This window comes from Eptesicus fuscus, chromosome 5 (genome assembly GCF_027574615.1).
Source record: "Eptesicus fuscus isolate TK198812 chromosome 5, DD_ASM_mEF_20220401, whole genome shotgun sequence".
NCBI classification, from domain to species: Eukaryota; Metazoa; Chordata; class Mammalia; order Chiroptera; family Vespertilionidae; genus Eptesicus; species Eptesicus fuscus.
The window spans coordinates 51,917,210-52,048,720 of NC_072477.1; the positions used below are offsets into that span (position 1 = coordinate 51,917,210).

General features: G+C 45.2%; 1 protein-coding gene across 4 annotated transcripts; it reads right to left on the reverse strand.

Moving 5' to 3' along the window:
• Positions 1-5,915: 5,915 nt before the first annotated feature.
• Positions 5,916-98,006, reverse strand: MYZAP (myocardial zonula adherens protein). Of its 4 annotated transcripts, XM_008143183.3 has the most exons (13): positions 97,844-98,006; positions 84,836-84,922; positions 71,458-71,613; positions 68,464-68,556; positions 65,460-65,573; positions 62,231-62,383; positions 59,054-59,179; positions 57,881-58,009; positions 54,544-54,623; positions 52,783-52,888; positions 27,109-27,192; positions 14,899-14,999; positions 5,916-6,497 (listed from the first exon to the last, which is right to left on the reverse strand). In XM_008143183.3, exons 1-13 carry the CDS (start codon positions 97,916-97,918, stop codon positions 6,398-6,400), a joined length of 1,404 nt encoding a protein of 467 aa, XP_008141405.1. In that variant the 5' UTR covers positions 97,919-98,006; the 3' UTR covers positions 5,916-6,397. The 4 variants fall into 4 exon arrangements, with proteins under 4 accessions (XP_008141405.1, XP_054572172.1, XP_054572173.1 ...); XM_054716197.1 differs by lacking the exon at positions 68,464-68,556; XM_054716198.1 differs by lacking the exons at positions 5,916-6,497; positions 14,899-14,999; positions 27,109-27,192 and adding an exon at positions 41,317-42,168.
• Positions 98,007-131,511: the final 33,505 nt, after the last annotated feature.

Sequence of the window (131,511 nt, forward strand, 5' to 3'; positions counted from 1 at the left end):
ATAACATTTCCTACTCTAAATTCATATTGGAGATTTTGTAAGGAAAAAAGGTTAACTCGAGATAACCCTTAATTTATTTTCCTTCAGCACCCCAAAAATGTTTGAATAAATTTGTGGGTACCATAAAGACCTTTTATTTTTAGGGTTGGGCCACAGAGTGACCAGTTAAGGTTTTTCTGGCCCAATGTGTTTTGTTTAGGAGGTGGCAAGTTAAGAGGAAAGGGGGGAATTAAAACATTTGCGAGATGCCATTAATCTCCAGCAAGAGCCTAGAGTTGTTGTTTTTTCTCCCTTTCATTTCAGAACTAATCCAGCTTTCTGTTATTTGGCTCAGAAAAGTCTTAAATCTGTAACAAGAGAGTAACTTCCTGTTCTCAAGAGTAAGGCTGCCAAAGAAAACATTTACAAGAAAAGTCCCAGGGCCAAAAAATTGCCTACTAATTATTTCTCAACCCCCGCCCCCCCCCCCCCCCCACCCCTAATGCAGGAAGGTGAATGCTGTAAATGCTGTATGTTAAAACTCTAAAGTATGTATTGAAAAATTAAGAGAAAACCCCCAAGAACTGTTTGCCATTTATTTATATTTTATTGCATCCAAATTACATCAGTTTTATGGCCCTTGGGCACACATTAAATATTTCTTATAAACTTTGTTGGGCATTCCACAAAGATTATACTGTACCTTTATCAAAATACATTATGGAAGTTTTTACCTGGTACCTTCCCAGCTGAAGAAGAGCGAAGTTGCTCCTGGTTCCAGGAGCTGACCTAGGACTGCCAGAGAGGCTGTGATGTTGCCACGAGCTGGCCTGACACTCACAGGCGGGTCTTGGCATTCTTCTTGGTGACCTATCTATTCCGTGCCATCCCATCAAAACCCCAGCAGCCCTTTGGTAGAAACTGACAGACTGTAAAATTCATACGGAAATGCAAAGGATCTAGATTAGCCAAAACAGCTTCGAAAAAGAAGAGCAAAGTTGGAGACTACCTGGCTTATGGTAAAGTTACTGTAACCAGGACAGTGGGGGAATTGATGTCAAGACAGGCAACTGAGTCAATATAACAAAATAGAGAGGACAGAAGTACAATTATGACTGCATGGCCAATTGACTTTCTACAATGCTACAGGGGCAATTCCATGGAAAATGGGTAGACTTTTCAACAAATGGTGCTAAAACAATTGGATATTCACATGTGAAAAAACTTCTTTCATTGATACTTCTCACCACATATTAGTAATCTAATCCTGCAGTGTCCAATTACCCCCAAATTTAGCAGCATCTACCTCTGGTCTCTCTTTCCAGAAATGCATCTCCAGTCTCCCTTTGGGCTTTTCCTTCCCTGACAAAGTCAAATGAGTTACTCTCAAATTTGTATAGGAGGAAAAGGAGACTGACTTCCTGCGTATCCAGCCACCACCACATTCCCCTACTTTCCTTCTGTACAATATACACTGAGTGGTCAGATTATTATGATCTCTGAATGCATAATAATCTGGCCACTCAGTGTGTGTGTGTGTGTGTGTGTGTGTGTGTGTGTGTGTGTGTGTGTGTATGTATGTATATATATGTGTATATGTATGTGTGTATATATATATATATACATATATATATATATATACATATATATATATATATATATATATATGTATATATATATATGTGTGTGTGTGTGTGTGTGTGTGTGTGTGTGTATGGCCCGGTGCATGAATTCATGCATGGGTAGGGTCCAGCCAGCCTGGCCAGGGGGAGGGGACATGGGCGGTTGGCCGGCCGGCCTGCTGGTCAAACTCCTGGTCGAGGGGACAATTTTCATATTAGCCTTTTATTATATAGGATATACACTGAGTGGCCAGATTATTATGCGTTCAGAGATCATAACAATCTAGCCACTCAGCGTATGTCCAATAAGAGGAGATCCTGGCTTTGCAAGTATTCATGGTGCCACGCCTCCTTCCCAGCAATTACTAGTAAGCATAGCAGGTATTGATTATTGGCATGCCTCTGGTGCAGAGCTGGAAAACTTTTCCATGCTATTTCATGTGATCTGCACAGCAAGGCTATGTGCAGGGTGTAATTCCATTTGCTTCCTAGGCAAAACTTCTTACTGGGGCACCGAGCCTCAGAAAGCTTAAGTGACCTAACCAAGGGGGTATTGCAATTCAGTGGCAGACCTGGGACCAACTCCAGGCTTCCGACCTGTGTTCTGGAATCAGACAGGCTTTGAGTTTGAGTTTCATCTCTTCGAGTTTCAGTTGCCTTATGTACAAAATGGTGGTGACAATACCTTCCACACAGGACTGTTGTGGAGAGGCAGTGCATGTAAGCTGTGCTGCCTCAGCAATCTCGGGCTCCTTTACTTCTCCAACCAAGACCCTTTCTGGAATACTTTTCCTTTGTAGATTTCTTCATGCTCATCAAGGTTGGGACGATCCTCTCCAAATTATGTATGGGAAACTGCTTCCAAGGTGCTTACATCACTGGAGAGACAGAAAATCGATGTGAGGATAAATGATTAGCTATAAGAGTAGAAAAGGTGGGCAGAGACAGCCAAAGGTCAGGAGGAGCCCGACTCACTGGGACAGGTTTTGATATTGACAAGGTCTTGAGATGCACATTTGTGTGTTCCTAGCACCTGGCATGCAGTACCTGGCACACAGCACCTGGCACACAGCACCTGGCATGTGCTGGTTGACCTGAACCTCTGAGTCTGGATGTCAAGAAAAGCACCAGGGTCTGATGTAGCCTGAGCTCCCCACCCCTTGCCCTGAGGACCACCCTGGAGGTCCTAGAGCAGGCAGACAGCATTTGCTAGGGACAAAATGGGTGCCCCGAGGAGACATACTGGTACATCCTTGGTTAGTGTGCCCTCCAATGGGGACCATGTCACATCCCCTTACTCTAAGCACTTCTCAAATGTTCTCCTCTCCCTGGCTAGCTCTGAAATCTGCCCTCTGGGTCATGTCCCACTCAGATTCACACCCCATCTCAGGCGCATAGCCTGAACTTCCATGTCCCATGGCTGGCTCTTGCTCCTGGCTCACTAAGCAGCAGATCCTCTGATTCTGGGACCCGGGGGGACACCTGCTCCTCTGAGCCCAATCCTGTTTCTTGTCAGCTGCCCAGGCACTCTCTGGGGTGTGGAGATGCCTCAGGCCTGCAGATCACACCTGCAGTCCCTGAGCTCAGGTCTCCAAAGGCAGTATCCTGAAGGAACTTTCTGCCTGCCTGCTTGGAGGACATATGTGTCTGCTTAAAGCAAGCAACTTTATACGTGCCTTCCTTTCTCATCCCCAATGCTGGCAAAGGGGCTGAGAAACCACATTCTCATTCTGTGGGTGAGAGTTTCAATGGATTCAAATTTCCACAGGCCAAATTGGACCTAAATGTACATAACTTTTGACTCAGCAATTCCTTTTCTAGGAATTTATCCTGAGAAAATAATTAGGCAAATGTAGAAATACATATTGTACAGGATGGTTCATCAGAAGATTGTTCAAAGGGAGCAAAATTCCAAAAATAAGGAATAGGTCAAGTGAATCATAGAACATTAATAAATTGGAATCCAATTAATTATAAGAAACAATGGTGTAGATACATAGAATTATCATAAGTGAAAAGTAGTTACAAAAGTATGCAATGGTAAGAGGCGGCATTTATTGGGTGCTTGCTATATGCCAAGCACTATTCTAAGAACCTCACAGATGTTAACTTGCTTAATCATCACACCAACCCCACTTAGGAAAGAACTGTCACTGTCCCCATTTTACAGGGGTTTGAAGGGATTCTATGACTTGCCCAAGGCACACACTAAGTGGCTGAGCACATTCTGCATCTCAGAATAGGAGCATATTTAAGAACAAAACAAAATAAATGGTGTGTGTGGGTGTAAGGAAATCTGGAAGAACTAGAATAAAAGTATTAACAGGAATAATATAGTATAGGATGTTATCTTTTTTTTAAGTTATATATACTGCTGTTTTTCATTTCAATAGAGTAAGTTTACCATGTCATGTTAGAGTTCATTTTGCCAGTTCTACACGTGACCAGTGCTCAGGAGGAGATGAAGAGTTCAACTCTTTCAGGTAGTGGGTCAGGGGTCACCAGAGTTAATGTTGACAAAGGATCAAGAAGGGTCATCTCTATTTCTTTATTTCAGTCTATACTGCTCAGGAACTCACTTTGTCTTTCTGAACAGATCAAATAATGTTCAGAATTCTCTATATGTTAAAGATATATTTAAAAATACAAAAGCCCCAGCCCTGGCCAGATGACTCAGTTGTTTGGAGTGTCATCCCATACACCAAAAAAAAAAAAAAGGTTGCAGGTTTGATTCCCAGTCAGGGCATATATCTAAGTTATGGGTTCCATCCTCAGTTGGGGCATGTAAGGGAGGCAGCCAATTGATGTTTCTTTCTCACATCAATGTTTCTCTCTCTCTCTCTCTCTCTCTCTCTCTCTCTCTCTCTAAAAAAAAAAAACAAAACAACAACAACAAATAAATAAAATCAATAAACATAACCTAGGATGAGGATAAAAAAAACACAAAGGCCCCAGATAGAGACCACCTTTAATGCTATAGAATGATCCATTGTAGTCTTTGAATGTAAAATTATCCACTAAATTTTTCCCCTTTTTTCTTTCTTGTTTAGGAACGAGAGAGGAGGGGATGTGGCGGTGCTCACGGAGCAGTGTTCCCTTCTGCCTTGCTCCCGTTAAAACTCTCATTCTTCCCTGCATTGCATTTCATTTAGAAATGGCTGCCCGACCAGCTTCTCTAGAGGCATGGGGCTCCCAGGTCCCTCTGCCACTCCAAGTCCAGCTTCTCTCTCCTGTCCCAAGGGCTGCCTTTGTCCGAGATGCTCCTTTTCTGGGCATGGTTTCTCACGGCTGGGACCTCCCCATGAGGGGAACCGGGAGGCAGCAGAGCCTTAAAACAAACCTTCAGAATGAAGAATTGTTCCTGCGCTCAGCGCCGGCCACTGCCTCTGTGTGAACACCTCGTTTGGCACTCACGTCAGCCTACCGGGTAGGAGTGATTATTCCAGGTTCTTAGAAGATGAGGCTTTGATGACTGCCCGAGGTCCTACAATCATAATTTAAATACCAGTTTGGCTTCAAGATGCACATTTTCCTTTTTACACTATCCTGATTCACAGGGATTTACCCAACTGAGTTCCTTTGCTTTATTTCTTGGGTGCTTTATTTTTTTGAAGTAGGGAAGTAAGAGCAGAGGGGAATTGGGCAAAAGGGAGGGTGATTTTTTAAAGTAAAAACTACTTTTGTATTTTATAACCATGTATTTTATTCTTTTCAGAAGGAGAGTTAACTAGTTAAGTTTCAAAGTTTAAACACACACACACACACACACACACACACACCTTATGGTTCATAAGTGCTTCTATGGATTATGCTAATTGAAAGCTCACCATGCCCTGACCTTAACACCCACTCCAGAGTCTGAATCCACTCTCGACCCCTAGTCCATGGTCATGGGTGAAACACAGAGACGACATCAGTAGAACAAAATATACGGCATTTATTAAACAGATGTGACACGGGTAATTATAATATCAGAGTAGAGCATGCATGAACAAATTACTCATTCGTTTAACAAAAACACCAATCAATACTGAAAACATGACATGATTAAATTTCCACAACATACAAAATTCTCTTTCAGTTAAAATGAGAAAGAAAAAAAATCACAGGTCGAATAAATACAGTGATTTCAGCTGGCTCCGCAGAGGCATAAGGCACAGATCAAACCAAGGGATCGGCAGGTCAGAATGAAGCATGTCTGTCCGCACGAGGACCATCTCCAAGGGCTCCCTCAACGCTGCACACAACCGAGAGGAGACCGACCGCACTTGTGCTGGGAACAATCCACCCCCCACCCCACACCCCACACTCCCCATAAAGTTCCCCGGGTGCCCATGCTCTTGTGGGCAGACTTCTCTGTTCCAGAGAAATACTGCCTCTAATACTTTTACGGGTAAACAAAGCCTTCATGCGTAACAAATGGTCCTGGACGAAATAGCATGAAATTTCAAATGAATGCCCTTTTTCCTCCCAAATGAAGTCTAGTAAAACAAAATAGATTGTGAGGGAATTCTTCTGACAGGACTTCAGCGTATACTACATGGAAAACTAACAATGGCCCAGGACAGCAGAATAGGCTGGTTGGGTGTTTGAAATATGACCTTGTAAACCTCTCTCCTGCCCTCCCCCTCCACCTCCACTTTCCTTCACATCTTATGAAATGGATCAGAACCGCAGCAATTTCCATTCTGGCTTAAACTGCATATACGAAGAAGCAACAGTCACCCTTTCCAGACTTCGAGCCATCGGGTCCCAGGGCCTTTGTCCATCTATAAAAAGTGCAAGTCTCTGAGGGCCTAAGTCAGAGTTTTCTTCATGGTTAACTCCAGGACTCGTGCGTATGGGGCATAGTTCCTGGAAGGCACTGCGGAGACTTCACGGGTCCGATGTGCTTCACTGAGAAATGAGAAAAGGCTGGTCAGGAAGATGAAACAAAACTCTCCACGCTCTTGGGTAAGTCAACTCTAGGAAATAGCTTTTCGACACTTAAAAATAGACTGTAATAATGCAGTTGAATATTTCATTTAAATGCTACAAAAGGGACCATTATTTGTAGCAGACTGTACAGGTTTAGCACGTGCAAGACATCCATGATTTAGAAAAATATAAAACATGCATTGAAGGAACTCATAATTCGGTGGGAAAGATACGTACATAAATCATTTTAAGATTATGTATTGGGCTCGACTCTAATAGAGACGTAAAGAGCTCCATTTGCCCACTCAGATCTACTTTCCCCCTTCCCCACTCATTCTCAGCCCTGGGAAGCTGATCTGAAGGTCAGCATCAATGGACTCCCTCATTGTTTATTGGGTCATTTGACCAATTGGGACATGATAGTGGGAGATGAGAAAACAGGAGGACAGAGAGGTCAGAACATTTGTTCCCTCCTGGCCAGGTGGCAGGTGGCAGGTGGCTATACTCCTCTGGCAAAGGCCACAGGTACAGCCCTACCCTCTGTCTCTTCCACTGGCTTTCACCCTGCCTCTTTAGGCCCAGACTCTGCCACTGTCCTTTGCTTATTTTCCTTAAAAGTGTCCAAGTCTTTACAAATAGTCCCTTCATTCAAGTTTCTTCAATATTCCCTTCCAGCCAGGACCCTGAGAAATTAAGAGATTATGGGCAAACTGAGGGCAGAACAAGCTAGCATCACTAGGAGGGCATCTGGAAATCCGCACAGGGAAGGTGAATCCTGGAGGATTCTCAGGCATTCCTCAAATGGGCAAGGATGAGACGGGAATTCCAGGCAGAAGAAACAGTATGTGCCAAGGCAAGGAAGGGTGGACACGAAGGCCGCAGGTGCGAAAGGAGACACGCTTGGTTTAACTGGAGCAAAGACTTCAAAATGGAAAGTAGGCAAAGCCGAGACGTGGTGGAGAAGGGCCCTTTGTGCCCCCCTAAGGAGTTCAGAAGGGGACAGAGAGTCACCAAAGGCTTTCAAGGAGGTTGGGGGGGGAATGATGTGCTCATATTTTTATTCCAGCAAGATACCTTGGTACTGCTGAAGGTTGACTGCTGAGGGGTCAGTCTGGAGGCAGAGGGTTAGTTAGGAGATTTTTGCTATTTAGGAGGTGATCATGAGAATGAATTCTAACAGTAGCACTGGAGGTAAAGTAGCAAGGAAAAGTTAGGGAAATATGTGGGAAGCAGATTTTATAGGATTTAGTGTCTAAGATGGAGCCATATCTCTTATTTTTTTCCTCCTGGACACATAATACAACTACATTTCCCAGCCTACCTTGCAATTCGGTGGACCATGTAACTAAATGAGCAGAAATCATTTACAGTTGACCCTTGAAGAACATGGATTTGAACTGCGCAGGTCCACTCATAAGAGGATTACACAGATTTTAAAAATCTGCATATAAGTGGGCCCACACAGTTCAAACCTGTGTCCTTCAAGGGTCAATGGTTTTTTCTGTCTGCAGTTGGAAATCCATGTATGCTAAGGGCCTACTTATTATAGTCAAATTTTTGACTGTGTGGGGACTGGTGCTCCTAATTCCTGCATTATTCAGTAGTCAACTGTACATTGCTTCCAGGTTTAGCCTATAAAAACCTTCTACATAATTTTCTGATTTCTCTCTTTCCTTTCATGCAGAGGATACAGTAGAGGACCCAAAGAGGACTCCAAAGCCCAGGCAGAGTCACTAGACAGGAGAATCCTGGGTTCCTGGATGGCTGTGTGGAGCAAGGCCCATGCCAACCTGCCTTAGATTGTGGTGAGAAATCAACCTTTACTGTGCTCAGCCCCCAATATCTCTGGGCTGTTTGTTACAGCTGCTACATTTTTTATCCTGACTATTGCAATGACCAATTGTGTATATGAGATATAAGACTCAACTCCCTTTCCCCTACCTTTTCATGTACAATTACTCACCAAGTGGTATGGAATCTAAAGTACTGTTTTGTGATCGCTCTTCTCTATCCCCTCAGCCACTGCCTTAGTTCAGGCTCTCATACTTTATCTTTGAATTTTGGAACCGTATCCTAAATGGTCTCCCTGACTCCACCTCCCCGAATTTACTATCCATTTGCTGTCAAGGACATCTTCCTAAAAGGACAACAGAGCATATTATTGTTGTTAAAATTCTCCAAAGTCTCCCCATTACTTCCTGGGTGAAGTCCAACTCCTCTGTCTGGTCCAAAGGTCCTCCACCATCTCCTGTTTTATCTCCTGGCTGGCCTTGCAAACCAACACACAATTCTCACTATTCACTGCACTGCGGCCCACCTCTCTGCAACCTCATGCTGTCCCCTCCACCTTGAGTGTTTCCCTAATAAGATCGATCTGATGAATTCCTGCCTGTATTTCAAGACTCAAACCAGGCAGCACCTCCCATATGACAATTTCCCCGACTCCCCCCACCAGTGATAGAAATGATCCTTCCTTTCTTCATCCGTTCGGTTCACAGTTCCCTTGAGCAGCGCTGCTCAATTTCCTGCTTCCCAAAGGTTCACTTCTGCTAAACTTTCCCAACACTAACACCTCCCATTGCCTTGCAGTGATTTTCAACTAAAGAGTAGTAGGGAGACAGTTCCTTAATGAAGTCTATTAGAAGCTTGGGGCCTTGGGGGGGGGGGGGGGGGGGGGGCTGGATTTTAAACTTCACATGTCTCTCCCCAATTGATTCAATATGTCCTTTCCAAGTCCTCCGCCTTACTCTCACCGTAACACCCTGAAAAGGCCTGTCACACAGGCTTCTGACACACCACTGGGAGCACCCCCATTGCACCCTCTGGTCTATGCATTTGTCTCCTCTGCTGGGTGTCAGTTCTTGAAGGGTGAAAACTGCATCTCACTCATCTTCATGGCCCCAGAAGCTCACTCAGGCCAGGCACAGAGCCCTCACTCCACATGCAGGTGACAGAGGGAACCAGAGGATGAAGGATGCTGAGAAGGATGCTCAGAGTGTCACCTGCCACACTGAGGAAGCCACAGGATCTGGCAACCCAGGGGTCCGCAGTGACCTCACCAGGCAGGTTCGTGGAGTGCCAGGGGCAGAAGCCAGATGGCAATTTTTGCCAACCACTGTGAAAATTCCTTAAAACAGAAATGGTCTCTGGTGACAATATCCTAAAAGCCATAAAGTGCAGAAATATTTATAAAGGTGGACCTTCCGGGTTTCAAAAACAGGCTCATACAGCCCAACCCAGGAGAGTAAGGTATTTTATTCAGTTGATCACTAGGAAACAATAAGATTTAAGAACATAAATAATTTTTCAACCATATAACTGAAATTTAACCATTTTCTTTAACACATTAAGGCTATTGTTAACCATTATAAATCCATAAAGAGGAAATTCCCCTGGGGGAATGATAGCAGAATCAGCAACTAAAGTTTTGACAAAAGCTACTTTGTGTTCTGGTCTCTGCAACAGAAATTTGAAAATGTGGGCATTTTAAAGTGCTTACTGTGTGCTCGGCACTTATGACCACAGGGAATATTTTTCATTAAATTGTACCTATTAAGACATAATTTATGAGTTTGCTGGAAACCAGGTTTTACTTGGGGCAGGATTAAGAGGCCTCTTTTCTTTTGTTATTTTTGTTTTCACTTTTCTCTGTGAACTAAGGTTAGCTGACCTGAAATTGCTCCCCATGGCTTTAATTAGCATACATCAAACCTTTCAAATAAACTGGTTCAATCTTTTATTTTAAAAATAAGAGTTTAAAAGCCCCTGAAATCATACTGAGTACCTTCTCGCTTCTTCCTCTTCTCCTTGCTCCATTAAGAGATCCTTGCTGTCCAGGAATTTGTGTAGCAGAGATTAGATGAAGGAGGGGACGGATTTGAAGAGAAGAGCCAGGAGGTTGAGAGATTAGACATGACACTAACTAACCTCAGGCAGTGGGAAAAGGAAGATATGAAGCAAGTCATGAAGGAAAAAGACAAGCACTGTATGAGTGAGTGAGTCTAGGAGCAAACAATCGTATCTCAAAGGTGACTGCAGTACATTGAGCTTAGGTAACTGGGAAAGCAGTGGCAGCAAAAGAAAATATGCAAATGTGGTCACTGCATTGGGGACCCTATGTCTCTCTCTTACTCATCTCAGCAAGCTTCTGAGGGAATTACTATCTTGCTATTCTAGGTGAGAAAACTGACTTGCACAGCTGTGGATGTAGAAAGAGGAGGCAGATCCAGGACCTAACCCCAGATTTAACTTCCAGCAAGTATTCAACCCCACTAAGAGAAACTGACTTTGATAGAGAGACTGACTGGCTCCGTGATGGATCCCGGGGTATGAAGATCAAGCAGACACGAGCTGGGAGCGTCCTGCAAGCAGCAGGAAATGAAGACTTGTATGCAAGACAGAGAGATTCAATTACTTCATGGCTCAGCCACAGGGTAAAGCCAGGAGACTGGATGTCATCTTTGTAGGAACTACTGTAACCAAGCTAGAACCATGAGGAGTTCCTACAGTGAGATCTTAGAGGAAAAAGAGGATCCATCAAAAAACATGACGGACAGGCCAGGGAGGTAGGAGAGAACCAAGAGAGGAAAGTCCTCCAAGGGTAAGAAGCAGACATTCTTCTGCTAAGAAGGACTATCAAATGCTACAGAGGGATGGCTCCAATCAACAGATATACGTGCCTATTATGTGTGAAGTACTAGTCTAAGTGGGTCCCAGAGAGACTGCAGTTAGTGTAATGGATGAAAATCCCTGCCCTCATGAAGCTTACATTCTAGTGGGGGGGAGAGAGATAATAATAACAAAGAGGCAAAATATAAGCAAGAAATGTTTTTCCAAGTCCTTAATTAACTAAACTAGAGGCCTGATGCACAAAATTCCTGCAAGGGGCCTGGCCCTCGCAGCCCCAGCTTCGTCCGGAAGGTCGTCCGGACGGTTGTTCTGCTGTTCGGTCTAATTAGCATATTAGCTCTTTATTATATAGGATCATAATATAATACAGATCAGCTGCCTAAGACCCCACTTGGTGTATTTCTTTCATTCATTCAGTCATGAAATAAATGTTAGACCAGGGGATGGCACCCTAGCATCCCTGTCAGTAGGCTATCCAGTGTTGGCAGTGATGGGGGAAATGTGTGTGTAGAGGGGAAGTGGGGGGATGATAAAAGGGGATTGATGGCTCTGTAAGTAAGGAAAAGGCTGATTTCAATTCTTTTCAGCAGTACACAAATATAGAACAGCTCTAATAGACAGATGCTATTAGCCATAGCACAGCTATAGCCCTTGCAGGTGTAAAGAGAAATGAGTTGTAGGGCTACTCTACAGTGAGATTTTGTGCCGGGGTCTGGGACACACTGGGGCCACTCTGATGTCTCAGCTAACAGAGGCTCTTCAACCACTGGGCCTGTCTAGAGGGTTTCAGACCACTGATGGTTTAACTGAGGAGCTCACTGCATACTAAAGCACTACACACTTGAATAAGCTATTAATACATTTAACAAGATCATTAATAACCACCAATAAGAATTAAGTTGGATACATTGTCTTAGAACACTCAAATTCATTTATATTTGATAAACGTCTTACATGTAAAGTCAGAGATTTTACTTGGTTTAATAGTAATAATAGCTATTATTTAGGAAGTGCTTAATTTAGGTCTAGTTACCATGCTAAACACTTTATACTCATGTTTTCATGTAATCCTTTTAGCAACCCTCTGAGATCTGATATTGCCATCGTCACTCCCATTTTAAGGTGGAAATCACTGAGGCTTAAGAGAGATTACGTAACTTTCCCAAGGCAGTGCTCAGCTGACAGTTGGCTGGGCAGGGCACACCTGCAGCCCGAGGTCCCCAGCTGGACCACACTGCCGAGTCCTTTGTGGGAGAAGAACAGGGAGTAAGAACCAAACCCTGCACATCCCTGAGGCATAACTCAGTACTTTCGTTGATCTAAAACACTGTGGAGGAGCCTGTTAGTAAAATATTCTGGAAAACACCATGAATCTTGTATTGGTTAGATGCAAGTCTGAAGTCCAAATAAGAACCAGGAATTTTGTTGGAACATACACAACACAATTTAGTGACTCTATTTATTATTTTAAAACCACAAATGTACCACACCAGGACTCAGAAAGCCTGGTTCTAATCCTGGCTATGTGGCTTCCAGTCATCACGTTATCTCTCTGGGCCTCAGTTTTGGTGTCTATAAAACATGGGGATTAAGCTAGAACAGGGGCTTCCAATGTGTTTGATCATAGAACTCTTTATTCAAACAAAATCTTACTTGGAATCCAACTATAAAACACACTAAAAGCCGAGTTCTTCTCGGTTTGTTTTCTTTCGGTGATGGTGGTGGCGGGGAGGGGGTCCCCACAAGCCAGCTCCTGGCTAATGTCCTCGCCCCAAAGCCCTAGCACAGAGCGTGGCGGTTCCCAGAAGCACAGGTGGAAAACGACTGCCCCGAATTATCTCTAAAGACCTCGTGGTCCTCACCACCCTGGCTGGCAAGGTGCCTGTCACATAGTAGGCACTTAATAAATACCTGTGAGGAAACGAATGAAATATTATTCTGCCTTTTCGGAAATGTGGATACCTAGTTTTCATTTCCTCTGCTGATTGACCCAGGTAGTTAAAGTGCTAAGATGGATCCTGGGGGAGGCCAAATGCTACATTTATGGAAAAGCTGCTTTCAGATACTGAAGTGGCTTCCAAGTTCACCGTGGCCGTAAGTTAAAGGTCTGTCAGCACTTCCATTATGAAAACCGCGTTGTGGTCTCAGGACTTCGCCATAAAAGTTTGCCTCGGGCTACCCTCCGGCGTACAAATTGAAAACCATGTTTTAAGCCAAAATGTGGGAATTAGAAAACAAACAACTGATTGGTTTCAGACATGGTTTTGGACCTGTCCTAGCCCAACAAGATTTATTATGTGGGCAATTAGAGTGGACTAAGTCACTTGGTTCTTAAAAAATGAAAAGGAGGGAAATAGCCTAACTATTTATATTTCAAAAGGAGTTCCTGAATATGATCAATCATTCCTTTTTAAAAATTTTTCTTAATTTATTGACTTGAGAGAGAGAGAGAGAGACATGACGTTGTTGTTCCATTTGTTTATGTATCCACTGGCTGATTCTTGTATGTGCCTTGACCAGGGATGGAACCCGAAACCTTGGCAGATGGAGATGTTGGTCTAACCAACTGAGCTACCTGGCCAGGGTGCTTTTTGGCTACACTTTTATTATGTACTCTGTACCCCACATGGATGAGACCTGGGGTCTATTTACATAATCTTCTCCCCCTTTTGTCTTTCTTTTTTAAAAACGTTTTCTATTAATCATATCGGAGTGATGAAATTTGCCTTGCTTTTACCAGAAAACAAGCAATGTAAATGGGAAAAATGTGACCTGGTGACCGAAGTCACAAGCCACATGTCATCAGCATCCTTCTTATCAGCTTGTTTTCTGTCCTCTTTGGGCCGAGCACAGTTGTGAGCACCTAGAGACGGTGGGGTCGTTACAGGTTCCCAGGCTCTAATCTTACTAGGACGAGACCTAGGCATGGGCGTGTGGGGCTTAACATTGAATGTGTCAGTCCTCTAGCGCAGAAATGCAACTGAATGCAACAGGCTATGGCTATGGTTTATCTGCTCATGACTGAAGCACATCATTTATTTATGAATCTGATTCAGTGTGGACAATACTCTGTTATGGTGCTGGGGCACAGATGAATTTTGTTCAAGATTTAGACTCTCCCTCCCTCACAGGTCCCTCTCACACTGTTGTAAGTCACTACCAAATATCTGTCACCCTTTCCAGGCTGCACTCTGGGACAGGAACTAAATCTCATTCTTCTCCATGTCATAACTGTCTGACACAATGTCTGTGGAAGGAAGGAAGGAAGGAAGGAAGGAAGGAAGGAAGGAAGGAAGGAAGGAAGGAAGGAAGGAAGGAAGGAAGGAAGGAAGGAAGGAAGGAAGGAAGGAAGGGGAAGGAGGGAATGAGGGAGGGAGGGGAAGGGAGAGAGGGAGGGGGAAGGAGAGAGGGAGAGGAGGGAGGGAGGGGGAAGGAGAGAGGGAGGGGAGGAGGAGGGAAGGAGAGAGGAAGAAGGAAGAAATGCACTCACTGATAGCAGCACTCAATCTCTGCCTGAAGTGGCCTCCCAGATCTCTCCTTTACCTCCCCTCCCCCCTGAACAATGTCCGTCCCCCCTCCCCCGCCTCCTGCAACTCCCACCGAAACCACTCAGATGCTTCAGCAGTCACCACTTATCTTTGAAGAAATATTTTTGATAGAAAGAATGCAATTCTCATCATAACAGCTCAAGAAAGTATTTTTTTAAGTCAAAGAAGAATTTGAGTCAGAAAAACAGGAAATTCCTAAATACCTGGGTACAAGATCACAGCCCACTCCAACCTCTCTGGTTTCCACTTCAGTCTTGGGCTGGGTTTCTATTAAGTAATCCAACTTGCTTTGTAATTCATTATTCTAGAGATGCGGGAGAAAAAAAGTATTTTTAGTAAAGCAAATATGTTCCCCCACAAATATACATGATATAATTTACATGTATTATCAGATTTTCCCCCATGACATGGACATCTATCACAATGTATTAATCAAGCATCTCTTATACAGCAGGAATTGAAGAAATACATAGAATGGATTCTTACAAGTAGCTTTCTGTGCATGCACATACATATGTATCCAATTTTACATAAATGGAAACAAACAAAATATCCTGATCTACATATTAAATCTGTTTTTCACTTAACAATTTGTTGTGAATACCTTTCCACATTTATTAGTTTTCTTTTTATAACAACAAACTCTTTTAATGCATTCATAGCATTCCATTGTATAGATGTACATTATTTATTTAACTTATTGATGGGAATTTAGATATTTAGTGCATTTTTACAATTATAAATAAGGTAAGTTCAGCTTTTAATACTCCCTTATTAAACTATAAAATGAGTAACTCTATTAATTTAATTTAATGAGAAATACCTCTATAACTTAATAATTAGTATTTCATAGGTGTGGAAAATTCAGAATCTCAAACATATAAAATAGAACAAGCTCTTTGGGATTGAAATTAGCATTCTAATTATTTTTTTTCAAGGCTGGGCCAAACATTACGTAGGTTGATGATCACATGCTCGGGAATTGGAAATTTGCCTCATGGGGAAAATGAAGGACAAAGGAGCAAAAAAAGTTGAGGATATTGGAATGAAAACAGATGAAATGATGGTGCCTAAAATCTAATGGGCAAAAACTTACACAAAAAATTCAGAAAGTGGTTAACAGTGGTTATCTCTGTATATTGAGATCTTTAGATGTGTACTTAAAAGTTCTACTCATTTTCTATAATGATAGTCTAAATTTTCACGTGGCAATGACCATATCTATCTTACTGGTTATATCCTCAGAGCATGGCATGTAAGAGATGCACAATACATATTTATTGAATAAAAATGTATAAATGCCTTTACATATTATTTGCATAACTAGAAAAAGAAGTTTCAGCATTTGTCTTCTCTTTAAGTTGGAGTGGAAGCTGAGGCTCCATCCTAAGGTACTAGTTAGCACATAAACGTCTCAAAGTTCTATGGAAACAGAGGCTCGTTTGTTGGAGAGGAAGAATGTGAGCTACAGCTCAGAAGCGCCCGCTCTGAATGGATGCTCAGATACAAACTCCTGGAGGGTGTAAAGAGCCATGAATTCTTTCTAATAAATGGGAAGTGTAAAGGAAGGGAATTTAATCCAGATTCCCTAGCAGCTGACAAGCCATGACAGACCTGCAGGCTCCGAATCTATCCCCTGACACTCAGTATGGGAGACCCCTGCTGGCTCCCTGCCAGGGGCACATCAACATTCTCTCTCGCTCCCCCGCCCTCCTTCTCCCCTGTTCTTTCATATGTAAATAGATTATATTATAAATACTTTTGTACTTTGTTATTTTCATTTATATAAGCATTTCCTATTATAAACATTTTATGGTTGCATTATATTTTCTCTTAATCTCTTTAAAATACATATGATTTTTAAAACAAAAATTACAACAATATATTGTGAGTTTATAATGTATATAGATTCAATACATACAATAATTGTAACAGCAGAGGGAGGGGTAATTGGACCTAAATCATTGCAAAATTTCTACATTTCACATGAAGTGGTACAATATTACCTCTAAGTGGACTGGGAACCCTTAATGATATATATTTTAATACCTAGAGCAATCACTATTACAGAAAAGACACACAGCAAATTCCAATTGATAAATTGAAATGGAATTCTAAAAAATACTGAAATCATTAAAAGGAAATGGGAAGCAAAACAAACAAAAACAAAGGGAATGAAAAACAAATAATAAAATGGTAGACCTAAATCCAACAATATCAGAATAATTAAATATCAATGAACTATATACTCCAATGAAAAGACAGAGACTATTAGAATGTATAAAAAAGCAAGACTCAACTTCATATTGTCTATAAGAGATGCACTTTAAATATAGAGGTATAGTTCAGTTGAAAATAAGTAGATGAAAAATATATACCATGCAAATGCTAAACATAAGAGGGCAGGACTGGCTATATTGATATCAGATAAAATAGACTTCAAGACAAAGAATATGAACAAAGGTAGTGACCAACATTTCATAATAATGAACATGTTAATTCATCACCAAGACATAACAATAAAAAATGTGTATGTACCTATTAATAGAGCTTCAAAATACATGCCATCAAAAATAACAGATTAAAGAAAGAAATGGACGGTCTAAAACCATAGTTGCACATTTCAGAACCCCTCTCAGCAATTGATAGGACAATTATGTCAAAAATCAGGAAAATATAAATAATCTAAGCAATATTATTAACCACCTAAATCTAATTGATATTTATAGAACACACACAAAAACAGCAGGATACACTCTTTTCACAATATTTAACCAAGAGAAACCATATGTTGAGTCATAAAACAAGTCTCAATAAATTTAAAAGAATTAAAACCATACAAAGCATGTTCTCTGACCATAATGATTAAATTAGAAATAAAAAACTATAAGATATCTAAAACAAAACAAAACACACACACACACACACACACACACACACACCCCTCAACTATTTGGAAGTTAAACAACACACTTCTGAATAATGCATAGGTCACAGAAGACTCTCAGAGAAAATTAGGACATATTTTGAACTGGATGATAATGAAAATACATCATATCGAAGCTTGTGGGATGGTAGCTGAAGCAGAGCTTCACGGGACAGTGATAACTTTAAAGGCTTACATTAAAAAAGAAGATAGGTCTATAACCAATGACCTAAGGTCCACCTCAAGAAGCTAGAAAATGAAAAGCAAAGTAATCCTATCTAATAATAGACAAATATGCAAATTGACCATACCTCCAACACACCAACAAGCCATGCCCATAAGCGACGCCCACCATCCAATCAGAGCGAGTATGCAAATTAATCCAAACCAAGATGGCTACAGCCACAGAGAGCAAGGTGTCCTAGGTAACAGAGGAAGCCAAGCTTTCCGCCTGCCCTTGTCAGGCCTAAGCCTCCACTCAAGCTACAAAGTTTCAATTATAGAAGGTAAACGGGCAGTCGGACATCCCTCTCACAATCCAGGACTGCTGGCTCCCAACTGCTTGCCTGCCTGCCTTCCTGATTTCCCCTAACCACTTCTGCCTGCCAGCCTGATCACCCCCTAACCACTCTGCTGCCAGCCTGTTTGCCCTCAACTTCCCTCCTCTGCTGGCCTGGTCACCCCTAACTGCCCTCTCCTGCAGGGTTGATCACCTCCAACTGCCCTCCCTTGCAGGCCTGGTCCCTCTCAACTGCCCTCCCTTGCAGGCCTGGTCCTTCTCAACTGCCCTCCCTTGCAGGCCGGGTGCCTCCCAACTGCCCTCTCCTGCTGGCCATCTTGTGGTGGCCATCTTGTGTCCACATGGGGGCAGGATCTTTGACCACATGGGGGCAGCTATATTATGTGTTGCAGTGATGATCAATCTGCATATTACTCTTTTATTAGATAGGATAGAGGCCTGGTACAGGGGTGGGGGCCAGCTGGTTTGCCCTGAAAGGCATCCCAAATCAGGTGGGGGTTCCCTTGGGGTGTGGGGCAGTCGGACATCCCTCAAGGGGGTCCCATATTGGAGAGGGTACAGGCTGGGCTGAGGGACAACCCCCCCTCCGTGCACGAATTTCGTGCACCAGGCCTCTAGTACCAAAATAATTAGAAGGGAGGGAATAATGAATGTCAGAGCAAAACTAAATAAAATAGAAAAAGACAATAAAGAAAATAAAACTAAAAGCCATTTTAATTTTTTTTTAATAAGAATCAACAAAGCTGGTAACCCAATAGCTAGACTGACCAAAGAAGAGGAGGGGGAGGGCAGGGAAGGAGGGTGGCACAGATTATCAGTATCAAGAATTAAAGAGATACTGAAAGGAAACAGGTGGGTATCTGGGTGGGGGGAAATCATCAATCCTTTCATACAAAACACAAAAATGAACTCCAAAAGGATCATGGATCTAAATTAAAAAGCAAAAACTATGAAATTTTTAGAAGAAATCATAGGAGAAAATCTAAAGATTTCATAGAATGCAAAAAGCATAAGGCATAGAAGAAAAAAAAAGATAAATTGAACTTTATAAAAAATAAAAACCTAAACAAAAATACCTTCAAAATATATCCAGAAAGTGATAAAGCAAATGGAATGAGAGGAAATGTTCACAATACATTTATCTGACAAAGAGCTGGAATCCAGAGTATACAAAGTACGCCTAATCCTACCTAATAAAAGAGTAATATGCAAATTGACCCTAACTCCGCTACACCCACAAAGCCATGTCCACCAGCCAATCAGGAGCAAATATGCAAATAAACCCAACCAAGATGGCTACAGCCACAGAGAGCAGGAGAGAGGCTTGGGTTTCCCCAGTAACAAAGGAAGCCAAGCTTTCCGCGTGCTGTTGCAGGCCTAAGCCTCCACTCAAGACTACAAAGTTTCAATTATAGAAGGTAAACAAATCCAAACAGAAATGGCAGCAGCCACTGAGCTGGAAAGAGTGGGAGGCTTGGGTTTCCCCCGGCAATGGAGGAAGCAAAGCTTCTGCAGCCCTGGCCAGGCCTAGGCCTCCGCTCCAGGCTACAAAGTTTCAATTATAGAAGATACACAAACCCCAAAAGAATTGGCTGCCGGCCACGGAGCGAGCAGGAGGCTTGGCTCCGCTCCGGGCTACAAAGTTTCAATTGTAGAAGGTAAATAAATTCCAGATACCAGGGCCTCTGCTTGGGTCTCCAGGGGGCATGGCCAGCCTGCAAACCACCACAGGCCCTTCACCCAGGCCGCCTCACACCCCAAAGGAACCCCCACCCTGATCTGGGACACCCTTCAGGGTAAACCAGCTGGCCCCCACCCATGCACCAGGCCTCTATCCTATCTAATAAAAGAGCAATATGCAGATTGACCATCACTTCAACACACAATATGGCTGCCCCCATGTGGTCAAAGATCCTGCCCCCATGTGGACACAAGATGGCCACTACAAGATGGCCAGCAGGGGAGGGCTGTTGGGAGGACCAGGACTGCAAGGGAGGGCAGTTGGGGGCAATCAAGCCTGCAGGGGAGGGCAGTTAGGGGTGACCAGGCCAGCAGAGGAGGGAAGTTGGGGGTGACCGGGCCTGCAGGGAAGGGCAGTTGGGTGGGACCCAGGCCCGCAGGGGAGAGCAGTTGGGGGGGACAAGGCCTGCAGGGGAGGGCAGTTAGGGGTGACCAGGCCTAAAGGGGAGGGCAGTTAGGGGCAAACACTCTGGCAGGAGAGCAGTTACACATCAATCAGGCTGGCAGGGGAGTGGTTAGGGGGTGATCAAGCTGATAGGCAGAAGCAGTTAGGGGCAATCAGGAAGGCAGGCAGGCAAGCGGTTGGGAGCCAGCAGTCCTGGATTGTGAGAGGGATGTCCAGCTGGGATCGGGCCTAAACAGGCAGTCGGACATCCCTCGAGGGGTCCCAGATTGGAGAGGGTGGAGGCTGGCCTGAGGGACACTCCCCACTCCTCCCCCCATGCACGAATTTCGTGCACCGGGCCTCTAGTACAATAATAAGAAAACTAAAGACTCAATAAAATAATGGGCAAAAGGTTTGAACAGACACCTCAAAAACTAGATATATAAATGGCCAATAAGCATTTTAAAAGATGCTCAGCATCCCTAGTGACCACAAAATGCAAATAAAAATCACTGAAATACCACACATACTCTCTAAAATGGCTAAATTAAAAAGACTGACAATACCCAGTCAGGTGTGCAGAAACTGGAGCCCTCCAACTGCTGGTGGGAATATAAAATATTACAACCCCTTTACCAACCTGTTTGACAGTTTTTCTAAAGTTAAACCTACATCTACAACGCAGTTATTTGACCTAGGAATTTACACAGGAGAAAAAAAACATGTCCACATAATGATTTGTACAGTAATGTTCATAGCAGCTTTATTCAAAATAGCCCAACTGGAAACAACTCAGATGTTTATCAACAAGTGAATGGATAAATACATTGTGCTATGTTCATACAATGGACTACCACCCTGCAATACATCTGAAATCATTATGCTGAGTGAAAGAAGCCAGACACAAAAGAGTACATACCATATGATTCCACTTACATAAAATGCAAACAGGTCAGAGTGACAAAAGTGTCCCCTCCTCGGGGGGAAAAAAAAAAGTGATTGCCTAGCAAGAAAGATTGACAAGGGAAACAGAGTAGCTGGCTGGGGAGTGATGGGAATGTTCTCTTTCTTGATTGTGGTGGTGGTTTCACAGGTATATATGACTGTCAAAACCCATCGCATTATACACTTCATTTTTGTAGTAAAGTATAATGACATATAGCATATTAGTTCCAGATATACAACATAATGATTCGATCTTTGTATATGTTGCTAAATGATCCCCATAGTAAGTCTAGTTAACATCCATCATTATGCACTTTAAATAGGTGCAGTTTATTTACATAAATTAATATATATTAACGTTGACAAGGGAAAAAGAAAAGATGGTGAGAGCCTGAACCTGGGTAGTACAAGGAAAGTTGTAGAAAATTTAAGAACTACTTAAAAATAAAATGGACAGGACCCAATACAGGAAAACACAGACTGCCTGCAGCTGCTCCCAGTCTTGCAGAATACCACTAAACTGGACCGACAAGAGCAGCTCAGACTGCCTACCGCCTGGCCTGTGCGCTTAAGAGGTTGCTTCTAGGATCTGGAATCAAGTTCCAGGGTTTTCCTGCTTTCAAATACCACCACCTTGTGTTTAGATGTGAAATGCATACCCTCCAGTGGCTCTGGGTGTCTTCCAGGAAGAAAAGACCTGGTATGGCACCTTTTGGCAGTCTTTTGGAAATTATGTCACAAATGCATGGCAGCCACCACCTCCCTCGGCTCTCTCAGGCCCGGGAAACAAGCAGCGAGGCTGTAGCACACACACTAAACAAGAATGTGTGTCCAATAAAGTGCGTGCATGGAGCCCTGATGCCTGGGGCTGCTGCCCCACTAGTACACGGGGAAGTTAATGAGTCCCAGGAATGCACAACAGACATGTGGAGAGGTTTATGGACCACACAGTACACATTAAATGCAGGATGGACCAAACCAAGACATTTGAATCCTTCCCTCTGACTTTTAAATGCAGCTGTACATGTAGGATTTCCAGCAGAAAAAATATATATATAAAATGGGATTTATGCAGAATTTCAGAAAGCTTACCAACCTAATGAAGATGTATGCTTGGAATTTTATTTTGAGAATATCTTCTATATCAAAAGTAGGAAATGGGATATTTCTTATTCAAGAGGTGAGCAAATAAAAATTTGTTTGGAAAAAAGAATGGGCATATTTTTGTATCAGGAAGATTTGAATGAGTTGATGAAAATGCAGTCTAGTGGGGCTAGGCTAGACAAATTTGGGGGGATCTGGTTGGGGTGGGAATTGCATAAGCGTCAGTAAGTACAAATGATGACTTCAGGCACCAAAATTATCCATATTTCTCTATTTAAAAGAAGAAGGGGGAAGAAGAGAGGAAGAGGAGGAGGAAGAAATATATATCAATGACACCTAGATAACCGAAGAAATAATAAACACATATACTTTTCTAATCATTTAGTATTAACTAATTTAATCTCTGTAACAACTCTGTGGAGAGGATGCCATACCAAGAGAGGACTTCCATTTATAGATGAGCAAACCAAGGCACAGAGCAGTTAAGTAATTTGCTCAAGATCACATGAGCAGTAAGTGGCAGAGTTGAGATTTGAACTTAGGCAGTCTGACTCCAGTGTCTGCCATTGGGCCCTTAAAAGAAAGTAGCTACTTTATTAATAAGACAGAATATAGGAACTTACCAAATTTGTTTACCAAAACTTTTCAAAGAGATCTGAAACACCACCCTTAGCAAAATTATGGTTTAAAGCATGGGGTGAAAAGTCACAGTATAAAAATTACTGGTATTAGAATAGATCAACATAATAGACATTCTTAGTGCCCAACAGAACCCTGTATTGTAGAGCAATGTAATTAGATAAATTTGGAGAACATTGGTGTGACCTCATGATCTTAAAAAGATACGCATTTTCCCTAATCCTGTGACTAAAAAAATTGCCAGATAGTTATTCTTCAATGTAGTTCTCCACTAAAATGAAGCAGAGCTGCTTGGAGACAAGCCAGTGTCCCACCCTGGGACAGGACAGAAACGAGGATGGGTCTGGAACACTGTGTTGTTCCTGTGCAGCAAGAACGACTCCAAGGTCATCAGGAACCCTGCACCTGGGCAAGGCAGTTAACGTAGGAGAACTCTCCCCAGCTGAGTGGAGGCAATTTGAGCAACAAAACAAGGAGGCGGAGGAGGAAATAATTATTATGGAAACAAGAGTCTGAGAAATGTCCTGTGTTCATAATGTAACTCAAAAGGAAAGTTAATATAAAGTGTACAAAAATACAGTTTTAATTAAAAAAAAAAAGAGGGCGAATATAAGATGTGACAATTTGCATAGATTTTTAAAACTAAGTTAAGGTGGTATAGTTTCTTTTACAGAGTATTCATTATATGTGTGCTTATAAAATGTCTATGTTAAGGAGGAAAGAATAACAAAAGGAATTAATTGTAAGTCAGGTCATCCCAGCATATCAGGGCCCATGGAAAGACTGGTTGACCTTGGGAGTCATACAACCAGGTAGAAAGGGGCAGCAATTCCATGGCATTAGTGGTCGCACACAATGAGCAAGGAAGCAACAGTCAGCAGTGTGTCTGTAACACGCTCAACTAGTCACATAGCCGAGAGAGGAAAACCAAGTACTCAGACTCACTCTCTCATGTCCCAGGAGATGAAATCTCTACATGGTCCAACTACGTATGGTGGAATAGTAATAAGGAATGTATTCATTTCCAATAATGCTGATGACCAGGTCAATGCATCACCATGACAATGGGTCCTGAGTGTGAATCACCCTGAAGCCACCTAGTCCTGTGACCTAAGAATCAGCAGGTAAAGCATCCCAGTGGTGTGTACCCACCCACATCTTCTCTCCTTAGCTATTCAGAAAAGGATTCTATCTCCTTTGGATCTGAGAGGTCACTGCTCCTGTCTGTAAAGTGCCCAAATGATGTTAAGTCTAAGAAAACACAGAAATAAGTAAAACAATCACCTTTACAAGCGAGAAAAAGCAAGAACAGAAACATTGAAGAAATAAACTAGTAATATTTAAAATTTTAGAATAGGTTAGAATGTAAATGTATTATTCAGTTTTGTCATTAACTTATTACGTACACATTTTTGTCTACTGTTTACGGGGGATGTTTGAAGTGGTCCAAAGGAATTAGCCATACTAACTTTGTAGTGGAATTTAAGTACCGTATTTTCCGGCATATAAGACGACTTTTTAACCCAGGAAAATCTCAAAAGTCAGGGGTCGTCTTATACGCCGGGTGTCATCTTATAGGGTGGGTATATCCCAAACTCTATATTTTAACTGGAAAAGTTGGGGGTCATCTTATACGCCCAGTAGTCTTATACGCCGGAAAATACGGTAGGTTAAGGGAATTTCATCTATTCAATTTATAACCAGTCTTTAAATGCTCAAGAAACACTGGTTCTCACAGTCTTGCTTATTAGATACACACAGCAGTCACTGCCAGCCCCATCGGTATCCTCTGGACACTCCCCATTTCCTGACACACCACTGGGACGCTTTACCTGCGGCTTCCTCTGGCCTCCAGAGTCCCATCCTCTCTGCCCAGGGCAGAGCTGCCACAACCCTTCCCCTCCACCCCCCAGGCGCAGGCCTCAACCAGTGGCTGGCGGGAGTGAGTGGATAAAGGCCCAGCTTCCTGAACTTTGGGGAAGGATAATACAGAGCCAGGGGAACATCTCCTAGAGACCCCACAGTAGTACCTCCTCAATAAGGCCCCCAGGACTGGCTTTAGGCCCCTCCCTGTCTCACTGCCCCACTCCCCCACTGGGGCTTCCTGGGATCACCTCCCAAAGAAACTGGTGAGCTGACATCCACATCTCAGAGTCCAGACAATCCAAATTAGGAAAGGAGATGCGTTGAAGAAATCAAGCATTAAACAGAACACAAATGTGTGTGTGGCCTTCTCCATGCACAGTATCCCCGAGGACACTTCATAACCTCCAGGAGGATAGCTGGCTTGAGTAGCCCAGCCAGGGCTGCTGGGCACGGTCTCTCCTGTCTGCATCTCTCTCTTCTCTCCTGTAACCACCCTCTCTCTAGACCCATGAGCTTCCACTGCGACACTCACTCTCTGACTCTCACTGGGCACGGTGTGATTCCCCTCACGGGAGCTCTAATTTCAGAGGGCAGCCTTCACAACAGAAATCCCCATTCACAGGGCCGGAGCTGGACTCAGTGACTGCGGAGAAGGAGACAGGAATGGCACGGGGCAAGTATCTATTGACACTGAGATTCTTGAGCCTCGAATCTGCTACCAGGACCCCATGGGCACTAAGGGACGGCTGGTTATGACTTTTGTAGGCAGTCCCTCCAAAACAGAGTAAATGAAGTCCCAGCTCGCCACCCCGACAAACATACTGGTTAAGAGCTCAGGCTTTGAATCCAGGCTTACCCATCTCCTCCGCCACATTGGGCATGTTCCTTCATGCACCTACACCTCAATTTCCACTTCTATAAAATGGGGGAGAATAATCTAACTCACTGGGCATCCTCTCAATAAAGAGAGAACAACACTAACAAGTTACAGGTTAACAAGTGCTCAGTACCTGCCAGGCATGCTCTATGCATCTCGCTGCACAGTTACACACACACGTAGATGCAGTTAACATTCGCATTTTATAAGAAACTTTCCCCAGCCAATAGGAAGCCGAAGTCTGATCCCACCGAACGTCAATGTTATACAGAGGATATAGAAAGTCATTAACAGTGCCCAATGAGTACGAGGTGCTTAATAAACGCCTCTTCTTTTCTGGCCCCTTACTTCATCCTTCTCTCCTGGACTGTCCCCAAGGGAAAGACTATAATGAAGAGTCAGACAAGGCGAGATTCATGGAGGTTCAGAAGGAAGAGGCTCAATGCCAAGCTCTTAATACATACCCTTCAGAGCAAATAGATTTTGGCTTCTCCTCCAGTTAATACCTAAGCCCTCAATTTTTTTTTTCCAACTCAATAATTTCCTTCTCTGGAACTTATATAAAACTCCAAAATGACTTTCAAGCCAGAAAGTCAAGAGTACTAAATAGTTTTAAAGTTGCAGGTGAAATTAAGTCACTGCTAAAATGTGTTGACTTAGTTTCCTAGAAGAACATTGGATTAAGAGCCCATCTCTCCACCGGGCCCTGGCATTACTGAGCTGGGTGATCCTGAGCGAAGCACCTGCCTTTCCTGTGCTTCTTCTTTAAAAACTGGTTAAGCCCTAGCCGATTTGGCTCAGTGGATAGAGCGTCAGCCTACAGACTGAAGAGTCCTGGGTTTGATTCCAGTCAAGGGCACATGCCTGGGTTTCGGGCTTGATCCCCAATAGGGGGTGTGCAGGACGCAGCCAATCAATGATTCTCTCTCATGATTGATTTTTCTATCTCTCTCTCCCTATCCCTTCCTCTCTGAAATCAATAAAAAGATGTTTTTAAAAAAATAAACGTTGGTTAATACAAAGATAACAATCCTGCTCTTACCTTGCTTAGAGCTGCGGAGAGAATCGTGTGAGGAATGTATGCGAAAATACTTTGCAAATTATGAAGCACTATACAAGCATGGGAAATGATCAGTATTAATCAAAAGCTTATCAGGCTTGCTAAGGAAATTCTTGAACAAGAAAAATGAGACCCTACATCAGAGGTGAGCGGCAGGCGGGGCTGAGGAGAGCCAAGTGGCAAAGAAAAACTAGCTGTCAGAAGCTCATTTTCAGTGCTGGCAGTTAACCTTCAATCCATTTTATAAGGCCAGGAAGTAGCCATATTTTTAATTAAGTGTCGATGGTAGGCTCAGCAACATAAAATGTAATGGTAGGGAAGACACACCAGCTTAAAGAAACAGCTTCTTACCTCTCCTTCTAAGAAAGATATCTTTTCTAAAAGCTGCAATATTAAGAGCTGCTTCTGTTGCACCTTTTTCTTTAATGATTCAATCTGGAAAGAAAACAAATTGAAGATTGTTAGTAAAAAATACAGAATTGTACAAGTTAACCCACTGGAAGAAATGCTTTTGGTTTTCATTTAAACAAGACCTACACATTGGTTCTGCGTGTTCCATGGAACAGTATGAACATGAGAAGTTCCGTGTAAAGGGAATTCCACGCCCAGGTAAGCCTGGGACATCAGACATGATTTTGGAGTCCCATGTCATTAGGTGTGTGTAACCTAACCTAGTCACACTGATTTTTCTGTGTAACCCTTATTACCATCCCACAGAACATGCTTCGGGAAATGCAGATTCAACTCTACATAAACTCTTCAGTTTAAATATATGAGGTATCCGGCATATCAAACATGCAGCTCTGTTATTCCGGTTAGTGCTTCATATTTGCTCAACCAGGTGTCAAAAATTTTGATCTGGGGAAAGGGTAACTGCCACTCAAACCGCTAGTGAAGCTCAGAGGACTGGGGACTCCTGCAGCCTGGGGTGAGCAGAGACAGGCTTGAGCTGGGCTTTCACCTTTGCTTTTTAATACTGATATTCTCTCTTGGACTCCTCTTTGCTCTTCTTTCACATATCATGTCTCCATAGACAAACCACAGATGCCCTAAAGCATGAACCAGGGTACTGTGTACCAGGCCGTGTCTCAGAAACTAGTGGGAATAGCATGTAGGTTCATTAAGTAACTCATGATTTTGAAGACTGCACTAATTTTCAAACAATCTTGTATATTAAATTTGAAAATTTGCAAAATCGTTTTTAAAATCCCTCTCAATGCAAAATGACACAATTCCTATAAAAAATTCAAAAATATAATTGCATCTACCCTTTGACTCAACAATTTGATTCCTTCCTTCCTTCCTTCTCTTCCTTCCTTCCTTCCTTTTCTTTCTTTCTTTCTTTTTTTGTTAATCCTCACTGAGGATATTTTTTCCATTGATTTTTTTTAGAGAGAGTGAAACGGAGAGAAGGAGGGGAAAGGGAGAGAGAAAGAGAGAGAGAGAGAGAGAGAGAGAGAGAGAAACATCGATGTGAGAGAAACACATGGATTGGTTGCCTCCCACACATACCCAGACAGGGGCCTGGGATCAAACTTGCAACCCAGGTATGTGCCCTTGACCAGAATTGAACCTGTGACCCTTCGGTGTGCGGGCCAACACTCTAACCACGGAACACACCAGCCAGGGCAGCAATTCCACTTCTAAAAATAGATATTGAAGACATATTGGCCAAAATATGAAATGACTTAAACAGGATTTGTTTTTTTAGAAAACAAAACTCTATCATTCAGTGGCTGGTTAAATAAACCATGGTGCAGAGAGAAACCAAGATGGCGGCATAGGTAAACACCTAAACTGCTGCCTCGCACAACAATATCAAAACTACAACTAAAAGACAAAACGGACACCATCCAGAAACACAGGAAAGCTGGCTGAGTGGAAATTCTACAACTAGAAGGAAAGAGGAAAGCACATTGAGACTCAGAGGAGCTGCAAAAGGCTGAGGTATGGAGACGCGCACATGGAGAGGACGGGCGGCTGAGTGCACAGGCAGATGAGTGAGCGACTGGCTTTCTAAACTGGGAGGGAGACGAAAGCTCCCGACTGCGCTGAACTCCAGTCCCAGGTGAGACTCTGGGAAACCAGACTCATTCGGGGTGAATCTGGACTGTCAGGAAAAGAGAAAGCATACTGAGACTCAGGGGAGCTGCGGAAAGCAGAGGTCCAGAGGTGCGCACACGCATAGAGGACTGACTGCTGAGTGCACGGGCAGCTGAGTGCGCAGCTGGCTTTCTAAAGCAAGAGGGAGACGGAAGCTCCCAACTGTGCTGAACTCCAGTTTCGGGTGAGTTTCTGGGAACCCAGACTCATTTGGGGAGAAACTGGACTGTCTGACAGTGGGCAAAACTCGAGGGTGGCTTTCTCTCAGAGGTGCTTGCAGTGATTACCAAGGGACACTGAGACCCAGGGGCCTCATAGGGCAGGGCTGACGGGAAGCCAAGGTTGTCTGCTCCGCCCTGAGACTCCGCCCCATCCAAACTGAGCACAGAGGCTTTTGCAATTTTGCAAGTCTTGTCTCATAAGCCTGTCTCCATCACAGAAGTTCTCCCGGTGTAGACACAGCTGATCCTCACAGCCAATTGGCCTGGAGGTCAATTCCTCCCAGTGATACCAACAACAATCAAGACTTAACTACAACAAGGCTGTACACACAGTCCACAAAGGGGTGCACCAAGAGTATCCACCTCAGGTAACTGGGGAGGCTGAGCCACTGGACCCTATAGGACACCTACCACACAAAGCTACTCTACCAACGCAGGGAAGCAGCGAAATGCAGAGACAAAGAAACAGATTACAAATGAAAGAAATGGAGGAAAGCAAACGACTGGATATAGAGTTCAAAACCACGGTTCTAAGGTTTTTCAAGAATTTTCTAGAAAAGGCCGATAAATTTAGCGAGACCCTCAAGGATATGAAAAAGGACCAACTAGAAATTAAACATACACTGACTGAAATAAAAACTATTATACAGAGACCTAACAGAAGACTAGAGGAACGCAAGAATCAAGTTAAAGGTTTGAAATACAAAGAAGCAAAAACACTCAACCGGAAAAGCAAAAAGAATCCAAAAATTTGAAGATAGTGTAAGGAGCCTCTAGGACAACCTCAAGCATACCAATATCCTAATTATGGGGGTGCCAGAAGAAGAGAGAGAGCAAGATACTGAAAACCTATTTGAAGAAATAATGACAGAAAACTTCCCCCACCTGGTGAAAGAAATAGACTTACAAGTCCAGGAAGCACACAGAACCCCAAACAAAAGGAATCCAAAGAGAACCACACCAAGACACATCATAATTAAAATGCCAAGAGCAAAAGACAAAGAGAGAATATTAAAAGCAGCAAAAGAAAAAAAGTTAATTACCTGCAAGGGAGCACCCATACAATTGTCAGCTGATTTCTCAACAGAAACTATGCAGGCCAGAAGGGAGTGGCAAGAAATATTCAAAGTGATGAATAGCAAGAACCTACAACCAAGTTTACTTTACCCAGCAAAGCTATCATTCAGAATTGAAGGTCAGATAAAGAGCTTCACAGATAAGAAAAAGCTAAAGGAGTTCATCACCGCCAAACCAGTATTATATGAAATGCTGAAAGGTATTCTTTAAGAAGAGGAAGAAGAAGAAAAAGGTAAAGATAAAAATTATGAACAACAAATACATGTCTATCAACAAGTGAATCTAAAAATCAAGTGAATAAAAAATCTGAAGAACAGAATAAACTGGTGAATGGAACAGAATCAGGGGCATAGAAAGGGAGTGGACTGACAATTCTCGGGGGGAAAGCGGTGTGGGGGGTGTGGGAAGAGACTGGACAAAAATCGTACACCTATGGATGAGGACGCGGGGGGTGGGGAGGTAAGGTCAGAGGGTGGAGTGGGAACTGGGTGGAGGGGAGCTATGGGGGGAAAAAAGAGGAACAATTGTAATAATCTGAACAATAAATATTTATTAAATTAAAAATAATAAACCATGGTGCATCTTAGCACTGGATGTCTACCTAACCTTCAAGAAAAATGAAGATCTCGAAAACATTGATCTGGTGTATTATAAGGAATACATGGTCTGCTAGCATTGGTGTAAAATAGGTGAGGACATACGAATGCACACATATTTGCAAAAAAAAAAAAAATACTGCAAAGATAAAAACAAATCTGAATTAAAAAATAGTTACCATAGGGAAGGGGAGAAAATTAGATAGAGGATACAGAACAGAAGAAAGACTTTTCTGATAAAACTATATTACATAGGTTTAATTTTGAAAGCATATTTTACAGATTCAAAAAATAAAACTAAACCAAAATGGACAAAATCAGTAAATCTTAAAACTTGAAAACAAACTGAAATAAAGGATCTTAACTGTATAGTAAATGGGTGAAAATAATTAATTCAAGCATTTTAACAAGGTAATTTGATTATATTTTTTAGTGAAATGTATTATAAAGATAAACAGAATTGCAAAAAAAAAAAAAAAAAAAAACCCTCTCATTCACTAGGAAAATTGTTAGTAGTAATATCAGTATTGTTATTTTTAAACTAATATATTGTTAAACATCCTATATAATAAAGAGCTATATAATAAAGAGCTAATATGCTAGTTAGACTGAACAGCAGAATGACTGTCCAGACGACCTTCCAGACAAAGCCGGGGCTGCGAGGGCTGAGCCCCTTGCACAAATTTCGTGCATCAGGCAACTAGTATTTTATATTTGGAATCAAGATTTTTAGTGTAATAGAAAGAAATACAAGTATGAAATCAAAGAAGTAAAAAGAGTTTTATTAAATTTGAAATAAAAATATCAGTAGGAACTCATAATCTTTTATTTCCTTTTATTAAATATGCATTTCCTAACTTTTTCCATGGAGAAAACTTAGAAACAATAACAATAAACACATAATATATGCTGATTGTGGTCTCTAAATACCATTCCTGAGCAAAAAGACACAGGACATCTTGAAGGAATGGCTCTTTTCATGGGGCAAAAATATACTAAATGAACCCAGACACCTTGTTATGCTTGAAAACAAGGACATGAAAGCTTTTCCCTGGGCCAAGGTTGGGACAATTTGAGCATCAAAAAGAATAATGAATGGAATTGAATGGAAATATACATATACATATATATATATACATGAGTATTTTATGATTCATCAGAAACAAAACAGCAACTACTCGTTGGACACCATTAGAAGTGAAAGGGCACAACCTCTTATTTACAAACTTGTCAATTTAGAGGAAAGAATAGAGCATTTATCCTGCCTTTCTTGTACAAACTGCATTTTGAGATGACTAAAAAGTCCTAGTCTATGAGGGGAAAAGCTGTACTTTTCAGAAGAATTCCCGTTAATAAATGGAAAAAGATTAGAAAATTTAAAAAAAAATTAAAAACAAAATAGAAAAAGAATAAATGAGAAAATCACCATTATGCAATCCCCATGAAAAAACTGACTCAAGCAACCACCATGGATAGATGAAAGCGTGAGGGGCAAAGCTGATGAGGAACTTTACAACTGCTTCAGGCTGCCACCATCTGAATCCATGATCAACCTTAGCATCATTAAAAGTGGGACAACCATACACTGCATGCCCCAAATGATGCAAAATGAATCATACAGCACCACTATGAAGTATGCTTGCTTCCCCTCACACACAAAAAGTTGAAACTGAATCTAGGAGAGCTTCTAGAGCAAATAAGGAAAGAAAAAGTCAAATCCAGAATGTGGGAACTTTTATAGGACAACCAACTCAAGGTCCCTGGTGGGGGTAAAACTGGTGGCAGTGGGGGGGGGGTCGGGGGTAAAAGGAGGGCAGCAGGTTATAGACTAAAAAACTTTAGGAACATAATAATCAAATGTATTGGACCTTCTCTGTGTGCTGATTGGACCAAAGCATCAGTAAAAGACATTTTAAAGACATTTCAAAAAAATATTATCACAGATTGGTTTATTCAATGATACCCCGGAATTACCATTAATTTTGTTAAGTGTGACAATGGCATTATGATTATATAAGAAAAAGTCCACATGTTTTAGAGATGCATGGTGAAGTATATAAGAAACATATGCAGGATGTCTGGGATTTGCTTTAAAATAATTACATGAAGGGGCGGGGGAGAGGAAAAGAAGAGACAAATAAAGCAAATATTGCCACATTTTACTATTTGTTGAATCTGGGTGGTGAGTCTAGAAAACTTCATTGATTATTCTCTCTGTCCTAAGTGCATTTGACATTTTCATTATAAAATATTTTAAATTCCACTCAGTATAAAGAAATATAACCCTCCAACATGAAAGCAAACCTTACAAAATAGACTATACGAATCACACTTAAGAAAAATGTCCAATGTTGATAATAATTAAAGAACTTAACAATTTGAAAGAGTAATGAGGTATCCTTTAATACCTATTAAATTTGCTCCAAACTATTGACTAAAGAAATCAGTGTTGGAAGGGGTGGGAGGGACAGCTACTCTCATGTGTTGCAGGTGGCATTGTAAATTAGAATGACCCTTTGGGCAATTTAGCAATAAATATTAAGAGCCATAAAGCTGTTCGTACCCTTTGACCCACTAATCCCACTCCTGGGAATTTATCCTAAGGATATAATTCAGATGTAGGAAAAAAAGTTATATATACAAAGATGTTCTTGCTCCTATTATTTATAATAGAGAAAATGGAAATAACCTTAATGTCTAGCACTAAAGGAATGGGTAATAAATTATGGGATATCAATTGGATGGAATATATTACACCAACGCTAAAAACAAATATATTGCAAAATGGGAACATGTTTATCAAAAACCCAGAGGGATAGAAAAGCAAAAGTTGACAATGACAAAGGTAAAAGCTGGAAGAGAAGTTAGATAAACTAAATCAGTCTGGGGTTGGGGTAGGATTATGGGCAAAACAAAAAAGTTATATTGTTTAAATTTCCTTCAATGTTTGTAGGAAAATTTTTCAAAAATCATCCTTATAATGGTGTTCCTTTTTCATCCCTTCCTTTAGAGTTTAAGGTTTTTAAAAGCAGACTTTTAAAATCTTAAATGATAGGTAAAATGGGTCCTGAAATGAACTAAAATGTTCCAGGAAGGTCAGAGGCAATATGTCATCAAATAACCTAAAGTAACATAGAAAGTAACTTCGCACACACACGTTTCCCTGTCTCTGAAGTAATCAGAGGGGTTTGTGAGTCAAGAGAAGAAAGAGGTGCGGGAAGGGCACCCTAATGAACAGCTCATGGGAGCATTCTAATTTAAAAAAGGGAATAAATACAAGGCAAGATGTCATCTGCAGAGAGCTGAGGGGAGCATTCTGAGCATTCCAAGGGACGAGAGGGTTGGTTCTAACGAGGCCCCTCATTCTCAGGAGAGAGGACAGGGTGCGGGTGGATTTGGGGTGCTCAAGTTTCTGCCCAGGCTCATGTTTGTCAGCAGCTGATGCCTCACGAAGCGACGTGCTCTTGAGCTGAAGGAAAGCTGTGCGTGCACCTGTCCTTTCGGCCTTGAGCGTTTCGTACAGAAGCACCTTGTACAGTACCTTCTGTGACCAGGGTCGGCTTGTTCAGATTAGGAAAAAAGGGCAGTAAGACTGGCAGGCAGGGCGTGGCAGGTGCCAGCTTTGAATCCCTGCTTAGTCTGCCCTGGAGCCTGCCCCTTGGAGCACATCCCAGGCCCTCTCCCAAGTGAGAAGGTAACGCTTCTAATATAAGCTGACTTGCCTGCTTCTGGGTTTGATAACGTTACAGGTAACAACTGACTTCCAAATATGACTCTTGAGCCACAATGACTAAATCACACATTTGTGTGGAAAATGGTGCTATTTTTGACTGCCCACTTCAAAGAGCTTTGAAATATTGTCTCAAAAAGCACCTAGCATACGATAAACACTCAAAACATTAGCTACTACTACCGCATTACTGCAATTTCTCACTCAGACTGTGAGCTCCTTGAGAGTAAAGACCTTGGTCACCTTTATATTCTCAATGAAGGAATGAATCAATGAATCCATCCACCCATCTCTGAACAATCCATCCCTAGACTTCTGGGGAGGAATTGTCTGGAACAGACTCTTGGAGAACTTGATGAACCCAGGTGAACATGTCCCCTCAAAATCAGGGGCCGCTCAAAATCCAGGGTGCCGTGCAGCTTGTAAGTGAAATCCATGTGGTACCTTTGCCCTCACTTTTTGACGTGCTTAAGCTTACAAATTTGACCTTCAACAGGTTTATGTGCCGTCGTGGAGCAGCATTTAGGTCCACCTGTCGTGAGGTGGTGGTAAATGAGCCAGGTTACCAGGCTCTAATCAGGGCATCCGGAAATGAGAAATTAGAAGCACTCGCTCTCCAGACCTCACCTACTTTATCTATACCAGAAGGTAATCTTGTTGCAATAGTTACATTGAAATATACAATTGTAGGCCCCCTTATAGAACAAAAGGAAAAAACCCATCTTGGTAAAATCTGGAACCTTTTAACAGATGTTAATAGAATCTTTTCTAATTTTTGTCTTCATGAGCATGGTTTTTGGTAACTCAAACTGAATAAATGTCTTGCAGCCTAATTGCTCAAGCAGGATATTAGTTCTCTAAGACTACAGGCCAGTTTGATATTTAAGGAGGAGAGGAGGTCTTAGGACTGATAATGGCTTTTCTTCACATTAGTCACCATTGAGTGGCCTGCCTAGGTGACCTGGGTTAAGCAGCCCCTCTTATCCACAGCCACACCCTGGAATCCACTCTGGGCGGAGCTTTTACAGAAAAAACAACTTCTAGGCTCTCCCCTGAGAGATGCTGAATATCACTCTCCTGCTTAAAAACCCACCCAAGCTTCTAATATTCAAACTTCCTAGCATGGACATCCAGCCCTCTGCTGTGGTCCCACTCTATCTCCCCAGTTTCGTGTCTTACCTGTCCTGTCTCACAATGAATCCTACAGAAAAGCCACTCCATCCTCTCAACACTCCATGGACACAGAATGGTCCTACCTCCATCCCTTGGCACGTGCTGGCGCCATACTCCCTCCCCTTCCCCACCAGAAAACCTCCCTCTGTCATGAAGAACTCAACAGTCACCTCTCACCTGTCTTCCCAAGTCCCTCAGGCTGGCCTTGTGTCTCCCTCTTCTGTTCTACCTCGGCCCTCCCAGCAAACCCGTTAGGACAATCACTGCCATTTACCATCCTTTATTCACATCTTGCCCTTGCACGAGACAGCAAACCCACCTGGGACAAATGTTCAGTGTATCAATTATCTTATAGGAAAGAGCAGTTCTCTGAGGAGATGAAACCACCCTTATCAATCCACACGTCTTTATAAACTGCTTTGGAAATAGATTGCTAGGGAAAGGATTCCTCCCAATTTGTTTCAAAAAGAGCTTATGTGTCAACCAGATCAAAATGAAATTGTACAAAAATTGAGTGAAGTCCTGTTATGTATGGATCCATACAACCCTGGAGGTTGCAAGGCTCTCAGCTTCCTGGAGGTTTTTTCCATTAGTGACAGATGCGTGGGACACGGGTTGTTTTGTGCTAGACGACAGAAGGTGATACAGGCCTGTAATTAGAACTGTGAGGATAGCACCCAATTGTGCAAGACTCGTGAAACATAGCTCAATATTGAGGTTGGGGATGTGGACAGAAATGAAGAAATGTAAGAAATGGCAGCAGCAAGTAAGTATTAAATGCTAGATAGCACTTGATGTGGTTTTTTAAAGAAATTGTGCTTGGGATGCTTTCTTTTACCAGCTGGTGACTGACAATATGCACATATCTGAAAAATGCCTTATTTAAAACAGGAAACATGCTGAATGGAGTATGATACTAGGAGTTATGTTATTTTTTGTTTGTTTACTAATAAGTTTATGATATTGTTTATTTTCTTTGAAATTTGTTTTATTTTGTTTTTATTCTAATTTTTAAAATATATTTATTGAGCCAAAACCGGTTTGGCTCAGTGGATAGAGCGTCGGCCTGCGGACTGAAAGGTCCCAGGTTCGATTCCGGTCAAGGGCATGTACCTTGGTTGTGGGCACATCCCCAGTAGGGGGTGTGCAGGAGGCAGCTGATCGATGTTTCTCTTCCATCGATGTTTCTAACTCTCTATCCCTCTCCCTTCCTCTCTGGAAAAAATCAATAAAATATATTTTAAAAATATATATATTTATTGAATTTATTGAGGTTAATAAAATTTTATTGGTTAATAAAATTATATAGGTTTGAGGTGTACAATTCTACAACGCATCATCTGTATATTGTATTGTGTATTCATTACCCCAGGTCATCTCCTATCACCACGTATCCTCCCTTTACCTTCTTATGCCGTTTTCATTCTAATTTTAGGAATAACCAATTAAATAAAGCCCACAGGTGCTTTTATTCAAAACCGGGGTATGAGGGTGGTGTGTGGTGGTAGGAAGTTCCCAACCTCTATCAGCAACACGCCTGCCTTTTTACTCCTTCCCGTGGACCCTCACTTAGACACACTTCCTGCTTTAAACCGCGCTGATAAAGAAACAAATCCTTTTCCCATTGCAAGGCGCTGATAAAGAAACAAATCCTTTTCCCATTGCAAGGCAGATCAGAGAAGAAGAAGTGCCAACCGCAGCTTCTCATCAAAATGAGATCATCAGGGTTCTGAATTCTAGGTCAGAGTAAAGCAATATGACACTTTATGGTGAGTCCCTGTAGACTTTTCACAGGACATTATAAGCGGTGAGATGACTTGAAAATTTCACAAGAAAATAACTCGAGGATCCCCATTATTGTTTTCAAAATGCCTAGAGGTCCAGTGAACCAGGGAACTGCCCAGGGCAGGGATGGGACAGGCCTGGCAGGAACCTTCCAGAGCTCACTCAGGCTTCAGCACCTTCTCTCTCCCTCGGCTTCCTCTTGTCCTGACAGGGCCTTGTTTTCAACCCAAGCCTCTTGTGATCTGGCAAACGGTGGTCTCCATTTCCCGCAACAAAACAGGGAGCACGCAGGACCCTCCTGCACCCTCCATGAAAAATGGGGATAAGCCGCATTTTGCACTCTTTCTCCTGAAAAGGTATGTGTGTTTTTAATTTTTTCCTACAGTTTCTCTTAATTCTATTCTACAAGTCTTGTGACATTGTCATTTCACAGTAATGCGTTTTAAAGTGCATCCTCCTCCATAAAGACGACCGCAGTAAGAATTTTAAAAATAATAAAGTTACCCTCTTTTCCTGAGAAATAATAAAGCATAGAGAAATACGGCACAGCCGGAACCCGGCCTGCACTAATGCGGCCTGAAAGGACAGCTTTAAAAGGACAAGGAAAATGGTACATTATCTCATTTTGGGGGGAGTGAAGGAAATGAATTAAGGCCACAACAAAATGAAACTGAAAAATTGCTAAATGAAGCTCTGAGTGGGGAAAATGAAAAATCAATGAAGGGACGGAGGGAAAAAGGTACATTTTTCATCTTCATGGGCTTGATTGGGTTTGCAGAAATTCATTTTCAATTAATGTGTCTTGTGGCATTCAGCCAGGCTGGATATGAACAGGGCACATATTTTAATCAATTTTTTTCTATTAAGTTTGAAGTTATATATAATAATAGAACTATACCATTCAAAAGGATCAGTTGAAACTGGCTTCTGAGGTAAAATAATCTGATTTGGTTTGATTTCTATCTTATATTAACGATAACTCAACTTCTCCTGGAGAAGAGCGACCCGAGTCTCCTGGCGCCTAACCGTGACTGGGCTGTATACACATCAGGGAAGGATGGGTAAACTGGCCCTGCAACCTGCATGCATTCACGGGGAAGGAAGAAAGAGGGGTGCACTGGGTACCGGGGCTTTTGCTGGGCTAGCTCATTATTCTCAGAAACAACCCTAAGAGCGGTCATCCCCAAACAGGAGGAAACTGAGGTTCCTAGAGTTGCATCATCGCTCATCCCTCAACAGTCACCTGTGATCACCTCTGCGGGGGACCCAGTGTCAGGTGCTGAGCGAGGAATACTTCGTCTCCACCCTCACAGAAAAACATCCCCGGGAGGAAGGCCGGCAGTAAATGGAGAAAGAAATGCAAAAGTGGGTGCAATAAAGCGAGCAGACAGAGGGATGTTAGGTACCCCCCTGAATATGGAATGCACCTGCCGGCTGCTGATGGGGAGAGGAAAAGGTTGAGAACACAGGGCTAACGACCCGCTCACCCCAGCTTGCAGGGACTTTCCAGGCTTTAGCACTGGAATTCTCACGTTGCCAGGAACTTCTCTGTCACAGGCAAATCAGCACAGTGGTCACCCTGGAGCTTGAAGCTGGCAGGCCTGCAATCCAAACCCACATCCTCTGACGGCAAGGCTCTTTCATTCACACCACACTGATGTTCAGAGGTTGCCTCCACCCTCCCTGGGTGACAACCTATCGCTGCAATGCTGCCCAGAAAGGAGGCAAAGCTGGGAAGAAATTCTGGGGCCCTAAGTCTTGAAGACTGTTCTTTCTCTTCTGTGACTTTAGAGGAGGAAGGTGGGATGGAGAAGAGGGTGCTATAAGCGTCTCTGTCCCTGTGCTTTCCTCAGTGGATGCAGGATCAGGGGCAAAAGACCACACACTGAACAGGAATATCCAGGGAAAGAATCACTGGAGGTAAATGCAATGATATATGTATACAGAAGTACTCAGTTCCATACCTGACACAAAGCTGGAGCTAAAAAATAAAAGTTCCTCAGAAAGCCAAGAGACATATGAAAAATGCTCAAAGTCACTATTCACCTGAGAGATGCAAATCAGAACGACAATGAGATATCACCTCACACCTGTCAGAACGGAGGGTGGGTGGGAAGAGATCAACCAGTGAACTTGTGTGCATATATGCATAACCCATGGACACAGACAATGGGGTGGTGAAGGCCTGGCGGGGAGGGGGACAGGAGCAGGCTGGAAGAGATTAATGAGGGGAAAAGGAGGACCTATGTAATACTTTCAACAATAAAGATTTAAAAAATAAAATAAAAGTTCCTAAAGTTCAAGGGCGCTGAATATGGGCCCTCACCTGCACTGGCCAGGACTATCCTGGGAGCTTCCTAGCTGCCCTTCCTTCCCCTTCTCCCCTCCCCCAATGGCCCAGCACCCCCTAAAGAGCCATTAGGAATTGACAGTGAAGCAATAAAGGACATTCTCTTGGCTTAGTGCTGATAACCCACCACAACTGGCCTCAACCCACATTTCCAGCCTCTTCATTAGGATTCCCTCCCACAGTCCAGACAAAGTAGATTAGTGCTCCCTGAACTCACCCCCACTTACTGGTCTCCATGTTTTCGGTTTTTGTTTATTCCATATCTTGTCTGGCATGTCCTTTTCCACCCACTCAATCCCAGCCTAGAAATTTCCAATCCATCCTGCAAGACTGGGTCAAATATCACCTCCTCCCTAAAGACTCCCGCCCACACTGGAATTAGTGGGCATGCATTCTACCAGTCACTCCTCACAACCACCTCTGTAGCAGTTGCTGTGTCATCATTTCCATTTTGTCAGTAAGGAAACAGTGTTGGAAAGAATGAGTAACTCACTAAAGATATAAAGCCCACCCAGGAACAGAAGCAAGACACAAACTCAGATTTCATGTATTACTCGACGTCTGTGAGCTTAACTACTGTTGTCTCCTGGTTCTGTGCCTCGGCACCCAGATCATACCCCTGTGTACGACATCACATTCTGCCTTGAGTTCTCACAGGTTTTAATGTCAACCAGAAAGCCCTTTGAGGGCATCCATCGGACCTGGCTCGTCACCCGCACCCCCACTCCTGACCCTCAGAACTGGGTTTCCCGCAGACTTTAGCACAAGGGCAGGAGTGCAGAAATATTTTTTAATGTATATTTTTTATTGATTTCAGAGAGGAAGGGAGGGGGAGCGAGAGGTAGAAACATCAATGATTGGCTGCCTCCTGCATGCCCCACTCAGGGGATCGAGCCCACAACCCAGGCCCTGAACGGGTACTCAACCGTGACCTCTTGGTTCATAGCTCGGCACTCAACCACTGAGCCATGCCGGCTAGGCGAGAACAGACATATTTAAAGACAGTGGCACAAGGGAAACATCTCCAGCTTGATAGAGGTGGCATGAAAAAAATCAGTGGGGCAAGGATGGACCATTCAATTAATGCTGTTAGAGAAACAAGCTTTCCATGTTCTCCCACTCCCCCCACCCAAAAAAAAAAACCACAGAGCCCTATTCATATCACATATACAAGAAATAAATTCCACATGGATTATTATTTATTTGTTCAATAAATATTTATTGAGCATCTCCTCTAGGTCAGTGACTATTTCAGATTTAGAGATACAGCTATGAACAAACCAGACAAAAGCAACTGCCCTCGGGGAGCTTACATTCTAGTGGAGGGAAACAGAACAAATAAATAAACAAAACAGATAAGTGTAGGACGTATTACAAGAAATAGGATAGATAGGTATGGAGAAAAAGTAAGAGAAGGTATGAGTGGGTGGGTGGGGGTTGTAATTAAAGACCTGGAGATAAAAACAGAACTCTAAAACTATTATAAAAATATCCTTATGATAAACAAAAAAGACACACAGCATCACACAAAAAGTTGGTAACTTTATACCAAAATTAAAAACATGTATATTACACCAGACACCATAAACAAATAAAACACACTGACTGGGAGAAGATAATGGCATCAAAATATTTTTGATAAATTATGAATATTGATAGTATACAGAGTTCCTACAAATCAAGAGGGAAAAAAAGATAAACAACCAAAGAGAAAAATAAACAAAGACATGAACTGCCAATTCATAGACATGAAGCCTGAATGGTCAATAACCTTGTGAAGACACTCAACTCGCCAGTCGCAATGAGTAGTAATCAGGCTGATGCAAATTAAAACCCAAACAAAGAGATACCATTTCACAAATGGCAACAATTATAGCCCAACAGTGCCAGGAGGTGTGAGGATGTGGAGAAATCCACCTTCTCACCGTGATGGGCGGAAGTGTATGTTTGCTTTGGAGATCAATGGGCAGTACCTGGCAAAGGTGAAACTGTGCCAACCCCAGGCTCTGGCAATTCCTCCTCTAAGTATATTTCCCAATTTGAGAAGCACAGAGACATGTTTGGCATTGTTTGTAAAAGAATAAAAATTTGGAAAAATGCTTAACGTCGATCATTAGGATACAATATCCTATATTTACATAGTGGAATATTAGAGAGCCACTAAAACGAATAATTTAGATCTATGTGTAACAACATCAGAAACAAAACTGGGACAAGAACTTGCAAAATATATACAATAAATTTTACTTATTTACATAGTATAAATAAAAATGTACATACATCTTTTATCGATAAACTAAGATATATGCTGATAATAGACACATATGTAGGTAGTAAAGGCATCGACACATGATCTGCATAGAGACCAAATTGCCTCTGAGGAGGGAGGGATGGGGGAGAAGGAAAAAGATCAGAACTGCAGAGGGATAAAAAAAGAAACTCCCCTTTGTCTGTACTGTTTTCTTTTATTTAGAAAAATCTGAAATATATGCCAAAATGTTAATATTTGTCAATTCTAGAGGAGAGTCCCAATGTTTTTGTTTTAATAATTCTCTATAATTTTCTGCATTAAAAATTTTTCCCAATTAGAAATACAGAAGAAGCAAAGAATGAATGCTGGTTTTGGAATCAATGAACCCGAGACCAACATCTTTTGCTAAGAGATGGATGGCTACTTATTTTTTAAGACACTAAGTCTCAGTTTCCTATGCCAAAAAAAATTGGGCTAATAATACCTTCCATAGAGGTTTAGTGTGTGTGGGACTGTGAGGTCTACACGCGTTGCCTTGAAACCTGAGAAACACCCAGTAGGCGGTAGTCACGTGGACAGGAGCACAGCCTCACATACTCTCTATGGGAAGATCGTGGGCACCTGGGCTTTAAGAAATATTGCAGAGCCAACTAGAAACAATCTCAACAAAGAAAGTGGGTTCAGTGACAGTGACAAAGAAAAGACCTTCTCCCTTGAAAGGACAATCTGTATGGTGAATACATGTATCAGTACATGTCATACAATGAGACTGCGGTAATCCTTTCAATAATGCATAGAAGAAAAGGCTCCCACACATATGAGCTTTCTGATACCTTCTAAAAACTACATTTTAGATAAAGTATCTAAGATTTTAAAATAAAGACATGAGTAATACAACATTAAACACTAGGATCTGAAACTATAACATTCTAATTTACTATAAATATATTCTGCCTCAAATTTCTGAGTAGCACCTCTTTTGGGTGGAAGCCTGAGTGTCCATGAGACAAAACTGTAGCCTTAAGAGCCGAAAGCTAATGATCCAGTTAAGGGGAGGAGCATGGGTCGGGTGCAGCAGAATGTGAACACCTAACTCAGGTGTGACAGGCAATAAGTCAAGTTCACACCATATCACAATACTGGCAGCAAAGTGTGAACTGGACACAGGCACAGGAGGAAGGGGCAGGTGGAGGGAGGTCCTGTCAGGCCAGTTGGTGATCTCCAGGTCAAGGAGATCACCAACTGGCCGAGGAGCTAGGGCCAGTCCTAGGGGGACGTGGATGAGGCGCCGAGGGCATAACATATTGGAGGCTCTCAGGGTCCTGCACACAATCAAGGCCCCACTCTCTGCACAAAATAAAGCCTAGCTGGCCTCCAAGGACTGTCTGTCACCCACAAGAGGGAAGAAACTCTAAGGGCAGGACAGCACACAGTTCTGGGAGAAAGGCTCACCTCAATGATCCACTTTCTCTACAAGTCATGACATTTCCGTTTCATTTTCTCTTCCTTCCTTCCTTCCTTCCTTCCTTCCTTCCTTCCTTCCTTCCTTCCTTCCTTCCTTCCTTCCTTCCTTCCTTCCCTCCTTCCTTTTTGAAACTGGGTAATGAATCTATGCCTCCAGAACAAATGCTAGGAACTTTTCCACCAGAGACTTAAAAAAACATGAGGGTAGTGAAGGTATGTAACCCTATAAACAGTGTAGGTTTCAACACTAGAGTGACATCTGGGTCAGCAAATCTCAAATTTGACTCAAATCTCCCTAGCAGAAGTCTGAGTTCCCAGCAGAGTATCTGGGGACCTGCACTGAAACAGGATACCAAGGTAGGTTAACTGCATTAACTAATCCAGGAATTTATTCATCTGCTTCCTTTCCCATCCACTGCCTGCTTGCTTGCTTAAGCTGGACAGAAGCATCTCAATGAAAGCCCAAAGGCAACTATTGACAAGAAAGCATCTACCTGTCCACCTTGCCGTGAAGAAGTGGTGGGAGTGGAGAACATCAAATTGACGCTGTCCCCTTAATGAACTCACTCCATTAACCCAGTCTACTAGCGTAGGTGGGCTAACATCTCCCACTGGTTATTATTACCACCACCACTGCTGCTGCTACTAACTAGATTTAAGCAACACTACATTTTGATGAGATACCGGCACCCTATAAAAATAAAGCAGGCACGAAGCATATTTCACTTCAATATATTTCAGCCTAATACATGTCTCTCATCATCAGATATACTTCTCCTTTTCATGAAGTTAGTTGAACTGTCTACTCAGGCAAAATGCCTGTGGTGATAGAAGTCAACCAAACTCTCCTTAACCAACAGGAAGAGTGCTAAGTTGACTAGTGCTGTTGATCTCCACTCAGAGAGGACATCGCTGGGCCACCACTCACAGATAAATAAAAGCAAACTACATGGACACTCGGCTGCTTCTGTGTTTTCTGGGGTGTGATCTGGTGGGAGCACTGGAGGTCTTCAAGCCCACTTCCCGTCTCCTTAGCAGGGTCCTCGGCAGCTTCTCCATACGCAAGGCTCCATTCTCCAGGACCTGATGATCAGCCTCCACCTGGCACTTTCCAAATTATATTTAGGACTATTTTTCATCGTGGCTCCTTCTTTGATGTCTAGGAACTCAAGTTTCTAAAAAATGGTCTGTGGATCTTTGAGCCCTCTTGACTCTGCAGTGTGAGGCTGTAGGAGTTGAGGTTACAGTATGTGGTGTTTCCACAAATAAGAGCCCTACATGGTCAAGTGTTCCTTTTAATAGGTGTCCTTCCTGTTTTGTTCATCGGCTCATCAGATACATGCCACCTCTTCCCAGCAGAGAGTGCAAGTGTTCTTCTAATCACGAACAATACAAGGAATCGCTTCCAACCCAGGGCAGGCTACCATTTTATCATCTTCCAAAGAGCCGGAGACTAAATCTGGAGAAGAGCTCGTGGGACATGATCTGGAAACAGTTGAATTGGGTGGATTAGGGTTGCGGGCTCAGTGCTGTGGCTCCTTCCCCTACCCCCATTTGGCTAATTATCAGTGTTGGAGATTACACGGAATCCTCTCAACACAGGGCACTTGGCAAAAATGTACTTTTGTGTTGTACATTTCAGCACAACACAGGATAATTTCAAAATAAATTGCTAATACATGGCTGATCCATTTAAAATGGAAGATTCTTGAGATGTAGAGAATTGATTTTTTAAAACTGCTTTGTGTATAGCCCTGGCCAGTGTAGCTCAGTTGGTTAGGCATCATCCCGTGCACCAAAAGGTTGCCAGCTTAATTCCCGGTCAGGGCACATGCCAGGGTTGCAGGCTCGATCCCCAGTAGCGGACATGTGGGAGGCACGTGATCGATGTTTCACTCTCACAGAGATGTTTCTGTCTCTCCCTCTCCCATCCCCTCTCTCTAAAAATCAATAAAAAAATATTTTTAAAATGTGCTTTGTGTATAAATATTCTACTCAAAGGACAGATGGCTAAGCTCGAATGCAGCACAAAGCACAGGAGGAGGAAGAAGGTTACCCAAAGATCCATAAGATTCCCAAGGAGAGAAGGGCAGTCCTGTGTATTGGTCAAAAAATCAACCCAGTGGCTTTTGCTTTTAACCCATTTAACTTTACCTTTGGTATTCACAGCAAGAACCCACAAATCAGTAGTAGTAGTAATAATATTATTATAATAATAGCAGCTAATATTTATTGGGTATTTCCTATGTTCCAATGAATATGCTGTATTTTCTATAGGGTTGATCCTTAACACAGATTTGAACTGTGCAGATCCACTTATAAGCAGATTTTTTTCAATAAATACTTAAAATATAGTTTCTTCTCCTTATGATTTTCTTAATAACATTTTCTCTTCTCTAGCTTCATTTATTGTAAGAATACAGTATATAATACATATAATATACAAAATATGTGTTAATCAATTGTTTCTGTTATAGGTAGGACTTCCAGGCAACAGTAGGCTATTAGTAGTTAAGTTTGGGGGAGTCAAAAGTCATACACGAATTTCAGACTGCACAGGGCAGTGGTCGGCAAACTCATTAGTCAACAGAGCCAAATATCAACAGTACAATGATTGAAATTTCTTTTGCGAGCCAAATATTTTAAACCTAAACTTCTTCTAACGCCACTTCTTCAGAACAGACTCGCCCAGGCCGTGGTATTTTGTGGAAGAGCCACACTCAAGGGGCCAAAGAGCCGCATGTAGCTCGCGAGCCGCGGTTTGCCGACCACTGGCATAGGGTAACCTACACGTTATTCAAGAATTAACTGTACATTACCTCATTTAACTCTTACAAAAAATCCTCTCGGATATATACTGTTATTAACCTTGTTTTACAGACAAGAAACTAATAACTTTTTGAAGGTCCCACAACTAGTAAATGCAAGCATGTCTGCTTCTAGGAAGTCCATGCTCATCTCCAGTTTAGATAGCTTTTACTATAAACCCATAAAGTTCACTCCTCCCTCTAACTTACTTCTCCAGGGTTTCTAACGCAGGGGGTGCATACAGATGTGGGGCCTGGGAGGTAAGTTATGGGGATTTGAAAAAACACAAGAGAAGCCCAGCTTTGCTGGCTGGCTCAAGAGCCAGAAACTAGTAACTCAAACCTCAACTCCTCGAAGAGCTACTCATCATCTATTCTCCCTCATCCAATTTGTCTCCTAAAAAAGCTGTAGAGTTGTAACAAGAAATTCACTCTTTAAAAATCTAAAGGATGATAATCAAATACTTTCAAAACCATTTCTTAGGAAATGCAAAAAAGTTCTGCCTCGTCTTGCACGTGAGACGAAGTCATTGTTAATACTCTTATTTCAACAAGGTATCGTGTGCTTTTCTTTCTAAGGAAGGCCAGTGTGGCCAAAAGTAAGGACTTCTGTGTAGACAGAAGTAATTTAAACCAGGGCAAGGCCGTACATGTGCACACACACGCACTGCGGGAAGAGGATCCATGCGAACCACGTTTGGTCTCTTTGTTAGTGGTAGTTCTCGGCTTCCACTGGAATTGGATTCTGTCCCTTTAACCTTTTGCACTCGGATGTTGAGTGTGACTCGACACGGTTAGCATCGGTAGCAGGAATCGAGAAAAAAGCAAGCGAGTGCAAAGGGTTAAGTCTCTATTATCTGTTTAACAAGTGTGCCTAAATATACCTGCCTTAGTAACAACATCTCTCTAGGTGGCCATGGATAGCCTCTGGGAAGTTTTATTGCCTGGACACCACCAGGCCAGCAGAGCTATTAAGAGTGAGCCATCGATGGGGCTGATGGTACTTCAGACCGGCACACACTTGGACCAGCCTCCCACTTCAGTGCTCCTGGTCCCTGCTGCCCGGTCTCCCGCACTTTCTTCCCTTGAGCCCTTCCTACCAGCTTTACTGCCAGCTTCTCACCTCAGGCACAACAGCTCCTGAGGGAGGCCGGCTAAATGCGCTGATGGCCTGAAAAACCCAGCATGGAAACGCATGCCACTGTTTTAAGAACCCGGAACATCGGTTGTATAATGGAATCTTGTGGGGCTTAAAAACCAACCAAAAGCACCCCCCCAATCGCCAGTCCCTCCCTCCTACTCCCATCTGCTGGGTTCTGGAATTTTTTAAGGCTTCCCCGTGATTCTAATGCGCTGCCTGCATTAGAAAAATCGATTCCTTGCACCTGTGCACTCATTAAACATCTAAATTATACAAGGGGGTCAGGGGTGCAATTGCTTTCTGCAAAAGAAAACTCTAAGGAAAAATGCCCTCTCTGGAACTGAAAGGAAACCTCTTCAGACATTTGCTTTTGGAAGAAACATTTCACCCATCACAAACACAATGGGAAATTAGAAGAAGGCCGTGATGAAACGAAAGGATGCCTATGATTGAGGCAGAAAAGGTAAAGGAACTCTTATTAAAGTACTATGTATTCAGCTGAATAATATCATTGCCCACTGGCAAAAATGTAAGTCTACCCTTTTTGAGGGCAAATGAGAATTTGCTCTTTCCTCCAGCTAATTTCCCCTTGGCAGAAAAACCGCTGTGGTTGGCAGGAGACCGGGCCTTGGTGAGCACAGGTAAAGAGGTGAGAATGACCCTCTGAAGGGCCAACTAAAGACTTAACACTTGAAGATGTGTCAGGGTTCCGCCCTGCCCTTGGCTCCTCCTTGAGCCCCGGGTTCCTTTCATGGCAAGCTCAAGAATGCAGCCTGACTGAGGCACAGGACCTACCCCCAGTGCGGCTTTTCAACAGAAGCAGGACACCCCAGCAGGAGGGTCACTCTGGAACTCGGATGACACCACTGGGGAGATCCAGAGCCACACCTGCCCCTCCCCACCTGTCCCAGCCCTGCACGGAGAGTGCCGGCGGGTAGCTAGTGGACAGATGGATGAGTGAATTTCCCCAGAAGAGCTATTTCTTTCAGTCCCTCTATATTTTCTGGCAAACCTTTGAAAGTCTAAGGAGCATGTAGTTCTTTTCCTCCTTTTTGTCGGAGTTAGAACCAGTTAGAAGAAGGAGTGATGGAGGGAGACACCAGTCCCTTACATCCACCCCAATAAAGATCTAGTCTGTGGGGGTATTTGGTCTTACACTTCCCACAAAATTCTTTGAGTTGCCTTTTTCCAATGAACTTGGCCCCATAAGACATATATTAACCTTTCATTTCTAAAAGGCCCATTCTGCTCTTTTCTTACATGTGCAAGTCCTTACTGAAACATACTGTCCTACACAATGAAAATCAATTACTGAGCTATGGACTGCAAAACCTAGGCCAGGTATATTTTTGTTTGTTTGTTTTGTTGTTGTTTTTATATATTTTTATCGGTTACATTTTATTCAGATTGTTATATTATTAAGAAATTGCATTGTACTGAGGTGGAAGGAAATATATTGCCTAACAATTTAAGATTCCAAGGACCTCATGGATGATTGGAGCTGGGAAAAGAAGCACATCATTTTAATAAACGGAGTTTCTTCATAGACACTGGGACGAAAATGACACCAACAGTGGATGGAGACTGGATTCAACCGTTGGTGAATGTGAAGCTACCATACTGACAAGCTTTCAGACTTCCTGGGAGGGAAGGAAAGGGGACCCTGACATTTGCTGCCTCTGTTTCTAGGTCAAATTGTCTTAATGTCCAGAGTTCATGGGTAAAAATATATTTTTCTTCTAAAGTCAGAGTTCAAGATTCCACAAGTAACTAATTCAGTGGTCTGGGTTTCTGTTTTGTTTTGTTCTTAATCCTCACCAGAGAATATGCCTTTCATTGATTGTAGAGAGAGAAGAAGTGAGAGGAAGAGAAAAACATCGACTTGAGAGAAAAACATCGATCGTTTGCCTCATGCACATGCACTGGCCCTCTAACCACTGTGGTGCACAGGGCACTCTAACCACTGAGCGCACTGGCCAGGCAGTAGTCTGGGTTTTTTAAAATTTGGTGCAAATGCCCTGAAGTGATTTAGTTATAATTTTGCTGATTTTGGTCATTGGGGAAAGTAATGATAATGCTGCGATCATAACAACAGGCACAGCCTAGTAAACAATAGAGAATTCTTTATTTATAAGAAGCTTCTATCACAACTTCTTATGTCATAAGGAATGCACCCGTGGTGAAGGGCTAAAACCTCCCAGGGCAGCAAATATTAGAAACCAGAGGCCCAGTGCACGAATTCATGCACCAGTGGGGTCCCTAGGCCTGGCCTGCAGGATCGGGCCAAAACCGGCTCTCTGATATCCCTTGAAGGGTCCTGGATTGCGAGAGGGCACAGGCCAGGCTGAGGGACCCCACTGGTGCACAGTCAGGGCTGGAGAGGGATATGGGAGGTTGGCCAGCCGGGGAGGGACAGCGGGAGGGCTCCAGGATGTATCCGGCCTGTCTTGCTCAGTCCCGATCAAACGGAACGGACCCCAGCAGCAAGCTAACCTACCCACCGACTGTCTGCCCCCTGGTGGTCAGTGCACATCATAGCAAGCGGTTGAGCAGCCTTAGCATATCATTAGCATATTACGCTTTGATTGGTTGAACAGATGACTGGACAACCGGACACTTAGCATATTAGGCTTTAATTATATAGGATGTTTTCCTTATGTTAAACCCAGAGCTGAAATTTGCCTTTTCCTAAGTGCCACCCAGTGGTTCCAGCCTGGCCTTGCATGGCGATACAAAACAGATATATTCCCTCTTCTCGATGGCCATTATCCAAGATGTTAATTCAGCTCTCACGTCTGGCCCCCTGGTCCATCTCTTCCCCAAAGCCTTCAACCATTCCCTGAATTTCCAGAGTTCTCAGCTCCTTTCCAACCTGATCCTGCTCTTCTGAATGTGCTCATTTGTCAATATTCCTTTTTCCATGTTTCTAACTTAAAAAATAATTCACGTAAGTGGCTATAGCAATTAAGATTCTAAACCATCTTTTTGTTGTAAAGTTAGCACAGTGTACTAGACACATTAATTCTTACTACTTGACTTAGATGTTTACATTTAGAATAAAAAGCCTCTTTCTCTCTGTGTTTAAGTCTCCATCCACTGCTGAAATCCAGCAGGCCCCTGAGTGAAGCTCCCTCTGACGGTGTCATCCTAAATTTCAGCTTGTGATCTCATTCCAGTGCCTGGGTCTCCCAGACCACATCATCGGGACTTAGGGAAGCTCATTTGGGAGTCAGTCAATCACAGGTAGAAAAGCAGGGCATGGACAGTGATCTTTATCTGTTTCCTTATTTTCATGTGTAGATATTCCCCCACTCCACTCCCTTCAAATTGGTAGTTCCATTATGTTCCAGAAGTAAATTAGAAAACAGCGCATCCTAAACTTCTTTGAAAATGTCTTTTTAAAAAGCATCTCTTGATTTTGGTACCAATCATAAATATTACAGATAATAATTGTATCAGAAGCCAACCAGTCTGAGGTTTTAGTCACTGGTTCTCTAATATTAGATACGCGATCAGTACAGAGCACCACCCTGTGGTGAGGTGGGGGAATGGCAGTGTTCCACAGTAGAGCCACAGATGGGAAACGAGAACAGCCCAGCCCTAGACTTCACGTGTGTGAAAGTCAGACACGGAAAAGCTATGCTCTGCCAGCCATGGCGCCCCGAGATGCTAACTGTGACAACATGATGCTCTTCCTTGGGAAACACAGTCCTGACATCGGCCTAGTGTGCCACTGGGCAGGATCTACCATCGCCGATGCCGGCAGTGCTCCCGTACAGGTGTGCAAAGGGGCTGCGAAGGTGCGGGCATGGGTGCCTTGTCTGAACCTCGGACGCCCGTTCTTTTATTCTACTGCTCCCAAGGCTGGCACAGGAGCCAATATAATACGCACAGGATTCGACTCCATGTGATTGGATTCCTTGTTTGGGAAGCAAATTTTATCGAATGTATATGTTTATCCTACACACAAGAAAAAACAAAGTGCCCCTCCCCATCCTCACAACCCCCGGACTTTAAGCCCATGCCGCTATCTCCAGCAGTTTATAGGTTAATCAAAGAGATATACTTTTAAACTTCTATTTGTGTCATGTGTGTAAATTATGTATTAGAAGTAGATATACTTTTAATTTCAGTAAATCAATAATAAAAGAAATAACTTTTCAGAGTAGTGCTTTATATAAGGGGAAAAACTTTTTTTTTCCAGTTTTTTTCACTGCCAACCACATGTTTAACTAAATTGAACCATTTTCTTTTCTTTGCAAGTTAGAGAATTAGACCCTAGAGAATTTTTATAAACCTGTTAGTACTAACTGTTCTTTTCTTCTGTCTGATTTTTTTTTAAAAAAAATTTTTATTGATTTCAGAGAGGAAGGGAGAGGGAGTGAGAAATAGAAACATCAATGATGAAAGAGAATCATTGATTGGCTGCCTCATGCACACCCCCTACTGGGGATTGAGCCCGAAACCTGGGCATGTGCCCGAAACCTGGGCATGTGCCCTTGACTGAATCAAACCCGGGACCCTTCAGTCCACAGGCCGACGCTTTATCCACTGAGCCAAACCAGTTAGGGCTTCTGTCTGATTTTTTTAATTGAGCAAGAAAAAATTACAATAATATGTTACTGGCTTTACAACAGCATAAACTTTCTTCTATTGAGCAATCACCACAAGAGAGGCAGATTACATTAACACAGGTTAAAAGAATTGTTTTCCTCTTAGAGAATACAAATATTCAACTTACCTGTCTTTTCATTTAAAAAAATAGAATAGTAAACTATGCCCAGCGTACAGTAAACCTACAACTTTGTTTCACACATAGGCACTTAAGGAGAGAAAGGATGGTGGAAAAGTGAACAGAGGAAGAAGAAACAGGAATAGGAGAAGAGAATGAGGGGAGAAGGCAGAAGAAAGAGAAAGGAACAGACAGGAAAAGGGAATGAGAGACACACCAGAAATGAAGAAAGGACGAGTAGTAGCCAGGGGAGGCAGGCAGGGGGCAGTGTAGAGACCCAAGCTGAATTAAACTTTCCTTGTCAAACTTCCCTTTGCTCCCTGGGTGTTGCTGTCTTCTGAGACTGGGTGAGCTATGCCCTGCACCTCATGACTTATTAACTGTCACCCTCTGATCTGGAGAAGACCCTCTTTTAGAGGGATAATCAGCAGGGAGGGGACATAAGAGGAAATTCCCCTCGGGGTCAAGACAGAGGTGATCTGAGCAAGTCCACTGTGAGCGCCAGAACACTGGGCTGAGGTCAGATCTGGCTGCAGGGCTGAATTGTCCCCACCACAGGAAGCAACCTGGCCCATGACCTCTGACAAGCGCTTACCTCCTCAACCATCTGCTTGACCTTCTTCTGCTGGCAATGCACCATGTCATCCAGATGTCGGATCCGTTCCCGGAGGCTGGCCGACGCCTCCTCCAGCTGCTGATACCTAACACAACAGAGGAGAGAGCCACTGAGTCCCACACCACAGGTGTGCACGGCACCGAGAGTCCCCGCTGGGAAGGAATGTTGCCAAAAACAAGAAGGGAACGCCAAGATGTGTGTCCTAGGTGATTGCCTCAACCAACCACCTCGCGGTGGAAGGAACAGAGGGCTCTTTTCACGTACCCACTTGTAAATTTCCCCTGTATAAGGACAGTTACACTTTCCAGGCACCGAGAGGAAATCTGCTGGTACCACGTGCAGGTATGAGAGGCTGTCTGTTTTGGAGTTAATACGATATCGGAACAGCCAGTCAATTACGTTGATTAAGGGTCAGAGAAGGAGAGGCATCTAGCAACACAACAGAATGTCCGAAATGAGAGCTCCCAGCAGAGCCCTGGGAAGTCTGGAATTATCCTTGTTCTGTATGAGATTATCTTGGGAGAATGGGAAACCTGTTGAAAGACCTTCTCTTCACCAAAACAGACTGAACTGCATCGTACAACATTTCACACTTTGGTTTGAAAATAGCAAAAACTATTCTCTGACTTTGCTGGTTTCAAAGAAACCAAAGGACCCAGCAGATGGGGGGCCCTGGACCGGACCACTGGTGCAGGGCCTGGTGGTGAGCTCACCGCTTCCCACCTCTGCCAGGTCCCTCGTCAGCGCTACATTAAAGACCAGGCAAGACCCCTATGACTCTGCAAACTCTGAAGTTGCATAAGAGGAAGGAAAACAGGTATTTTTTTCAGCAAATGCTATGTGGCAGGCAGTACGTCCAACATGTCCCTCATGATAATCACCCAGTGAGACGGATGCTGTTATAATCATCACAACTCCCTCCTCCTTTAAAAAAGAATTCCCATTTCCAAGATTGGCAAAGATCTCGGGGAGGATAAGGAACTTGCCCCAAATGCTCAAACCATCCCAACCTTGTTCCCCTTCGCTAAGGAGCCACACGAGGCCTTTCAGCCTTTTGGTTCCTAGAAGAGTCCACGCACTACTTCTGCGTTTTCCACGCAGGGCTTCGTACACTCAGAGACAGGGGACAAGGCAAGATCTGACCGAGCAACGTTTGGAAACACAGAAAGACATTTTAAAGTTAGCTTCCATGGCAACGATATTAATCATAGTTGATGTTTTCTCATCAACAAGGTGCATCCTGTGAAGTTCAAGGTTATGGAGAACACTGGCAGACTGAACTTTTGCACTGTGACAGTGCAAAATTAAAATGTGTGCCACGGCTGTAGGAAGTGGCTGTTAGGCTCCTAAAGAAACCAGCTCCATACGGGAAGCTCTCAAGCAGTTTTCTGCTGGAAGAGATGGCCAGGTGAGTGGAACGTGAAAGGAGCAAGTGAGCCCCCACACACACAGCACGTCCACCATCAAAACCCATCGCAAGCCCTGGTTGGTTTGGCTCAATGGATAGAGCGTCAGCCTGTGGACTGAAAGGTCCCAGGTTTGATTCCAGGCAAGGGCACATGCCTGGGTTGCGGGCTCGATCCCCAGTGGGGGGCGTGCAGGAGGCAGCCAATCAAATGATTATCTCTCATCACTGATGTTTCTGTCTCTCTCTCCTTCTCCCTTCCTCTCTAAAATCAATAAAATATATATTTAAAAAAAAAAAAAAAACATCGCGAGATCAAGGGCGTTGCATCTTACCTTTCGTTGTCAGAGTCGGTTATTTCCCCGGACATTTCTGTTTCGTGCTCTAGGAGTTGTAGTTGCAGCTGATGGCGTTCCTAAAACACACAGACACTGGCATGTTCACCAATGGATGAAACCAAGTTGGACAGAGAATGTGTACCTCTGTCGATTCCAGCACTGGTGAGCTCAAGTCTATATGAAACACACTGTGAGTTTTACACGCCCACTCACCAGAGTCCTAACGAAGCTCAAAAACGCCAAACTTGTTGGTGTGTGTTTCTGGGCGTATTTATGAGTTAGAGACAAACACCTTGGATAAAGCCATTCACAGTATTCTGCCAGCCTAGGCTCAGGTGCCTTGTGAAATTTGTAGTTCTAAATAATGATAATCAATACTCTGTATCAGTGGCCTGTGATACTGCAAAAATTCTTGATTACTTTCTGCAGCAACTAACAAGGCTCTATAAATGCCTATAGACTAACCTGGGGGGGGGGGGGGGGCGGTGTTTACATAGGTATGTTCACCTGTAAAAATATACTGTGGTCATAAGAACAACAGCTCCCAGCAATGTCCACATCCTGACCTCTGAACCCTGCAAATATGTCACATTACTTGAGAAAAGGAACTTTGCGGGTGTGATTAAAAGTTAATGGAAAATTACCTCGGAATATCCATTTGGGCCCTTCCTGGAGGGAGGGTCAGAGTCAGAGAGAAACAGGGATTGGAAAATGCTACCTGCTTTTCCAAAGCTAGGGGAGGGCCATGAGTCCAGGAATATGAGTGGTCTGAGAAGTTAGGAAAGGCCAGGAAATGGTTCTCCTCTGGAGCTTCCACATCTCAGAGATGCCCAACAAACTCTTACTTGTTACATAGATTCCAAACCTCCTTCCTGCAAAATTATTAAAAGCAAGTCTTTGAAAACGTAAGTCCCACAACTTCTGAAGCTGTAAGCCGTGGTATACCAGGGGGCAGCCACCCTGGCAGGAAGAGAATATTACCATCCATGTATTTGGTCAAAAAGGAAGACCGACTTCCGGTGGGGTTTTGTTGTTATTTCTCAGTCTGTACAGGGAATGCACATTCTTGCTGCCCAGCTTGGGCAGGATGACCCCTGCCCCCACGTGGTAGGCGATGGGCCGGAAGTTTACATTAGGCCTGAAATAATAATGATGAACCTTTCACAAGTGAGCCTCCCTTCTAACCCCCTCCCCCCAAAAGCTGTCATAAGTAGGGCAAGGCCTAATTTGGAGCATACTTTAAAAGTTCGATAATTTTCTAAATTGAGGTTGAACAAATCTTAAGTGTACACCGCCCAATCATTTCTTACGTTTGTACACACCTGATTACCTGGTGAAACCACCACCCAGATCAAGGCCTAGAGCATTATCTGTTCTGCAGGGGGTCCCTGGGAGAACACACTCCTTAAAAGGTTGTTACCGACCACAGAAGAGTGTTCTGAATACAATACTCAAAAAGAGAAACAATAAACTGTGGTATACAGCAGAGAAGCCATTCAAAAGCACATGGTCTGTCCTTGAGCAAAATCCAGAACTCAGTGTGAGCAGGACACACACACCGCCACAGGGGTGTGACACAGATTTGGCCCAATTCCTGCTCTCAAAGATTTACCCCTGAAGAGGAAAGAGCAGTCGATCGGTATTCCTAATCTTAGCTAATAAAGCAAACATTTCTCTAGCCTAAATGGAAAAGAAGACGATACATTTTCAACCACTAAAGAAAAAGCCCTCATACCAGGTCCACATGGAAATCAGGGGAGGAAAGCGGGAAATCAGAATCACAAGGGTTCAAAGAAGATAAGCTAAAAAACAGATCCAGCTTTAAAAGGCTGACTCTGGGGCAGACATTTAAGCAAGTCTGTAACAAAATAAAAGTGCCAGCCCCCAATTTCTGAGGCCCTGCTGGGTATACGCCAGGCACTGTGCTTAGTACTTTGCATAGATTTTTCTCATTCCTCCTCCCAAAGCCCAAGGAAAGAACCATGATTATCAGTGTTTTACAGAAGAGGAGACCGAGTTTGGAAAAGTCAGCTCACTGCCCACAACTAGAAAGCGAGGCAAGACTCAAACCCTAGGTCAGTCTCACGGCAAAACCTATATTCTGAACCACCACGGGGACCTTGCTTCTCTGTCCTGCGAGACAACTGTCACCTGGAGGGAGTGTGTGTGAGAATGGGCATCTTCTGCTCTTGTAGGAGAACAGGAGCATGGAGCTCGCTCTCCCTCCCAAGTCCTAGAATACGCCTCTGCTGCCTGATCCTCACTGTCACCTCCTCCCACCAACATGGATGGTCTTAACCACCTCACATCCTCTCTTCAATAAAAGACAGGGTTCTGTTTTCCAGGGGAGAGGTGAAATGGTCATTGACTCTTTAGTTGTTCAAGTCCCTCCCAAATAACGATATTCCCAAGGCCGAAGCTCCATGGCACTGAATTCAATGCCCTTCCCACTCAGGCTCAACCTCACCTTGTCAGGGGAGGGGCTTAAGCTGCAGACATGGGGGTAAGGAGACCTCTTCTCAGAATCACTCGGAAGCCCAGATGTTGGCCTTGCTCACGTCCTCATCCCCCCTCCCACCGTCATCAGGATCTCAGCACCCAGCATGAGTGTGGGGTGCTGATAAGTCACGGTCCTGGCAGGTCACCACTGTTCTGCAAACTCACATGTGGCTAGAGAGCCATTTCCCAGAAATCAGTCCCAGGCTTGGCCCTCAGCCGCCCTTCCCCCAGAAGTCAGCTGTCACCTGCTAAAGGTCACAGGCCCCTCTTTTTTCCCTCCCTTCCTTCCTTCCTTTTCTTTCTTCTCTCCACCCTTTCTTCCCTTTTCTCCACTTCTGCCTCACCTCTGGCCTCCTCCCTTTCTCTAGGCTTCATTATCTCAGCTGAGCGCCTGCCTTCCCCGCACAGCCCCCGTCCTCACCCACAGAGAAACGTGCTGCCCCCCACTCTGAAATGTGGGGTGTCAGAGAAAAGCCACCCTTCAGACACACGCCCAGAAACAACAGGCTTGTGGTGCAGATGTAACATCTAAATAGGACTTGACCATTCAACTAAGTTCATGCTTGAGGCCCCAGCAAAGCAAGAGCCACTAAAATATTCATTTTTGTAAATAATTTTAAATGTATGGCTTTTTAAAAATGGTCATCAGGGAAAAATCAGAACTTCCGTGGACTTCCCATACTTTGACAGTTTGGTCTTTTCTTTGAACTCACACATTGCAGGGCCGAGAGGTGTCAGTGCTGTGGGCGTCTGAGGCCTCCACGCAGGCCTGCAGGGGGCTGCGGAAAAGCCGGGCATCTGGGCCAGTGGAATAGACAGGGGCTGTGTCTGTTACCTTTTCCATGCGCTCGATCAGCCTGTCCAGCTCCCCAATCCTCTGGTCTTTCTCTTCCAGGCTGATCTCTGCCGCCTGCATCTTCTTATTGGCTTCTTCAATCGTTTTCAGAAAACTATTGGTTTCTTCCTGCAAAAGCAACACACTGTCCTCAGCAGAGCCATGGAGACCCCAGACTACCAACCAGGGTGTTGCTAACGATGCCTCTAATGCATGACGTTGGGCCTAGATGCATCACGTGGCTTTTTAATAAGCCTAGTCATTTCCCCCTTTTTCCCTCGAGTCCTTATGTGTAAAACGAGCCTGCGAAGGTTATTTAGCCCTTGACTAGACACTCAGAATGTCAATATATGTGCCAACAACATGAAGGGGATGAAGACCAGAGCTGGAGTTGAATGCAGAATACCCACGTCTTTCTCCCTTATTGCAAAGCACCAGCTCAGTCCATCTCTCGGCACATTTATGACGCCTGTAAGGACACAGGTTAGGGCAGACCTGGCGTCCCCGCCTTCAAGAAACATATGCTATCCTAGGGAAGCCAAGGTGTGAGGCATATAGCCCCTCTCCAATAACGGGTAGAGAAGGCCACGCAAAGGGCAGGGAGAGCGTGCGGGCTTCCCAAGGGCAGGATACTGCTGGCTGTGGGAATGGCAGGCCCTTACTTTCACGGCTCCTAGGGAATGTGGGTAGGATTGGGGACAGGAAGGAGGAGGAAATTCCTGGTAGAGAGGAGCAAATGGGGAGAGAAAGGCACAGCTGCAGGCCCAGGACCTGCCTGGATGCTGGTGAACCGTCAGATTAGCGAGAGAAAGGGATGGATTTACAGCCAGAGATTGGGGGCTATTCTGAGAAGGGAGGGAGATGAGTAAAGGAAAGGAGGGAGAAGGGAAGGGAGTGGATGAGCAAACGATAAATTCCTTGAGCCCTCAGCCAGTAGTTAGTCCACCAACTCATCTCCAGCCAGAAACCCTACCACAGGGTGGAGCACAAGTAGGAATACAGTTGTGAGTATGCCAAACACGGAGTTTATTCTTGTATTGTGATTTATTAATTCTTGTATTATTTACAATATGAACAACTGTGATCTACTTTTGCCCTCCCCCGTGTCTGAACCTCAGCGACCATACTGAACCAAAAACCCTGCTCTGTTCTGGTCTCCGCACCACGACGTACCAGGAGCGCCTGCTTCTCGGCGCTGTGCCGCTGCTGCTCTTCCTGCAGCTTGTCTTCGTACTGGCTGTACAGCTTCCTGGTCATCTCTCTCAACACCTCGGCGTTGGCTTCGTGGGAGGACTCCACCTACAGAGACACCCGTTTCAGAGCGGCAGCTTTGCCGGTGCCAGGGCACCAAGCCCTTTTCACTCTGTTTGTGTCACAGGTGGACACACAGAGGAGGGGACCCACCGGCTCGGGCTCGGCAGAAGACAGAGGCAGCAGGAACTCACGGGCAAAGGGATCGAAGGCAGAAGGAAGGGGGTGAACAGGTGCACAGAAACTAAAAAATGGCACCTTATGCTAACTAACTTGATCTTATCAGGAAAAGTGTTCCACATGAGCGAATTTTTCAAGAGGTGGAAACTAACTTAGGTATTAAACCGGCCTCCCAAATGTAGGCATTTTTAAATTGAATTCTCTATAAAATATGTCTATGCTCCACTGTGTTATTAACTCCATTCTTCAATGACTTTTCCTGTCTAATGTTCTTTTGATCCTAAAATTTAACTATTTTTTATTCTATTAGTTTTAATAAACCTTTTCCTCTGCATAATAGGTCCATGCCCTAATAGAACCCAGAAAGATATGTTCTTTTTAAGCCTTAAGTATTCTGTGTGGGCTGAGAAATAAGATCACTACATTGTTAGAATTGGGTCAGAGTAGAATCTATATAATAAAAACCCAGTGGTCGGAACGCCATAATGACCAAAGACCAGTCACCAGGAGGCTGTATGTGCAGCGAGGCACGCGCGGGTGGGCGGGGATTTGACTCTGGGTCTCGCGGCACCGGCGGGACTTGGAGGAGTCCCGCAGAGCAGCAGGGTCTGGGGTCCCGGGTCTCCCACAATTTTCCGTGGGTTTGGGTCTCGCACAATTTTGCGCACTGGGTCACTAGTAAACTATTAAGTTAAAAAATTAAAAGGTTATCTGGAAGAGGAAGGGGGAAGTAGGAGTGGAAAGGGGATATTACAGATATAAATATTCTATTTCTGAATACACTTTGTTTTGTTTGTAGCATTGACTTTGAAGCCAAATAATAATTTCCCTGTTATAAAATATTAAGCTTCAAAAAATTATCTATCAAGACCACTTGATGGGAAAAGAATAGACTTTTCAACAAATGGTGCAGGCCCAACCGGGTGGACACATGCAAAAGAATAAAACTGGACCCCTAACACACCACGTATAAAATTAACTCAACATGGATCAAAGGCTTATATGCAAAGGCTAAAACTGTAAAACTCTTAGGAGAAAACGTAAGGTAAATCTTTGTGACCTTTAAACAAACTTCTGTGCTTCAAAGAATACCATCAAGAAAGTGATGGGAGAAAATATTTGGGAGAGAGAGAGAAAATATTTGCAAATCACATATCTAGTAACTTGTATCCTGAATATATAAAGAATAATTATAACTCAATAATAAAATATAAACAACCCAATTTAAAAATGGGCAAAGGGTCTGACAGGCACTCCAAAGAAGAGACACAGATGACCATGACCATCAGCACAAGAACTGATGCCCAACATCACTCGTCGGCAGGGACACACACACCCGCAGTGAGGAACCACTGCCCACTCACTAGCATAGTCGTCAGCAGTGAGGTAACAGTGACAGGCGCTGGTGAGAATGCGAAGAAACTGGAATCCTCTTACCCTGCTGCTGGGAAGGTAAAATGGTGCGGGCATATCTCTAGATTAGCTTTCATATTGTTTGACTTTCCTCCCCACTGTATGTTCATACATTACTTTACAAAAACTACGTCAGAAAAGCAGGGAGGCCATTGAAGAGTAGTTGTCCACATGGAGTTGAAGCTGCCCCGTTGGTTGCACTAACCAATAAATCATTAGGAAAGACGTAAGCTCCTGTAAGAAATTTGGACTCATCCTTTCCATACCTTTGTGCTTCCCCAAATGTTGCATTTGGAAACATTCCCACCTGGTTTGGGCAACACTAAGCTGGGGGCTCCTCGTGGCTCGGGCAGACCCAGCTTAGGAGACGAGAAAAGTCAGTGGAGTAGTGGGTGGGCAGGGCTCCGGGTGGAGGTGGCCCTGCACTGGCCTGTGAACTTCATGCCATTGACCTTATGCTGTCTGCAGCCCTTCCTTCCCGCTACCGCTTGTTCCAGAATGCTGAGTCTGCTGGATATGTAACCCTGGATAAGCGAGGTGTACTTGAACCTCAATAGGTTACCTGATGTTTACTGCAAAGATGCCCTCTAACTCCCCCTTCTTGTCACTAGGCACACTTTGGCACCCAGAAGCCACAAAATGAAAAATCCTGAACAGGGTTGTCATCAGCTGAGAGGGACCCAATGCATCCTGCACCCCATTTCCACTGCAAACACGGACTTCGGAAAGGGCTCGTCACCGAGTCCTGTTTCCTCTGCATCCAGGTCACGTGGGACACTCTGACTCCTATAACTTTATTTATTTGGGGGTCAAGTAAAGCATTAGTCTCTAAAACAGGCAACTGTAGGCTGGATTCAGGGGCTTGGTCTCCTTGGAAACAGCCAGACTGCCAAACTGCCTAACGATGGACCCAGACGCCAGACGCCGGATGCCAGCCCTGGAATAAACAGGAACGTCCAGGCAGACACACAGTAGACACTCAATACGGGGTGGGTCAAAAGTAGGTTTCAAATGTGGGAGGGCATTAGGAGCCCAGCAATGGACTAAGCACAGCTTGGTGAGCAAGAGAAGAGGGACATTGTCCAGAGTCCTGGTCACCCACCGGTTGTCTTTCTGTGTGCCCTTCAACTCTTCATTGTCAAACCACACAGAAAAGCGAGGGCCTCAGTGAAGCTGCTGAAATCGCAGCCCTGAGGGCATCCCAAGTGCCTCTCAGTACTAACAGCAGTGCCCGGGTGACTGTCTCAGCAGCCCTTGAGGCCACAGGGCCCAAGGCAGGAGCACCCAGTGGGGGCTTTATGGGGCACCCCGATCTGGACTGACATTTGTGAGCACAGAAACCTCCTAGTGCCTTTAAGCCAAGCCCTGTGGGGTTGACCACAAAAGGGTGAGAAAATTTAACAAAGAGAACAGAGAAAAGGAAATAGAAGAGTTGAAGATGGGAGGAGAGAGGAGAAGGAAAGAAGAGAAAAGTTAGTAGGAAATCTACGCCCCGCCCTACTTTACCTTCATTTTCAGCAGCTGGTTTTCAACTTGCGCGGCCTCTAACTGCCTCTGCTTTTCCCGCAGCTTGTCCATGGACACTTCATATGTCTGCTGCAGATTTCTGATTTGATCCTTAATGTTGCTATTTTCCAAAGTAACATCCACAAGCGTTTTCTAATGGGGTGAAAATTTTAAAAATTAATAAATAAAAAACACAGATCTTGTCATGTGAGAAAACATGACCAGAGTCGTGCACGCACTAGGACATCTTTGCTGTTAACCACTGAAATAGAGGTCAGGCCACCGAGACGCCAACCCGGGACCCTGGTGTTTGAGGGGTTGAGGGCCCCCCTGGTGGTCAAGAGCTCTGTGGCCCTGTAATTGGATGGACCAAGAACCTCCCCCATAACACCCCACCGCTGCTGCCAGTGCCCCCTGCCACTGCTTAGGATGGACGGCAATGGACTAAAATGGAGGCTTTCTAAGGAAAGTGTTCATAATACATGATTTCACATGGGGGAAAAATGGGTTTGAAAATAGTAAGTATAGAACAATCTCATTTTGAAAAATGAGCGTTTGTTCAAATGTGTTTATACAGAGAAAATTTTAAAAGACTAGCACAAAATTCATCCAAATCCAAATAATGGTTTTTCATATGTGATGGGATTATGGATGATATTTATTTTCCTCTTTGTGTTTTCTATACCTCCCAAATTCCCACAATGAAATCAGAAAATAAAATTATGTGTTTTGTAGAACAGAAATGTTTTCCTTTTTTTCTTGCAGGGGCCCTCACTTCTGTACTTTTGACTGCTTGCCAGGACGGAGACAGTGTGGCTGAGGTTGCTGTACGCCTGCATTGCTTCACCTTCCTCTCTTGGGCAGAGGAGGTGGTGGTGAAGGAGGACCAGGGAGCAGGGTTCGGTGACTCAGACTAGTGCCTGACAAGTGTCAAACGCCTGTTGATTATTGCTCCAGGCCACCCACTGCAGCAAGAATGTTTAAACGAAGAGTGTTGCTCCTTAATGCTTCACGTTCTACTTTGTTAACTCTCTCTCCAGAGCCCAGAATGCCTCCCACTGGACACTGAGTTCTGAGCACCTCCCAGCACCTCCCCTGGTCATCAACCATTTTAAATCAGAAGATCTGGTGTTGGACACTTTCTCAACCCTTTGTCCTCTTTGTAGATGATCAGTCTCTGAAGTGCCCCAAATCCTTAGCCTCCAATTTAAATAAAAAGCCTCATTCCTAAACATACTTGAATCAGAAAAAGAATTTTCGATGGTAATAAACACGGGAGCCATGGAATCACAGAACACTGAAGCTGCCAGAGGATACAGAAACCACATGGCCCAAGCACCCCTTTCCAAGTCCCACTGGCTCTACAGATACTTGTAGATACTCTTGTGCTCATGAATCTATCTCTGGACCAAGAGACCCGGGTTCTAGCCCTGGCTCTGCCACTAGCTAGATACCTGATAAAGTCATTTCCCTCTGTTGGCTTCAGTCTGTTTATACATAAACAAGGGGGTTGGAGATCATCTCAACAGTTCTTTCCAGCTCTGATGTTCTATGAAATCAGACCAAGGGTCTGGTCTCGCTGTACATGACAATGAAAAGAGGGTATAATGAACAATGGAAGAGGTTGGGGCCTTGAAGAAGTAAGAAGTCAACTATATTCAGACTCAGGTGTTTCCTGGCTGTGAGATCATACCTTTCTTTACTGCCTTTATTCCCTCCTTTTCCCCCCTATTTCTTCTTCCTCCCCTTCTTCTCCTTCTCCTTTTTAATAATGGTTTTTAATATTTTCCTTATAAGGTTACTCTGTCTGCCCAAGACTAAGAGGCTGGACCATAACTAGGAATCAGTCAAGTACCTGGGCTATGGTTGACCATGTCCTAGCAGCTGACATCTAAAGTAAATGCCTGGAGTGTCAGCAAGATAGCAAATCAGAAGGATCATGGGGAAGAAAACCCAGAAACAGCACAGATACAGGCCAGGTGTGAGATCAGGTGAGGCACAGCATCTCCTAGCTGGCCGGGAATGCGATGTCCAAGAGGGAAGGAGAGGGAGCCTTGGCGAGCCCCCTGGATGGCAGGAGTCAGGGAAAACAAAGGCTGCTGGATCGAGCAGGGCCTGGCCTGAGGCCAGGGGAACGGGCATACGGTATGGAAAGTCAGGAAAAGGGAGGGACACAGAGGCCCCACCAGAAACGGGCTCCCAGACACATCCAAACAAGGGGCCCGCCCAGGCCCGCTGTGGGACATTGGCCTCGCTTTGTTTTCGGCCATGCTGCCCCAGCAGCTGTTATTAGAGAACACCAGGTTCTAGGGGAAGTGGGTAACCCTAACATGGAAATCTGTTTGCTTATCTGAGAAGTTATTTATATGGAACCAGAGAGGATGTGAAATGGCTTATGGAACTTTTAAGAGGAGGGGAGAAAGATAAGAGCCACATATAGTTGGAGGTGAGGCAGAAACTACTGTTTGCATATTTAAAAACTAAACCCAAGGGACGCAGCTTCAGGTGAACATATGCTTTGTTTTGGTCATTTTCAAGTGGATTTGCATGTTAGATGGAGGAGAGGCTCAGTTGGAAGAACATCAATGGGCAGCATCTGAGGGGTAAACTCCCAGCAAATCAAATTAATTAAGAGAGCAAGCCCCTTGAAGGGGTGGACACGCACAAATGTAAGACCCTGAGGCTTTAGAGAAAGGATCTCTAAACAGGTTCAAGGACCTCCTTTAACCTGTCCGGTGCTACAAGAGACTCTTTAAAATGCATATTATTTCTTTTCATGCAAAATAATTTCTAAATTAGGAAAAAGTGCTTAACAGCCAGTCATGAATACAGGTTGCCTTCTGTCCTGTGATTGGGTGGAACTTCCTGTAAACCAGGGCTGCAGGGGGAGGGGGAGGTGCTGATGACACTGACACTTAAGACCACTTGGGGATCTAGAGGAGCAAGTGACATCTCCAGCATGAAACTCAGGATCTGAACCCCCATTTTACTGAGGGCAAAACAACTGCAACACAGAGGTTCAGAGGCTCAGCTTGGAAGTGCCACCCTCAGCTTCCTTCACCGTCTTCCCTGCATGGCCTTCACTGCAGCCAAGCTTAAAGGATTCTGCGTGAGGAGCTGAGGACATTCTGTGACTCACATTTGTTTCTACAAAGGCACGGGGCCACTCTGGTTAGGCCTGCCTGCCCTCCAACAGATGGCACCCCACCTACCAGTGCGAGAGGAATACCTGCAGGTCAATGGAGTCTGACGCCAGCGCCGAGTTCGTGGCATTAAAGCTGTCCAGGGCCGACGACTGTGTTTCGATGTGATTCTCCAGGTAGTCCTTCTGAGCCTGTGAAACCTGGACAGAGAGAAGAGACAGTTTCACAAAACCAACCCAGACACCCCCAGGAACCTTTGCTTGGGCTGGAACTGTCTCCTGACAGCAGCCACATCCACCTCAATGACAGTTCGTGGACAGCCTCAAATTAAAAAGTCAACATCTGCAGGACCCAGAGACCAGAAAGATAGGAAGACTTCTCCTTTGGATAGTTTGTACACATTCACATACTGGGCCCCAGCCCTCACAACAACACTATGTGGCAGCCACACATCGGCCTTTATGGGGAGGAAACAGAATCAGAGAAGGTAAGGAAATTGCACCCACAGGCCTAAGAAGTGGCACGGCTGGAACTCGAACCCAGGTGGAATATCTTCTTGGGCCCTATTGTTCTTTCTACCCACGCTAGAAAGAATATACTTTGGGCTCACCCCATTCTCAAGAGTTGTTTCGTGGCTGCTGCTGTTGTTGGGTTGTCTTGGTTGGGTGTGTGCATTTGATACTTTGAGAGAGTTCATCAGAGGCCCATCTTGAGCTAAAACTTACAGGAGGGCTGGCTAGAGAGGGGCAGGGAGGCAGCAGAGCTAGGGGAAGGGATCTGGGTAGGCTCAAGGGTGATCCTTGTGAGAGCCACAGAAAGCAGCCAGCACGATACAGAAGGAGGTGCACCCTGAGGATGGGACAGAGAGCTGAAACAGCCCGCCGGGACCCGGAATGGGTGGTGTGCTGTTGTTCGGGGTGTGTTCACATAGCAGTAGTTTAGCAATCAGTCTGGCTGCAGTGTGTGGTGTGGCCTGGAGGAGGAGGAGGCTATAGGCAGAGAGACAAGCTCCTGTGACAGTTCTGGCATGAGACAACAAGGGTTATTTGAGCAGAGACCTGTTATTCATCTTTGCAAATCCAATCCTTTAGCATTAATTAAAGTTGTTAGTGTCCGTCATTGGATAGCTGAGTGAATTTCCATTAGTAGGAGAGGATTTTACAAATCGCTTCCTACATGCCAGGGAGAATGACTGGGTGGCTGTGTTTATAAACCCCTGCCCCTGTAATGAAGGCAGTAGGTCTTACTTAAGCAGATACTCTCACAGCCAAGCTGTAAAGTAAACTCTGATGCATGGCTGTTGTAACTGTGCTCCGGTCTGGCAATGACTAGCTCTTATGGAGAGTATGTCATAGACACATGGACGTTTTTCTTCAAGATTATCAATCACAAATATTTATTTTTTAAATTTTTCTCACAAGCATTAGCTTGGTTAAACCAGAGGAAGGTTGTCTTTTCTTAAATTTTGATGCAGTAACAGTCACATAGTTCCAACTTTTAAAAAGTGTAAAAGGTATGCACTAAAATAATCTCCCAGTCTCATCTGCTGAGGTACCGCCTTTCCTAATTTGCCCTTCAATTAAGAATCACTGTTAATTACTTTCTTGATTATGTTTTTAGCAACTTTTTGTGCACACCCAAAACAATCTAGATACATTTATTTACCCTTCCTGTTTTACATAAGTGGTAGCATTACAATACATTACATTATCTTGAATCTTGCTTTTTCATCATCTACTCTATAATCTTTGTAATCGTTCCATCTCCTTTTGAAGAACTTAGTCATTCTTTTCATTCTCTCTTTTTAAAAAATATATATTTTATTGATTTTTCACAGAGAGGAAGGGAGAGGAATAGAGAGTTAGAAACATCGAAGAGAGAGAAACATCGATCAGCTGCCTCCTGCACACCCCCTACCAGGGATGTGCCCGCAACCAAGCTACATGCCCTTGACCGGAATTGAACCTGGGACCCTTCAGTCCGCAGGCTGACACTCTATCCACTGAGCCAAACCAGTTAGGGCTCTCTCTCTCTTTTTTTTTACAACTCTGTTCTATTGTAGAGATATAATTTCCCTGGAATTTATTCACATATAATTTATTCACACAGAATATATGTGACAATATATAAGTTGTCACCACAGCATACACTGACTGGTTCATTTTCTTCCCTTTATATGAGATGCTACATTTGTCACACATGGGGGTACATTTCTAGATTTTTTTTCACTGATGCTATTTACTTTTCTGCCAATACTATACTGTTTTAATTTCTGGGGCTTTTTCAGTTTCTTGTAATGGTAGTAGGGCTAGTCTCCCTCATTGGTATTTTCCCCCCAGAATTCCCCCAACTCTTCATATTTATTCCTTGAAAGCACCTGGTCCAGTTGTAGAAAAACAACATAAAATAAAAATCTGTTGGTATTTTGAGTTATATTAAATTTGTATATTAGCTCGATAGTACTGACATTTTATAATGTCGAATCTTCCATTCTAAGCACGTGGTGTGTCTTTCCACTTGTTACCGTCTACTCCTAGATATTTAGTAGGTTCTTTTTGTTGTTGCTGTTATTTTTTCTAACTGGTTGGTTTTTATACAGTGAAACCTCTTTCTTTGTATCCATTAATTTTTCACCCTGCTACTTTACAGACTTCTTTTATTGTTTATAGTAGTTTTTTTTCATTGAATCACTTGGGCTTTCTAGTTATATAATCAGATAGTTTATAAATAGTGATAGTTTTATACCTACCTATCTAGGTTTTTATACCTCTAAATTTATTTATCTTGTTTAATTCCACTGGCTAGCACCTCAGACACAATGATAATTAATATGGTGACAGCTGGCTTCCTTGTCTTCTTCCTGAACTTGGAGGGAATGCTTTAATATAAGGAAGAGTATTCTTGCTCCGGAAAAAAAATTCCTTAAATGATAAACTTTATTCCGTAATAAAATTCCCTCAGTTCATTTAAAACATGATCCCACTCATAAAGAACATCATAAACTCAAATGTCTTCTGACACTAGCCACTGAGAGGGAGCTCTAGACGCTGTCACCCTCCACAGTCCCACGTCACCCAGACAGTGACTTACTGACAGCTCCTGGGTGATCTGCCGAATCTTCTGTCTCATTTCATCATAGTCTCCGTACATCCGCCTCCTTACTTTTTCCAAGGTGGCTCTCACCTGCAGCCCACAAAGATGCTGGTTAGAGAGCAAGCTATAACATTTTCATGCGAGATTTCCCAATCTTTTAAGAAATCCTAATGAGAAAAGTCTCCCCCCCCCACTACAACAATCTTAAAAACAGTACAATTTGGGAAATTAAGGAATAAGATCACTCCTGATATCTGGGTAGAAACCAAGAGAATTGTATTATTAATAATAATAACATGTTATGATTATATAATTATAATCATTAACAAGTATTAATTATACAAATAATAAACTCTGGAGAGAAAATGCTTTGTTGAAATTCACCCATTACCTTCAAACCACAATTCAGGCAAAGTCTGTCCCTTTTCCTATCACACATTTTTTTACAAGTAGAAAAATTTTAAAACTTGTCAGCAAACACACAGATGAGAGGACCAATAAGCAAAAGCAACCTCTAATTTTCCCTAGCTCTGCTCTGACTCCAGAAATGTCTGGAATGTAATGTGGGGGGGGCGCCGGTATGAGCCCTGGAGAACCCATACATTTGGAAGTCAGTTTCCCCAATAATCTGGTGCCCCCAGGATGGGCGAAGCGCTCAGGGATCTGCAGAGAGAACAGGGAATCTCTGGAGCTTCCACCACAGGAAGGGCTCCAAGGTTAGAGTAACCACAGGCACGCAGGGGACAGCATAGGGGACTCAATCTTGAAGTTGCTTTTACAGAATTAGCTCGTTTTAAAATCAGACATGTTTATTAGGGGTGGCTGGATATTGGTGGAGATTTGGGAGGGCAGTTAAGATGCCAAGCCTTCCCCAGATGAATTCTAATAATAGTTAGTATACTTTCAACAAGATAGAAACCGACTCGTAGATACAGAGAACGACTGACAGTTGTCAGAGGGGAGAGGGTTTGGGGGGCTACGTGGAAAGATTGGTAGTTACAGAATAGTCACGGAGATGCACATTACAGCACAGGGAATACTGTCAATAAGAGTGTGATAACTACGGTATATATGGGGCTAGGTGGGTACTGGAAGCAGCAGGGGGACCACTCTGTGAAGTACACCATTTTATAACCACTTTGCTATACATCTGAAACTAATTCAGAATAATATTGAATATAAACTATAATTGAAAAATAAAAATTAGTAATTGCCTACTTTTCTGCCATTAACTACAAACAATTTGGGAAAATGGGGCCAAACTCAGTACTTTTCACCGAGGGCAGGCAGAATGTCTCACCCTGCCCTGAGTCGGTTCTCGTGCTGCTCACCAGTAGGAGTGGGCGTGATCCTCAGCTGGGTGGCAAACACTCAGGAAGCCAGGGACCAGAATCACAGCGAGAGAGGACAAACAATCCCATGGACACGAGTAGGAATGAGCAGGCCAGTGATGGATTCGAAGCCATTATCAAAAGGGGACCTGGAGACTACTTTTAGGTTGCAGAGCACAATGGAGGTGGGCACTTCGGGGCAGAGCCACCCCTGTGAGCTTGGCTCATGTCATCCTGGTCCACAGCCAGCCTGAACCTGCTGTCTTTGTCTTGATTGATTTGCAACTCTCCACCCTGCTGAGAAGGTTCACCTCTGAAGCCGTGTCATGATATCTGGGACGTTTCAATAAAGGACCAATCATTTCCATGAGAAAAATACAGGCTAGAAATGTCCAAGCTGCTCCTCTACAGGTTTTGACTTTAGGGGTCCCTTCCCAGCCCCATGATCTACGCATGAGCAAACTGAAGCCTAGGCAGGGCTAAAGTTTAGCTGGGCCAAAGAGAAAGCTGGACCTTGAACCAAGGCCCATGAGGTACTCCATGGCCCCACAATGCCTTGTTGCTCATGAGCACCTCTAGTCCACGGGTCAATGTTTAGGGACCATAAATATCACAGAAGCTCATTTTCTCTCTATGTAATCACTCTGGTTTGGTCAACAAAGGTATTGGTCAATCTACAGAGACCAAAAGAACCAAAAAGAAATGGAGATATAGAACAGATAGATAGATACAAAAATTTTAGAAGGAAATGCTCCAAAATGCTAACTACTGCTCTGGTTGAATGGTGGAACTATGGGTGATTTTGTTTTCTTCTTATTACATTTTTGTATTTTCCAAATTTTCTAAAAAACACACACACACAAACTAAAAAGATTAAAAATGTAATATTAAATACAAAGAAATGGCATTGATTGGTCTGGATGTAACAATGTCTATTGGGTTGACTTTTTAGCACCTGTTTCAAACCAACTGATTGGTCTTAACCAGCCACAGTCATGCCATTTCCCACACCAGTGATGGATTTGGGAATGGGCACATGGCCAAGTCCTGGTCCATGAGACATAAGGAGAAGCCTAATGGAAGGCCTTTAAAGAGTGATCAGAGATGAGAGACTCCTTTTCCTCCCCAGACACTGTCATGTTTTCAGATGATACTATGAGCCTGAGGCTGAAGGAGGAAAGAACCAAGGGAAACTCAGAGAAATAGACAAGAGCCTGGAAAATGCCATGCCTAGAGTCACCTACCCCTAGACTAATCCCCACATGAGACAAGTTGCCCTTATGAGTTGGCTTTTCTGTTACCTGCATCCAAAATCATCCAAATTTATACCATTATCCAAACTCATGCATTAGGAATGTCCAATATGATAAGCAAAACCAATTAAGAGCCCCCATACCATACACAGAAGAAGAAAGTTGCTGGTCTCCTGAGCAATCCTACTAAGTAACACCCAGAAGCTCACTGTAGACCTCACTGAAGAACTACATCTGTACTCTTAACAGGACCATAAAGATAATGTAGAAACATTCCCATCCAAAGTGATAACGCTAAGAAGTCTTCCAAAATATGTGTTACATTCACATCAATATTCCAACTCCACCCTCTTGCATGCTACAGAGAGAGTATAAACCAGAAACAAAAAAATCCTTAAGTGACTCACATCTTTGATGTAATTCATCTCTTCTTTCAGCTGATTGGTGGACCACCCATACACCACCATTTCTTTCTGCTGATTTTGATCTGATCTTCGCACCACGCCATAGACAACGCCCTGAGGAAGTTTCCTGGTTGGCTCCCCATTGCTTGGGTCAGGATGCTGGAAAAGGGTAGGAAAAGAGAAAGGAATTGTGATTCTTTAGGCCGTGTGAAGAAAGCTGTAGCAACAGGCCCACTGTATATGGTTATGCGGGCTGTGCCCAGCACTGGGTTGCCTGGCCGCAGGCAGAGAGGCCAGCAGAAACCCAGTCTCTGCTCACCAAGTTGCACTGGGCCTGGGCAGAGCCTGCCGTTACCCTGGAGGAAGAGTACCCTTCTCTAATTTCTCCAAGGCCTTGTCCATCCACCTAGAAGTGCATCTGCAGGGCCCCATCTTCCCAGAGGAGCATTTTGCTAATTCACATAAAAGGGCTAGACTTGTGTTGTCCCCAATAACAAAAGCAAGTGTCTGAACTCTGACATTCTTGGTAATGCTGTTTTTCCCCTTATACCAGTTCCTCTGTGTGCCTTCAACCTCCTCACTAAATATGTGGCCTGAAGTGCATGGGATTGAGATACCTGGGGGGAAATGTTGGCCACCCTCTGGAAGCCAAATTGTCCTCTGAGGCTAGGTCTGACCCTGGGACCAGCTCTGAGAAAAGGACATGGGGTGAGTACACAACCTGTTGTGACTATTCATGAAATATTTCTGAAAAACCAGGCAGAGGGGTGTGACCTCACTGCAAAAGAATTTTCCCACTCCTTAATTTCTTCAGTTAAAGTTTGGATCGGTTTTGGAGTGCAAATATCTTTAGGAAGAGGTAACATGCCCAAGTCCTAACATACCTTTCTAGAATGAAGGCTCAAGAAGCAGGAGAAAAAGGAATTAAGGCTTGTGGAGTGCATACTAGAAGCTAAAACTGTTTCCTAGCACCCTTAATCCTCACAGCCACTCTGAGATATAGTGATTGTCTTCTCTACTTTATAGCCCAGAAAACGAAAGTAAAACTAAAGTTCAGAGAAGTCACACATCTAGATTCAAGCCCAGTTCCATCTGCACTAAGTATATCTCCCCACTCGCAGGCTTTGTTACATGTCAGGGGACAGAGGAGGGGCCTCCCCAACATCGGAAGGAAGGAGCAAGAAAACAATCAAGGCCAGAGACTGAGATTTCATAGACAACCTGTGGAGCTCCAGTTTTCCCAGGGGGGTGGGGGGGTGACCCTGGTACTTCAACAATGACGGCGCAGCAGCCTGGGTTCCATCACGGCCACTCTGCTTTCCCACTCATTTTCAGGTCACCTTTGCATAAATTCTTCCCAGGTAAATATGTTTGACATATCAAACTGTCATTTGCATTTTAAAATCATTCATTTGTGGAAGAATAAGAAGTACTTTAAAATCCCATTCAAAATTTAGAAACGTCTAGAAAGATACATGACAAATGATTAATAGTGACCACCTCCAAGAAAGGACAGCAGGTGGCACAGGGGAGCTAGAGATCAGGATAACTGTCAATTATTTTACTGTGTACCCTTTCGTATGGTTTGCTTATACTGGCAATGTGAGCTTTTTTAAAAAGTAAGACAACAAAACATTCATTGCTTCCTACCCTTCTGCACATACTTGGAGAGAGATGGGATATGAGGAACTCTGACCCTCTACGTTTGATTTGGGAAAATACTTCCACTTGAGTCCCTCACCCTTGTCCCACAGGCATTGACGAACTCTTGAAATTGTCCATCAAGTTGAGGTGAATGGACTGTTAAATGGGTCTTGGTGGAGTGACACGCTGGGGTTAGATATCCCTGCTTTACTGGACATGGAATTAGGAAGAGGAAACGCTCTAATGAAACTCCCCCTGGACCAGGAAACAAAAGCATGCTCTTTCAGCCACGGACTCCACCCGGTTCCTGCAAAACAAGTGGGTGACGACATAAGGCTTTGGTGAGATGCATTTCTGCAAAGCACACCCTCCACGGGAGGATTAGCATCCAGGAAAACGCTCAGGGGGCTGGACACAGAGGACTCTGCCTTCCTGCCCACGAGGGGAAATGAGGGCCACCACCACGGAGGAACACACCAACAAGGCCAAGGACAACAGGGCCTGCGAAGCACCAGTCCAGGGGTCATGGATCTAAACGCTGTGCACATGGGAAGATCTGAAGATCCTTTAAGCAAAAAATACTAATTTTCATCTCCCATTTTTTGTTTTTAAAAAATGTGTGCTTGTGTGTATAAAACACCTAGAAAGATGTAATCCAAACCTTTAATGCCAGTTTCCTCAGTAAAACTGGATATCATTTTTTTTTCATTTATACTCCTTTATACTCTTTGATTTGGGGGGCTAAAAAGGCATTATGTTTGAATTAATAATTTTTATTTCAATTTTCAAAGAGCTAAAACTAAAAATTATTAGGAAATCAGGGTGAAAATAAAGGCCCACAGGGAAAGGCCCAGCCCAGGACTCTGTCCAGGAGCAGGACCACCCGCAGGGGCCACACCACAGGGAGAGGGCTCCTGAGGCCGTGTGAGGAGCTGCTGGGCCGTGAAGGGAAGGGGAAGGAACGTTGATGAAGCAGAAGGGGAAAACATTTGTTGTCTAGTCATTTTATTATACAATATTTTTTAATCTTCACAATAACCCTCCTGTGTGAATATTAGTGCTTCCAAGGTGGCAGCATTCAAGTGCCCGTCTATGTCTTGTCAAATGTAAGCTCCTTCTTTGACTATAATGCTTTCAACGCAGCCAAGAGTCAGAAGAGAAACTGGAACTCACATCTCCATGTGGCAGCCCAGACCTCAGGGTCCTGGGCCTTTGGGAAGAGGTGGGCCCAGGATGGAGAGGCTCTCCTCCAGCCTCCTATGGTCCATCTCCCCCTCAGCCTCCACCCCATCCCAGCCTCACTGCCTCCTTTCTGTCCTTTTATCAGCCACCTTCCTTCTTGCCTCAGGGCATTTACATGGGTTATTCGGGTTATTCGCTCTGTCTGCAGGGCCCTGAAAGGCCCTCCCTCAAGGACATCTTCACTGGTCCTTCCACCTGCTTGGGTCTCTGAGCTATCCACAACCATAATGAAGTGACTATTAGTATTGTTATATATGGAAGGCCTGCTCCCCTATCAACTGGAAGCTCAAAGAATTCTAGGGCCCTGTGTGTCTTCTTTTCCATCATAATTCCTGGCACATAACACACAATGAGTTTCTCAATAAATATTTGCTGAATGCAGAGGAAGCTTTAGAAGCTGGAAGAGGTTCTGGGAATTACCCAGAGTGTGTACACAGGGTCCAGCTGAAAGAGACATCCTTGGGTCCTCTTAGATGGCGGAACAGGGAGCTGATGGTTTTGCCCCAATCATAAATTTGATATCCAGTAAAGCTGCAAAGGAGCCAAGAGTGCTATCATTTTTACCAAAACGGGAGAATACAGGGGGGGAAAAAAAAAAAAGAAAAGAGTGACTTCTGGCACTATGTGGCTAAATGTTCCTCCACTTATATCCTTTAAAATATCTCCCTATAAGATAAATATTAACTTTTTTGGCATGAGAATAACATTGTGATTATATGAGGAGATAGCCTTTATCTCTCAGAGAAATACACTTAACTAAATATTTATGGCATCAGAATACAGGGTGGAGGAAGTAGATGGGGTGTAGACAGGACAGGACTTGAGGGTTGAGGGTTGCTGGGGCTGGGTGAAGGGTCAATGATTCATTACACACCTTAGTCTCTTCTTGTTTGTGTTTGAAATTCTCCATAATTAATTTTTTTTAAACTTCTTTATAATGATGCTTAGTATTAAAAAAAAAAAACAATTTTTAAAACATGTACACTAGGCCTACTAACAGCCTCAAGGGCCTGAAACAATACTAGGCAAAATCTCTGAAAACAAAAGCCCTAATACATGCATGGGATGAAAAGAAAGTTATCGCCAAAAAGGGAAAAGGAAACAACCATACAAAGGCCATCCCAGAATCCCTAGGTGAAATGCAGCAGAATTAACAAAGGCATAATCATTAAAACATAGACTGGTCCCCGGGATATACTCAGAGCTTAAAATTTACTTTCAGGCTCATGATGTGGCTGTTTTCCCTAAAGATATATTTAGCAACCAGTGTCTTAGAAAGAAAGAGAAACCATAAAAAGTAACTCAGCCTAATTCCCTGCTACATGGGCTTCAGTGAGGCCAGTGACAGGTGACCATATTTTCCGAACTCTAAATCAAAATATGTGATCTTACAAGGAGATAAGCTCTCTTGAGGCAGAGACAGTATTGACTGTCTTTGCTGCTCTTTCCCTGATACCCAGCATAAATAGATGCTCACTAAATACGTTTTGAAGGAAGGAAGAAGTGTAGACTATTTAGAATCAGGTCTATGCCAGAATATTTGGAGTGTTTGGTCATCTGAGACACTGATCTGTGCAAAGGAAGAAAGTCCTTGGACAAGAAGGGTTTGGGGGGGGATAAAGAACAGCAGAAACACAATTTAACATAAATCCAAACTGACGGTGGCAGCCGGCGACAGCCAGCCCCTGACCCCAAGCGCCCCAGAAGGCCAGCTGGTCCCACCTCCAGGCTGCCAATACAGCAAAGATGGACCACAACATGAACCGAATGACTTGCAAACTAGAAGCTGAGGGACCTCGTCTTCCAGCCAGAGGGCAGCAGCTGACCCAGAGCCAGCTGAGTGCTGGGGCACTCACTGGGCATGCTCTCCATCCTCAGGCAGCACTGGCACTTTCAGGAATGCGGCCTGACCTGTCTGACCTGTGCATCCGTCTGGGCAAATTATTGGCCCCTGGTCATTACTTACACTTGACATTGTTTTGCCTTCTTGGGACGAAAATGAACATGACAGCTGAGCCACAGCCTATCAGAGAAATAGGGAGGGGAGGGGCAGCCCAGGCTCCTCAGAGAAATGGGAACCTTTGGCTATTGAGATCCTTATTTCTGACTGTCTCACAGACTGAAGAGAGACCCCTTCCTAAATAAAATCATGCTTGGGGGAAAAAGGAAAAAAAAGACCACTTTGAATGCTTACCTATGAGAAGAAAAAGAAAAACTTCTAGCCACCCAGAAATGCCAAAGAGAGTGAAGTTCTAATGGTAGTATCCTGATAGGAGGTAACGTCTTAAAGATATTACTTTACAGCTCTGAGCAGACAATGGACGATTAGGCCTCACAATCCAGGAAGGTAGGGAGCGGGGAAGAAGGACATGGGGGAAAGTGATCAGGAACTTCTTTTCTGGATCCCAATAGTGCAGTAGACACCTTAGGTATCCTTGACTGATTAAATATCCTACACAGACTTTTCCTCATAGGAGAAAGTGTACAAGTTGGTGTTCCCATGACAACAGGGCCACGTCATAGACGCCAGTTGTAACTGCAAATCCTCTATGTGTAAGTTATTTACTTCACTGAGTTTCAGAGTCCTGAACAGTAAAAAGGAGATAATGCCGCCAATTTCAGAAGGTCGTTCTAAGGAATTCACAGAGTAACATATATGTAAAACAACCAGCATGCAGCGGGCAGACTAGTAGATATTGACAGATTCTGTTATTGGTAGTGGTGTCTTTACATTTCTGAGGATCTGCATTCCTACTCAAGTCTACATGCTTCTCTGGATGCTTCTGTCTGTCTCTCTACCTCCCCTTCCTTGGATCTTTTTGCTGTTACCATCATAGTCATCAAATTGACTCACCGCTTGACTTGACTTGGGAGAGAATCACAGAGTCTCAGAAGTTAGAAAAAGGGAAAGAGTTGTAGAGTCCAGGGGAGTTGTAAACCCGCCCCTCCTCAGCGTCTGATAGAGCTGTGGGGCTGCGGGGGCACTGCTGGGCAGCTCACCCAGCCTGGTCTATGGAAGCCACAGCCACTGCACTGCACTTTTACTGGTGGCACTTTTCTACATATTCCCTGGTTCTAGGCGAATGTTTCCATTTGCTGGAAGGGGAAACTGAGGCCTCTAGAGATGTCTTGACTGGCCCGACACCACCTCGGTTGGTGAGGGAGCCAGGACTAGAACCCGGGCCTCTTCCCACCCTCCCAGGGCCACTCTCTCTGGGAGACATGTAGATCCTGCACGCTATCAGCAGAGCAGCCCCAGCCCCACCCACACCTGAATCATGGCAGCACACTCCCTCACCTGGCAACAGCCCGTGATGTTGTTGTAAACAGTCACACCAAGACAGGAACTCGGGCTTATTCACCCAGGGCTCTAAAGGAAAGGGGGCTATAAACCCCAAGGGCAAGGGTTGCCTCCTTTTCAACATTTTACTAGGCTATGAAAACTCCCTACTTTTCCTAGTATACATATATCTGCTCTCCCTCACTCAGAGTCCTCAAAGGTCTAGAGAGAAACAGATTCTTTCAAAACACAGGTCACTAAAGGACACCTACGATGTGGGGATACTAAGAGCTACTGCAAATATTATCTGCTTCAAACTACTTTGTCAATTTGCAAAAGGCTTCACCCTCACGGACTCAAAATCAGCAAAGTTCAGATCACATTCTCAAAAATCCAACTATACGGTGAGACCCTGATTCAACATGGTAAGGCTGTTAATAGTTGGCGTTGTGTCTGTCTCTTACTTCTCTATGTGTAAGAGTATGTGTGTTACTTAAGAATGCACTGCATATATATTTGGATAGAAATATGGATATGTGCATTCACGAAGTTCTTTGAAAATCATAGGAATTTAATTTCAAAATTATCTACCACCAGTATTAATTTCAATGTTCAACAATTTTATAAAGATTATATTCCACATTTACCAATTTCTCAACATGAACTGTGTGCCTACAAAATAACCAACATTTCCTCTCCTAAATTATTACTGATTTTTTAATAAACAAAAGTCCATGGCTAATTCATCTGAGTTGTTAGTACAATTTAAGGTGATTATATTCTACAAAAAACGTATTATGGGTTGAATTATGATATACAAATAAATGTATACCAGTGCCCTAATCCCAGATACCTCAGAATTTGGCCTAATTTGGAGCTAGGGTCAAGTTAAAATGAGATCATTAGAGTGGGCCCTAATCCAGTATGATTGGTGTCCTTATAAAGAGGAGAAAAATTGGATTCAGAGATACACATACACAGGGAAACACAGTGTGAAGACTGGAGGGATGTTGCCACAAGCCAAGGACTGCCAAAAGCCACCAGCAGCTGGAAGCAGTGAGGAAGGATTCATCCCTAGAGCCTTCAAAGCAAGCATGGCCCCGCTGAGTGACACCTTATCCCAGACTTCCGGCCTCCAAAACCAGGAACCAATAAATCTTTGTTATTTAAGCCACTCAGTCTGAGGTCCTTTGTTATGGCAGCTAACCTAGGAAACGAATACAAAGCCGAATCATCATAATCAACAGACATTCATTAAGCACAAACTATGAGTAAGGCAGGTGCTAGGCGCTGGGGAGAAACAAAGACACCACCTCATTTCTATGTATGTAGATACGCATAAGTATATGTTGTGCACAAATTTCACAGGAATGTGTGTGTAGACATGTGGGAGTTCTTAGCAGCAGGTGACTAGGTGCCAGGTGAGGGGCAGCCGGTGAACCTATAGTTCAAGAGAGACGATCACCGAAGCACAGGCAGTCAGGGGAGTTCTCAGGGAAGCAGTTCAGAGGGACAAGGAAGACATCGATAAACTAAGAGATGGCTGGAAGAGACCCTAGGCCTGGGCGAGGGCCTTAGCAAGCGTTCTGGGGAGGAAGTAGATGCCATGGGTTTAGAAGGTAATAAGTGAACCTGTCCAGCAAGGGCAGATCAGCCAGGAAGTAAAAAAGGAGATAATACTGACTTGGTTTCAGGTGGACTGAGAGGAACTGGCCAGCAGGCTCTGAGTCCTGCTACCCAAACAGGGGTGCCACACTGGAAACAACCCCAAATACTGATATTTTGGCTTTCTTTTTTTTTATTTTTACAACAAAATATAATTATTTTATTTAAAAGAAGAGATATCATGATCCTTTTCGTCTATCCTTTGTCTTCATTTTCCATTTTATCTGAGAGAGGGCCTACGCCCAAGACTGAATCTCTCAGATAGGTTGTTTGGGGAAGAAGTTTCCAAAACAACTAAATTTTCCAAGAGAAGAAGGGTCAGGCTCTGAGAGAGAAGGGGTTTGGCTCTGGAGGAAATACAGGGAGGGGTCAGACTCCAGTGAAGGACAGGGAGTTGGGTGCTGGCACCAGCCTCCCCCACCCCCGCCCCCTCCCCCACAAACTCCCACACACTGTCTTTGTATTCCCCATAATGCCCTGCCCCATTTCCAGGATGACTCCAGCAGAGTCCCCTGGAAATAGATGAAACCCAAATGGCTCTGAGGGAAATACATATGCCGAACAAACCTAAGACAGGACAGCCGTTCTCGCTGTAACTGGGGGATGGGAATGCAAGAGGCCCTGGTGGCCTGTTGGTCTGTTGGTCAGGGTCAGAACCGTTTCTGAATGGGTGTGCCTATACTCCATTCAAATTTAAATGAAGCCCAGAACTTTATGGGCAAATATTTTCATATAAAAATATGAAATCCAGATTTCACATTTTAATACTAAAAATAATGGTAAAACTCTAAAATATCTGTATCCTGTACATAAAAATACCACCATGTCGAGAACACTGAGAGCCAGTGAGGCCACCCACGGGACAGGGCTCAGGAGAGCACAGCTGGTGGCCTGGTGGGCATCCCCCCAGAGGTGGCTCTGAGCTGTGTGAGGATGAGTTCTCAGAGGTAAGGTCGTGCAGAGAGAAGGGGCCAGGCCTGGTGGTATGGGCAGAGGGATACTCAGATTTATGGAAAAGGACATAATGACATCAAGGCTATGCAGCAGGCACAGCCCAAGAGGGTAAGGGAAATGCAGGCTGGGCAGTTCCAGGAAGGGGACCGGCTCCAGGAGGGTTCGAGGGAGAAAAGCAAAGAACAAGAATCACGTTTGTGGGCGTCAAAGGGAAGCAATCTGGCATCCAGTCACTGCCACTCCACTCCGTTTTATAGGCCAGACACTGTAGTGGGCCCTTGGCCTATATTAGCTCATTTGCTCTTTACAACCAGACATTATTGTGCCTGCTTGAAAGATGAAGAAACTGAGGAGCAGAGACAGTATTTGAGAGGTCATCTGAGGCCTGAGAAAACAGCCTCAGGGCAGCTGACATCATCTGTAAGAGAAAGTAAAGGAGCAGACAGCCTCCCACATCCACCCCGTAGCCCCATGACTCCAGAAAGAGACGCTGCCTCTGTGGTGCCTGCCCCAGAACCTCCAGACACACCACTGTGAAGCTAGGCAGCATGTACCCTGTGCCACACCCATCCGCTGCGAGGAATCCTCTCTCTGGTGACGTGGGAACAGTGGACAGAAGAATGGCCCCACTGGCAGTGGCATCTATGTGTGGCCGGCCACTCCATGTCATCTCACGTCCTCAAAGTACACTAAGCATCTTCCGTGGCTGTGGAGAGAATAAGGCCCAGCCAGCTGCAGCCCTAACAGGGCCCTGGAAATCCTCCGAGAAGTTGCGTTTCATCAGAAGCCACTTGGGCCATTTACATCTTCCTGCCTCCACATCTCAGCCAGCTGCAGGACCCAGCCTTTGCACACCACAGACCCCCCAAAACACCAAAGTCATCTCACCAGAACTCCTGGCATCTTGCAGGTGGGTGGGCTACGTGTCCCAGGGAGGGGCTGCCACGCGGAAGGCACATCAGAGGAGGTGGCACCCCCAGGGCCTCCTCGCTGGTGCCTGCCTCTGGCTCCCAGTGACTTCAAACTAGCCACCCTGCCAGGACTGGTGACGAAATCACCCAGAACAGCCTCGCATTTACCACCAGTGGCTTCGAGTGCTGCCACCACCCAAGGACTTCAGTCCTGGGGAAAGAGCCAGCCCCACCTCCTCCTCTCTACCCCAGTTCTTCTGCAGTGAGTCACCGATGCATCACAGACGGGCACTCCGGCTGCACACCTGGTCCACCCAGTATGAGCAGCATCATGGCACGTGATCTAGGCCTGCGGTTTCTGCCCCGTGCTCCTGGAGTTCTCAGGCAGGAGGGGGCCTGAGGAGCAGGGTCAAGGGAGACTGGGAGGACTCTGGCCTTCACCATCATCACTTCTGCCTTGATTATATATATGGGCTTGGGATAACATTTTGATCAGAAGGAAAAAAAAAGAGGGTCCGATTGCTTTAAAATGTTTGAAAAGCACTGTTCAAGACAAACAGGCAAATCAGCACACAACTTGGTTACCAACTCCCGCCTGACAGGGGGGAAAGTGCCTGTTTCTTTGGGAATGCCTGGTTCTTCTTTAGCGGGTGACGACGTGCCCTCCAGGGCTTCCCACTGCCCCAGTGTCAGCACCGGGAACCCTTCACAAGCATCCCCCCAGGCCTGCAGCATGGGTCACTCCAACAGGGCAAGTCCCCCACCTCCTCCACTATGCACAAGGGGACAGCCCACCAAGGCCCTGTCCTGTCACTCACTCGTTTGGGACCCTTTTCAAAAAGTGCTCCTTCTGAGCCCGGCCAGTGTGGCTCAGTGGCTGAGCGTTAACCTATGAACCAGGAGGTCATGGTTGGATTCCCAGTCAGGGCATGATCCCTAGTAGGAGGGATATATATATACTTTTTTTAAGTGGTCCTTCTGCGTCCCCACGTGCTAAGCTATCAATGTGCCCCTGGCCATAGCCCAGGCCCATTTCTCTTACAAATCTATCAGCTCTAAAAGGGACAGACAGGAAGGGGTCAGAGAGGACAGAGGGGGGACACACACTCCCAGCAACAATAGGGCCCCACTCAGTCCTGGTCACCAACAAGGATCCAGTGGCTGAAGCCAGGTCACCCCTGCTCTCTTCTGGTTACAAGCTTTTAGCCCCAAATGTTTTCCTTGGAGAATGTTCAGAGCTAATTATCCCAATGTATCTTTTATAGAGTTTTTTTCATACAGGATCTAATCAAGGTTCACCTATTATATTTGATGTTAAGTCTCTTTTATCTCCAACAGATTCTCATCTTTTTAAAAAAATAACATTGAATTTATTAAGAGATTCTGGCCAATTGTTTTGCAGATAGTCCCACGTTTTGGCTTTTTCTGTTTCCTTATTACTAGATTCAGTTAAACAAGTTTGGCATGAATATTACATAGGTAACACTGAGTACTTTTTACTGGGACCACCTCAGAAATCACATAGCATCAGGCCACCCCACTATTGGTTACTAAACTGGGTCATATATTGACTGATTTCAGAGAGGAAGAAAGAGGGAGAGAGAGATAGAACCATCAATGATGAGAGAGAATCTTTGATCGGCTGCCTCCTACTGGAAATCGAGCCCACAACCTGGGCATGTGCCCTTGATGGGAATCAAACCCAGGACCCTTCAGTCGGCAGGCTGACACTCTATCCACTGAGCCAAACCGGCTAAGGCCCTCTGTACCTTTTTAATCAGCAAGCAATTTGTGAGACCATGTGAATATACTGTTCCACAATAATCGCTCACCTATTAGCTTTTGTGTCTATTGATGACTCAGCCTAAGAGTTACAAAACAGATTTTCTAAATGTATCAGCTGATGTTCTATAATGATATCTCCCTCCCTCCCTCCCTTCCTCTCTCTCCCCCTCTCTCTCTCTCTCTCTCTCTCTCTCTCTCTCTCTCTCTCTCTCTCTCTCTCTCTCTCTCTCTCTCTCTCTCTCCCCCTGATTATTATGATACACTCATGAAGGTTGTTTTTAGCATTCAGTGTGTCATAACCCATTACTGTCATTATTCTCTTTGGTGCTCAAACTGTCCCATGTTTGCCAGTGAGAGCCCTTTCACACCAGCTCCTGGGTCCTTTGCTATGACCCCATTTGCCTTGGAGTGCTCCCTTGCTTTCTAGCAGGTGATGTCCCAGGCTCACCTGGTACTCTCCCTGCTCCAACCTGGAACCAGCTATTTTACAGGATCCTTCCAGTGGGACTCATCCTTTCTTTTCCAGCAGATAAGCAACTTCACATTCTCTCACCTTGCTCTAGTCATAACCTCATTTTCTTTCCTCCCTACCTCCTTTCCTGGTCATTCATCATTTGCATGAGCACAGATGGCTCTTTGTCCTTGGCAGCAGGTGGGGAGAAGAGGGGTGTAAGAGAGGGGAAGGAGACAAAGACCTACAGTAAATTTGGGGATGCTATCAACTATTTACCAGACAAGAAAAAGCTTCTTTTTTCATAGGTGACCACACAATTGGTTATTTCCAAAGCACGGCTTATATTCTGAGTCGGTATTGTCTTATGATTTCAAGTATAAAATTTATGTTATATCATAGTTTATTGTTTTATTTTATACTTATATAAAATGCATACAGAATAAAACCTACTACCCACACCCTGGTATTCTTGTCCCCTTCTCTTGCTTAATTTGTCTCCATCGGTACTTACTACCTTCTAAACTATAAATGCTGCTTCATTTTTAAATGTTTGTTATTCTCCCAATAGAACTTATATTAAGTTCTGTGAATGATGGACATTTTTTTGTTTACTGCTTTGTTCATTACTATGCTCACAGTGTCTAGAACAGTGCCTGGAATACAGTAGGTACCCCATAACTGTTTGTGAATGAGAAAAATGACTTGCCCAGGACCACAGGCCTAGAGGTGAGCAGGATCTGCCATGTACCTGTAAGCCTCTGCTTCCATGTCACCCCCACCCCAAGCAGTCTGTTACCCGCTTCCCGTGTTCCCAGAGCCCTTCTTACACTTCCGGATGCTGACACGAAGTATCACATCATCACTGTTTACTTACATGTCTGTCTCGCCTGAAACACTGCAAGTTTCCCTGAGGCAACGACAAGGTCAGACTTATCTCCATGGCCCAGCACTGAGCACAGCAGCTGGCACAGAAACGCCTGCTCCCTCCGACCTGCAGCCAAGTGCCCTTGCCCTTGCCCTTGCCCCACACCCCAGCGCCTGCTGGGCTTCTCCTCTCAGGCGGCCTCTCCACAGCGTGAACCGGCTCCAGCTCCAGCTGCACAGAAAGGCCAGGCCCCACCGACAGCTCACAATGGGCCCTTTGACTCTGCCGGGCTGCGCTCTCTCAGGAAAAACACGTTCCCTGCCACAGCACCTGTCACTAAAGCCAACACAGAGCCAGTGATCATCAGGAAGCAAGGGCAGGGGCAGGGGCGGCAGAGCCAGCGGTCAGAGCGGTCTGGCTTCTGGAGGACAGACGGGGTGCAAGGTGGAGAGCCCTCCACTCAGCAGGGCTGCTGACACTTGGCTCTGAGAGCCTAGAGAGATGATGGGAGGGGAATGGGGCCAACATAAAAGAGTGCAAAGAGTAGAACTTGTCAAAGCTTTGCCTCAGAAATGCCTTACTTGCTCTTTTCTTTCAACCTTCTTCTCACTTTCCTCAGAAACGGGACTCTCGGGAGGTACGGTCAGCCGCAGTCTGCAGACATTTGCCTGGGAGAGAGAGAGGAGAGGAGGCCAGTTATGAACCTGCGTTTGGGGTAGAAAGAGCTGGGCGATCTTGTGCTTCTCGGAGCCCATTTCCCCGACTTTGCAATGAGGGTAATCTTTCCAACCACACAGGGGACTGAGGGAAGACCAGCCTTCGCCTGCCCATCGCCGACATGCGCCACACTGCTGCTCAAAGCAGGGAAACCACTGAGTGATTTCATAGTTTTCCAACAGTTTTTTTAATGGCAAATAGTATATATAGAATAATCTTATTTCACATGCATAGTCCATATGCATATACAGCTAGAGGGATAGAGGCCAAAATACACAGTGACGACTGGGGTACGAGGTTGCTTTCTACTTGACAATATATTGAATTTTTTACAATAATCATGTACATTTAATCACAAAGTGTTTTTAAGTTTATACAATCATGTTCATAGTTTTCATCATTCACAATAGCAAAGTGTTTTTAAGTTTATACAATCATGTTCATAGTTTTCATCATTCACAATAGCAACACAAAGGTGGAAGCAACACAAATGTCCATTGATGGATGAGGGATAAATAAAACGTAGTATGTACATAGAAAGGAATGCTATACAGCCTTAAAAAGGAAGAAAATTCTGACACATGCTACAACATGGGTAAACTTGAGGATATTATGCTGGGCGAAATAAGCCAATAATACAAATTCATGGAGACAGAAAGCAGAATGGTGATACAGACATAGATCCTATAGATAACCTTCTGATTACCCGCCTAAAGGACTTAAGAAAGAATGTTCACGTGTCCAGACCACCTGGCATCCATTATGCCAGAAGCTGAAGAGAAAAGAATGAGCACTTGTTATGTAATGGGTATGAAGTTTCCTTTTGAGAAGAAAAAAAAAAAATTCTGGAGACAGATGGTGGTGGTGTTTGCAAAACAATGAGAATATACTAATGACACATGATGTCTATTTTACCCTAATGTCACAGGCTGGTCCTGCTGTGACATTTCCCAGGGAGAAAGGATCCTGCCACTAAAAAAGCCCAAGGAGCCAGGCCAGCATGGCTCAGTGGTTGAGCATCGACCTATGAACCAGGAGGTCACATTTTGATTCCTGGTCAGGACACATGCCCGGGTTGGGGGCTCGATCCCCTGTAGAGGGCGTGCAGGAGGCAGCCGATCAATGATTCTCTCTCATCATTGATGTTTCTATCTCACTTTCTCCCTCTCCCTTCCTCTCTGAAATCAATAGAAATATATTTGGGGGGAAAAAAGCCCAAGGAGGGTTCCAGCAGCATCCAGAGTACCCAGCCCACAGCTGCGTGGGCTCAGCTTACAGGAGTGCTGCCTGGCCCTGTTACGGATTGATCTGTGTCTCCCTAAAATTCAAATGTTAGAGTCCTAACCCCAGCACCTCAAGAAGTGACCCTATTTGGAAACAGGGTCCTTACAGATGTATTAAGTTAAAATGAGGCCTTTAGGGTGGGCCCCAATCCAAAATGCCTGATGTCCTTAAAAAAGAGGAAATGTGGAGACAGACAGTCACGCTGGGCGGACACCATGTAAACATGCTGAGGAGAGGAGCCTGGGACAGATCCTGCCTCCAGCCCTGAGAAGGTTTTAGACTTCTAGCTCCAGAACTGTGGGACAATACATGTCTGTTGTTTAAGTCACCTGGTTTGTGGTACTTTTTACAGCAGCCCCAGCAAACTAAAATACCCCCAACCTGATTTGCAGGGTCATAGGTCTGCACTGATCCACAGGGTGGTCTCTGAGCAAAAATGCCCTGCAGCTGAGAAGCCCAGGGTGGGATGGGGTAGGAAAAGGCCATTTAAGTCCACCCGCCAGCCTGTGGAGGAATGAGTGAAGAAAACCGGGTGAAGTTAGTACAGCTAAGCTGACTTAAAACAGAATCTGTATAGTCAAGCTGGCAAAACTGGATCGGACCAAATGGGCTGAAGCATGAGGAATTTATTTTATCTTAACTAGCCTCAGGACTTAAACTTATGAACTTTCCAGGTATGCATCAATGCCTGGAGATAGATGTAGATGTAGATGTAGATGTAGATATAGATATAGCTACAGATATAGATATACAGGTCCTATAGATAGCCCTGTGATTACCTGCCTGAAGGACTTAAAGAATGTTCAAGTGTCCATATCACCTGACCTCCATTATCCAGACAACTAGGTATCTGGAAGATTTATCTTGGACCAATCTGGGGGCTAATAAGAATGTAGGGCTGATTCTTCTCAAGAATGCAACTTTTACCATAAAAACTCTTGACATTTCTTTCTTCCTTGGAACACTCTGTTTTAACATTTTTAATTGTAACAAAGCATCATGATTCATTTATGCTTGGTCAACACTATGAAGGAAACCCCACAGTTAACAATGTAACTGGCAGATGGGTGCCCAGTCTGGGGGTAACATTTCTTACACGTGGGCATTCGGGACACGTGTTAGCTCTTCCACATACACCATCACCTCCCTCCAAAGCATCCCATTTTGCTGCCCAGCACCTCTAACTTCCGGGTAATGAACTACCTTGTTCCCTCAGAATTCTTGCCTAATAGACCAAGCACTGCCCTTGGGGACTGCAGTACAATTCCTTCTCTAGACAGGCCTGCTGTCCTCTGAACCTCGTTTCCTCTGGATAAAACAATCCCAGTTCTTTCAACCACATGATTTGATTTCGAGATCTCTCTCCATCCTTACTCTCCTTAGGGCAAGCTTCGTCCCCCAATGGTCCCAAGGCTATCTGCCTCTTTTGTGGCTAATTGTGTACCAAACTTTCAAAGCTCACTGCCAGTCATGTTGGCCAAAGAGAAACCAACTACCACAGGTAATTCTCTTAGCTGACAGGCAGCAACACTGATGGGAATCTTAGTCCCTCCGGAGAAAGGCAACTCTCTGACTTCAGGCCACTTGAACTGGTTGAAACCAGTTGGCACTTACACAGACTTCAAAGTGTAACTCACACCAGATAGGCAATCCAAGTCTGTGATGCTCACCAATCTTCACTGATCGGCTGGATCTAACCCACAGTTTAATTCTGCAGAGAAAATAAGGTACTCTTCTCCGGTACCACATCACACACATACACACACACACACACACACACACACACACAGGTGCACACATGCACACCCAGGTTCCAATACCTACCATCTGTGTTGACTATGGGGCAGTTATTTGAGCTCTCGGAATCTCAAGGGCAAAATGTGAATAAAAGAAAGATGTCTGGCACATAGTAAGCCTCTATCAATATCAGGGATTTTTATTATTATCTACATAGTCTCATCACCCTACAAGTTCCAAAATGAAATGAGTCTACTTGGTTTCACAGCCCTGCTTTCCATGGAAATAACAATTTTGTCAATGGATCTAGTGGGCATTAGAACTGTGATTTTTTTTTTTTGGTAAGTCGATTGCCCTAGATGGGTAATCCATAATGCCATTATCTACAAAACTGAAGAGGCGACAAGGCCCAGAAGGGTCCCCAGGGGTCCCACCACCCAAAGGTGAGATGTCCCCTTCTTCGGCTTGAGCCCATTCTTCATCTGCCCACCCCAAACTTTGTTATTCCTCAGCACACTTCCTGCAGCTCTCACTGAGCCATGTGTCCCCTGTGGCACACAAAGCTGCAAGGTAAATAGAATGCAATTCCCTGAACTATTAGTTTTACCTGGTGACAGATAATGAATTAAAATAAAATGAACCTCAAAGATATCTGGCAGTTGTAGAGTGCCCCTGTATTGTTTACTCGTATCATTAGAGGTGTTCTGATGGGAACCCTAAGGACCCTGCTAGCATTCTTTAATCAAGGCTGAGCCACTGACGACTAGCTATCTATACAGAGCAATTTAAATCCAGGAACAGGATCAGATGCCTTCCTAATAAGATGGCCAAATATGTTGTCAGGTGGGGAAAAAAAAGCTGCTTTGAAAAAATGTTAAGAATAACCCCATTTTTGTTTGTTTGTTTGTTTGTTTAATCCTCACCTGAGGATTTTTTTTTATTGATTTTTAAAGAGAGAGGAAGGTGGGGGAGAGAGAGAGAAACATCGATGTGAGAGAGAAACCTCAATCGGTTGCCTCTTGTATGCACCCCAACCAGGGACTGTACCTGGAATCTAGGTATGTGCCCTGACCAGCGGAATCAAACCCACAACCTTTTGGTGTATAGGACGACAATCCAACCAACTGAGCCGCCTGGCCAGGGCACATTTTTGTTTTTTAAATACACTCTGATCACTGGTGTAGATTTATATGAAAAAATGTCTTTAAGGAAACACAACCAACTGGTTACTGGCAGTGGTAGTGTCTAGAAAGTGGGATTTCTGCATTGTTTGCAACTGTTGCAAGTTTTTTAATCTACACTAATAAAAGAGTAAGATGCAAATTGACCGTGTCTTTGTGACGCCCATCAACCAATCAGGAGTGAGTATGCAAATTAACCCAACAAAGATGGCAGGTTAATTTGCATATGCAGGTGCCAAGAGGCCGGGGGTAGGACGTTTGCATCGTTGCCATGGCAACAACGCAGGCGTTCCGCACCGCCCCAGCCGCTCTAGGCCTCTGGACAGCGTAGGAAGGCGGAAAGGCAGCTCCAGCCAGAGCGAAGGCAGTGCTGGCAGCCAGGGGAAGGAAGGCCCATTCTTGCACAAATCTTTGTGCATCGGGCCTCTAGTTAAAATAATAACAGTATTAATGAGAGCACTAATAAAGATTGAGAGCAATGTATCAGAAAGATAGGAAGAAAGATATCAACCTTTTCTAAACCCCCAGGACTGCCTTGGGAGCGGCAAACAGAACATCTCAGTGGTCTGGATGGTCCGCTGAATTCCTCAACAGAAGCATTATGAGAAATAACCCCTGAATGCACCCACTAGGTGGACCTGGTGTGGTTTACCTCTCCTTATTCATTTGTTTTCAGAAATCCACTTATGGGGAAATCTCTCACTGAGTAAGATCAAGGCAAATCTCTCAGCATTTGGTGATGCTGATCTCGATGGTTTCCTGAAACTCAGATATACAATACTCAGGGCAAGACACGCTGGGCAGTACCTGAGAGGCAGGTAGGGTACTTTATTCTCAGGGGTTCCCACAGTGGCTGGCTCAGCCTTGTGTTCTGAACAATGAAGAATGCTAAAATTATCTATCCTGAACACCACGGCTATTGGGCCAGCCACCCTTATACATGAGGGTCCCCTCCAGTGCATAAAAGCAGAAAGATGGACTCAGTGTATTTGATCACTCAGTTACTGAGCACCCACTACTTGTAAAATACTTTTAAGGGCTCTAAGGGTCCCAAGATGAAAAAGAAACAGCCATGCCCCCAGGAGCTCAGAATCCAAAAGCACACCCAAACGAGGCAACCAAGAAGACTTAGTGTCACCAACACAAGGTCCTGAGGGACAGGATAGATTGGTGAACTCCACTTCCCGGATTCTAATATTGGCCCCGACACTGACTAGCTCTGAAACCTTTGGAAAGCTACTTGATCTTCAGCTTCAGTTACCTTAGTTGTAAAACAGAGCCAACAATACTGCAGAACCACTCTCTTAGGACTGTGGTGAGGATTAAATTAGCTAGTACATGTCAAGGGCTGCGAACAGTTTCTGGCACATATTAAGCCCTCTGTAAGTATCCTTGATTACTATAGGAATATAGGAAGGAGAACAATCATCTTAACTGGAGGCAGGAGCATATATGGAAAGGCTCCTAGAGCTGACATTTGTACTGGGTATAGAAGTACAGAAAGAACTTTTCAAGTCAGTGAGGTTTGGACAACTCATAGTCAGAATAACAGACAACTACCATGAAAGGTGTTTGCTCCCGGATGGTCAAAGGCGCAGAAGCTGGCCTGTTCTAAGAATGGTAAGTGGGCCAGCAGCCTAAGCTGGAGTAGAACAGAAAATGGGCAAATAGGCAGAGGCCAACCTCTAACAACCTACAGATGGCTGCTGCAGAAGCAAGGCCTCTAATGGAAGGCTGGAGGAAGGAACTAAAACTCAAACCTGAGTTCAGTGATTCGATAGCAATTATTGAATTACATAATAATTCACCACCTCCTGTTATGTCCACACACTGCAACATGACAGAAGGGGAAAATGGAGAGATCAAGCAAGCTTTGTGCCCTAACTGAATTGGTAGCCCTTACAGAGCTTAAAATAGAATCAACACAACATAGGCCCTTGCTCAGTAAATATCAGTATGGATTTCTTTCGGGGTTGAACTAATACACAGTAAGGAGAATATGCCTGAAACTGCCTAGAGAGCCTCCCACATTCTTCAAACTAAACCCCATGGGAAGGAGCACAAGTGAAGGGCAGACAGCATTCAAGCCACCACCACAAGCATTCAAGTTTTCGCCACAAGAAAATACACAAGCTACCCCTTGTCTGCAACTCAGGGTCCCTGGAAGCTAAGCATGCTCTCTGGGGTTTGTTTCTGACCCCTTTGTGGAGGCAGAGGGCTGGTCTCCATCTGGGGGGCAGGGAGGGGGGGGGAGAAGTAGGGGATGGGGATCTACATGCCATTATGCTCTCAGCTTCAGGCACCTGGGCTTACTTGAGGAAAACTATCCATCTCAAATAAAAAGGCGTGGAGAAGATGACCCTGAGAGGTGACAGGTGTTGCTAACCCATTTACGACCATGGATTTCCCTAAGGAAATTAGCCAACTGCATTTACATTTCTCTCAGCCCTGGTCTGCGCTGTGACTGTGGGGCCCTTGCCCAGCTCCACCTAACAAGAGAAGGGGTGGACCCTGTGGCTGTGGCGGGAGGATGGATCCCACACCCTCTCTGCTCAGCACAAGCATCAACTCTCCAGAAAGCTCAGGGCGAGCAGTGTGGAACAGGGCATGCCTGTTCTGGAGTAGGCCTCTTATCTCTGCTGTGGCCCTGAACTTGAAGGCCTGATTATCTACATCAGGGTGGGGCAAACTTTTTCTGTAAGTACCAGAGAGTAAACATTTAGGTTTCCCAGGCCACTATAAAAATCATGCTTAGCTCAAAGTATACAAAATAGGCCAAGGACTGGCTTTGGCCCATGGATAGTAGCGTGCTGACCCCTGACCCCTTTCCCGTGTCAGGGCTGGCTCCAGAAAAAATTCATAAAATTCATAAATAGGAGACGCGACCTCTCTCCCTGTCATGCTGGCTCACTTCTGTATCAGCACACAATGTGCGAACGCCAAGATCAGGGAGAGCACGCAGGTAAGTGAATGCTCAGAGAGACAGCGGGGTGACCTGCAGTGTATGACCCCCCATCTGCCCCTCCCGACAGCCTGGCCCTTCCACGAGGCCAAAGGGACCTTCCAGAACACTGTCCCAGGAGTGGCTGCATTTCCACAAAAGCTGTAAAGGGAGAGCAAAGCTGGAAGAAGGAACTGCGATCCTTGGCTGCACGTTGAAGTCACCCGGGGAGCTTCCTGAACAATACGAATGTTGTTCTCCGCTCTCTGAGGTTCTTGTTTAAAAGGTCTGGGGTGGCGCCTGGGCACAGGTATTTTAAGCTTCCTGGTGATGCTATGTACAACCAGGGCTGAGAACCACTGACTTAACCAAAGGAATGAAACCCCAACTATGCAACAGGATGAGGTAACTGCAAAATTGGAGGCCTTCCCAGAACTGTCAGACTCCTCTCCTCACCTGGGCCAGCACTCCCATCCATTTGTCACCTGCTTCCTGCCCAGGTGAGCCAGAGTTGATGGGCTGGCTTTACTCCCAAGCTTCTCTTCCTGTTTTCCCCTTTGCCAATCCAATGCTAAGTGTGGCTCCTTTAGGACCCTGGTGACGCGCCTCTTTTTAAGCACCCAGAACAGCAGGCCTGGGGAGGGAGGGTCCCTGAAGTAGTTAATGGCAGGTGATGCAAACAATGACAGGGTTCACAAGCCTCTGGGGCACACAGGAGAGGAGGAGGGTTCAGGGCACACTTCCTGGAGGAGATGACCCTTCATCAGAGGAGAGGTACAAAAATGGCAGCAAGGCAAGGAACAGCATGGAAAGCTTGGGGAATGGCGAGTAGTTTGGAATATCTGGAAAGAGGATACATGGGGGGCGGGGACAGGGAACGAAAGGCAGATCAGAGGGGCCTGGATGCTAAACTAAGGGGTCTGTACTTTCTCTGGCAAAGGGACCTTCTAGAACACTGTCCCAGGAGTGTCTGCATTTCCACAAAATGAGGGGGCTCTTGAAGCAGGACTCAGGTGACTGAATTTTGCATTTCACTCTGGCCTTAAGGAACAAGTAAGAGTCAACAATATGATTGACATTTAGGGAATATCACTCATCTAAAGAGGGAAAAGCAGTAAATACCACTGTGTTACTCTTCAGTGTGTTGGGCAATTCTAGAATTGTTTTAGCCTGAGAGAGATCGCCACAGGAAGCTCTAAGACCACAACACACAGAATCACTGAAAGCATTTTTTTTTTTTTAACCCTCACCCTAGGATATTTTTCCATTGATTTTCAGAGAGAGTGGACGAGAGAGGGAAAGACAGAGAGAAATATCTATATGAGAGAAATACATCGATTGTTTGCCTCCTGCACACGCCTCAACCAGGGCCTGGGCCGGGGAGGAGCCTGCAACCAATGGAACCTAGGGACCTTTAGGTCCACAGGCCAACGCTGAAAGCATTTTAGATCGAAACATTTCAACATGGTCTCTAGTTAGCTAGCACTGGATCCACAGCTCCCTGAACTCAATTAGACCATTTTTGAAGCTGACTGACTTCAGAGGGTTTCCCAAGTGACTAGAAGCTTCCAGGTCTCAAGTTTCCTTAATAGTCCTGAGGACTCATCCTACACCTGACACAGCAAGATAGGTGAACCAAAACAAACCAGAGAAGCTGGGACATTTCTTTCTTTTTTCTTTTTTTTCTTTTTTCCTGAGATATGACTGTCAACTTTTAGTGGCAGAGGCTTTTGGGCTAAGCCCCAAGGATGCCAGGGTTCCCAAACCTTGTAACTTGGCCTGTCAGGGTCTGGCTCAGGAGGGCTGTAGTGAGGGGCCAGCAAGCCCCCTGCCCATCCCCTCCCTGGTGGATGCTTCAGCCAACTTCCCTCCCTAGACCCTGAGGTCCCACAACACTGTGTGTCCCTTCCTCAGAGCCTGTGGGACAATACAGAGGTTATGCACACAGTGTTTCTGTGAAAAGGAAAGGGAAATGAGGTAAATACCTGTCAGGCCCATTCATTGCCCAGCTAAAGAGAATTCTTTGTGTTGAGCCAATCAGACAGAAATGGGACCCAGGAGAGTGGTGCATGAGCTAGGAAGTGATGACTGGCAGGCCCATTCTGGCATTTCACAGAGGAAGCCTCTGCCAAATAAACAGAAGTGTGGGCAAGGGCAGGCTAGGAGACAGTCCTATCCCTGTGGCCTTGTTGGGTTTGGGGTTTGTTTTTTTAGTGTTGTTGTTTTTTTAATTGACTTTAGAGTGAGGAAGAGAGAGAGAGAGAGAGGCATTGATTTGTCATTCCACCTATTTATGCACTTATTGGTTGATTCTTGTATGTTCCCTAGTCGGGGATCAAACCTGAAACCTTGGCGTACCTGGTCGATGCTCTAACCAACTGAGCTATCCAGCCAACCAGGGCCAGGGTTTTGTTTTGTTTTGTTTTGTTTTATATGCCACCGAGGGGCCAGGATAACAGTAACATCAGTCAACAGTCTTTTATTATCAGTAGGAGATATTCTTAATACCTAATGGTGCGGGAAGACACCCTTGACAGGTCTCATACCACCCTAACTGGACGGCTTGACCAAAAATATTTGGCTGCACAAAGCACCATGTGCCTTCCCCCAAAAGCGCACAACCTGGCCACACAACTGACCTTTCACTTCAAAGGCTCGTTCAGTGGGATTCACTGCATTTACAAAATTTCTTTCAAAACCATGAAGCAATGTCAGTATTTTAAAAATATTTTCCCCATTCTCCAAGGTCATTTTTCTGTCTATGGTTATTCTCCAGCCAATTTATCTTCCTGCTGTTGCCATAGATAAAACTATTTTTAGAGCACAACTGGTTTGGAGGCAGATTGTTTTAACAATTTCACAACCCCTGCTGTTGGCCTCCATACATGCCTCTTAGAGCTTTGTTTATCAGCTGACAGAAATTACTCTCCCACCTACAGTTGTTGTTTTCTTCCTTGAAAGATGATTTCAGATAAGAAGGAAGTATAAATTGCAGGTGGCAGCCACTCAGTGAAGGATAACTGGTGATAGTCTGGTCTGGCCACACCACCCCTGGCAGCTGACTCAGAGAACTCCCTGCTCAGTGTCAGCTGTCACCACCATTTCTGGTTGACTTGAATGTCTACACCAACACAACCTGGTTCCCCTGCAGCCCCTAATTTGGTAAGAAAACAGAAATGCTATTTTAATGGCCAATGTTAGTGTTCAAGACCATCACCTGTCCAACATCGGAAAGGAAAGACAGAACAGTGCAGAGTTTATTGAAAAACTTTCAACCTCAGGAACACGTTTCATGATTACTTGTTTGGTCTACAATTTTATTTTCAAGACAGTGTGCTCCTGTTTTCCAAAAAAAAAAATAGTAAGTGTTTTGCTCTAAAGCAGGCCCAATATGCCACTGCTATACAGTGTATGTCAGAAGAGTTCCGTTCAGAAGAATGATAGTTCCTCCTTTCAGCATCCCAAAAATGTCAATGGCCCTGCAAACTCCTACTCACCCTGCAAGACTAAACTCAAATATCTCCTGCAGAGGGAGGCCTTGCTCAGATGCTTCCAGAAGAGCCTGTCCTTGCAGCTTCCACTGGACTTATCAACACTCTGCCCCACTAGGGCAACCATCACACTGTATGGTGGTAGTCTGTGACAGTTTGCCTCCACAGGTAGAGTGAACCCCAGTGTCTGGCCCTGAATCACACAGAGGAGATCTATAAATGTTGTTTAATATATCAATCAAGCATCAATCAAAAGATCACAGCCTCTCATCTCACACACACACACCACCCACATACACATACACACACAGACAGTACTCATGACATTGGCAAATCATGAACAGAGGTGGAAATCATAAAGGAAGTCCTAGAACCTTTAGATATCTTCTCAAAACAAGTACTCATGTGCTCAGAACAGCCCTGCATGGTTTGATTCGGGGCCCTGACCCCTTCTCTCCAAAGTATTTAGGTTGTCTTATTCAAATGGCAGAGTCTCCTCAATAGTGTGTCTACTGTGCCAGACACCAAAACACGTAAAACTAAAGAAATTCTTGAAACTAAATTTTGAGAAAACATCTTCAGAAAGGTTATCTTGATACTTGTCACGTTTGCATCCACCCACATTATCACTCCAGCTGCTCCAATCAGCTCCCACCTCTAGATGGGGACTTAGACAATGTAATTCATGCAATCCCATTCACACATGACTGTCCTGGCTCAGGATTAGCCTTTCCGTGACTCTATTCCAGGCGTCCTCAAACTACGGCCCGCGGGCCACACAAAAACGGGTGTTTTTGCCGTTTTGTTTTTTTACTTCAAAATAAGATATGTGCAGTGTGCATAGGAATTTGTTCATAGTTTTTTTTAAACTATAGTCCGGCCCTCCAATGGTCTGAGGGACAGTGAACTGGCCCCCTGTTTAAAAAGTTTGAGGACCCCTTCTCTATTCTTTCTCGATCGCAACTGTGTTCCAACTGTGAAGGGTTTCCACAGAAAAAGGCAAATACCCATCTTGGATAAGGCCGGGACTGTGGTTGGAAACCTACTTGGACCTAATGGGGATCACGCTTTATGAAGCTAATGACTGAACAACCAGAATTGTGTCAATCCTAACTGTCCGGTGTATGTGCACATTCATGCGCAGATGGGTGTGTGCACACACACACTCACACACCTGCACACACAGCCAGAACTCATCACTTGGTCCACACCCAAAAGTAACACAACGCCTTCCTTCCAGAGCTAAAGAAAGACAGCATAAGGCAACTGCTAGTCACTCAGCTGAAGTATATCCAAAGCAATCATGCATGTCTACAAGACTTGACCACAATTAGATACCAAAGTGGCCCTGACTTGGACTAAATCATCCATTTAGCTAAACCCTGGGGAAACACACGAGATGTCTCAACCATGGAAAAGAGGCACCAAATAATAAGTACTGAATATCATGATGAGTAGATGAACTGAGGAGCTCAAGCCAAGGCCCTGGCAGTGTGCTCTGAGGTGCTGATCTGGAAGAGAAAGATGCAACCTGCGTGTGCCTAGCATTTCTTTCCCAGAGCACCTGGAGAGGCGAGAAAAGATGCAAAAAAGGTCGCAGAGATAAGATGCAAAAAAGGTCGCAGAGATACGGAGCGCTTCCAAAGGGCAACCTCCCTGGAGATGGTGCCCAAGGCTAGCAGGGCCGCTTCTGCGGCCACAGTGCTCATATTTAAATCAGAAAGAAGAAAGTGGTTTGCATAAATCCACGCCACAGGCAACTGGGCTCCAGCGGCTGGCCCCGACTTTGTCCGGTGAAGACGACCTGGTATGGCTAAGCGCACTCCACCAGCAAGCGGTGTCATTCTGTCACCAGTGGGGACCAGAGACCCTTTTTCAATCGCTGGAAGGAGGGAAGTTTGGGTGTCAAAGACGTTCTTTACCTCTGAGTCTCAAGGTAGGGATACTGCAGAAATGTCCCCCTTGCTTTTTAAAATGGTGCCAATAAACTTGTCTTGGCAGGGGAGTCAGGAAAGGGAGGAAATCTCTGGGAATTCCAGAAAGTCCCCTAAACACTTCCGCCCCCGGGGCGTCCAGATGAAGGGTCAAGGCCGGTCTGAAGCAGCATCCGAAGGCTGAGCCAGGGTGGGGCGTCGGGGCCAGGGACCGGCTCCCGCGCGACCCCTTCCCCAGCCCCCTCCTGCCGGGCGGCTGGACCGGGGAAGCAGGACCTCGGCGGCTCCGTCCCCAGCTACTCACCCTCCGGCTGGGTGTCCCGGGCGCCCTGGTGCCGCCGCCGGAGAGCAGAGTGACGGTGGACGTGGAGCGCAGCATCCCGCAGCGGCAGTGGACGCGGGCTCCGAGCGGCGCTGCTCCCGGCGGAATGAGCGCGGTCCCGCCTGCGTGGGGGCGCCGCGGGCCAGTAGCCACTGCGGCTGGGGCGAGGCGGGCGGGGGCGGGGGCGGGAACGGCGAGGAGGCGGGGGCGGGGCCGGGCCCGGGGGCGGGGCCGTCGCGGCCCGAGACAGCCCCCGCCTTACTCGTCCGGCTGCATTTTCTCCGAAGGGGGCGGAAGGCCAAAGTTGAAAGGCATCCTACCCCTAAGGCGATGTGCGTCCTCCCTGGACGCCGGGGCTCTCACTGCTGTCTGCGGTGTCAAGGTCCACCTGTCCCTTCATCCTCAGATGCTCTGATGGCCCACTCCCACCCTATCTGCCCCAGGAGGCTCTGCCATATCCCTGGGGGTCGCCAGGACCCTCACCCCAAGTCATTCATTCAGTATTTATGGAGTGCCTACCATGTGTCCCTCCCAGCAGCCTGCAATCAACCGTCCCCTGTCCTCACGGAGTTTGCAATCCGGTGGGGACACAGAGATGACAGGTGTTGGTAATTTGGTGGAAGAGGAGATGCCATAGGGAGCACTCAACCTGGCCTTAGGTGTTGGCCTGTGTAGGAAACACCCCCAAGAGGAGCTGATGACTAAGCTAAGACCTGAAATACAAGTAGGATAGAGTGTTCACCACAAACTGCTCCTGTTTAATATTCAGCGATTACTGTGGGCCGCTGGCAATCAGTCCCCGTAGCCAGCCTTTGAGGTAGGCACTATTATTAGCCTGCACCCCCATTATGCAGCTGAGGACATTGACTCACCAGGAGGCTGAGTAACACAGCAGGGGCCCCACTGGCTGGTAAGTGGCAAAGCTAGGATGGACTCCACAGTTTGACCCTGGTGCCTTGCTTGTCTACTACGCTACCCCCTCCCCCTCTCCCCCCGCCCCCCCAGCAGAGGAAGGAGTTCCAGGCCAAAAGAATGGGCCTGTGCAAAGATGGTTAGAAGGCAAGAGAAGGTATGGCCTATTTTTGAGGAACTGAAAATATCCCAGTGTAAGGGGCTAATGGTAGAGAAGCAGCAGAAGGGAGTCCAGGCAGATCATGAAGAACTTGATGTGTTTTTCTGCAGATAATCTCTTTCTACTCACCCTTCAAAGCCCAGATCAAACACTGCCTCCCCACCAAGCTCTCCAGGACCCTCCTGCCCTGCACACCCAACCTCATGAACTCAGCAGCTGTTAGAGGGGTGTGTGTGTGTGTGTGTGTGTGTGTCCCCTTCCCCAATGGTGAGCTGCTGGACCATTCTCAGCCTCCAGTGTGGCACCAATATGGAAGATGCTCAATGTTGCTGGACAGACACTTGCTCCTTCTGCAGACTAGGAAGTGAGGCCATCATCACCACTGCTGCCGTGCCTGCATTCTAAGTGCTTTATAAGCATTTTCTCACCAATTCTCACCATGACCCAACAAGGTGGATGCTTCCCCATTTGCAAATGAGGAAACCGAGGCCCAGGCACATTAGGATACTTGGTGAAGTACTGGGACTTCTAATTGCAGGTCTGCTGCTTTTTACCACACTTCTCCCTGCATCCTCCCATCCAACCATTCTTCTAAAAAGAGGTCATTCATGAGGGGTGTCTTTCCAATGTACTTCCATGCAGCTCCTACTCGTGGGAGACTTTTGCAAGACTAAAATGTGGGTCTGCTTTCAATAAAACGCGGTCAAAAGGTGGCTGTTGAAAGCCAACATGGGTTAGAAAGATCTGCATGGCTACCTCAGCAGAAAAAGGCTAATGATTATTGTTGTTTTGTTGCATTGCCCTGAGGAGAAAGGAAATGGGCTGCTGTTCAGACAGAGTCAAAATAGCATGGCATCATCCATGTTTATTTACATTATGGCAACCACCCAAGTGACCACCCAAGATGGAGTCAGCTTCTGAGAGGAAGTGTGGCCCATGGACTCATTTTTCCTCCATCTACCCAAGTCTTTTTCATATTGTTAATATAATACACTGTGTTATGGTGCATTGCAAAAGCAGCAGGCTGCACACCTGCGTGTGAGCTCTTTGTGGAAACTGGATCTTGTTTACACCTCTTCCTGCCCAGTACTCAGCACGGTAATTGGCATGTTGTAAGTGCACAGTAAATGTTGAAGGAATGAAGAAATGATGTTACAGAGCAATATTTCAGCTCACTTATGATCAAGCAATACAGAAACCAAGATCCTTCTCAACCCAGCTTCTAGGGTGGTGAGGGTCTCCAAGCAGCTTTCCAGCTGAAGCAGCCAGAGTCCCAGGATGGTCTCAGCCAGGAAAGTTCCTCATGCCGGCTGTCACTAAGGGCTGTGGGTGACGGGATTGGACAGATGCCAGGCTCTGGCTTATGCCAGAGCCCCTCTCTCTGCCAGGCCAATGAATAAGGAACTGCACGAGAGAGGAGAGTGGAAAGGAGGAGAAGGGAAAAATGGAAAGATAAGTAGGGATTGAGAAATCAGTGAAAAGATGGGCCTAGAATGAAAAGGAAAAGTCAGAAATGAAGTCGCAGTCACAGGTTTCTATGAACAGTTCCGGGGGAAGATAAAAAGGAAGAATTGACTCTTCGAAAGAGGAATCAAAAGCTGAGCACTTCTACCCCAGCCAGAGTCCTCCACGGTCCACAGAAATGAGGGTCGAAAGGGGCAGACTTGACAGGAACAGTACTCTGATGTGGCAGGTCACCCTATTCCCCTTCAACATTGCCCCCATCTACCTGGGCCCCCCGTGAGCACTGGTGACAGGATCACCACTGTTTGCGCTGGAGGGCACAGGATCGCTGACAGAACTGTCTCCGCTGCCATCCCTTTGCATCCACAGCAATAGCCACGTATTCCTGAGAGCGGTCCTAAATCTCTCGGCTAAAGCACAGGTCTGCAGACAATTCTAGAGGTCTGTATAAACGCCCTTCTTTTTCTTGAATTCAATCACTGGTGCACCTCCTTCTCTCACCCAATCCTAGATTTCGCGCTCATGTCCTCCCACCCTCTGCCTGCGGAATTGCTGCTCTCTGCTGAGGCCCCTCTGAGTTCTCCATTGGCATCTTTAGTTGACAGGCTTATGAGGGGACCCATTTCTCCAGCAAAGTCCTCACCAGTAAAGACTATCATTATTTCTTGGCAGAAACAATCAGGAATTGAGTTGCTGGACAAGGACCCAGAGTAGGTGAGCCCAAGCAATGCCAGCCTTCCTGTTACTCGTGCCCTCTTCCCTCTTACGTTTCTGAGGCTTCCCTTTTCTTCTTCTTCGTTCAGCTGTCACATCGCAAAGTCCTGGCATATTCTCCTGCTCTGAATGTCAAACAGAGACCAGATTTTCACAGTGAAAAAAGGACACATTTCCAACCCAAGGACAAGGGTGTTGAATTACAAAGCTTCTTTGGATAAAGTAGAACAAGAAACACCCCGCATTCACGGGGTGTCTGAGAAGCAGAGAACAGGGCCTAGAGATAAGGAAAGCAGACTGAGAGGAACCCTATCCCCTGGCCAAGCCACCCAGATACTCGGCATTAAAAACCTGTCTAGACACAGGGGCTGGAACCACTCTGGGGAATACAAGCTCACTGAAAATAACGCTGCGCTCACCGGTTAACCCTTGAACAAATGAACTACTGGCAGAGTAATAATAAGCCAATTCATTGAACAAATATATACCAGGGGCCTACTGTGTGCCAGGTGCTGGGGACACAGAGGTGAGTAAGACAGCCCCTGCTTTCTGGGAGTTCACAATCAATTTGGGAAGAGAGACGTGTACTTAGTAAAATGATAACTAACACGTATACAGCACTTACTTTGTGCAAAAGGCTGAAAAGACATCAATTAATTTAATCTTCCCAGCAACTGAGTGAGGAAGAGGCCACTATGTCCCCTGTTTTGCAGATGAGGAAATCACATCCCGGGGAGGTGAAGTGACTTGCCTGCGGTTCCAAGCGTCAGCCCCAGGCCAGAAGGCTCCAGAGTCTGTGGACTTGCCTGTTCACCTCTTGGTCTGGGTTAGGCACAGACCTGAGGCATCCAGAGCACCGTGATGGACACCGGAGGAGGGAATCCAAGCTGCGGCTGCAGCAGAGGACAGGAAAGGCTCCCTGGGAAAATGAGGAGGAAAAGTTGGGGCATTAGGGGGTGAGGGGCCACAGGAAACCGTGAGGTCAGAGGGTCTGGGAAATGTGTGTTAGCCCTTTAGCTTGAACTTCAGGGCAGAGGGAGAGCCCAGAGACAAAGTGGTATGGAATAAGGTTGCAAAAGGCCTTGAATAAAGTTGAGAATCGATCTGCAAGTGATGGATACCTCTTGAAGGTCTGCAACCAGGGCAGTGACAAGATCAGGCTGCAGAGAGGAGTACAGATGGCAGGCAGAGACTGCAGGCCAAGTACAGCTGACCCTTGAACAATGCAGGGTGAGAGGTGCCTATCCCCTCCCCCTGGCATAATTGAAAATCTGTGTATAAGTTTTGAATTCCCTAAAACTTAACTACTAGCCCTAGTGGATAGAACGTTGGCGTGCGGACTGAAAGGTCCTGAGTTTGATTCCAGTCAAGGGCACATGCCTATGTTGCAGGCTCAATCCCCATTTGGGGGTGTGCAGGAGGCAGCCAATCAATGATTCTCTCTCTTGCCGAAACCGGTTGGGCTCAGTGGATAGAGCGTCGGTCTGCGGACTGAAGGGTCCCGGGTTCGATTCCGGTCAAGGGCATGTACATTGGTTGCGGGCACATCCCCGGTAGGGGGTGTGCAGGAGGCAGCTGGTCAATGTTTCTCTCTCATTGATGTTTCTAGCTCTCTGTCCCTCTCCTTTCCTCTCTGTAAAAAGTCAATAAAATGTATATATTTTTTTAAATGATTCTCTCTCATCATTGATGTTTCTATCTCTCTCTCCCTCTTCCTCCTCTCTGAAATCAATAAAAATATATTGTAAAATTTAACTACTACTGTTGACTGGAAGCCTTACTGATAACATAAACAGTCCATTAACACATATTTTGTATGTTATATGTATTATACACCATATTCTTACAATATAGTAAGCTAATGTAAAAATGTTAAGAATATGATAAGGAAGAGAAAAGACATTTACCGTCGTTTTTGAAAAAAAATTCCAGAGTAAGTGGACCTATGAAGTTCAAACCCATGTTGCCCAAGGGTCAAAAGTGCTTTGGCTTCTACTAAAATAGTATGGACCTGAGATAAAGAGGCTCTGAACTAAGGCAGTCCCATCCTCCGAAAGGTCACCAGTTAGATTCCCTGTCCGGGCACAAGCCCCGGTTGTTGCTTCGATCCCCAGTAGGGGGCGTGCAGGAGGCAGCCAATCAATGTTTCTCTCGCTCATAGATTTTTTTCTCTCTCTCCATCTCCCTTCTTCTTTCTCTAAAAGCAATAAAACCATATTTAAAAAAAAAAAAAAAAGGAAATGGGTGGAGTAAAGGGCGAGTGACCCGTCCTCAGCCCTGGGCCTTTGTCATGCATTGAGCACACAGGGGCAAATCCGGACATCCACCTGGAGGAAGGCATCCTTCTGACTTTCCAAGTAGCTACATGGCTTGTAGTAAAAAAAAGTGCAGGTGCAAAGGCGTTCTATTATGTCTTTATTTTTCCAGGAAGACATCCTGATGACTGTCTTTAAGAGGAAGTAGGCTCCACCTAATGTAAAAAATAATAATAATAATAATCACAGATGGGAAGGAATAAGTCAGATGAGAAATGTTAAAGGAATGAGGGGCCTTCCTGAGCAGTGTGCTACCAAGAACACCTCCCTTTGGCACCCAGGTGCTTCCTTCAGTAATTTAGAAGATTCCTTCTGAAACATCTGAATTGGTGACTGGTCAGTAAGTCCCATTTGGACCACTGTACATATAAGTAATACCTGTACTTGAGTTTATACCGAAAATGGAATGGCTAATCTACAAAGGGGAATTTTTTTTTAATTTTTAAAAACAAAAAGTCCTGAAATGCTTATATATGTACTAGTGGCCCGGTGCACAAAATTTGTGCATGGGGGGGGGGGCGGTGTTCCTCAGCCTGGCCTACATCCTCTCCAATCTGGGACCCCTCGAAGGATGTCCTACTGCTGGTTTACAGGGATCGGGCCTAAACCGGCAGTCGGACATCCCTCTCACAATCCAGGACTGCTGGCTCCTAACTGCTCACCTGCCTGCCTGCCTGCCTGATTGCCCCTAACCACTCTGCCTGCCAGCCTGCTCACCCCCAACTGGCCCCTGTGCCAGCCTGCTCACCCCCAACTGCACCCCTGCTGGCCTGCTCACTCCAAACTGCACCCCCCACTGTCCTGCTCACCCCCAACTGGCCCCCCTGCTGGTCTGCTTACCCCCAACAGCCCCGCCCCCCACCAGCCTGATCACCCGCAACTGCCATCCCATCCTGGCCTGATCACCCCCCAGCGACCCAAGCTCCCAGCCCCTCTGTTTTTTCTTTTCTTTTCTTTTTTTTTTTTCAGTGCTTCCTTGAGCGGAGGCCAGGGCCAGCTGGAAGCAAGTATCTGGGATTTATTTATCTTCTATAATTGAAACTTTGTAGCCTTGAGCGGAGGCCATGGCCGGCCAGGGTGGGCGGGAAGCTTGGCTTCCTCCATTGCCGGGGCAACCCAAGCCTCCTGCTTGCTCTAGCTCCATGGCCGCTGCCATCTTGGTTGGGTTAATTTGCATACTTGCTCCTGATTGGCTGGTAGGCATGGCTTGTGGGCATAGTGGAGGTACGGTCAATTTGCATGTTTCTCTTTTATTAGTGTAGATATTCACGTAGAACACCCGACACACCTTTTCATGCTATGACTACCATCTTACATCAGCTTCTCCCAGAGCAGACTCTGAGCCAAAAACTCATGTGTAGGGAATTATTGAGAAGATGCAGGAAGAAAGCAGGAAGGGAGTGGAGATGCAGGAAGGGGAAGAAGTGGGCCAGGCACCATCTGAGGCAAAGTTCTCAATGAGCCTGCTCCCCCTAGCAATTCCAGGGTGTGAGCTGCACCTGAGTTCAGCCTCCAGACACTATGCTGCGTGTCTGCACTCCTGATTTCAGTCACTCCCTGGTGTGGGGTCAGGGCAAGGGATCTCTATGCCCATGGAACATCCTCTGAAGGTCACAGGTACAGACTATTAGTATCAAATCACACAAAAGCTGGGAAACAGACACACAGAACTGGTAGAAGAGGACTGAGAAGCTTTGGGTGGGCACCAACTGTGTCCACTACATCTCTGTATTATATCTGTATAAAATTTGGATATGCATACAAATACCAAGGGGTATGTAATATGTCATTTTCAAAGTAATGATGGCTGGAACAAGAATGACCATAGACCACTGTGTGGCCCAGAGAGTCTGTTACAAAACAGTATGAATACAGACAGTCTGAAAGAATCAGAGGGAGGAACATTCAACCTACTGATGGAAGAGACAGCGTCCAAAAACATCAAGAGTCTGGAGCAAGAATCAGAATCTGACAAGATGGAGTCATCAGGAATAAATCTGTGGTCTTCACCCTGGGGCCAAAGTCAATAAGGGCTCCAGTGGAGGACACAGGAGACCCGGCTCAGCAGCGACATGTACCACGGATACCTGTGGATCTCAGCCTGGCCAGTCGCTCCACAGAAGCCCACCCTTCAGTGACCCAGAACATCTCATCCTGTTCAAGCTGCATTTAGAGAGAGGCAGGGTCTGGAACCAGAAAGGCAAAACTCCCTACTATGTGGTGCGGGTCCCACCATGCCTGGAATGTGGCTTTCGGTTCTGGATGCCCTGGTTTAAAAGGGTATGGGTTGCCCAAATGATTTCAGAAGAATATGACACAGATGGCATAAAAACTTGACACTAAACAACGGGAGATGTAGGTGACAGAGCTGGGAATATTGTTTTAGAGAAGAAAAGACTGGGGAACATGTTAGGTGACTTTAATTCTTGAAGGACTGTCACTGTGGCAGAGGGGTTAGACTTGTTCTGTGTAACCCAAAGTGTAGAATGGGGCCCAGTAAGTAAAAGCTACAGGGAGATGGAGTGCAGTGCAATCTAAGCAATACTTTCATCATCAGAGCTAACCAAGGAGAGGGGATAAAGAAATGAAAGTGAGGAGGGTGGAAATGATGAGCAGGGCTAACACAGAGGCAGGCAGGGCATTCCCCATCACTGGAACGAGACTCTATCAGTGGTTCCCCACGCCCAACTCCACACCAAAGCCACCCGGGGACTTGCTAACAATATGTTTCTGGGCCCTGAACCACAGATATTCTCATTTAGTGGACCTGGGATAACACCCAGAAATCTATATTCTAATAGGCTTCCCCAATTTTTCCTTATGCACCATCCAGCCTTCGCACTCTGACCAGGCTCTGGGACCACTGGTGAAGACATCTCATCAAGGATGACTAGAGAGATCACAGGTGTCAGATGGAGGAGGGAGCATAGAGTAGATGCATTTATTACCTACGAATTCCAGAATCGGGGGCCCTGGGACTGTGGAATGTTAGGTTTCTCATCAGATCAGGCAGTCTGGGGAACACTGTTTAATAGAGATGATAGGCTTTGGAGCCAAACTAACCTGAGTTTATATTGAGGCTCTTCCACATATTAGCTGGAGGGTCCTGGGAAGGTCATTTCCACTCTCCAACCCTAATCTTCTTACCTGTGATGGGTCATTGTGAGGCTTTATGAATGTATAAACTATATGACTATATGACCCACCTCTCAGGGTCATTGTGAGGCTTTATGAATGTATAAACTATATGACTATAGTATGTTGTAAGGAACCTTCTGAAGAAAACCATGGTTTGTCTGGTCATTTTGGGGGTAATATGAGTGTGAAAGAGGATGGAACACTTCTTTAGATTTGGGACAGCGTCTTCAAAGCAAATATATTGTGTTCCATACCAGTGCCAATGTAAGACATTCAGAAAAGAATAAAAGCCATTATTTTCCTGTATTTGATTTGTTTTATTAAGAGATTAATATAAAGAACTAACCTGCCATTATCATGTAATGGAAGAGGATAATATAACTTCAAAACAAAACAGCATTCACTTTTTTTAATCCTAAGAAGACCAACAATACTTCCTAACATTATGTTTCCGCCTTTATACCTCTAATGAACTCATGCAAACAGGCTTCCTTTATAGCTGCTGAGCAAGTATAACGTTTCCTATTAAACATGACCTAGGGATAGGAACAATTATTGCTCTAAGTTCAGTTTGTTCTGCCCCAAGTATGCATCTGGCCCCATCCTGCCTGCAGGGGTCTTCCTGATATGCTGATCCCTTCAGGCAGGGCCTCTCCATGGGGTTGTAAAGGTTGTTCACAGCACCAGGGCTTCCGGCTAGAAGAGCTCATGTTCCCCTTGTCAACTGTGCCCCCAGCACGGGGCTGCTTCTACTAGAGAAAGGGATGCCATTTCTAATCCACACACAACCATATAGGCTGGTGTGGCCCTGCCTGGAAGGGGGACATGGGAACGCTGATATTTCTGTGCAAGATCCCCTCCCCCCACTTCCCCAAAAACACTTTCTACCACAGCCTTCTCTGGTTAATGGTCACTCCATTCTAGTAGTTCAGGCCAAATCCCTGGAATAATTCTTTTTAAAATATATTTTAATTGATTTTTATTGCTTTTAGAGACAGAGGAAGGGAGAGGGAGAGAGATAGAAACATTGATGAGAAACATCATTGATCAGCAGCCTCCTGCATGCCCCTTACTGGGATCAAGCCCACAACCCAGTATGTGCCCCGACCGGGAATTAAACCAGAGACCTCATGGTGTATAGGTCAACGCTCAACCACTGAGCAACACTGACTGGGCCCTGGAATCATTCTTGATTCCTCTTTTTAATCTCTTACTCTACATTTCCCCTATCTGGCTTCACCTCAAAACAAGTCCCAAATCTAAACACTTTCATAACCAACATTTAAGTCATTATTACCTCTCCCCTGGACCCTATAAACGGCCTCCTAACTGGTCATGCTGCCTCTGCCCCTGCCCCACGAGAGTCCAATCACAATCCAGAGGCTACTGTGATCCTTTTAAACCCATTCCTTCCAATGGCTTCACAGCTCTTCAGATCAAAGCCCAAGTCTTTTGCATTTAGTTAGTGCTCATCTCTCCTCACCAAGATCCAAGATCTACAAGGGCAGGAGTGTTCATCTATTTTGTTTATTCCTCTAATCCCAGTGTCTACAACAGTGCCTGACACAGAATAGACATCCAGTAGCTCGTCCTTGAATGAATGAATGAATGAATGAGTGGTCCTTTGCCATGGCCCCCAGGGTGACAGCATGCTCAAATCAGTCCATCCAAGGTCTCGGCACCATTGCTCACTGAACCTAGAAAAACATCTAGTTCTGATCCAAACCTCCCTCTGATGTGGCTATTTCTGCCTCCCCACTGCAACAGGTCACCTTAACCCCTCCCCTTCCAGAATAAATGTCACCAGTCTCTCAATTAGTTAGGGCTTTAATGAATGAAAGGAACTCCTGATTGGACCTACAGAAGGGCCCTGGAACAAGGGAACAGAAAGGCTCAAGCAAGGGCCGGCGAATAAGGAAAATTATTTACAGCAGTTAAAACAGGGACCAATTAATCACCCCACCAACAGTGCTCTGACAAGTCTTAACACTAATTGCACTCATTTGTTCCCATGCCCTATCACCCTCCACCGCTGTGAGTGAGCCCTTGACGTCAGAGACTGCTCATTCATCAGAGCAAACATCTGTGTGCTCAGCTCACCCAGAGACTCGGCCATCGATCCCAGATGCCAATCCCCCAAACCCTGCTTAATGTAGTGACAGGGCAGAGCGGGGGAGGGGCTTGGAGGCTGCAGCTTCTGTTCCCTGGGACTCTCTCTCCCTTCCACACAAACATGTCCATGCCGGGGCAGCCCTGGCCCATCAGCTTCCTCTCCACTGAGGTCCCTCCCCCGGTGCCTGAGTGGCTCTCAAGAGGCACAGGGCACCCTGGTGCTGTGATTCCTTGAGTCTGCTGGGGGCATGGGATGGGATGGTAGGGTGGGGTCAGGCTCTGCCCAGAGAGGTAGCAAGGGAACGCCCCTTGCTGTGGGTGATAAGGAGATTGCGATTGCGTAGTTGAAAAGTTAGTGAGGGAATGGGCATTTAAGCAACTTGTGATCACAGTCCCAGACCATTCATCAGGAGCAGAGAGTTAAAGCGAAATAGCTGTGTGTTCCACCAGGTGGGCTGAGCCCAGCGGCAGGAATTCCAGGAGAGGCCTTGCAAGCTCCAGAGTGGCTCCAGGGAGCGGAGGGGCTGCAGGCACAGAGCAGGGATCGGGATAGATGACCAATATGCCCCGGGGGTGCTGGGATGTCCTCAGCCTCAGCACTGGAGGCCCCATGTCCCAGGAAACCCCATCAGTCCCAGGTAAACCAGAGTCTAGAAGCAGGAAGCAAAGCCACAGGAACAAACCCAGACCCCAGCATGCAGAAGGGACCGTGGGGAGACACAGAACCGTGTGGCCCAGACAGAAAGCCCAGTTGTAAGAACCAGGACAGAGGAGAGAAACCGGGCTCAGAAACAGGTGAGGTTGATCCCTTCAAGGAGGTTAAAAGATGTTCGTGCAAAAAAAGTTTCTGTAGTCAAATAAAATTGGGAAAATCTAAGTCAAACAAAAGTACGCAGGTTTAAGATAGGACTTAGTGCCCTAAAGTAGATGGAGCATCTTCCAAAGATAAATAACTATGTTTCTCCAACTTTAATGACCACAGGACCCTTCCCAGCACATGGAGTAACTAATATATCGAGCTCGTTGGAAGCTAGCTAGCATCACACAGATCCCAGCAGGAGACACTGCTTTAGGCAGCTTTTCTGGAATGTGCCTAATCTGGGAAGAGACGTTCACATGGAGGCTGATGATGTGGGTTAATAATTGCCAAGCCCCGAAGCCAGACAGAAAGACAAAATCTCAGTTATAGACATGACGGCCAAGACAGAGCACCGCTGTCTGCAGCACAGCGATGGGTCTAGGGCCATCCATTTATCAGAGGTTAATGTGCTGAAGCTAAGGACTGCTATTGATTACAGTAGGTGCCCCGGCTGGTGGTCAGCTTACCTGATCACACTTTCCCCAGAGAAGGGAGGGCCCAGCTCACCCAGGGCCGGAGCCCACACTAAACACTGAACAGGTGCGCAGGTGGGTAGAGTGGCCGCCATTATGATGTCCATGGCTCCCACATTTGTCTTGACCACAGCTGAATTTGATGTGATAGGGAGTAGGGGAGGCGCAGAAGGTTCTAGAACAACACTGAGCCTTAATGCGCCTGGCACCAGCCATGCGGGCTCACTGTGTGGAGCCCTGTGGAGAGCTGCCAGAGTCCTTGGGGGAAGCTGGTGGGTGGCAGTCTTCTTCAAGGGCATTTGCACTCTCTGGACAAGTCACTGTCGGAGCACCGAGATGAGTGGACCATCACGGGCTCGTGTTTAAGTTCTTCCTGGGAATGAGGACTAGCCTGCGGAGGGGTGGTGCAAAGACCAGTGTGCTGGAGGCCAGGGAACTGGGTTCCATGGTGGCTCTGACACCAGCTGCGTTGTCACCTCTCCAGGGCTTCACACTTCCCGGTGACAGCGGAGGGCCTTGGACTGGATGTGTCTGAGGCTGCTTTTCAGCTTTGACATTCCAAAAGCATCGACAAACAAAAGTGATTCCCAAACATGTCTTCGTTGTTCTTTACTCAGGCCATAAACTGCACTTCCCCTACATTGTAAGCAGTTTACTCGTAGGATGGGTCAGGCCTCAGGGCCCTGCACAGAGCTGCAGGCTGGGTCCTGGACTGGCTGTTCAGCAGGAGCCGCCTGCACAGTATGCTCTATCCCCTACACCCTACAGCCTGACAGCCTTGGCCTATTTTTGCTCTCTGGAGCATGCTATGTACCCTTACACCTCATGCTTCCATGCATCTCGGCTTCCTTGGGACACACATCTGAGGTTGGCCTGTGTGCAGAGAGCTCGGAGTGAGGGAAGCAGGGCTGGTAGAAGGAGGCTGGCCTGAGGGGCAGTCAGACCCGAGGCCTCGGCCGGTCTCATGGGTGCTCTGAAGCTGGTGGCCCTCCAGAGCTGTGTTCATCTGAGGCAAGGAGGCTGGGCCTTTGCGAAGGGGGCCTAACATGGGGCAATTCCTGGGCGCCATCAGCATCCACCCCTCCGTGCAGCTGGGGCAGTGAGAGGGCTGTGGGCAGCATCCACCACAGAGCCTCTGCCTCCTCCCTCACCGTCCCTTTCTCCCCGTGACTCCCTCCTGTCCCTGCCGGTCTGTGCTTCTCCCAGTGTTTCCCCAGCTTTTGTGTAACCAGGAACTCTCAAGGGTAGGGCTGCCTTAGGCACTTCATTGGCCCAGACATTCACATGGTGCCGGAAGTAGCAAGAAGGAAATAGAATGTACTGAGTAAGAGGGAGGTCTCTGCATCAAACTATGACTTCACATCCCTGGGATTCCCATTATGAGGGAAGTCCATTTCCCTCCCTGAGCCTCTGTTTCTCAACCTGTAAAATGGGGGGCATGGTTATATCCAGTGTGACAAAAATCTAAATGCACTGCCGTTTAGATTGTTAGTATTAAATGAAGGGTATGAGTAAAACACGTGCCCGTGGCAAGTACTGACTAAAAGCAAAGGAGCAGGACGGGCTCTCCTGTAGCCTTTCCTCCCTGACCAGCGAAGATGTGCTTTTCTTTCTTTTTTTTTTTTTTTTTTAAATATATTTTATTGATTTTTTACAGAGAGGAAAAGAGAGGGATAGAGAGTTAGAAACATTGATGAGAGAGAAACATCGATCAGCTGCCTCTTGTACACCCCCTACTGGGGATGTGCCCGCAACCAAGGTACATGCCCTTAACCGGAATCGAACCTGGGACCCTTGAGTCCGCAGGCCGACGCTCTATCCACTGAGCCAAACCGGTTTCGGCGAAGATGTGCTTTTCCAGTTTCAGGAGTGGATGGGAGGCGAGGAGTCAGGAAAGAGGAAGCCTCGGGGAGCTGTGGCCGTGAGAGGCACTTGTGGGGAGCCATGGCCCTGAGAGTGTGTGTGGGAGGGGAACAAGGCCAGTGGCTGGGGATGGGGGAGTCAGAGTATGGACAACTGGGAAGACCCCAAAGTGGAGGGAGGGAAGTTGAGGGGAAGACGAGGGGCAAGCTTAGCCTGGCTGTGAGACCTGCTGTAGGTCTCCCACGTCTTAGCCCTTTATTGGGACGTTACACTCACAAAGGCCTCTGGAAACACTCTTTCCACCGTGGCCATTATCTGCCCCAGACAACATGCCAGAGAATAAGCAGACAGATAATCACAAATGCCAGGCGTTTCCTCCCTCCCCCGTTTAGATCTCAGGACAATGCATTTATCACCGTTGCATCACAGGGGCCACCACCTATACCTCTGGAAATAGGAAACAGCCCGAGTACAGGGGCTGGAGGGCCCGGGTCCCTGCATCCTGTCTCCAGGGGCCTGGCGGATACTCCACCGGAAGCCACTTCCGCCCTCTCCATTCCCTCCCTCAACAAAACCATTCAGGAGAGAAACATTTCCTGTCCTGGAGGGAGAGAGACCTTTGTCCTGCCTCTGTGAGGGTGAAAGAGAAGGTACACCATGACCGGACACTTCTAAATCCAGGCTTCCTTGCAGAGTTCGATGCAGCCTCCTATACCATGACTCTGTTCAACATGTTTATATTGGATTTTGGATATTTTATTTTATGCTATGTCATTTTATTTCATTGTGCTGGAAACCCTACAGGTGCAAACAAATCCAAATGTGCCAGGAGTTAGAACTCCATAGGAAGGCCCTGGCCAGGTAGCTCAGTTGGTTAGAGTGTCACGCCAATACACCAAGGCTGAGGGTTAGATCCCTAGTCATGGCACATACAGGAATCAACCAATGAATGCATAAATAAATGGAACAACAGAAAAATGTTTCTCTCTCTCTCTCTCTCTCTCTCTCTCTCTCTCTCTCAAATCAATGAATAATAACTTTTTTAAAAATTAATATAATAGAACCTGAAGAAACTTAATACCCAGTGTGACAAAAATGCAATGAACAAACTCAGTTCCTAAGAAAATGTGAACCTCCTCCCATTCCCCAAACACTAAAAAACACAAAACAAAACTCCACAACACAGCACTATTTGTTATAAATACTTAACTAAAATAAAGCCTCGTTAGTTCACCTGGCCTGGCATATCATGCAAGCCAGTTCAAAATAAGGATCAGAATAGAGCCCCAGTTCAGCCAACTAAAAACTAAAATAAATCATACTTAGCAGAACAGAATAATTTCATCCATTCACTTATTTTGCCATCTAGTCATTTACTATTTCAATGATAAATGAGTCAAGAACATTGCATGGTATTGTATTGCATACTTTTAATGTGCCAAGTATTATCTTTGGGCTGTGGGAAATGCAAGAGGGTATGGGAATTATCCCTTCCTCTGGAGAAGCTACAGTCTAGGAGGGGTGTGGAGAACAGGGATAAGGCTGCATGGAAGAATCATGGCAGTAGAAGATGAGAGGCAGGGAGAATGGCGAGGAAGGTGGTTGGGCTGGCCTAACACTCAGATATACACAGAATCTTGGTTGCCATAAATTTCGTCATTAAATTTTATCCCAAATTCTAAAATGCCACTAAGGCATTCATAGTAAGCAGAGCAGTCCCACGATGAGGAGTTGCAGACTGTAAATGGTACCCGGACACTATGAACAAGTGAGAGATAAGGACAAAGAGCATGGTTCACTCCGTTGTGTGTCCCCAGCCATTAGCCCACACTGCACAAATGAGCCCAATAAACGTTTGTTGAAGAATGAATGCGAGCGTGGAGATGTTTCGGAGCAGCAGAGGAGAAGGGCATCTCTGGAGATGAGAGGAATTCGGACCTCGTGAAAATGCTTGGAAAATGTTTCAAATACCTACAATAGGAATCCAAGAGATAATAAGCAAATGATGGATGAAATGGTTGCCAGGCTACTTAACATCACTAGCCATTAGGGAAATGCAAATAAAAACCATAATATGATACTGTACCACTTCACATACACTAGAATTGGCTATAATAAAAAAGACACATAATAACAAGTATTGGCAAGGATATGGAGAAATTGGAAGGCTCCTACACTGCTGGTGGGAATGTCAAAGAACGCAACCACTTTGAAAAATAGTTTGGCAGTTCCTCAAAAGTTCAACATAGACTTAACATAGGATCCAGCAATTCTGCTGCTACTCATATACTCAAGAGAAATGAAAACATATGGCCATTCACAAATTTGTACACAAAAGCTCATAGCAGCATTATTCATATAAGCCGAAAAGTAGAAACCATCCACCAGCTGATAAATGAATAAACAAAATGTGGTGTATTCATACAATGGAATATTATTTTTATCATAAAAAAGGAACAAAGTGTTAATATATACTACAACATACGTGAACTTTGGAAATAAGTTAAGTGGGGGAGAAAAGTCACAAAAGACCATATATGGTATGGTCTCATTTATATTAGATGTCTAGAATAGGCAGATCTATAGAGAAAAAAAAATGTAGATTTGTGGTTGCCTGAGGCTGAGGAGCCTGCAGGATAGAGATTGACTGCAAAGGGTATTAGGTTTCTTTAGAAAGTCATGAAAATGTTCTTAAATTGCTTATGCTGATAGTTGTGCCACTCTATGAATATAACTAAAGGCTGTATATTTGTACACTTTAAGTGGGTGGATTGTATGGCATGTGGACTATGTCTTAATAAAGCTGTTACCAAAAAAACATACTGACACACATTTGTGGATAAAACTTTTATACACACACACACACACACACACACACACACACACACACTGAGGGCCGGGCCATGGGAGGTCCAGTGGGGAGTATGGTGACTCTGAGGCACAGACAAGAAGTCTGATTCTTGAGCTTTCTTTGAGCAGCCCTAATGGGAAGGTGAAAAGACAGAACCAATAATGACTGATTAGATAGCTAACGGTTGCTGAGAGCATCTGTGAACTAGCTAGGCACTATAGAAAGCTCTGCCCCCATTATCTTATTATGTATATATACACAGATATAGTTATATAGCCCATCCTTCTCAATGAGGTAGATGCTATCATAAATCCCAGTTTACAGTTAAGGAAATTGAGTTCTGGAGAGATTAAATAACTTGCCCACAGTCTTCCAGGCTGTAAAGAAGGTGTGGGGACACAGCCCAGGCAGCCTGCCCCTGAGGACATGCCTTAACTCCTGGTCAGTGCTGCCCTCCCTACAGGTGGGGGCTGGAGACACGGGTGAAGGTCAAGGAGAGTGGGAGGTGAGCGCACTGGGAGGGCCCCAGCACCTGTGGTCTAATTGAGGGTGAAGAACTGGTTCTGTGAGTATGACAGTGGCGTGCAGAGCTGCAGCATTAACGAGGGAATTTGTGGTTATGACTTCTGGGACAGGGTAAAGCTTGGTACATTCCAGGGTGTGAGTAAGTGGGGTGAACAAAGTGCATGGGGATTGTTAATGGGGCCTGGACAGTGGTGACGGTTGCTCATCGTCCCAGACGTCTTCCAAATCTCAAAATTCTATGAATTTGGAGGGATGTGCATGCCAAGGGCCTATTCCTGGGGCAACATTAAGGTGAACTCTGTCACCAACCAAAGGTGAAGACAAAACATGCAAGAACCAGACCCTGAATAATATAACTACTTCTGTCAGTGGTTCCCAAACTCTCCATCACCAATTACATCTTAATGAGTAATTAAATTGTCTTCAACATTTGCATTAATGAGATAGATTTACAATAGCACATCAGACCTTCTGATCAGCTGAGACCACCCACTTGGCGTGGCTGGGTTGCTAGAAGCCCCAAGTCAAGAAACTCTGATCTCATCGGCCAAAGCAGCAGTTTTGGGGAAGCTGTAGTAGAATGTCCTTCTGTCAAGCTCTGCCGAGTTGTGGAATAGCCTGCTGGTCCCCTGAGTACACCTGCAGGCCCCTCAGGGTACATGCACCTTATCTCAGGAGCATTGTCCTCATCTCGTCCCCTCTGGTTAGGGCTGGCTTATTGCAGAGGGTTGGGGCAGCCGAGGACTGAGCCAAGGTTTGGGACCCTGGGGGACAAGGTGCTGCTAAGTTAATTTACTAAATGGAGGCTAAGGCATTGAGACTGCATTAACACCTCTCCCCACCTTTCTAGGAGAGTGCCAAGTCTGTGTGATTTAGTTCTTTTCAATAAAGGCGATGAACGCATTAGGTCTAGAGTCTCGATTGGTGGTGTCCAATCAAAATAAAACGAAAGCTATTTTTTGTAATTTTTAATTTTTCTAAGAGCCATATTTTTTAAAAGTGTAAAGAAACCAATGAAATTAATTATCATAATATTTTTTATTTAAGCCAAAATATCCAAAATGTAATCATTTCAACATTAATATTAGTGTTACTATTGCTAATAGTAAAATAGTAATGAGATATTTTCTATCTGGGGAGGTATTAAGTCTTCAAAATCCAGTGCGTGTTTTACAGTCACCACACATTTCAACCTGGACTGGCTCCATTTCAAATGTTCCATAGCCCAGCTAACAAGGGGACCAGAATCGGGATGCCTTCCTCAGACCCCTGTGCCGTCCCTGCTACGGCACAAGTCCTATGCTTGTTCCAAGACAAGGAATGGCTTCTCTGAAGGTACCCTTAAAGATCACCAGTCGGGCCCCCATCCAGGGTGTGGCTGCCTGTTGATGCGGCCTGGGGTCTGCGGGGACATCCCAGCACAAGCAAAGCCCGGGGAAGCCAGCTCCCACGGACCTCAACCCCACTCACCACACGAGCCCCTTTGAACTCCACAAAGAGCATGTGCTTCCCACGGGACCTCCCGTACGACTTTGCAGAACTTGGCTCTCCTGTTGGGTTTATCTCATCCTCCCAAGTGTCTGTCTAGCTGCTCTGTCAGGTGCAAACTCAGTGGCTATTTTTTACTTTGTCTGGGAATCAAACAAACAAAGTGGGTACAGACAGAGGGAAGCATAGAGAAGCAATGGAGAGAAAGAACTTCCTGGGTTCCCTACGGTGCCCCAGTCCCTGGTTCAAGTTCCTGTCCTGTGGGCTCTGTGAAACGTCCCTCCAAGCCCAGAACAAGTTCTCCTTGTCACTTACAGTAATCCCTATGGGTTTTGAGTGCTTGCAGCTACCAGCCCAGCTTCACCCAGAGGCCACGGAGCACATTCCTGTCTGGCAGGAGCCACTGGCTCTGGGAACCTGCGACCTTTGCTCTGATTCCTCTCTAGATGGCAGTGGGGTCACCCAGATTCTCCCCACACCTCCTCGGCATTCCCGGGGATTTTGTAGTCTCATTCCAAGCCCATTTCAGGGAGAAGGGCAGAGAAGGACCTGCAATTCCCCTCTGGACGCTCTACAGAAAGCACTGGGCTCCAAGCTCCAGCTGTCTCCTCTGCACTGGCATCAAGGACTTGGCCTCTGTGTGCCCCTGTCCTGTCCCCCTCACACCAGAGCTCTGTCTCGCCTGCGAGCCCCAACCTGCCCACCAAGATTTCCCTGCTCCCCAGTTGGAATGCTATGCTCCTCGCTCTGCATTCCCACACCCTCTCCTGTCCCATGTCTAGCTCTTCCTCCTGCTGCCTCGCTCTAATTGGGAAGTTGACTGCGTGCCCAACTCCTTTACTTGGTTGTGAGTTCCTTGATGGCAAGGATGACATTAATCACCTTTTTCCCTCCAGTGTCTCCCATCCACCTCCCTCGCTGAGTAGTAGGTGTTCTTGAGGGGAAGGACAGGACAGAAGGAGAAAGGTAGAAAGGGAGGACAGAAAAGAAGGATCCTTAGGCCAATCCTTAAAGTACAAGATACCATCTCATCACATTGAATTCAAACACCGATTCCACAACTACTAGCTATTGACCTTATTAAAAAGAAATCACAGTTATATACATGATTTTAAAAGTCCAACAGTTCCACAAGCTTTGTAATGAAAATTAGCATTTTCCAGCTCCATCCTCTACACCCTGATTGCCTCTGAATTCTTCTAGCTATTTCTTCTCTTATTTGTCTCTATAAAGTAGGCCCCCGTTATCTGCAGGGGATACTTTCCAAGACTTCCAGGGGATGCCTGACCGATAGTACTGAAACATCTATATCTATATCTATATCTGTATCTGTATCTATATCTATATCTATCTATATCTATATCTATATCTATATCTATATCTATATCTATATCATCTATCTATATATGTTTTTCCTATACATATCTATGATAAAGTTTAACTTACAAATTAGACATAATAAGAGATTAAGAACAATAATTAATAATAAAATATAACAATTATAACAATATACTATAATAAATGTATGTGAATGTGGTCTCTCTCTCTCTCTCTTTCTCTCTATCTTTCTCTTAACCAATCTGATAACCAAGACAGCTATTAAGTGACTAACAGTAACATATACAGCACAGATACGCTGAGCAAAGGAATGAATCATGTCCCAGGCAGGACAGAGCAGGGTGGCAAAAGATTCCATCACACTACTCAGCATGCAATTTATAACTTATGAATTGTTTATTTTTGGAAATTTCCTTTTAATATTTTCAGACCACGGTTGACCGAGGGTAACTAAAACTATGGAAAAAGAAACCACAGATAGAGGGGGACTACTGTATACTCAAACAACATACTTATATGGCTTTATCTAGATTTTGTTTTATTTTACATTGTATCTATCAATTTTCCATATGGAAGCTGACATTTTGGTCTCTTAAATCTCCCTGCCCACTTCCCCTCCTCCATTCTGCAAATAGAGCTACATCAAAACTTTGGTTAAATCAACATTCAGTGCTTATCCCCTATTGCTGTATGATCATTAGGCCATGAAGTGCATTATATAGTAACTAGAGGCCCGATGCACAAAATTCATGCAAGAGTAGGTCTTCCTTCCCCCAGGCTGCCAGCACTGGCTTCCCTCTGGCACCCGGGACCTGGGCTTCCCTTGCAGCCCCGGCTTTGTCCAGAAGGACATCCGGTCTAATTAGCATATTATGTTTTTATTATTATAGATATTTTCTTTCTTACACACCTTTTTGTTTTTCCTGGAGTTAACAATTATCATTTTTTTCTTCATTATTTAACTTTCTATGTACTTATTACTAACTCATCACTAACTTTCCTTCCAAAGTAGCAGTCCTTCAAGGCAACAACACTCATTGGGTCCTGTGCCATCCCATCTTTCTGGAGACAGCGCCCACCCACTTCCCGTAGAGCCCTTCACACTCATGGGGCAGCCAGGACTGCTCATTCTTGGCCAGCCACACAGTGCCCCCCAGCGACTGCCCTGACTAACTCCTGGGATTTCTCTGCGTGTATCACCTGCTTCCTTTATCTTATGTCTTCCTCTTTCTTGGATAATCTCTGAATTTAGGAGGAACATACCCAAGGCTAAACAGAAATTAAAGTTTTTAAAATTTTGCATTTCTGAAACTGTCTTGACTAATGGTTTGATTATAGAATTCTAGGTATTAAAAAAAAATCATTCTCTCTCTGAATTTTGAAGGCTTTCCCCATGGTTTTCTAGTATCCAGTGTTGCTTGTTTGAAAAGGCTGATACCATTCTAATTCCTGATGTCCTGTTCTCCCCACTCCACCCCCACCCCCGGGAAGTTATCAGGGTCTTCTCATTGTCCCTCCTGGTCTGAAATTTCACGATTGCCTGCCTTGTTATGCATAGATTTTCATGGGTTGTGCTTGGCACTCTGTGGACCTGTTCCATCTATACATTTATGTCTTTCAGACATAAGGAAATTTCTTGAATTATGTCTTTGATACTTTTCTCCCCTCAATAGTCTCTGTTTCCCATCTGTAGAACTCCTGTTATTTGGATGTTAGACTGCCTGGATGGCTCTTGTAATTTTATTATGTTTTCTCTCCTATTTTCCATCTACTTTATATTATTGTTCTGCTTTCTATGTGATTTCCTTAGCTTCATTTCTAACTCTTTTATTTAACTTTCTTTCTGCTCTCAAACTTTGAAGTTTCACAGATGATTCCTGGGGTTGTATGTATTCTCTGGGGACCGGCCAATCACAGGACCTTGTTGTTGCTACGGTGGTTCTTTCCTTCTGCTGCCTAACCTACTGATTTCCAAGTTCCTCTTGGCCTTTTCTTTTTCTTTGTTTTTGTCTCTCTCTTGGCTTCTCTCAGAGGCCTGATGACCCTTCATGGTCCGCTCCCGTTTAAGAGCAGGGCGCTGAGTAGCTGTGGGCAGCCCTCTGTGTGGCATCCAGGTCCCTGTGCCAGCCATCTTCTCCAGAAAGGAATCCTTCAGGCTCCTGCCTGGGAGATAGCAGCCTGTGGTGTCAGCACTCCGGGAGCCTGTGGAGAGGGGTAGGTGCGCTCACCATTCAGTGAGAGCAGAGTGCCCCTGTCCTTAGCTATGTCATTGCTCAAAGCCGGCAACCCCAGGGAATCAATGTCTAGTCTCTTCTAGGATGAGGGAGAGGATCAAGGGCATCTAACTATTTCATATACGAACTTTCAACAAATCCTATTTTTAGCCCCATCCGCACCCCTTTTGCAGAAGATTCTGCATATTTCAAGCTTCTTTCACTGTCCATGTAGGTGACACCATTCTCTGGCCCACTGAATTGACACTTGGTGTCAATTTGACAAGAGTCTTTTGCACAGGCGATCCTTTTAAAGAAGCCATGGGTGGGAGGAATGCTCTCTCAGGCAAAGAGAACCGGCTCAGGGACAAGGAGGAAGGAGGGCTCACCAACAGGAATGGCCCTCGTGGAAGAACTGTGATATATTCACACAAAGGAATACTTTTAGCCATAAAAATGAACGAAGTACCAACACATGGTACAACATGGATGAGCCTTGAAAACATTGTGCTCAGTTGAAATCAGACTCTGAAGAAAACCAGAGTCTAAAGGTAAGTCAACATTAAGTATTCATTTTGAAAGGCAAAAAATGGAGATAATAGAAAGAGATATGGCTTCAGACAGAATCGGACTCAAATACTGATTCTGTAACTACTGTAGATTCCATTTATATAAAATTTCCAGAACAGGCAAATCCATAGAGACAGAAAGCTCATTAGTGGTCACCAGGGCTCAGGAGTGGGAGGAGGGGTGGGGGGGGGGCGGGAAATGAGGAGTGACTGCTAATTGGTATGGGTTTCTTGTAATAAAAGTGCTCTGGAATTAAAGAGTAGTGATGGTTGCTCTAGGAATGTACTAAAAACCAATGAATTGAGTATTTTAAATGGGTGAATTGTATGGTATGGAAATTATAACTCAATAAAACTGTTACTAAAAGAAAATACATGAAAACCCAAAGACTGCTTGTTTTTTCTTATCTGCCTCCCAGAAAGGCCTTAGCCTCCCTCCCTGTGTACTAGATATGCATCAGCAAATAGCCTGCAGAAAGGTGGAGATGGAGCAGGGTGGAGTACCTACTCCATTGTGAAACAGCCAATGCCAGTGTTCTTTAATAACTGGTCGTGCGCAGGTCTAGGCATTTTCATCACACACAAAACAGCAGAATCAGAGGTGCAGAACCAGCCCCCAGGTTACACCTGTGGCTTTGGTTGCCTGTTTCAGGAAGGAAGAAGGCCAGCCCTCACGAGGCCCTGCCTGGCAGGTGTGTGGAGCAGGAAGAGAAACGGGGAAATATTGATGGTAAAGGAAGAGACAGAACCACACCCAGCCAGATGCTGCTGTCACCGCGCTGGGTTCCCTCAGCCAGGTGTGGAAACAGAACGGAGAAAACCCACTCCGATGCCAGAAGCCTTTCAGAGGGTCTCTCCCGACCAATCCTACCTTCTGCTGACCATTTCACCCCTGTATACACAGCATCTAGCAAAACACCCAGCATAGTGGGAGCTGAATGAATATTTGTTTAATGAATTAATAGCAACATCACTCAGACAGCAATCAAAAAGGAACAAATGTCTTACAACAGACTATTGGTTCATATACCAGTACATTTATGATATTCCTATAATTAGGCCAGTTAGTTAATCTTTCTATGCCTGAATTTTATTTATTTATATATTTTTTGCTACAACGCAGTGAATAATGGTATCTATCTTAGAGGATTGTTGTGAGGATTTAAATGAGCTTAGGTATGGCATATACTAAGCACCAAATAAATGTTAACTATTATTCCAGGGAATATTGTGCAGCTGTTAAAACCGTGTAAGGAAATATGTTTACATACATAGAAAAAGTCAAGATAACTTGAAAAGCAGGTTATATAATAGTATAAAGAGTATGATTACAAATAATCATACACAGAGAGAAACAAAAGCCAAGACAATATACATAAAACACTTATTTCCAGATATTAAAACCAAGGGTGACTTTTCTCCTCCACTTCTTCCCCTTCTCCTTCTCATTCATATTATTATTATTGCTCTTTACCTATCTGTATTTTTTAACAATAAGCATACATTATTTAAATGAAAGAGTTAATAAAGATTTCACTTGAACACACAAAAAAGCATTTGACACAATTCCATCTATCCCAAGAAAATAACCCCAAATAACAAAGAAAATATTGCCTATAGATTTAGGCAAGATGTATTTTCTGTATATTATAAAATAACCAATTTTTAAAAATGTTTAAAGACATTAGGAACGTGCTTTAAAATATCAGAAAATGCTATCCATAATTAACTAGGATAAAAATAACAGGTATCTGATCTCAAGCATATAACAGAACTACATAATATCATAAACAGAACAGACTAGAAAGAACTAGAGAAAAACATTCACAGGGAAAATAAGGAGTCATTAGCAGAAGGCATGTCTGATTCTGTCCTTAGTTGATTGAAGTTAACTTCGTTTGTCACCTTTTGATCAGTACAGGGTGGATTCTTTTTCAATGATTCACAAATTAACTTAGAAACCTCTAAACTTATCAGACTTATTTTTCCTTGGGTGGAGGGTTGCCCTACAATGTAAAAGTAAAACCATTAAATCTATTAAGTCTAGGAGGAGAAAGGCCCAGAGAAATATGCTTTCGGTTTACTAAGTCATAAAGTTTAGGTAAATATAACCCTGATCACTTGTCAAAATGTGAGACAAACACAAGCCATCTCAATTCCATCCACTTTACGAGGTACCTCCCACAAAGATGAGTAATGAGAGGCAGTGTTTGCCCTGGAAGAACTCACCACCTACCGTGCAGAGAAAAACAACTGTAATCAACTCGCCACAATCTGGGAAGGGCTACAATAGGACAAAGGGTGTGAGCCCAGAGGAGGGACAGTTTGGATATGAAGGTCCAGGGAAGGCTTCGTATGGGTTCATACTGGCGCTGAGTCTTGAGGCATGGGTACCAACTATTTTGGCTACTGGTGGATTAAATAGTCAGATCCCAAGAAGGGATGATGTCCTTCATGCAACAACTCACAGGCAGTATGTGTAGCTGATTACTTTTAGAGCTCTGTGTTGGTTCCTGAAAGGGTTCATGTCAACAAATGGCCATTGGAGTTGCATATAGGGACAACCCTTGTATGAAGGAGTAGGCATTGCAGACATTTGGTGGAGCAGGGGGGCGGTGGGGAGTAGCAGGATGCCATCTCACTCAGGATGACACCTTGCTAACTCCAGCCGTGTGTCTTGGTCAGGGTGGGTCTCTGCTGAGACACAGTGGGCAGTGCCCGTGAGGTATGGTTTGAGGACCTCAGGAGGCCCCCACATCCACAGCCTAACCTGTCCATTCTGGATGAGTCAGTTCCCTTTCCAAGCTCTAGGTATCCTTACACTCAGACAGAAACCTTGTTGGAAGTGACCTTGAAAGTTATCAAATATACTTCGCTTCTAGTTGAGGAGGGTTCAGAGGACCTAACAGAGGGTGTTTGAGGTAGAGCTGGGACTGGGGACATCCGGGAGAAGAAACAAGATCTAAGTCACCAAGCACTCACTCCTATAATGCATTCTTGCATGTTGGAGAGCTTGCTGCTGTGGGTGGCTTGCAAGGTTATTTGGTAGCAAAGACCTGCATTGAAGGCTCACAGAAACAGCCCTCCACTGCCTCTACCTGAGGACTCCAGGCTCACCCAGTGTTGTGCCTGCAGTGCTCTCTGCTGCCACCTAGTGGATTTACTGAGAAAGGTCAGGTAGGAAGTTTAATCCAGAGGTTCTGTGCGGTCCCCAGACCAGTAGCATCAGCATCAAATTTTTGGCTGTCCTGGAAATTCTGGAAGTGAGGCCAGCAGTCTACATTGTAACATGCTTCCCAGCTGGTTCTGGCTTATAATTTTTAAATATCTGGTCTAGACTAAATAGTGATTTGTACCCTGGGATGTTTATAATGGATTATCAGAGAATTCTCAATTGGAGAAGCTGATTCTTCTTATTGATGATCAGGTATCATGCCTTTTATAAGAGCTTTGTTTCAATAGCCAATTTTAAAAAATATTATTTGTCTCCTCAAAAAAAGACAAGAAGGCACACAACTCAACTCCTCTGTTTTTATGCAGAATCTTCTGTTTATAGACATCCACTGCTTCCCTGTTTCTGGGAGTGATATTCAAGATCTCCCAAAAATATAGTCCCAAACCTAGTTTACAGCCTCAACTCCAAGTATTCCCAAACTCATGCAACTGGCTGATTCTCTGAGTCCAGCCTGCGTCCATGTGTTCACTCTGAACCTTCCATCAGCCACAGATGCACCCATCTGTAAGACTACATTTCCAGTCAAAGGGTCTAAAACATTGCACCCACTTTTAAGACCCTTTCAAACACCATTTCACATGAACCCTTCCCCAAATGCCCAGCCAACGACGATCTTTCCCGTCATGAACCACCACCACAGTTCATCTATACCTCCCTTTTAGAGCTTTAGACTCTGCCCCTTGGTTTTTAGTCCTTAGTGGAGATTTCTTATCCCTTTGAGTCCAGGGGCTGAGTCCTACTCATCTCAGCAGCGCAGGCTAGTGCTGAGTTGGGGCACAGTGAATGTTCTTTGAAAGGTGTAAATGAATAGCTTTGGGTCTCTCACAAAATAGCAGCTCAACAAGGAATGTTGTCATTAAAATCAGTGCAACGCAAACAGTGCAACGTGAGGATAACTTAGGAGCCCCAGATGACCTGGGCCAGGCTGAGAAGACAAAGGCTGGTATTGTCCAAAGTCCTCTTTGGGACTCCACTAACCTACCATGCCACATCAGGGCCAGAAGGGGCCACCCACTCCCCCTGCTGGCCACCACAGCTGTTGCACCAGGACTCACGGCATGCAGCCCTGTGAAGCCTTCCATACCAGCAGCCTCTTGAAGGAGCCCTTGGAAAACTCCACCTCTGCAGCCACTCCTAACACCTGGTGGGGAATGCTGCCTCCCATAGACCTGAGCCTATGGTCCAAATCTTCTGTTGCCATCTCAGGAAGATGGGGTGGACCTGTAATTTCTCTCCCCCAGGCCACTTGCCCAGTGGTCCCCAAGAAGTGTCCCTATATTTATGGTTTTGACCATGTGGACCTGCTGGGAAGAGAGACCCACCGGGCCTGACCCTGACACTGGGGGAGGGGATACCCTGCAAAGAGAACCTGACAGCCAGTGGGAAGTCCGAGTAAAGAAACCAGGATCCACCAGAGAGAAACGTATGAGAATCAGAAAAAGATCACCAGAATAGGGAGCAAGAGAGAGGGAAACCTGAGTGGGCAAATGGGAAAGGACAGTCCACCCAGCAGTTTGAGGTTGACAGGGCCACGGCCTGGGGCTCCAGCACCTAGAGTCCTAGGGATGTCCAGGCACAGGGGTTTGAGTGCCTGCATCCCTTTAGACTTGGCCTCTTCAGACAGACCCTGGCCTTTTAACTTAAAGCTCCCTCATGTATGTGGCACCACAGTCCCCAAAAATAAATCAAAACTTTGTGGCCCAGCATGCCTTCAGGATCGCCTCCCTGATCCATGAGTCCCAGCCCTAGATGCAACCCTCCTGGTACGCAGTCAGTCCCAAACTCCAGGAGGGGTGGCCTGGGGGATGGGGTGTTCAGGGCCCCACTCACCTCACCATCCTATCTAATAAAGAGGGAATATGCTAATTGACCATCACACCCTCACAAAATATGGTGGTGCCCACAGCCAATAAGGATAGACTATGCTAATTGACTGCCATGCCCTCAAAGATGGCGGCACCAACAGCCACAAGATTGTGGTGCCCAGTCCCCTCGGCCCCGCTGGGGCACCTGCCACTGGAATCCCCCAGTCCCCTCGGCCCCCCAGCCACCCAGGGCCAGCCCAAGGCACAGGCAAGCCTCAGATGGTGGCTGCCCAGCTGCCCAGGGCCGGCCCAAGGTGCAGGCAAGCCTCAGATGGCAGCTGCCCAGCCGCCCAGAGCTGCTCAAGGCTCAGGTGACCAGGGCCGGCTGAGGCTTGTGCTGCTGGTAGTGGCAGCAGCAGAGGTGTGATGGGGGTGTTGCCTTCCCCTGATCGCCGGATCGCCTCTCACCCCTGAGGGCTCCCAGACCGTGAGAGGGGGCAGGCCAGGCTGAGGGACCCCCACTCCAGTGCATGAATTTTCATGCACCGGGCCTCTAGTCTTCTATAAATCCCCTCAAGTGGCTTTCATTTGCTTCTCCATGAACATATCTGGTGGGACACATAAATTCTGGGGCCCAGAGGCAACATCGAGAAGCGGACTTGGAAGAAATAAGAGAAACCAGAAAGAGTGGTTGAATCTGCATAGGGACTGGAGAAATTGGGTCAAAGATGAAAGAGTTACTTTTCACTGTTTTACTCAATTATCCTATTTGTATTTTTTATTGATAATTAAAAAACACACTAGCCTTACAGACAATAATTAAACAGACAAAAATAGACAAGTCACAAAAGGACATCTTATAAAATACTTATAAACCCCACTAAACAATACAAAGGAGGTTAACTTGATGAAAGAGGTCAGTCTGTTATTCAAGAAGAGGTTAATGAGAGGGGCAGCTGGAGGAATTGCCACATTTTTATATTGTTGGTCTCTGTACATATTGGTATAGCCTTTAGAAAAGCAACTTGGCAACATTTATAGAGACTTAAAGTTGTGTGTGTGTTTTTTCACTTGATAACCCAGTAATTCCACTTCTAGTGATGAATTACTGGGTTAGGAAGTCAATATTTAGAATTCTAGACATCCAATAATATAGGGATGGCAATTAACCAAATGGAATTCACTCGATGGGATGTTAAGCAGCATTTTAAAACATAATAAAGATTAATATCAGGAAACATACTTATTCTAATGTTAAGTGGCAACAAAGCATACTTAATCACAAACACTGTGATTGTAGTTATCTTTCAAAAGTGCATAGAAAAAAAGACTGGAAGGAAATGCACTAACATGCTCGTGATGACTGCATTAGGCTGGTGGGATTACTTTCCAGATTTTGGGTAATATAGTTGCCCTATTTTATATGGAAAAATAAACAAATGAGGCAGGGAATGAAGGACAAAGGGAGAGTCTTCAACCCTATCCCCAATGTTGTATTTCTTTTATTTAAGAAGGTGAAGCAGACAAGACCAAACGTTAATCACTGCTAATTCTTGGTGGTGGGTGCACAAATTCCTCAACAGAACAACCCAAAAGTTCTTCCCTGGCAATTCTCAGAGACCCAGTGCCATGCTGTGTTACCTGCCCGGTTCTGTCTTCCCATCTGTGGTGTTCTCTAACTGTCTTTGTTGCTAATGTTAGTAGCAAAGTCACAGGGACTAACTCTACAGCTGGCCTCTTAACAGCTGGAAGCCAACGCTGGATAAACGAACAGTCCTCGGAGAGCCCACCCGCCATGCGACCACCAGTGGGGCAGTGCAATGCTTCCTGCCTGTACGGCTCTCACCACGCAGGGGCTGACCAAGTTATCCTGGGCACACCTCACCTTTCCACAGGCCCGGGAAGGCCACATGGCCTTAGTAAGCCCACCAGCATTTTGTACTTGGTTTTAGAATCCAGCCACAATGAAACACAGACAAAATTCCTTATATTGCCATAAAGGGGAGGAGGAAGAATAAGTTATTCATGTCAGAAAATGAAGCTGGTTTAGGAAGCCATGTGTGAACCAGGAATAAACACTCCCCGGGAGGGCCAGCGCCAGATTAGAGCGAGGCCAGACGAGGAGGCTGCAGGCCGGTGACCGCAGGCCAGCTATTCTCTAGTTCTTCGTTATCTGAACGCCAGGAGCAGTCGGCCCAGAGAGGGCGGACAGAGACTTGGACTGCCTCCTTCTGGAGCAGCCGGCAGCCCCAGGAGGAGTTTGTTGCTGTCTTTTCTAGATCTCATTTCCCTTACCCAGCTCTGCAGGGACCCCGTGTCTATCTCAAAAGAGCCCCCATATTTGTGCCCAGCGATAGGTCAGGGACCATCGCACCCGATGAAAGTCCAGGCAGCCCCAGCCCAGAGATGAAACCCAGCGAACCAAGGGGCTGGACTGGCCGGCTTACCAGGTTGGTCCTTTCAAAGGCAGGAGGGCATTTGAGCAGAGACACCTGCTCTCCCTCAAGCTCCAAGTCCTGTCCTGGAAAGCAAGTCTGTCCTGGAAGACCAGAAGGGCCAAGGCAGGTGGAAGGAGGCGAGGCAGGCAGGCAGGAGGGGCTTGCAGACGGGAAGGGCAGGCTGTCTGCCCTCCTTTCGTGCAGGCCTCACGCTCCAAAAGCTGACTTTCCACCCAGAGGCTGCTGCTCACCTCAGACAAACCACTGCCATCATGCCTACTGTCCCCCGCTGGGGAGGTCAGTGGTGGCTATGCTGATGGGGCAGCAGGGAGTACGGCCCTGGCATAGGGCATCTCTGGGTGGTGACAGCAGCAGACCGGGACTCGACCCCAGCCCCACTCTTTACTAACTGCTGACTTTGGACAAGTTATTTCTCTTTCTGCACATGTTGCCTACCACCACTCACCCCGCAGGATGCAGATTAAATCAGATAAAGTATAAGGACTCCTGGTCCACAGGACTTTGCCCAATTGCAGTTTCTACTCTGTTATGGGATTTTAGATGTTTAAGAAGAACCCTTTCCCCTGCCCCCAAAGACCAGCGGGTCTATCCACAGGGCAACATTGGTTTGTCTCTGTAGAGTTCCCGAGTGGGGAATTCAGAAGGGATGCCCTCCGTCTGTTGGGTGGATGGGAGGCAGATGCCTATCACATCCCCAACCTGCACATGCAATCCCTCTCCACTGTTCTAGAAGGTTCTCATCACAAAGCAGTCTGGGGATTGGGAAGGCAAATGTCCCACCCAACTCAGGGACTTGCTGGATTTGTCCAAAAACCACCTTCCTTGCATGAGACAGCGGGAGGCCCGGTGAGCACCCACTGCAGCCCTCCCACCCAGCTCAGACCCAGACAGGTCAGTCAGCACAGCACCAGAGAGGTGTCTGAAGTGAAATGAGAGACCCAAAGATCACAGCAGCCAATGGCACCTAAGATAGCTCGGTTAGAAGAGCAGCTAAAAATCTATGGTAGCCACGTCCATCTGGTGTGTGGCTTCGAAGGTTAACCTTGATTTCCATGCGCCTTTGATTGCAATGCTCAGAGTAGAGGTAGGCAGCAAGCTGTTGGCTTGGACAGAACCCCACAATTGCAGAGGAGACCTGAAAGAGGAAGGATCAGAGCCCTCAGGGGTTCCTAATACAAGATCCGATGAGAGACCTTTGTGCTCCCGGGCGGTGAGTGTGGGCGAGAGGCAGCACAGCTTCCTGGTGTACAGCGTGAACCCCAGAACCAGACCCAGACTCCAATCCGGCTCTTGCACCTGCTACCGTATGTATGCCCTGGGGCAGGGTAGTAACTCCCTCTGCCTGGGCAGCCTCACTGGTCACAGCAGTACCTGCTCAGGGGGTGGCTGGCAGGACCACGTGAGTCGACACAGGCAAAGGGCTTAGAACAATGCCTGACACATGGCAGGTAAGTGCTCAACGTATGTTAGCCACTGAATTGCTCATGATCTCAGGGAAAACGTGGTACTGACTATAAATAGTGTGAGCTAGCCAAGCACAAGGAAAAATAGATTTGGTATGCCATAAACACATGAAGGACTTAGTATGTATATCTGATTTCCAGTTGGCGTAATAATCATTTTTGTAATCACACTGGAAGCTTCTGAAGGTCCTAGATTGTGGCTTCACCTTTCCATCTGCCCCAGCACCTGGCCCACGGTGGCAGGTTCAGCTCACAGGCTGGCCATTTACTCCAGATGTGGCCTATGGAAAACTCCCAACTCCCCCAAGCCTCAGGTTCCCAATCGGCCAGTTTCTGCCTCTCATAAAACTGTTTAATTCGGTTTACCCAGTAAACCTCTGGAGTCACGGGGGAGTTGTTGACAATCTGCTGAGAGACCGAGTGAGGCTCCGCACGCAGGGAAACTGGCAAACGTCCCCCCACAGAATAGGTGCTGTTGCGAGTGTCATTTGGAACCGCACTGCGCACTTTCCAGCCTTCATAAACCCAGCGTGGGGCACACACTCAAACCGTGCTTTGCTGATGGAGACAGGCTGGGTCTCAGGCCATGCCCTTGGATGCCTGCGATGATTTCCAGCGCCGTGTTTGGCAGGTCTGAGAGCAGGACCGGGTCAGGCCGATGCCTCTGCAAGGCCTGGAACTTCTGGACTTGGGGCTGTTCAGCCCCCCATAGGCTCTTGCAGTCTGGTCATTTTCCCCTACCGTTTGAAAACTTAAAAAAACACATTTCTGGCTAATGACCGTGTCCAACAAAGATAGGATCACTGTAATTGTCCTACGGACAAAGAAAGAATGCCAAAAGCGTGGAGGAAGGCGCTGCAGGCTTGGAAGGACTTCCCTTCGACTGTGGCTCCCGAGAAGAGGTGGCCTCGCAGAACTCTCCTCCCACAGGACCCTGGCAGAGGGGCCAAAGAAAGAGGCCTACATACAGCTTCAAACGTAAACAATGCCAGAAAGAGCATCTTTTATTACAAAGGATAAAGACCTCAAAAACCCTGACTTTGAAAAATTATGCAAAGGCTTGGAGGATATTAAAAGCAGAAAATCTCACTTATATTTGAGGTGCTCTGGTCAGAATTAGGGGAGTCAAGGGCTATAGGATAGTGGGATGGACAGGATGCTTACATGACTGGGGGCATCAAGTCGCCTGCAGCAGCCTGAATGGTGAATGAAGAGCTGCCCTGCAGCCCTGGCCGGTGTGGCTCAGTTGGTTGAACATCATCCCCTGCACCAGAGGTCGCTGGTTCGATTCCCGGTCAGGGCACATGCCCAGATTGCCAGCTTGGTCTCCAGTAGGGGGCATACAGGAGGTAGCCGAGCAGTGTTTCTCTCTCTCTCTCTCTCATATATCGATATATATATATATATTTTTAAAGAGCTGCCCTGCAGGGCAGGCAGAGTTTCAAGAACCCACCAGGGCTGCTGAGGGACCAGAGGAGCAGCAGCAGGGAGCCAGGACCACCCTGAGAACTGGAGGCATGAGGAGCAGGTGTGGTCACCCACGTCGGTGGAAGCTGCGGGCATCAGGGAACCCACAGGCTGAGCCACAGCCTGAAATGCTGCACAGAGCAGGGAGTGACAGCCGAGAAATGCCCCACCTCCCCTGCTCCCATCAGCTGACCCCAACCACAGTGGTCAGCGGTCACCGCGAGAGG

Excerpts from the sequence above, each read along its gene's own strand:
- MYZAP (XM_008143183.3), bottom strand. The coding sequence starts at position 97,918 with ATGCTGCGCTCCACGTCCACCGTCACTCTGCTCTCCGGCGGCGGCACC. Across the intron at positions 59,180-62,230 it reads ACCAGCTGCTGAAAATGAAG|GTGGAGTCCTCCCACGAAGC; the intron begins GTAAAGTAGGGC and ends GTGTCTCTGTAG. Across the intron at positions 54,624-57,880 it reads TGATCGAGCGCATGGAAAAG|GAACGCCATCAGCTGCAACT; the intron begins GTAACAGACACA and ends TGTGTGTTTTAG.